At 45.1% G+C, this 141,822-nt stretch overlaps 1 protein-coding gene across 1 annotated transcript; it reads left to right on the top strand.

The window, feature by feature from the left end:
- The first annotated feature begins 30,329 nt into the window (after positions 1-30,329).
- On the top strand, positions 30,330-132,833 carry SLC16A2 (solute carrier family 16 member 2). The gene is made up of 6 exons (XM_083423809.1): positions 30,330-33,304; positions 113,013-113,157; positions 120,448-120,910; positions 122,495-122,638; positions 123,037-123,265; positions 123,574-132,833. The coding sequence occupies exons 1-6, from the start codon at positions 33,007-33,009 to the stop codon at positions 123,792-123,794; spliced, it is 1,500 nt and encodes a 499-aa protein (XP_083279935.1). The 5' UTR covers positions 30,330-33,006; the 3' UTR covers positions 123,795-132,833.
- The last annotated feature ends 8,989 nt before the right edge of the window (positions 132,834-141,822 follow it).

Below are 141,822 nucleotides of genomic sequence, written 5' to 3'. Positions count from 1 at the left end.
GCAACTTGACTGTAACTGCTTCGAATGTCATTGTATTATTAACTTCCTTAGTGGATGGTCCAAACTGCTCTTCTGAATAATGCTTTTTATAGGGTAGGGTAGGGGGCATTGGGGATGAGTTTATGGAACCAAGAGGGTGATGGCCCGAAAACGTTGAAGTACCAATGGGTTAAAGAGGCCCTCTTGCAGAGATGTCATCTTAATAGGAGGTCCTTTCTGCATAATATTGAGACCAGGTTTTTCCGTGTGGTGGCATCTACTCTTTGGAATCTCTCCCCTTAAATTTTAGACAGAAGCCACCTCCACTGTCTTTTCAGCACCAACTGAAGAGCTTCCTCTTTTAACAAGGCCTTTAAAGCAGAGATCTTTCCCAGTTTGCATCTGCATTGGAATTGTTTCTAAGAAGGGCAGGGTGTAAATTTAATGAATAAACAATAACGTAGCTTTATGCCAGACATTTTAGACTACAACTCCCATCCACCCCAGCCTGCTCAACTGATGGAAGTCATAGTCCAAAATATATGAGGAGGCACCAGGTTGGAAAAAGCTGTTCTGGTGTTATGGGTGAGATGGGGGCTTCCTGTCTATCCACTTTCTCCACAATGCACAAAAATTTTACAAACCTCATAGGAAGCTACCTTACACCAAGTCAGATGTTTGGTCCCTCTAGGCCAGGGGTAGGCAACCTAAGGCCCAACCGCCTTCTAAATCCAGCCCACGGATGGTCTGGGAATCAGCGTGTTTTTACATGAGTAGAATGTGTCCTTTTATTTAAAATGCACCTCTGGGTTATTTGTGGGGCCTGCCTGGTGTTTTTACATGAGTAGAACGTGTGCTTTTATTTAAAATGCATTGCTGGGTTATTTGTGGGGCATAGGAATTCGTTCATTTCCCCCCCCAAAATATAGTCCAGCTCACCACATGGTCTGAGGGACGGTGGACCGGCCCATGGCTGAAAAAGGTTGCTGACCCCTGCTCTTAGCAACTATTTGTAAACAATCAATCTTTTAGCGTGGTAGCTCCCACACTTTGGAACTCCCTGCCTATTTATATCAGGCAGGCACCTTCACTGTACTCTTTTTGGGACATACGGTGGTACCTCGGGTTAAGAACTTAATTCGTTCTGGAGGTCCATTCTTAACCTGAAACTCTTCTTAACCTGATGTACCACTTCAGCTAGTGGAGTCTCCTGCTGCTGCCGCCACGCAATTTCTGTTCTCATCCTGAAGCAAAGTTCTTAAGCCGAGGTACTATTTCTGGGTTAGTGGTGTCTGTAACCTGAAGCGTCTGTAACCCGAGGTACAACTATACTAAAGCATTTTTGTTTAGGCAAGCCTACCCAGATATGTAGAATGTTGTAATGTGTTTTAATGTGTGCTTTCAGCTTGTTAGTTTAATTACTTGTGGAATGTTTCAAATAGCTGCTTTTTTTACAGCTGTTTAGGGTTAATTTTATCGCTTTGTTCTTTTTGCAAACTGCTTTGAGGTGTTTCTTCTTCTTACAATCAAGTGGTATATAAAATTTTGCAGAGAAGAAATAATAAAAATATTTGCAATGTTTCTTTCACTCCTGACTGGCAGCTCAGTCCGAGGTTTATCTATTATTTATTTGCTTTTTTATTTAAAGGAGGGGTGAAAAAAACCCCTGTGCACTTTTTTTAAAAAAATAATCTACAGAGATTTGCATCCATTGCTGTCTGAGTGGACTTTGGCTGCATGCACTTTGGCTGCATGCATATCTCAAAGAATCCTGCAAACTGTTGCTTACACCCCAAACACCTACAATTCCCAGCACCCTCCAGGTCCCAAGACTTTTTTTTGCAGGGGGGAATAACGTGCTTTAAATGTGTTTTAAACGTAGCCTTCCATTTATTCCTCTCCATCCCCCTGCAGTTTCCATGTTCCCCTAAACTCTGTTCTGAAGGGTCCCACAACCCTCTGGAGCAGATTTTGAGGGTTCATGGGGTGGGAACTGCATAGAGGAGAGGAAGGTCAAGTCCAGTTGTGCAAGTGGAAGTCTTTTCTGTATGTGCAACAGCAGCGTTAGATATGGCCCATAGTTGTTGTAAAATACTAGATGGAATGTAGAGATTTCAAGAAGAGATGGAACCAAACATTGCTGGCCTGAGCCATGATGGTTGTGCTCTGCCTCCGTGGCTGGAGGAAGCAATGTTTCTGAATACCTGTTGCTGGAAACCGCAGGGTGCTCTTTCTATTGGCTCCTGCTTGCAGATTTCCCACAGGCTTCTGGTTGGCCACTGAGAGAACAGGATGCTGAATTAGATGGGTCACTGGCCTGATCCAGCAGGCTCTTCTTATGTTCTTATGGCAGAGAGAGTGGGGAGGCCCTGCAGTCTTCTGATGGAAAGGCACCTGTAGTTGGAAGCTGACAGGGCAACCTGATGGAGCTGGTATTTGCTCCAGTCCTACAGCCTGAGAACCTTTTTTTGTAAAAACCAGCCAGCTTCACCATCCCACACACTCCCCAGAAACCTCACTTTCATCTTCCCGTTTCCTTTATTTTTAACATTGAGAACATTTGTATGTTTGAAGAGAAAAAAATATTCATCATTATCAGCAGGGCAGGGGAAGAAGCGACAAATGTGTTGGCTTACACCTGCTATAAATTCCTAGGAAGGGGGGGGCGTATTTTTACTCATCAATCCACTTTTTCCTTATCTGGAGCAAGCGAGGCTCCCTCCTGCCAAACAGACAGTTAAGAGGGCTAATGCTCCAAAGGAGTCAAACAGGTGGGTGCATATTCCCAAACTGTGTGGCTGTCAGGACCCAGTGAGCATCAAGTCAAGCAGCACGGCCAATCCAAGACAGCAGCCAGTCAGTTTCAGTGGTGGTTGGAGTCCACTGGAACAGGTAGGGCGAAAGGCAACAGTAGGTGGAGCCAAAGCCAATAACAGGTGGGGCCAACAAAGTCTAGTTTTGCCCACATCCTAATTCTACGGGAAATCATTGCCGCACACTTGAAACGGTCCAGTCTAAATTCTTAAGACCGATTCTAGCCATTCCACCATGCATACCAAATGCGGCCCTACGGCTGGAGACTGGCCTCCTCTCCGTCGAAACCTGGACCTGGTTAAGAACATTCAACTATTGGCTTCGCTTAAATTTAAACCCATCCAGACTACTACCTCTAGTAGCACGAGATGCTCATAGAAGTCGGTGGTCCAAAGTAGTGCATCAAAAACTACTTACATGTGGCCTACAAGCACAGCATCTCCTGAAAATGGGTCTCCCCAAGGCAAAAAACATTATTGATCAGCGCATGAAGGATGTTGAGCAGCAGAATAATCTGGCCTATATTAAGAAATTTAGTGCTTGGTACGCTTATCTGCCCCCCTCCCACTTTGATTTTCGGGCACCTTATTTGTCTACCTTAACCATTCCAAAACTCAGGCGGGCCTTTACACTGGCCAGACTAAATATGTTACCCTCAGCTGTTTTCGAAGGTAGATATCAAAAAATTCCATTCGAGAACCGGCTCTGCCCCTGTGGAGCTGGCTATGTAGAGACGGTGTCACACGTTCTCTTGTCTTGCTCCCTATATAAAGATCTCAGGGACGAGACCATTACGCCGCTCCTATCTGCCATCCCGGGCCGCTCTTGTGAAGCCAAATTATTCTCACTCCTAGCCAACCAGAACAGCTCGACAACAGAGAAGGTTGCCAAATTTATCGAGAGAGCAATGAGACTGAGAGCTGTTATCTGAATGACACCAGTGTCATCACCCGGATTCCTCGCCTAGGATCTTATGATTATTATCATTATGTTTTATTATTATTATTTTATTACCTCTGCCAAGTTTTAAGTACTGAGATTATTAATTTACCTAGGGTTTTAATAGGTCACAAGATTTTATGGTAACCATATTTGTAATGTATTTTTGTTGGTGTTTGTCCTTTGATGCTATGGCCTGTCGGCTATGCAAATAAAGTCTACTACTACTACTACTGCCCCCAGCCTCCTCCCTGATGAGTTTTACACACCCACACTCCAGACTGCCTGTAAGAAGTGCAGATGGGGGCTACCTGAAAGCAGACTGAGGTTGGAGGAGCAATAGCCCTTAAGTCCTAATGGACCAGCCTCCCCTGGGCAGGTTACAGAGCAGGCAGAAAAAAGATCTAGTTCAATGTTTCCCAAAGTGGACACTTCCCCCAGCATTCTGTGGGAGTGGCATTACTTAGCTAGTTGCAAAGAGGCAAAGGGGAGCAGGGCATGCTGGAAGTATAAATAACTATCAGACTTTGAAAAGTCTATCAGTTTTGTTGAATTAATTAAATACTTTTGATTGGATTTTGAATAACTGTGCAATTAATTGTTACTATTTTGAATTTTTGTGTGTCATTCTCTTCCTTAGTGGGTCATGGAAACTGCTGTATTTTGAATAATGCTTTATATAGGGCAGGGCAGGGGGCTCTGGGGATGAATTTATGGAACCAAGGGAGGCAGTGCCCCCCAGATGGTGGTGGTGCCGTGTAATGTATTTTATTCCCTTGTTAATATAAATAAGGGATGGGGAACTTTTTCCCAGCCTGAGAGCCGTGTTCCCTTCTGGGCAGCCACATCCCAACAGTGTGCAGGACCAGAAGCAAAAATGGGCAGAGAAATTAATGAACATTTTGCCTTTGTATAGTAAGCTAGTTTCTACATGAACGCGCATATATCTCTGTAAGCAAGAGGCCATATCAGAGGCATTCCACCCAAGCAAAACCAGCCTGAAGTTCCTCATCCCTGATTTAAATACTTGCAGGCTGCATTTCTGGACAAATTGTGCCCAGGCAGCAAACAAAACACAAATATAAAAACACAATGCACTCTTACGATCAAGCATTAAAATACAAAACGAAAATCTATTAATATATAATTCAGCCAGTAAAAAAAAAAAAGACCCAAATTCCAGAGCCATATCAATAGCAACAGGATCAATAAAACACATCAAGTAAAAGCTATTCGGCACAGCTGGGCTTCCAAAGCCTTTTCAAGTCATGCAGCTGCAGGGGCCAAGAGCACATCCCTTGGAAGAGAGTCATGTAATGTGGAGCCCTATCATCAAGTGATTTTAATTGTTGGGTGGTGATCTCAATATGTGCCCCGTCAGTTTCTCTTGTTAAGGACTGGGGAACCCGCAGCTCTCCAGAAGTTACCAGATTATTTTATTTTCTTCAGAATACTTATATACTACTTTAAAAACAAAATGCTTCCCAATGTAGATTACAAAATTGTACACAAATGAACCAATGCACAGTTTTAACAGCACGTCAGAAACAGACATTTCATTGCATTTGAACCATTTCAAAATATTATTAAAGCCAGAATAAACTAACATGGCTGTACCAAAAAATAATAATTCCCAACCATTTCACCTGCTGACTGGGGCTAATGGGAGATAGGGATTGACAACATACGGAAGACTACAGGTTCCCCATGCCTGAAAAGGATATTTTTTCCCGTGGGACAGTTCACACAGTTGACTGAGAATCACAGTTGACTGAGAGTCAAGTAATCAGAGCAGTACAGGGAAGCAGTGTGGTGTAGTGATTAGAGTGTTGGACTAGGACAGGCATAGGCAACCTAAGGCCCGGGGGCCAGATGCAGCCCAATCACCTTCTAAATCCTGTCCGCGGATGGTCCAGAAATCAGCATGTTTTTACATGAGTAGAATGTGTGCTTTTATTTAAAATGCATCTCTGGATTATTTGTGGGGCATAGGAATTCATTCATTTTTTCCCCTTCAAAATATAGTCTGGCCCACCACATGGTCTGAGGGATAGTGGACTGGCCCACAGCTGAAAAGGGTTGCTGACCCCAGCACTAGGACTCGGCAGACCAGGGTTTAAATCCCTACTCGGCCCTGAAGCTCACTTGAGTTGGTGACTTTGGGCTGCTGGCAGACAGTCTTTCTGCTTAACCTACCTCACAGGGTTGTTGTGAGGGTAAAATGAGATGGAGGAGGAAACTGCACACACTGCCTTGAGTGCCTTGGAGGAAAGGTGGGATGTAAACATACCGACAAATAAATACATATGAATGTGTGACACATGCAGATACCTCAGAAGTCTTAAGAATGAAAGTTCAGCAGCAGGGGAGGAAATTTATCCATCCATCCATTTATTTATCTGTTTACAAGGCTTGTTTCTCACCAGCTTTTATCTCCCCATCTGCAAAAATATCAGAAGCCTCATGTAAAAGCCCAAAGCCCTTTCTGTGCTCTTGAAAAATTAATCCAGGACAACCTTGCACTGCAGGCCTTTCCATTCCCAAAACTAGAACCAACCTTTACATTATTTATTGGCCTGAGGAAGTGCTATTGCAAAACATGCTGTCACCAAGCACTCAGTGCTGCTTTCTGCCTTACTTGACTCTTCAGTCGCCACTCAGATCATCGCAGTAAAGTGGGTCACCCTCAGAGAAGCAGCTGAGATGAGAAAATACCCATGCACCCCCCCCCCCATTAAGAAAAGGAACCTTAGCAACGGGGACAGTTTTGTGATATTTGAGAGCTTGCCTTTGAGAGAGACCTGAACCCTCCAGAATAAAGAGATACCGTACTTAGAAAAACACTGTGATGACTTCCTGCCCAGGACAGCTTCACGACACTCACTGTTTTGCCTGCAATATCAGGTGGGGCAGAGACAGATTTTGGGGATATGAGCGAGGACAAAATATAGGTTAATAATAACCAATAAATATAGGTGGTTATTGTTATTATTAGCCCCCTCCCCATTAGGTGGGGCAGAGACAGATTTTGGGGATATGAGCGAGGACAAAATATAGGTTAATAATAACCAATAAATATAGGTGGTTATTGTTATTATTAGCCCCCTTGGCTCGGCATCCTGTGCAAGGGAACTGCCTGTACTGCCCTAAATCCTGTGTTGGGTGGGGGGATTCAGCCACCACCATTGGAGGGGTGATCCAATAGCATGTTGCAGCATGATTGTTGACCAGAGTGAGACCCTACCAGCATACAACACCTCTGCTCAGATATCTGCACTGTGCTGTTGTGGCTAGACTGTGGGACTAGGATCTGGGAGACCAGGGTGTAAATCCTCACTTGGTCATGAATCTCCCTGGGTATCCTTTAGCCAATCATTGCTTCTTAGCCTCACCTTGTAGGGCTCTTGTAGAGATGGGGGATGTTATGTATTGAAGTTCTCACCCTGGCCACCAGGTGGGTATTGTGTATATAGTTTTCACTCAGGTCCACGTCAGTTAAATTAGGCTGGAAACCCTGGGCTGTTGTTGTTATAATGTTGACAGCCGGCTGCCTATAAAAGCAGGCCGGCTGAGCTGTGTTCAGTTCAGTTCCAGCTTACTTATAAAGAACTACTTGAAAAAATCTCTGTGTCGTCTGTTTTGTCCACCCACTGCTTAATACTGGCGATGAAGGTGGGATTGTATGGACATCAGAGCACAGGCAGATTCGGACACTCACTGAGTGGAATCACTGAGCTGAAACCAATTCAGAGCTGACTGTACTGGCTAGAGCATGGTGTTCCATCCATCGCCCACCCCAGCCTCTGAATCATGGGACTCATACCTCGCTTGGTTCGCCTGCTACCTCCAAGCAAACGAGCTGACGGAAGGGTCAGAGGAGCGTAAGCGGGGCCTATTCCTCAGCCTCCGTGGGCCTGAGGTGTTAGAGACAGCCCAAGTTTTGGTCATGCCACTAGCAGTCCAAGCAGTGCCATGGGACGAGCTACAGGAGAAGCTTAAAAACCACTATGCTCCAAAGCCATCCAAAATTGCTGTCCGTCATGCGTTCTACCACTGGGACCAGGCAGAGGGGGAGTCGATCAACAGCTACGTCACCGCCCTCCAAAAGGCCGCACTGCACTGTGAGTTCCGAGACTTAGATGATACCCTGATGGATCAACTGGTCTGCGGGGTTCGGAACAACCGTCTGAAACGGCGTCTCCTCGCCAAACCAAACCTCACACTGCAGAAAACCATTGAAGAGGCTGTGGCCTCAGAAGCTGCTGAACTCTCCGCCCAGAAGATTCGCAAGGACAGCAGCCCGCATCCTGCTAAGAAGCCAAGCCCAGTGCACCACGAGGAGGCCAGCAGTAACGAGGCGTCCCCCAGTGAAGACGATGACGTGCACCAGATGAAGCGGGAGCACGGGAAGTTCAAACAGAGGTCCAAGGACTGATCAGAATGTGCTGGGTGTGGAGGCAATCATTCCCGTATCATGTGTCGATTCAGAGACACCATCTGTCGGCGATGCACCAAAAAGGGCCACATCGCTAAGGTCTGCCGATCTGCTCCATCCGACATGCCCCCTTCACTGTCTTGCAAGTCCAAGTCTTCACCCCGGTCTGCCAACGGAAGCTGTTTTGCCCTCACCAGCTGCCACTGCTCATCTGGATTCATGATTGGCCAAACCAACTCGCCTATGCGTCGCAAGCTACACATCACCGTGCTCATCGAAGGAGCTCCGTGTGACATGGAGATTGACACTGGGTCTGTCCATCATATCCTATCCTGGAGCACCATCAAAAGACTTGTGCTCAAGGTGTCCACGAGGCAACTTGACCCATACCGCATACATTTGAGAGACTACAGGGAAACGACATCACCATGGTAGGGTCGGCTGGTTCCGGGTCACTTTTAAGAATTTTTCGGGCCTGCTTCAACTGGTGGTGGATGAAGGCCTGCAGCCTAGCCTCCTAGGGCTAGACTGATTCGATGCCCTCGGCCTGGAAGTCACCAGCATCAACTGCATCTCCAACAGGGGGGTTGATGGCCTAATCAAAGACTTTGCTGAGGTCTTCGATGGCACTTTGGGCCAATATACAGGCACGTCCATCTCCTTTAGCCTTCATCAAGCTAAAGCCACACTGGGTTCCATTCGCTCTCAAAGCTAAGGTGGACAAACAACTTGACAAGCTGATTACACAAGGCATTTTGGAGCCAATTGACCACGCCAAGTGGGAAACCCCCATCGTCATGCCTGTTAAGCCGGACCAGTCAGTGAGAATATGCACAGACTGTAAGTGCACAATCAACAAGGCACTTCAGCAGCACCTTCAGCAGCATGATCAACAAGGCGCTTCAGCAGCACGGTTCCCGTCCACCACCTGTTGCATTCCCTGGGTAAGGTCTTCGCTAAACTGGACCTTGCCCAAGCCTATCAACAACTGCCTGTCAACGACGCCACTACTGAAGCTCAGATGATTGTCACCCGCCGAGGGGCATTCTGGTGCTGCCGGCTGCAGTTTGGGGTGAGTGTGGCTCCTGGAATCTTTCAAAGCCTCATGGAGCATCTCCTGCAAGGGCTTCCGGGCGTGGTGCCGCATTTCGATGACATGTTGGTATCTGCAGACTCAAATCAGCAGCTGATCGAGTGCATCCGTGCCGTGCTGACCAGGTTCCAGGAGGCTGGGCTCAAAGTGGGAAAAAAAGAGTGCCAGATTGCCGTTCCGCAGGTGGAGTTTCTGGGCTACCGGCACGGATGCACTCGATCAGCTGCCTCCAGTCTTCACCCGATGTCATCCAAGATCCGGGCCATTCAGCAGGCCCCGATTCCAAAAAGCAAGGCAGAGTTGCAGGTGTTCCTGGGGCTGCTGAACTTCTACAACATGTTCCTGCCCCACAAAGCAATGCTAGCCGAGCCTCTACACCACCTCCTCAGCACGAAGGTACCGTGGTCCTGGGGTCATCGGGAAACTATGGCCTTCAACGCAGTCAAAGCCCTCCTCTCATCGGACAATGTGCTGGTACAGTACAGTGAAGCCAGGCTGCTGGTCCTCACCTGCGATGCCTCGCCCTTTGGCATCAGCGCTGTTCTCAGTCACCGGTTTCCAGATGGTAGGAAAGCACTGCTCACCTACTTCTCCCAGACACTGTCTCCAGCCAAACGGAATTACTGCCAGCTGAACAAGGAGGCACTGGCACTTGTGGCTGGAGTACAGAGGTTCCTCTATGGGAGAACCTTCGACCTCATCACTGACCACAAGCCACTCCTGGACCTCCTCGCCAGTGATAGACCAACTCCACTGGTCCTCTCGCCACACATGCTGCGATGGACTGTCTTTCTGGCAGCTTACAGCTACCAGCTTGTCCATTGCCCTGGAAAATCGATGGGCCATGCTGATGCTCTCAGTCGTTGCCCTCTTCCAGCGCTTGTGGATAACCCGGCTCCTGCTTCATCGCTCCTCCTAATTGAGGATCTCCCAGCAGCACCAGTATCAGCTGCCGATGTAGCCTCCGCATCTGCCCAGGACCACACCACCAAACATGTACTCAACTGGGTATGGAGGGGGTAGCTGGAAGGGTCTTTCACACCAGAGTTCCAGCTGTTTGCAACCAGACAGCACGAGCTCTCGGCTCACCGCAGCTGCCTAGTGTGGGGAGACTGAGTCGTGATTCCTCAGAGACTCCACCAATGCGTCCTCGAGGCTCTGCACATCAGCCACCCGGGAATCGTCAAAATGAAGGCGTTGGCTCAGTGCTATGTCTGGTGGCCTAATATGGACGATGCCATCACTTCTTGGGTTGACTCCTGTCAAGCATGCCAAGAGTCGAGACCTGCACCACTGGCAGCTAAGGGCAACACCTGGGAGATGCCGAAGGCATCCTGGTTGAGGGTGCACATCAATCTTGCCAGCCCCTTTCACGGCCAGACCTTTATGGTAGTGGTGAACACTTATTCCAAATGGCTGGAGGTGGCCCACCACGACCAAAGCTGTAATCTGGGTGCTGCGGGGCATGTTTGCAACTCATGGGTGTCCTGATGTCCTCATCTTGGACAACGGACCTCAGTTCATGTCAGGCACTTTTGAAAGGTACCTCTTCGGGCTGGGCATCCGCCATGCCCTAACTGCACCATTTCACCTGGCCAGCAGGCAGAGAGAATGGTGCATTCAGCAAAAGAGGCACTGGTGTGCCTGGAACAGAAGGACTGGCATGAGCGGGTCACTGAATACTTGCTCGTGCAGCACATCACCCCTCATGTAGCCACAGGGCAGAGCCCGGCCAAACTGCTTATGGGCCGCCACCTTAGGTCTCTGCTTGACCGGCTGCACCTTTGGTATGGCTGAGCCCCCAGGCTGTACTAATGCACCACGGTCCTTTATTCTGGGGAATCAGGTTTTTGCCTGGAACTTTGTGGACGACATTCCTTGGGTGCCCGTCACAGTAGTGGGAGTCACGGGGCCCCGTTCATACCAGGTGGCACTCGAAGACGGATGCTTGTGGTGTCGGCACATAGACCAGCTAAGGTGCAGGGTTGGGGATTTGGACACCACCGCTATGTCCTCAACTGTGGCCCCAGCTCCAGAGCGGACAGTAATGGAAGGTGAGGCTCCACTTACATCTTCCATACAACCTGCGGGTGTGGAGCCGAGCCGAGCCGTTTCGGTGGGTCTGCCTGGCTCTCCAGAGACTCAGACCACTGCTGTGCTTGACCGTCTGCTGAGTCTGCTCATGGCGGTTCCTTCAACAGCAGCGGAGACGGGGAACTCAGGCTCAACGCCACATTTGGTCACACCACAGTTGCAGCCAGAATTGGGCAGCCACCCGGACTCTGGTACTGGCCCTCTGTGGTCCGGCAGGGTTTCCAAGTGCCCAGCTTATTTAAAAGACTTTGTTCACCGGAGAAACTGCGCATGTAATGCTGAATGGTGAATAGGGTCAATTAATATATGATGGTGAGTCTTACGGACAATATAGTTGATAGTGAAACAGTTATGCCTGCAAATTTGTAAAATTGGAATCAATATACTTGTGTGCCTTACTGAATCAATAAGGTTATTGCTGTATGTAATGGAACCACTATGATTGTAACTAATGCCTTATCTCGGTGGGGAGGGGTGTTATGTATTGAAGTTCTCACCCTGGCCACCAGGGGTGTATTGTGTATATAGTTTTCACTCAGGTCCACGTCAGTTAAATTAGGTGGGAAACCCTGGGCTGTTGTTGTTACAATGTTGACAGCCGGCTGCCTATAAAAGCAGGCCGGCTGGGCTGTGTTCTGTTCAGTCCACCATGCTGGCCAATTGGAGACACTGGCCACAGGTCTGAGTGAGCCACGGAATACGAATGGGACATTACTGGATTCCAAGGCTCAACATCTTGGAGGGCCACAGGTTCCTTGCCTGCACATGAAGACAAAAGGAATCACTGCAGACCTCAAATACACCAAGAAACTTCTTTTCCTATGGGTGGAATATCCCCCCCCCCCTCATTTTTATTTTATACAGCTAAAGGCCTTTACAATGGACGACAGAGAATGAAAGGAAAACTTTCATCTAAAATCATACAATGTAACCTGTAGCAGTTTACAACATAAAAAGAAATTTACAACATTAAAATTTCAGATTGGAGTGCATTCTTAACTACTCAGGCAATTCAAATCTGTCTGTCACCTGGGGCTTGAATCAAGATCACAGTTTATAGGTTTTTTTTATCACACGGCATGTGTTAATGAGCTTACCAGTGCCACAGTGTTGGTGTTCTCACCTATGCTGCCTCATTAATTGGTCAATGTAACTGTTTTACTTTCAGATAATTGTCACCTTCTGTTCTTTATGCATTTCATTTCCCTCTGGTGATTTCATTGCCCCACACCTCACCATGTGTGTACATGCTTTCCAAATCGGTATCGTGCTTCATGTATCTGAGGAGAGTAGGTTGTGGTTCCCAATTAGCTTACAGCATACTGTATTAAATTTGTTAGTCTTCACCTTGCAACAGGAATCTTCCTTGTGTTTGCTACAGAAAACTGACACAGCTGCAAATCTCTTCTTCCAACCCCAGCTCTATGTGGGGTTACCTTTGAAGGTGACACGGAAGCTACAGCCAGTACGTTTCCGAGCCACAATTCAAAGTGCTGGTACTAACTTTTAAAGCTCTAAAAGGCCTCAGCTCAATATACCTGAAGGAGCATCTCCACCTCCGTTGTTGAGCCTGAACCCTAATCAAATCCCAGCCTTGCAAAGTGACTTGGAACTGGTGTTGCTCCAGCAGTGGGGGGTGATAAGGGCTCGGCTGGTGTGCTGCAGGCTCCTTTCGCCCTCCGAGCCCCATGCCCTGCCCCCTATGGAATATGGCATGCACATGTGTGCCCTGGGTGCCATTAAAGTATCTTCTGTTGCTGAGTAGTATCTACACTCACTGGCAGTGGCTCTCCAGGGATTCTTGCCAGCCCTACCCCAAGATGCCAGGGATTGAACCGGGGACCTGCCGCATACCATGCATGTGGTCTACTTACTCCCAGGCTGCAAATCTATGCACGCTTACCTGGCAGTAAGTCCCATTGCACTGAGCCTGTTTACAAGTATTGGACCTCTTTATTCAGCTTCCAATAATACAGGTTGAAGTTCCTTTGGGTGAACAAGCTTTCTATGTACATTGCAGTGCTAGGAATTTTTAAATGTTTAGGTTTTTTAAAATTTAAAATATAAACATAAAAAATTTAACTTTTAATATTTAAATCTATATAAGAAGATTAGTTGCTTCAAAGAAAAAGATTCACCTCAGAAGTGTTACAACCAGTGGCAGAGCTTCATGCTTCAGCACCGGGGGCGGGGCTGGCACATGTCCAGGGGGCGTGGTGCACGGCCCGCAGGGGTGGGGTGTGCGTTCTGGGGGTGGGGCACGCCACCTGCAGGGGCATGGCGCCCAGCGCGGGTGGGGGAAGCTGCAATGGCACCCCACCGGGATCATGCTGCCGGGGACGGTGTGCTCCCCCCGCACTCCTCTTCCTCCACCAGTGGTTATAACAACAGTTCCTTATGTGTCACAATGAGTTAAAGAGAGAATTTGATTCTGGCCAGATGATGTTCTTATTGGGTGAATGAGTTCTCCCCCCCCCCCAAAAAAAAACCCCACACCATTTCTAGGTGATGTGTTTTCTTAAGTCAGCAATTTCTAAACTCTAGGCCAGAGCACACTTGCATGTAGCAGGAGAACTGTCAGCAATAAATTCTCCCATGAACCCAAAGTCTTTGTTATAGTCCACCTTTTCTCCATGGTCCTTACAGTAGCGCACATGGCTCAGCCTTCCCTAAGCTGGTGACCCCACAAACAGTTTGGACTATGGGTCCCATCAGCAATGGCCAGTGCAGCCATTTTAGTTCAAAACATCTGGGGGGCACCAGGTTTCAGAAGTATGCCCTAGTTTATCTTTACAACAACCTTGTGGTGTAGGGTGGAGTATGAGAGGCAGGCAGAAGGAGATTGGCTGGCCCAAAGCCATCCGGTGCCCTTCATGGCTAAGAGGAGATTTCATCCAGGGTCTGCATGACTTTAGTCTATTTCACCACATTGGCCCACCTATGCAGTCAGTGCAGAGATTGATTCCCAGGGCTTTGGATTGTGGGTTGGGATCTGTGGAATGCTCCGTGCAATGATCAGAAGTTTCTGTGTACAAACTGTACCTTTAAAGCACACTCAAAACCCATTCTTTCAAGGGATTCTCGACACTGTTGAGAGTTCCTGGGAATTGTAACTCCAAGAGGAGCAAACTACAGTGCTCAGATTTTTTTTTGAGGAAAATAATGTGCTTCATGTGTTGATGCAGGAAGGTGGTAGCAATCCTTCCATGTGCCACTAGGTGTCAGGGCTACAGCATAATAAGAAACCGGAGATGGAAATGGAATTTTTCCCTACTGAAAGCTGACAGTGGTTTGATCGTGATTCCCCATTGGGCTGCATAGATGCATTAAAATAACTCCTGTGTCCCATTTGAAAAACCCATCTGCTGCAGTGTGTGTGGCAAAATGTCAGAGCTGGTGGTATCAACTTTACCCTACACTAGTGCTGCAAGAAGAGTGGGGTTCCTCCCACGGATGGAGGAAGGGGGGTGCGGTGGGGACAGACTGACCCGGGTGTCTTCGCTGAGGGGGTGACATTTGGCAGTTGCAGGCGGGTGGCACACTGAATGTCCGCCATCGGCAGCTCGGACTGCCCCCACCTGCAGGGCAGGCGCGCCGCTCCGTGCACCCAAGCAGCTATCCCGTGCCTGGGAGGGCATCCTCCATGGGAGCAGGCCCGCCCTGGGCAGCGTGGGCATATGCTCCGCCACTGGTTCCTCCTAGTCTCCCCTCCACCTTTCCTCCTGTTTCCCACTTATCTAGCAATTCGTGAAAACTCCTATCAACTTTCTGAGCATGATTAATTTTTGTCCCCCAAGTCTTCTTCTACATGTCGCTGTTACCATTATTGGATTCTCAGGGTAGCAGTTATACAGTGGTACCTCAGATTACATATGCTTCAGGTTACATACGTTTCAGGTTACAGACTCCGCTAACCCAGAAATATTACCTTGGATTAAGAATTTTGCTTCAGGATGAGAACAGAAGTTGGGCGGTGGTGGTGTGGCGGCAGTGGGAGGCCCCATTAGCTAAAGTGGTGCTTCAAGTTAAGAACAGTTTCAGGTTAAGAACAGACCTCCAGAATGAATTAAGTTCTTAACCTGAGGTACCACTGTATTACAATTCCCACAGTAGCTTAACACTCTATCCCTCTTTACAGGGAACTCTGAGAACTGTAGCGCTGTGAGTAAAATAAGGGTCTCCTAACAACTCTTGGCACCTTTAAGAAACTTTTTATCTTAGCCTTCAAGATCTAGCATGTCTGTGTCCTCTAATGTAATCCATTCTTTAAGCCAGACCAGCCCTACATCCGTATGATAAAGTTCTAAGTCAGGGAGTGAGAAGCCTCCTCTCTCCTTCTTATCTATTAACAATTGATGTTTAATTCGCGGTTTTTCCCCACCACGATAATCGATACGGGTGGCATGCCTATTTGATATATGATAAAGTGAGGGTCCATAAGGGTTTCTTGAATCATGTGATAAGAAAATCCTTGTATAAGATTTGGGAGAAATATAAAAGGTTGTTAGAGCCAAAGATACACTTGTGGACCTCTCCTGCAGAAGCCATAGCAGTCAAAGAAAGGAAAATGAAAAAGGAATGGCCCACCTATCGAGTACTGCTAGAATTTGTGGAAGATAAGCCAATGCTGAAAAAATATGATGAAGTTAAAAGCCACTTGACAGATTGGCTCCAATATTTTTAAATAAACCAAAGATTGAGTTTAGACAAGAGAGATGGTCTGGCAAAAGGAACATCTAAGTTTGAAAAAGAGCTAACTCACAATAAAGGAAAACATATCTCAGGAATATACAACTATTTATTAGAATGGGAAGTGAAAGAAGAGCAAGTTAAAGTTGAAATGGTGAGATGGGCACAAGAGCTTGGATATAATATCTATCTGGAACAATGGGAAAGATTATGGAGGAAGGACATAAAATTCACGGTGTGCTATAATCTTAGGGAGAACGTAATGAAAATGCTTTATAGATGGCACCACACTCCAGCAAAACTTGCTAAAATGTATAAAGGCAGATCACCAACTTATTGGAGATGCAAAAAAGAGACAGGGACATACTTACACATGTGGTGTAATTGCATAGTCATCTGTGTATTTTGGGATAAATTATATAATGAATTCAAAAAGCTATTTAGATTTACATTCAGAAAAAGACCAGAAGCCTTCCTCCTAGGAATAATGTCAGTGCAAATTAGAAAAGATATAAGACCATTGTTTATGTATGGAACAACAGCAGCCAGAATATTAGTGGAAAGAAAGTGGAAAAATGAAACAACACCCACGATAATAGAATGGCAGACTCTTATGACTGAACACCTTGAACTGGCAAAGATGACGGGGAAAGTAAGAGGGCTCTCAAACCAGAAAGTAGTATACAAAGAATGGAAAATATTCAAAGATTACCTAAAAACATATTGTTCAAATAACAATCTATTTGCGGAACTAAACTGATCCTTGTAAAATAAAAGGTTGTTGTTGTTGTTGTTTAGTCATTTAGTCGTGTCCAACTCTTCGTGACCCCATGGAGCAGAGCACGCCAGGCACTCCTGTCTTCCACTGCCTCCCGCAGTTTGGTCAAACTCATGCTGGTAGCTTCGAGAACACTGTCCAACCATTTCATCCTCTGTCGTCCCCATCTCCTTGTGCCCTCCATCTTTCCCAACATCAGGGTCTTTTCCAGGGAGTCTTCTCTTCTCATGAGGTGGCCAAAGTATTGGAGCCTCAGCTTCACGATCTGTCCTTCCAGTGAGCACTCAGGGCTGATTTCCTTAAGAATGGATGCGTTTGATCTTCTTGCAGTCCATGGAACTCTCAAAAGTCTCCTTCAGCACCATAATTCAAAAGCATCAATTCTTCGGCGATCAGCCTTCTTTATGATCCAGCTCTCACTTTCATACATCACTACTGGGAAAACCATAGCTTTAACTATACGGACCTTTGTCGGCAAGGTGATGTCTCTGCTTTTTAAGATGCTGTCTAGGTTTGTCATCACTTTTCTCCCAAGAAGCAGGCGTCTTTTAATTTCGTGGCTACTGTCACCAACTGCAGTGATCATGGAGCCCAAGAAAGTAAAATCTCTTACTGCCTCCATTTCTTCCCCTTCCTTTTGCCAGGAGGTGATGGGCCCCGTGGCCATGATCTTTTTTTTGATGTTGAGCTTCAGACCATATTTTGCACTCTCCTCTTTCACCCTCATTAAAAGGTTCTTTAATTCCTCTTCACTTTCTGCCATCAAGGTTGTGTCATCTGCATATTTGCATATCGGCATATCGAAAAATATACATATTATGGTGAAAATGCATGCAATTTTACATGTGAAACTTGGGACTGTCTATATGCAAAGCATGGCCTCTCTCTGAGCTTTTGTGTCATCTGCATATCTGAGGTTGTTGATATTTCTTCCGGCAATCTTAATTCCGGCTAGGGATTCATCCAGCCCAGCCTTTCGCATGATGAATTCTGCATATAAGTTAAATAAGCAGGGAGACAATATACAGCCTTGTCGTACTCCTTTCCCAATTTTGAACCAATCAGTTGTTCCATATCCAGTTCTAACTGTAGCTTCTTGTCCCACATAGAGATTTCTCAGGAGACAGATGAGGTGATCAGGCACTCCCATTTCTTTAAGAACTTGCCATAGTTTTCTGTGGTCGACAAAGTCAATGTCAATGAAGCAGAAGTAGATGTCTTTCTGGAACTCTCTAGCTTTCTCCATAATCCAGCGCATGTTTGCAATTTGGTCTCTGGTTCCTCTGCCTCTTCTAAATCCATCTTGCACTTCTGGGAGTTCTCAGTCCACATACTGCTTGAGCCTACCTTGTAGAATTTTAAGCATAACCTTGCTAGCATGTGAAATGAGTGCAATTGTGCGGTAGTTGGAGCATTCTTTAGCACTGCCCTTCTTTGGGATTGGGATGTAGACTGATCTTCTCCAATCCTCTGGCCACTGCTGAGTTTTCCAAACTTGCTGGCATACTGTAAATGTTAGTTTACTAGAGTAAAAGGTAAAGGTACCCCTGACCGTTAGGTCCAGTCGTGGACCACTCTGGGGTTGCACGCTCATCTCGCTCTGTAGGCCAAGGGAGCCAGCATTTGTCTGCAGACAGCTTCTGGCGAACCAGAGCAGTGCACAGAAACTCCATTTACCTTCCCGCCGGAGCAGTACCTATTTCTCTATTTGCACTTGACATGCTTTTGAACTGCTAGGTGGGCAGGAACTGGGACTGAACAACAGGCACTCACCCTGTCGCGGGGATTCAAACTGCTGACCTTCTGGTTGGCAAGCCCTAGGCTCTGTGGTTTAGACCACAGCACCACCGAAAACAAATCAGGGTAATAGAAGGCTGTGTGTTAAATGTAAATAACAATACAAGTACAATGTGAAGAATTGGAAGTCCTTTCTTTAGAAATTCACTGAATGATTGTATAATAATACACTTTTTTTTGTATGTTTTCTTTCTTCCTTCTTTTTTCTTTTTTTGTCTTAATCTTTTCTTTTTTATCTCAATGTATGTATATATATATAGGGACACGGGTGGCACTGTGGGTTAAACCACAGAGCCTAGGACTTGCTGATCAGAAGGTTGGCAGTTCGAATCCCCACAACGGGGTGAGCTCCCATTGTTCGGTCCCTGCTCCTGCGAGCCTAGCTGTTCGAAAGCACGTCAAAGTGCAAGTAGATAAATAGGTACCACTCCGGCGGGAAGGTAAATAGCGTTTCCGTGTGCTGCTCTGGTTTGCCGGAAGCGGCTTAGTCGTGCTGGTCACATGACCCGGAAGCTGTACGCCAGCTCCCTCGGCCAATAAAGCGAGATGAGCACCGCAATCCCAGAGTCGGCCATGACTTGACTTAATGGTCAGGGTTCCCTTTATCTTATGTATATATAGATTGGTCACCCAGTCAGTTTCATGGCTAAGTGGGGATTTGAACCCTGATCTCCCAGGTCCTAGTCCATGGGTAGACAAACTAAGGCCCGGGGGCCGGATCCGGCCCAATCACCTTCTAAAGCCGGCCCGCGGACAGTGTGTTTTTACATGAGTAGAATGTGTCTTTTTATTTAAAATGCATCTCTGGGTTATTTGTGGGGTATAGGAATTCATTCATTTTTCTTCTTCAAAATATAGTCCGGCCCCCCACAAGGTCTGAGGAACAATGGACTGGCTCCCTGCTGAAAAAGTGTGCTGACCCCTGTCCTAGTCCTACACGCTGACCACTTCACCACACTGACTTACATTGTTATGAAGGTTGCACACCACCCCCAATCTCTGCCAAGCAGTAGCAAGATTCCAGGGGGTTCCAGGTGCTCACAAAATTGTTTTTCCATTGGGAAAATCAAGCCACCAATAACCTGGTTTATTGACACATATTTACACCTGGATTCGGCAATGGAGAGGTTGCAGAACATTGCACCCCAAGAATGTCTCTCATTGCCCCCCTCATATATTCAGCAAGCTTAGGTCCAGAGCATCAGTCAGTCCTGGGTCCCATTCTCTTGGTGCAGCCTTTTCCAGCCAGTGCCAAGGGGGTCCCGTCTGCTTCGTCCTTCTTGTTCCCAGAACACCTTTAGATTTCAAAAAGGACCATTTTTCCTGTGACATTCCCCTCCCCCCACTTTGGCAACGTGCTAATTCTCTCAACTCTGTCCACTCCTCAAAGGAATGCTGGGGAGGATAGTAATTTTGCATTCCCAATGGCCCTTACTGGATCACTCCGTGATTCCCCATTGCTCCCTAATAGATATGCAATTACCTATTCCTGAGAAATTCCCAGGAATTTCTTGTCTAACACAGTTTTGCAGTTTGCATTTCTCCTTCATATCCCAAGTATTATCTGCATGCTACTGTTTATTTATGTCCACCATTCACTAACAGACTCTGGTACCCTAGGGATGACATTTTCTTCCATCCCTACCCAAAACTCAGGCTGTCGTTTCAATACCAGCCCAGGGCTCATCCTGGCTGCCTTCCTACAAGACTGTTGGTGGTGTGTGTTCCTTTGTGGCTTGTTTTTAAATCAACAAATGGAATTGCCAGAGTATCAGAAGAGGCATTTCATAACTTAATAAAAACCCAGTAGCACCACACTAGCACCACACTAGAATGGGCTGCCTTTGAGGGCTGATAAAATTTTACACAATAACCTACTGTCTTTGTGGGGATGCTTTTGGTGGATGCAAACCTGGTAAACCTTGGTTTTTTATTTATTTTTAAATCTGGCATTTGGCTTGGGCCTGGGGGAGGGACATTTATGGTCTGGGGCTAGAGGGCCATAGAACCATGGAACTGTAGAGTTGGAAGAGACCCAAAGGGTTACCGAGTCCAATCCCTTGCAATGGATCAGGTCCAGTGGTGAGAGCCAAAGGATGGAAACAAGGGGATTGGTTATTGTTCTGGTCAGCAACTCTACGTAGCTAGGCGTTGCAGTCTCAACTCAATGGAAAACAGCCCAAAATATTACACTGGATGCTTAGTACAGCTCACTCTGGAATATAGCTAGAGTGGATAAAATCACATATCATATGAAATTTTGACAAGGACTAGGACCTCCAGACATTTCTTTTTTATTATTATGTGTCATTCCTTTATGACATAAAGAGTGGAACCATCATTTTCAAGGCAACCCTCTTCATAATCTTGGCAAATCTGGAACTATGCTTGATGATCTAATAACGTTGATTGTCTTTAATTTGGCTTTGTTGTTTTAACTCATGTGTAACTACTCATCCTGCCTATTTTATAGATTTATTTTTCATCTTTTTATTTTTGTCTGTTGTTATAATTGTTCTCTGTTTTATATACATTGTAAAATGAAATAATTTTTTTAAAAAACCACAAAAGAGGGATCTCTTTTTTTTATGACTACCAATTACTGCAGTGCAGAAATGTCACATCTCCTTTTCATTCCCCTTTGCCTTTTCGTAATCAACAGAGTCTTCTTTGCTTGTCTTTGTCCAGCCAGCCAGAACAGCTGAATCCTCAAAGGGGGAAAGCATTTTTCAATGACACAAAGGAAAATATGCAACCACATTCAAGCATATAAATTTCTCTGCTGGAAGCCATTTGCAAACACAATCTATTTCCAAATGCTGACAACTCATACCAATATGACCAACATCTCAATTTGTATTATTTCAAGAAAGCAGATGTGTGTGGCTGGGAAAAAGCTCCAGGAACAATCAGCAGAAATCAGTGCTATGTTAAAGATGAATTAACTTTTTTCTTAAAAAAAAATTCTTTTAGAATTTGTATTCCTTTAACTACGGTATGCCATGATATTCCGCTTCCTGTGATGTTTGATGATGATCATGACATTTTGATTTGTTTTGCCCACTTGGCTCTGCAAAATTAGATGTATTTCCAAACCAAACAAACTTTGCAGCTGACGTTACCTTTGACGAAAGCAGATGCAATGAATATAAGAGAAAGAACACCTTTCTCCAGAGGTGAAACACAAAATATTTGCATTGTGACACAATAGCCTTTGGGAGAGATCAATGCATTGTTCCGAAGTCAGAGTTACACAAGGCAAGTTACAGGAATGAAGCAGGTATTAGCAACCTGTTTATTTGGACCAAAGATCCAAATATATTTCATTTGTTGCCTCACCCCACAAATCCCTATAATTTAAAAGTCAACAAGGTTATGAGTTTGGGGCTAACCTTGCTGACACTGACTTGTTCTATCACAATAGCTTTGCTTTGAAGCAGCGGCATAGAATGTGGGGGGAGGCACAGGGGCAGTTGCCCTGGCCACAAAATTGTTAGGGGGTGCACAATTTCAACACCTGGTGCTGCCTCAATACTGCTGTGTGCTTCTGGCACTGGGCTCTGTTGAAAATGGCTTCTCAATGTGAACCAGGAAGTGACCTCTCCAGACAAAGGAGAGTCTCTTCTTTTCTTATCTCTGCGGCTGCAATCTCCAGGGTGACGTGGATGCCATTGGGCGGTTCAATGTGCATGTGTACTCCATCCATTTCTGTCCCACCCACCCACCTCTCTGTGTGACCCCCAGGCACTGGCAACCCACGCTACACCACTGCTTTAAAGTGCTACCTGAAGGGAATCCAGGACTTGACAGAAGAACTTAATTTCAGTGACTATGAGGTTTGTTTATTTGTTTGTTTTACTAAATAGGCAATCAAATTGCAGGACTGAAAGTCTGAGTGCTGAGCTCCACAGGTGATGTATGTTTTGCACGGGATGAGATGGTGGCAGAACTGCAATCAAACCTCCCAATTTAAAATGGATTAATTAAAAGCAACCTTGGCAGGGGTGAATGAGCCTGCTGCTCCCTACTCTACCACTGCCAATGGTTGTTATGAGGATAAAATGAGGAAGGGTAGAACCCTAGAACATAATGTTATAATAAATTGATTAAGCAAACAAACAAGCATGGAACAGCTCCCAAAGGTAGTGTCAGTTCTCACAAACAGCACTTCTATGTGAGAGTATTGCCAATAAATGCTGTGAGGGTGGGAACCAGCCCAGACTCTTGGAAAGACAAGCAAGACAGAGCGAGTGTGAGGTGGTGGTTCTGCCTATTGTACCTCTCATGTCCTCCTCTTTCAATCTGGGCAGTTCTAGCCAGTAGACGGCAAGTAGATGACAGCAACAGCCCACATGCTAGGAAGCACACTGAGGTAGGTGAGCTTCAGTTTTGGAACTGGCTATGGGTTAGTACAGTGACTCCCAACCTTTTTCAGGCCAATGCCCCACTGGTTCCATAAGCTCATCCCCAGTGCCCCCTACCCTGCCCTATAAAAAGCATTAATCAGAGTAGTGCAGCAGTTCCTTCTAGAGCGGGCTTCCTCAAGTTGGAAGATAGCTGGAAAATTCAGGACAGGTAAAAGGAAGTTACATAGTTAAATTATGTAGTAACTACTTTCCACAGCGGCAGTGATGGCCACCAACTTAGCATAAGAACATAAGAATAACGCATCTAGTCCAGCATCCTGTTCTCACACCGGCCAGCCAAGATGCCTGTGACCTGAGCAGGACCTGAGCACAAGAGACTGTGTGTTCCCGTTGTTTCCAACAGCTGGCATCTGGAAGCATTTCTGCCTCCAACTGTGGAACTAGAGCATAGCCTTCATGGCTGGTAGGCATTGGTAGTCCTCTCCTCCATGAATTTGTTTTTTCAAGCTATTTAGGTTGGTGGTCATCATTGTCTCCTGTGGCAACGAGTACCGAAGTCTAACAGTGTGCTGCATGAAGTGCTCTCTTTTCTCTGTCCATGCTTCCAACCTTCAGTTTCATTGGATGTCCACGAGATCTAGTGATATGAGACAGGGTGGTGGCCCTTTTCTGCACCTTTTCCAAGTCTACAAAGGTAAAGGACCCCTGACAGTTAAGTCCAGTTGTGAACGACTCTGGGATTGCGGCGCTCATCTTGCCAAGTGAGCCGACATTTGTCTGCAGACAGTTTTTTTCAGGATCATGTGGCCAGCATGACTAAGCCGCTTCTGATGGAACCAGAGCAGTGCACGGAAACATCATTTACCTTCCTACTGGAGCGGTACCTATTTATTCACTTGCACTATGACGTACTTTTGAACTGCTAGGTTGGCAAGAGCTGGGACCGAACAGCGGGAGCTCACCCTGTTGCAGGGATTTGAACCGCCAACCTTCTGATCGGCAAGCCGTAGGCTCAATGGTTTAGAACACAGCGGCACCCGCTGTCTACAATATTCATTTTGAGGTGCGTCAATCAGAACCTTAGACAATACTCAAAATATGATTGCACTATAGATTAGTACAGCAACATTATGATACCAGCTGTTTTATTTTCAATTCATTTCCTAATGATCCCTAAGCATGGAGTTTGCCTTTTCACAGTCACTGCACACTGGGTTGACATCTTCATCAAGCTATCTACTATGACCCCATGAGGGTGTACACCCCATGAGGGTGTACATAAAATGATTATTATTGTATCAACGTGTATCACTTGTTTACAGTGAATGGCATTTGCCTCTTTACTGCCAATTCACCCAGTTTGGAGAGGTCATTCTGGAGTTCATTGCAATCTCTTTTCATTTAACAACCCTGAACAATTCAGTGTCATCAGCAAACCTGGCCACTTCATTGCTCACTTCTGACTCAAGATCATATATGAATAAGCTTAAAAGGACTGGTCCAATATGAATCCACTGTATTCATCAGGGTCGCCCTTGATTGATCCTGGACAATTGCATGATCCTGATAGATCGCCTCCCCAACCCCCCAAAGGTCAACAACAGTGGGTCTTCCTCCCACCAAAAAGCTCAACTATCTTGGTCAATACAATGGGTTGATCACTGCCAGTTTTTATTTAATGGGAGTAGATCGCAGTCTCTTGGAAGTTGGACATGCCTGACATTTACCTATTTGCTTGTTGAGACGCTGAAAGAATTCCAATAGGTTTGTGAAACAGGCCTTTCCCTTGAAGAAGCCAAACTGACTACTTCAGTAGTCTTGTTCTTCTGTGTGCTTGGTTATTTTATCTTTAACAATACTTTCCAGAAGGTTTCCGGGGACAGACATTAAGCTAACCAGCCTGTCATTTCCAGGATCTCTCCTAGATCCCTGTTTTAAAAATTGGCGTTACATTGGTTACTTTCTAGTCCTCAGGTATGGAGGCTGATCTGACGGACATGGTACATACTTTTGTTAGAAGAGTGGCAAATTCACATTTGAGTTCATTGAGAGCTTTCGGGTAGATGGCATCTGGACCCGACGGTTTGTCAGTTTTTATTTTGTCTGTTAGGCTTAGAATGTCATCTCTTGTCACTGCTACCTGTCTTAGTTCTTCAGACTCAACTCCTGCAAATGTTAGTTCAGATAGATTTTTTAAGAGGATTGGACAAATTCATGAAGGGTTTAAGATTATAAATGGCTACTCGCCATGATAGCGATGCTCAGCCTCCGTGGCTGGAGGCAGCAATGCTTCTGAATACCAGTTGCTGGAAACTACAAGAGGGCAGCGTGCTCTTGTGCCCAGGACATGCTTGCCAGTTTCCGACAGGCATCTGGTTGACCACTGTGAGAACAGGAAGCTGGCCTAGATGGTCCACTGGCCTGATCCAGCAGGCTCTTCTTATGTTCTTGTATGTTTTTAGCTTTTTGTATTTTTTTTCTGTGTTGTTTTAATCTGTGTAAGCCATCTTGAGTCCTGGTCTGGGGATAAGATGGGATATAAATAAATATTACTACTATTACTATTACTGCTACTACTAATTGCATTCCTGTTGAGATACAACAGGCCCTCACTGTCTGCACTTCTTGGAAACATTTGAAGACATTTTTGTTCCTACAGTGAGATCTAGCCCACCCATGAGAGCAGGTAAGGTGACCGCTTCAGTCAAAAGGATGCATAGGGGCAGCAGATCTGGCCTCCAAGGACAGTGTTACCTGCTGCTGCTGCTGCTGCTGCTGCTGCTGCTGCACTCCCCCTCCCCCGCCGCCCTTGTTCCTGAGGTAGGTCTTCATTCAACCTTTCGTCCCTGGTGGGTGGGGAGGCCCTGTTCTGTGGTTTGCCTCAGGTGCCAAAATGTCTTTGACCAGCCCTGCCAACAGGCTTCCCCAGCTAGATAAATGGGTCTTTACCACAAGTGTCCATACGTTAGGTTCCTAGTTTTGATTTGTGTGTGTTTAAACAGTTTTTAATTTGGGGGTGTGTAAATCAGATGGTAGTTAGAAGGCAATTAATAGAATTATTGTAGAACAATATAGCCTCCAGCATTCCTCAGATGAAAATTGGGATATTTCTCACTCCCCTTGCAACTGACCCTCCACAACCCGCCCATTTTTTTGTCCCTCCACCCCGCAGAGCATTTCCTATCAGAAAAGGGGGGTTGGGAGCCGCCACCACTACAGCAAAGGGACACAGCACACTTAATCCCGATTTTATTTTATTCTCTGAGAGATTTCAAAAAAGAAAAACACACACCAATAAATAAATTTTAGAAAGGGGAAAGATTAGACACAAATGTACAAAGCATTTAAAAAACAAACAAAAAACCACAAAACCAAGACACTTTGCTCTCCACTCCTCCCTTTCTTCCTGCTTGGGGGGGGGGGCTCTGCCTGTGCCTCAGGGGCTGCACGCCATGCAGGGCTGGGCCTAGGCAGTGGCAGCCTCTCTTCCGCCTTGCCCACTCTCCAGCAGCTGCTATGAGCTGCCCAAGGGAGGTCAGCACTGGTGGCCACGGAGAGGCAACAGAATGCTTTCTTGCAAGGATGGAAGACTGAAGAAACCCGAACTAAAGAATCATGGCAAGAAAAATTGATGGACTATGCAGAACTGGCAAAACTGACATATAAGCTATGGGACAAGGATAACTGTGAAGATGAATGGGAACCCTTTACAAAGTATTTGAAGACGCAACAAAGAGAACTGGACTCCTTGGCTGGTTTTGAATAAACATTCACAAACTTTTTATTGATAATATAATAATCAGCTAAATAGTTTGAGGATCTATACAAGTGTGTAACATGAAGAAAACAGCATTTTTAGAGAAATCAAAGACTGGAACTGAGGGAAGTCGGGAGGTGGGGGTGGGTGGGTTCTGTGGAGGGAGGGAGGGGGAGGGAGAAAAAATGGGGGGAGGAAATAAGGATGATATGTTTCTGGGTAATATGTTTTGTTTTAATTTTGAATAAAAAAGCTATTTTAAAAAAAGAATGCTTTCTTGCAGCTGCAGCAGCTGCTGCCACCATCCCTCAGAAAAAGCGGCGGGTCATTCTCCTCTCTGAGCTCAGTAGCAGCAGCACCGGCAGAGGAAATAGGGACATTTCAGCATCAAATCAAAAGCCAGTACGGCTTTTGTAATTCTGGGATTGTTCCTGGAAAATCAGGACACATAGAGGGTATGCAATAATCCATTCCCACTATATAAAGCTCCCAGATTTTAATGTAGGACTGCCTTTGAATAATGCTGAAAAGTACCATGTAGTGGCCACCAAAATATAGCTATGAGACTTTTAACCAGAGCAGGTCAGGTGGTGCATATACTGCAACGTCAGTGCATTATTATTCACTGGCTTTCTGTTGGCTTTCAGGCCCAATTCAGTGTTGTTTGGTGTTTGATACCTTAAATCCGGATGAGGAATCCTTTTCAGCCTGGGGTCCAGACCTCTGAGGGAGCACGTACCAGTGATGGGTGTGGCCAGAGGCAAAAGTGGCTACAGCAACAGATATGACACCTAGCCTGGGGCCACAGGTTGTATTCTAGCCATGCAAAAGTCAGAGGATTCTACACATACACGCAAACACTCTATAGATATCTCTCGCCATCCAGACAAGCAGGAGGCGTTATCATAGTGCAGTGATGCCAGGCAAAAGCACTCAGAGGTGTGTGTATTGGGAAAGAACTAATAAGGGACACAGCTTGGGGAAAGTCCTGAGGGCCAGGTAGATGTTTGTCATCCTGTCTACCAGCTCAGGGTTTGAATGGAGGGCCTTGCTCCATGTCCCGTTGATGGCAGAGGCCCCAAGGCTGTGAACCCTCTGCTTTAGGAGGGATGTCCATCTTCCTGGTGGCATTTAAATGCTGGGTTAAAATGGGTATTTTTCCATTGCATTTTTGAGGTAGATGTTTGTATTTCAGTTTGTAAACATAACCTGTGAATCCTGTGTTGGGGAAAGCGGTGGGCAAAGGGGGAAAGAGTTAAGTACTTCCACTACCCCTCCACTTCAAATACCTTCCTCTCCACAATGCTTTGCATTTAATATTAGACCCCACCCATTGCTTTTTATTACACATGCCTGTGCTTGCATGCAATGCTTTCTTCAACCCTGGGACAATGGTTCTTTGGCCAGACTGTGCAACCTTTGTATTTGCTAAATAAATGATAGGTTCATCTAGCAAGCAATAGCTAAGTCCAGCCCTACAAATGTGTGTAATCACAAAGCTCTGGAGGTGGAGCAATAGAAGAGCTTGCAACTTTGGGCGTGGGGTGGGTTCCCTTTCTTGGTAGTGTTTGTGTTGGTTTAATTCCAGGCAGAGTGTTTTAGGAAAACAGCATGGATGTCAGATTTCCAAGTCGGAAAGAAAGAAAGAGTTCTTCTGGATCAGACACAAGTCAAGGCCTTTCATGTCCAGCATAGTGGCCAACCAGATGCCTGTGGGGGGAACACATGTCTGACTTAAGGGTAACAGATTTCCCAGCAACTGGAATTCAGAGATCTACCTGGAGGTAGCACACAGCCACCAACACTGGTAAAGGTAAAGATACCCCTGACCATTAGGTCCAGTCGCAGACGACTCTGGGGTTGCATTGCTCATCTCACTCTATAGGCCGAGGCAGCCAGCGTTTGTCCGCAGACAGCTTCCAGGTCATGTGGCCAGCATAACTAAGCCGCTTCTGGCGAACCAGAGCAGTGCATGGAACTGCCAACCTTCTGATCGGTAAGCCCAAGGCTCTGTGGTTTAGACCACAGCACCACCCGTGTCCCTACCAACACTGGTAGTCATTGATAAACTTATCCTGCATGAATAATCCCATTTTATCTCATGATGTCATGTGGGAAGGCATTCCATAGTTCAACTATGTGAAGCGTGAAGACAGCCTTCCTTTTCTTTGTACTGAATCTTCCTCCATTCAGAGGGAGAAAAATGTCTATCCATTTCCCACATACAATGCAAAACTTGCAGGGGGAGGCAGAGAACCCAGCAGAGCCAATGATGGGTGGAGCCAACTAATTCCAACCCACCTCCCCACCCACCTCTGCTTACTTCTAGAAGAGACAATATTAAACGGGGGATGCTGACAGTGTCTCCCCTACCTCAACTGGACTGGTTTTAAGAAGGCAGGCAGGTGGCAAGTGACTGAGTGCAGACTCAGGTTTATTTGTAATTTATTCCATAAAATTTGTACACTGCTTATTTGTAAAAAAGAGAGAGAAAAGCAACATCCCTTAAAGAGGTTTACAAAAAAGATAGTAGAATAAAATTATCAGTAATAAAAAATAACAATAATTAAAGACTTTTGAAAAGTTAAAACAATAGACTAAAAGCAGATTCAACCCATCTCTAACACCTGGGCAGGCTTGCCTAAGCAATGTTTTTAGCAGGTGCAGAAAAGAGCACAGTGAAGACACCTGCCTGATGTCAATAGGCAGGGAGTTCCAGAATGTAGGTGCTGCTACACTAAAAAAATTGAGTTCTTACCAATGCAGAATGGGTATTATGTGGCATCTGTAATAGTTCCAAGTCCACCGATCAAAGCAGTCAAGTGGGCATATATGGGGTTGGCAGAGCAGCCCTTCATTTGCCTGGATGGATTCAGTCTCTACCGAATCCTCTGCCATGTCTCTTATTCATTTCCCTCCTAATCTATAAAAAAAAAGACCAGGAGTTGTAACCTTTCCTTGGGGAGTTTGCTCCAGTCCATTGATAATTCTGGTTGCCTTTTGCTGATGTTCATCAGCTCTACCATATTCTTTTTAAGATATGCATACCAGAGCCATGGATGGTGTTTCAAGTTTGAGTGCTTTGCTGAATCAAAGAAAGGGTCATTTTAATAGTGGCATGAAGTTTAATCCTAGTTTAAATTAAGCACAGATTATTCTGACCTAAGGGTAGCTGAATCCAGCCTGTAAAAATATGTGGTGTATTTCTTCTTCTTGATTTTCATATATTATCATATATTGTGTTTCTAACACTGTTTTGCTTGTAAGTCTCCCAGGGAATATTTATTGAAGGGAAGATATGTACAGTACAGTGGTACCTCGGTTTATGAACTTAATCCGTTCCGGAAGTCCATTCTTAAACCAAAACTGTTCTTAAACCGAGCTGCACTTTCCCGAATGAGGCCTCCCGCCGCTGGTGCCCTTCTACCATTTAGATTCCGTTCTTAGACCAAGGAAGAGTTCTTAAACTGGGACACTATTTCCGGTTTTGCGGAGTTCGTAAACCAAATCGTTCTTAAACAGGACTGTTCTTAAATCGAGGTACCACTGTACATGCAATTCTTAATCAATAAATAGATGTCATAGTGCTGGTTAGGCCTTCTTGTAAACCATAGCAGAAAGGTCAGTTTGAGTACCTCTCTCTGTGTGTGAGAGAAGAGGTGGATAATGTTTCAGGCACACAGATGCACTCACACTCAAATCTATCTCTTCTAGGTGAGGTCAGCAGTGAAATGGTTGTTGTGCTTCCATTTTATTTTACCTTTTGCTAAGCTTTCTAGGAGTGCTTTTTGCTTTTTCCTTGTGTGTGTGTGGGGGGGGAGTACTGCTCCCTGATCCCAAGGGGAGGGGCTGCATGGCCCCTTGGCTTCCTGGAGGGAAGTGAAAGCTGCTTCCACTGGGCTGTCAGGACTTTGGGGTTTCGCAGGGGAAGCAACAAAAAACAACGAAGGTTCACAGCAGAAATCAAGGGGAGGGGAGCTATTTTCTTCCTGGCACGGTAAGAGGTCTTGCATTTATAGCTCCCCAACCCCTTCCTTAAACCACCAGAGTTCACTGCTGAGACACTTGGCACAGCCATCCCGATTTCCCCTGACCCACTGGGTGGGTGCCCATCCTCTCCCAGTCACAGCACCACCAGCCAGCCTTCTTGGCTCCCATTCCTCAGGGTCTGAGTCTGGCAGACACCTGAGAGTCAAGGAGGCAGCATTCAGATCGCTCTGCCTCCTTATCCAAATGTCATCTGCTGCTGGTGGGAGAGGGGAAAAGGACTCAGGTTGCTGCTGCCCTCACATACAGGGCAGGGAGGTCTGGAGCAGCAGCTGCTGCCCCACAGGATTTCAATCCTTGTGGATCTTCTGAAGGCAGGCGTGTGTTGCCTGGGGGTAAATGCTGCAGCCATCTCACAAGAGGAACCAGTAACAAAATAAAAGCAGTAACAATATAACAACAATTTATTATGATGGATCAAAATGCGAGAGCTTCACATGGTCTTCTGTGGAAGTAAATGCGCGTGGGCACACTGCTTGCAAAACACACCCCCCCCCCCATCTCAAACACATCAACCTGTTTACTGATGGAGGGGGGGAGTAGGAAGGAAAGAAGGTAGTCGGAAGGAGCCATTTTGCTGAATCTTTCTCCCCTTCCTCTTTCACTGAGCCCACCCAATAGCAGACTTTTTTTTTTTTTTTAGAAAAGATAAAATAAGCTATCCAGCTTATGAAAATGTCCCACCTTCTTTGCAATTTGTTTTGTTGTATGAGGAGGACCCACTATGTGCCAAGCAGATGCCTGGGCGGAGGTAGTGGGGAATCCTCGCTTGCTTCAAGCCTGCTGGCTTAATGTAGACTGGGTACGTTTATTTGGAAGGCCCGTTGTATTCAATGGGTTTTACTCCCAGGTAAGTATGTTTAGAGTGCTAGTGAAGCGAAGCCGAACAGCGCAAACCTCTCCATACCTGCTCAGAAGTAAGCCCTGCTGTGCTCAGTGGGGCTTACTCCCCGGGGTGTCATTGCTGAAGAGTGGCGGCGGCGTGGGGGGCGGGGAATCATGCATCCAAGCAGGCAGGATAGGAATTCACCTTCACTTTTGGGGACTTACACTCTCTCCATTCCTCCAAACGTGTCTGATCACGCGCTCAAGACCAGTTTTCTACTACTACGACACTGAGTAGTGGTGGCGAAACATTTTTTTACACGCGCAAGCATTTTTCACCGTACAATAAGGTGACCTATATTTTAGACGCCATTTCACCCATTTAGCAACCTAACCCACTGCTGCCATGGAGGGGTGGGGCGTGGATTATCCCTGATTCCCCCAATCTCGGGGTTAATCTGTCGCCTCCCGTCGTCTGCCAAGCCTCGGTGAACACACCACGCCGCAACCTTGCGGGCAGGGGGAAACGGGACACCTAGACAAGTGAGGGGGGCGATTCCAAAGCCCCCGGATCTCCTGCCTTCCCCCAGCCGAGACGCGGCCGCTCGATTTTTTCCTCCTAAATCCAACCATGATTTCAGAGGAGCTGCAAGTGCGCGCAGTTGTTGTTTCTCCTGGTGGGCGAGGGCTGCCATTACTCTCCCCCTCGGTTTCCTTGGGAGGAAAACAAAGGCCCCCAACACCCCCCCACCCCTTGGCTGCAGGTGCTGCACTCCTATGCCCTATGCAAGGCCCACCAATACATTCTGGGGGATTGACAGCTGGGCTGAGCACGGATTTCAACCGCTGGAGCGGTACCCTTGCAGAGCGGGTGGGGGGCGACCCCATTGCTCGCATCCTCCCCAGCCTCCTTCCTTTTCCACAAACAGCCTACCACCCTCCGGTAGGACGGAGACGTGACACCCCCGAGGCAGCTTCCGGTGGAGAATCGGGGCCGTGCAAGGCGGCAGCGGCGGCGGCAGCGGCGGGGACAGCAGTTCCGGACGCGCTGCCTCCCCGCCCGCCCTCCGTGAGCGTCTCCAAGCAGAGCCGCGCGTGTTTTGATCCAGGCGGGAGGCAGCTCGGCAAGGCGGAGGGGCGTGGCGAGGCTTGTCTGGGCTGGACGCGGAGGGGGAGGGTCCCTCTCGCTGCGGCAGCAGGAGGAGGAGGCGGCGGCGGCGGCGGGATGACCACGGGGGAAGCTAGAGGAGGAGACCGAGGAGGAGAGGCAGGCAGCGGAGCAGGAGGAGGCGTGAGGGACCGGCTTGCAAGCGAGCTACAGCGTTAGCAGCCAAAGCACCAGACCAGCTCCTCCTCCTCTTACCGATCCGAGGAGCTCGACCGGCGGGCGCGATGGCACTGCGGAGTCAGGAGCAAGCGCTGTCAGAGAAGGGGGCCCTGGAAGACGAAGGGGAGGAGGGCGAAGGAGGGGAAGCCGCGGCTGGCGGCGCTGTGGTGGCCAGAGGGGGCCCTCCGGGGGCCGCGGCGCAGGGCTTCACGCCCCCCGAAGGAGGCTTCGGCTGGGTGGTGGTCCTGGCTGCCACCTGGTGCAACGGCTCCATCTTCGGTATCCACAACTCCTTCGGGATGCTCTACGTCTTGCTGCAGGACGACGGGGCCGCCGAAGACCCCTCGCTGAAGTTTAAGACAGGTGAGCGTCGGCAAGGGGCGGCTGCAGGGGTTAGGGGAGAGCACTGCGCGACTGGAGGGAGCGAACAGCGCTGACACTCCGGCCTGCTGGATTTAGGGGAGCCTGGGTAGGCGGGCCAGAAGTAGATGGTAGTAAAAAGGTGTGGGGGTTTTGGAGGGGGTGGGAGGTAGGATGCTTCCTTCAAAAGTTCCGCTGGGGAGCTTGATCGGCGGGCCACCCTCTCAACACCCCTGTTTAGGGTTGCGGTGTGGAGTCGATCGCCTCAGTGCCGGTCATAGCTGTCAACTTTTCCCTTTTTTAAAGGGAAATTCCCTTATTCCGAATAGAATTCCTCGCAAGAAAAGGGAAAAGTTGACAGCTATGGTGCCGGTTTCCTGCCACCGCTCCCAGCTGCTTGAAAACTTCCCACAGTTGCAAAAGCTACTCTGAATCCCCCGAGCAATGACAACAAAAACAACAGCGAAACGTGTACAGCGCCGAGCGTGCTGCCGGCGCCTGATAGTAAATAATAGCGGCAGTGTATACATTCACCCACGAGGAGGAGATGTGCGATTTTGGTCTATCTGAGCATCAGAGCGGCTTGGAAGTCTTAGAGCCTCCCGGTTCCTTAGCAGCAGCCTATTAAGAACAGGAACACACACACGCACACACATTTTGATCCTATTTTGAACGTTAAAAAACCTCCCTCTCCCCTCCTCTTTAGTGTGCAGGCCAGTTAACCCTGTTGCTTGCAAGTAGTGTGTTTTTCGGAATCATAGTAATAATTTTGTAGTCTTGCTACCTAGCTGCAAATCATATTTGTATTCTGTATCTGGAGATGGTACTTTACACACCTCCCTAGGTAAGCTTGGAAGCCCAACTATAGGGAGAAAATGTGGCGACTGTGTAATGCTAGAATGACTCTAGGAGTCCTGGAAGCGCAGCCTGGCACTCACCCATCTCAGTCTCATTGTACATCTTGTATTGAGAACATTTTAGGTACATTACGTAGACCAGCGTGTGCCAACGGGGTGGCAGGCAATAGCCTGCACAGCTGCAAGGTTCCAAAACATGATGGGAGCTTAGCTATACTGGTCAGGACTGATGGGAATTGTAGTCCAACATTTCGGGGGTGAACCAGGTTGACAAAGGCTGGAATATACTGTTCCTTCCTGGAGAACCTATAATCTTTCTTGGTTGACATGTCAAATGAGAAGTGGGGTGGTGGAAGAATCTGCTGGTAACGGAAGTCCATGTAAGATGAAGGCCTAGAGTTTGGGATAGTGTTGGAGTCAGTGAACCTGTGGCCTTCCAGTGTTTTGGGGTATAATTCTCATCACTGCTTACTATTGGCCATGCTGTTGAGGGATAGAGTCCAGCAACATCTGGAATCCTACAGGTTTCCCACAGGTTTATACCTGTGATGAATTGTAGGTTCCAGTTACCGTGAATAAGGAAGACAAGAAATTATGCACAATGGCTTTGGATCATTGTTGTGTTTTAGTTTTGTTATGGTGGTGGCGGTGCTGTCAACAGTTTTATTGTTTAGCTCCATCAAAACAGTTCTAAACTTACAATGCTGAAGTTGTTCACCATTTAACGTATCTGGTTACATTTGTGCCCTTCAGATGTTGGGGCTTGAACTTCCGTTCGCTCCAGACAGCATTTCCTGAAGAGCACCAAGTTGCCAAAGGCTACAACAGATGTATCTGAGTGTAGGAAACTTTGAAACCGTAATGTTGAAACTACCCCATAAATCCGGATGGTGAAAGACTTTGGAATGGAAGCAAACTGAGTTTGTTTAGGGTGTTCCTATACTGGCTCTTGATTCTTGGACAGGAGTTCCGATTTCTTGTAATGTTTCACTTGTAGTTTTGGTGGGTTTTGTGTGTGTAATGGAATTAGCAGCAGGGTGGTTGATAGCTCCACCGCCCCCGCCGCATAATAGGGAAACATTTAGTTTAACACTGATGTATGTAAACAAACAACTCTTGTGAACAAGACCGGGTCAAGCAATATTGCCGCTCCAGGGGAAACTTAATTTCGCTGCCCTAGGCCTGCACTGTGTCGTTTTGAAGCTGGGAGATTTTACCATACTTCTGGAAAGGCTTTTGAAAATGCAGCCCTTTCCCCTGTGAATGGGGAAGGGACAGGGATGACAACTTGGAAAATTTATCCTTGGGACGCACCTATTCCCTGTCCCTTATCTTAGTTTTCTCAAATTTCTCAGACATGTGAGTGTAGCCACCCATGTCCCCTCTAAACCATTTTGAATGTGGCTCCTCCTGAATGCCAGCTCTCCATAGAAGGCTGTCTCTGCATATGAATTTTTAAATGTATACACACAGAGCTCTTGCATCAAAATGGCTATTTTCAGAATTCTGTTTCTACTTGGAAGGGGAAAGTCTGCAAGGGCTGAGGGACTGTGCGGTGCCAGTTGCTCCCAGGATGAGTTCTCCCTAGTGAAATCCTGTTGGGTATCACGTGCAACTGAACCATTTCATGCAAGGTGCCTCATGCATATGTTATTAATTATGTAACTGGCAGCAATTGCTTATGCAAAAATGCAGCAGTTCCAGGGTTTTCCCATCCCTGACAGGGAATTCTCAGACATTTTTGGCTTGCTCCTTTCAGAGGTTTGGATCTTGTGAAATTCCCTCTTGCTTGATTTTCCACTAACGTACCTTGTAGTGCAGACGCGTCTCAACTTACGCTGGGGTTATGTTCGAGGGATAGCGCGTAAAGCCAACATTGTGCATAATCAAAACACATTGGGTTCAATGGCAGATGAGATTCCCAAAGTCTTTTTCTCCTGAATGTGCCCCCCTTTAATTAAAAAAAAATATTTTTCCAAGCATGTAAAGCTGAATGTGCACAAGTTAAATGTGTGTAATTTTCAAGTTAAATCTGCTATTTTTGTGCAGAAGGAATTGCTACTAATTCATTTGCTGACATACACACTTAATATTAGTTACCTTGTAATGGCCTTGGAAAAGAGGGAGAAAGCCAGTACTTCCAATTTAAACAAGCTCCTTTACCTGGTCATGTGGAGATGATTTTAACTCTCCACAGGTGACATAGTCCCCCTCCCCCCGCATTACTTTAATGCATTCTGTTCAGAAACTTCCTGCTAAGTATATGGTTCTGTAGAAGACCAGACCCCTGCTACCCAATAGACACCAATGAGTCTCATTTGATCTTTCACTGGGTTTTGTGAACAGATACACTGGGGAATCCCAGTCCAGATGAATTTGAGTATCTTCTAGGACTCACCATTTCTCCAGTGTAAATTTGATTATTTTTAGCTTTTTCTTTTTTCAACAACCCAAAAGTGTGGTAGCAAGGTATTACCATTTACCAGGGTATATAGGAAACAAAAACAATAAATAATAATAATAATAATAATGTTTTTAAAAAGTAAAGGACCCCTGGATGGTTAAGCCCAATCAAAGGTAACTATGGGGTTGTGGCACTCATCTCGCTTTTCAGGCCGAGTGAGCTAGCGTTTGTCCACAGACAGCTTTCTGGGTCATGTGGCCAGCATGACTAAACCACTTCTGGCGCAACTGAACACTGTGACAGAAACCAGAGCGCACGGAAACACTGTTTACCTTCTTGCCACAATTGTACCTATTTATCTACTTGTGCTGGTATGCTTTTGAACTGCTAGGTTGGCAGAAGCTGGGACAGAGCAATGGGAGCTCACCCCATTGTGTATATACAAACTGCCAACCTTCTGATCAGCAAGCCCAAGAGGTTCGGTGACACACTAATACATATCAAGGTATCCATATTTCCCAAGCTGCTCTGAATGGTGAATGCTAAACATCTAAGTCCAAAGCATAGGAAATATAATCCCACCAAATGACCTAGGGGCGTTCTGGATCCTGCACCCTCCTGAAATCATGCACTTTGTGTGCAATTTTTCGGCAATGGCCCAATTCCAGAAGTTCTTACACTGCAAAAACAAATACAGATTAAAAAAAAAAGTTTTTCTGTTGCTGTGCTGTTGAAATCGTAGCTACAGCTAACATCTATGTCAAAAGCTCTTTTTATTTTATGCATTTAAAGGAGCTGTCCACTTGTAAAAGATTGTAGGGTTGCTGGAAGTGGTGACTGTGTGAAGATGGTTCACATTTGGATTCTGGGCTGCTTCACATGTTGAAAGGCAGCAAATGCATGTTTCTCCTGGAAGTCTTGCTCCACCCAGCCGAAACCCAAATCTTGTTTCCAGATTGTTGCATTTTTGTTTGTCTAATGCTTGTAGGCATTGATTACTGTGGGGCATGAGAGAACTGGTTGCAATAGGAGTATACTAGAATTTTTGCAAGAGTCAATAGTTCCTTTGGAAGACAGTTCCCCCACCCCCCAAGCAACAGTCTTCTGTCTTTTGAGACATCATTTTAGTCCAAACTTGCATTTGATTATCCACTTATGATTGTTTATTGTATGCTGGTTGTGCTGTATTGTGACTTGATTAGCTTGGGCTGCAACCACGGATGTTGCAAGTTACTTAATGATTCAGGGACACAGGCCCTTAGGTACAAATTTGCATATGCTGACCTGCATGTATGAAGAAGAATTTAGAATACAAGCCAACTAATTTCCAGTCCGAAACACCCCTAATAATTTTTTCAGCTAATTTGTACCTTGAGCCAGAGCATCAGCTCCTGTTCAATTGGTTTACTCTAGTTAATTTCCCAACAGATCCTGCTCCTTATAAATTCCCTTCTCCTCAGTTATAAGCATGTAAGTAAAAGTTAACAGTTCAGTTACTAAACATCATGTAAAATTCATAAATATTTAAATCAAGTTCCTGCTGTAAACATTTCAATATGTAATAGCAATAAGAAGTTCAAAGAATTACAGCTCTCTCAGGTCGGCACGCACAGCCATTAATATGGTGATAGTGCAGGGTACCAAGACTTAACCATAGCCCACAAAACCCTTTATGTCAACTCTGCCCTCTCATCATCACAGGCTAAAACAGAGGTAGATGAAAGAGGCAGCCTTTTTCACTACCCTGACTAATATAGCCCAGCCTATAAAGTGCCTTCACAGGGTACCAATGGTGCATTTTGAGATAGTGGATGAGCTGCTCCTGGCTCCTGGGGAAACGTAGGTCTATGATTCATGTGTTTGCAAATGCATTTGACACATTTCTGCTTTACATTCTTTGATGTACAGTCCCATTGTAGTTGTACAACTAAAATGTAATGAGTAAAGTGGACCAGTGCACCAGGGTTCACCTACCCAAACTGCTTTTACTCCACGTTCAGCAGGGTAAAGGTTATATGGAATAACGGGAAATTCAGGTCAGACACTGTTGTTCCAAATAAACTTGAACAGAAGTTAATGAGCTTTGTCATTAACTGTCTTTTGGTTCGTTGACTTTTTTTTACAAGAAGGCTGAACTCAATGCCGAAAGATGCAACGCAGGTTCTGGCAAAAAGATGTAGTCATGTCAGCTTGCCTCTTAATTCTCCTAAAGTGAAAATGGAATTGTTTTTGTTTCAGCCCATCAGGCACCACCAGCAGAGTAACAGTATTGTGTTGTGCTCTCCCTGACAATAAACCTTCAAAGTCAGCTGTGGTTATTCCCATTTTGCACATTGGGTATGGGAGAGACTGAGACTAGGAACAATTAACTTGCTCAAAACTGTGCAGTGCATTTGTAGCAGGGCAAATGCAGGCATATTGGATCCCAGCCACTGCTGCGTTTTAATAAAATGAAAATCTGAGTCCACAAACCATTGAGATACTTCTTCAGTATTCATTATCTGTGGTGCAGTAATCTTATGTGTGTGATGCTGAATCCTAAGGATTGCTTTGGCTTGACCATGTGACTGAAAATACTGAATTTAACACAATGGGAGGCAGTGGAAGGGAGAGGGAAGGGAGATGGAGAGAAACAGGAGGAATATGTGATCATTTTAGTTATGCATACTTTGGCTTCATTGCTGCGCAGGATGGCTGTGCTGGCTGGGGCTGATGGGAGTTGTAGTCCAAAATAGCTGGAAGGCACCACACTGGGGAAGGCTGCACTAAGGTTCTCAGGGCAAGACCTAAACTTTCTCCCAGCAGTGGTCCTGAGTGCACCTCTGTTCAACATGGTTAGCAGGCAGCAATACAAGTCATTCCTGCACTTACCTTGATCCCCAGTGCACACACTTACATACATATTATATAGCTGCCTGCCAACTGCTGCAAGTACCTGGCAGGCAGCAAAATAGAGTAGTAAATGGGAGGATCTGGGGACTGGATTATAAGTCAGAAGCAAGAAAAGTTCACAAAATAGGAGGAGTAAATAGCTCTTAAGGACCCCAGGGATTGAAATTCATTTACCAATCACAGCTCTGACCTCACCTATTGCCTTAAAACACTGGCAGGTGAGTTCAGTTCCCATAAAATGACCCCCCTTGCTAGATATTCCATAGGCTCAAGGAGATGGACAGGCCTCTGCTTAAGAGTTTAGTAATGAAGTGGACAAGGTAAAGGGCAGGGGGCAGAGGCCGGCTGTCCTGTCCATGTTTACTTTGCTGGAACGTGGCAGAGCTAGGAATGCAAGTTGGACCCAGGGACTACTTGAATCAGCAGCTAGTATGCCTTCAGTGAAGAAATAGCTTCCTAGGGAGGTCATGTGGTTAGAAAGTTCCAAAATGACTACAGTTTTTTTGTAATTGTGTCATTGAATGAAAACATATTTCAAATGGCTTGTTTGCTTGCTTGTTAGTTTAAAGCGGACCTTTTTATTCTAGCTTTTGAGGGATTTTGTATGCATTCGTTCTTTTTTTTGGTTTTGGGGGGGATAGAAACTATTTTTACCTATTTGAATTTTCACTTTAGAGGTTCACTTCGATAAGAATCCTGCAATTCCTGTCTTGCAAGGCTTCTCTTGCTTAGCCAGTCTCCCACCATTCCTTCCAGCCCCAAAGCTTCATAGACTTCCGTCACTCAGGAAGGTCCTCCCCCCTCAAACCTTCTGTTCTAATGTGAAACATAATTCACATGCCTGAGCCACCTGGGTAGATTCTTCTTCTTATTATTTTACACATTGGTTTCAAACAAAGTTGTATTTAGTTGTGTGCATTAGTTTTCTGCTTCTGCCAGCTTGTTACTTAGCTGACCTGGTCTGAAATGGGAGTCCTGTTTGGAGGATCCTGCCTTGAGGCTAAGGACTGTTCTCCCCTTTGTCCTAAGCCTTTGTTTGAGCTGTACGTCTTTCAACCGCAGGTGGAGGCTTGCACGTTCAAATGCCTCTCTGTACAAAATAATCCTCTGCTCACCCCCCCCCCCAAGTTTTGGGGACAGGACTACAGTGGTACCTCGGGTTAAGAACTTAATTTGTTCCGGAGGTCTGTTCTTAACCTGAAACTGTTCTTAACCTGACGTACCACTTTAGCTAATGGGGCCTCCCGCTGCCGTCGCACCGCCGGAGCACAATTTCTGTTCTCATCCTGAAGCAAAGTACTTAACTCGAGGTACTATTTCTGCTTTAGCGGAGTCTGTAACCTGAAGTGTCTGTAACCCAAGGTACCACTGTACTCTAGATACTTACATGTAGTTTACATTTGCAGAGTGATTTAAAAAAAAATATGACCCAGCAATCTATTGCATGGGCCTCCCCCAGCAGCCTAAAGTGGTATAGCAAAATGTATGTTGACTACCTTAGGGAAAACAAAGCCTAAAGTATGGTCTGTTCCATCCTGTGGCCACAGCATTCTGCAAACTTAAAATAATTGCTGGAAAAATTCCATTTTTGTATGCATTTTTGTACATTTTCTGAGCTGAGAACTGTGTTGCAAAATTCAGAGAAGTATAAGAAACAAAGAGATAACAGTGCCCTATTCTGTGCATGGGAAGTACAGATTGGGCCAGTTTGCTTTAAAATGTGGACCTTGAGTATCCTTAACTAGTACTGGGAGGCTTGGCTCAAATCCTCATTCAGCCATGATGCTTGTTGAGTGTGTCTGTCTTTCAGGAAAGCCTGCCTTGCAGGGTTCTAGATTCGTGCTGGTCTGACGCAGTAGAAATATATTTTAATTTTTTTTTAAATTATCCAGTAGCACCTTAGAGACCAACTAAGTTTGTTCTTGGTATGAGCTTTCGTGTGCATGCACACTTCTACCTTGCAGGGTGGTTCTGCTGATAAAAGGGATGGGAGAGAACTTTGCATGCCTCCTTAAGTGCTTTGGTTTGACATGAATGAAGCAAACCCTGTGTGGCAATATACTTCTCATTTTCCAACTGCCCATTCTTATTTGGTCAAAACAGAACCATATACCCACAAGAAGTAGGTACTGGGAGGCTTGGAGATTCCCCACAGTTTGCAAAAGTACAACAAAATGAAATCCCAGTCAGAACTGAGCATGCCCAGTAGCTACATAATTCTTGCTGAGGATTGGAAGGGGGTAGAAACGGGATTGAGGGAATGGAATATCCTGGAATAAGGCATGGCTGACTGAGCACTGTACACTGCAGCATTTTATTGCAGCTTCCATGTCTTAATAACGTATGTTCTTGAAAGCTGCTTTCCCCCCCAGTCTTTACAGGAAAGACATATCCTAACATTTTATTTTTATGGGACCACCTCATTGTGATATAGAGGAGTTGAAAAGGCATATCACTGGGCATGTTAGTGCCTAAACTTCCAGTAAATGTTGTATTTTACTTTGACAATCTGCCACAGGCTAAGCATGGGTCAGAAATTTACTGCAAGTTCCTTCTCTGGCACTGACTCACTTTATGGCCTTAATCAAGACACTCTGTGTGAGCTACCCTTGAGTTTTCCTTGTTCTTTTGGTGTGTTGAGTGTTGCACCTTCATGCTGAAGTCTGCCTATCTCAGTGGATTGAGTGGCTGGACACTTGGGCCATTCTCTCATGGTCTACGTGCGGCACAGTTTTATGGACACAGTGTATGCCTGTAAAAATAGGACTTATGCTAAAGAACATCAACAGATGCAAGGTGTGGACCCAACCCAAACAATAACAGCGCACAGGGCTTTGATTATCCGTGTTTCAGCCACCTCTTGCAATGTCACGTTCTCCAGGTTTTGATCTTAAACAAGACAAGGTCCCTTTAGATCAAATTTAGGACTAGGCTATCAAAACAACACCGGCAGTTCGTTTGTTTACATATACTGAACAATATACTCCTTTTAAGTGAAGTAGTGAAGAAGACAAGCAAGTACTGCTGTGACTCCAAACACACCCTTTAGTTGGATTGCTGTCTCTTCCCATCTCTTCAGCTTAGAGAGCTGCCTTGTGTTTGAGTCAGATCATTGGTCCATCAAGCCCAGTATTATCTACACTGACTGGCAGTGCCTCTCCAGAGTTTTAGACAGCCCTACCTGAAGATGCCATGTGGAATTGAGCTTCACACAGAGCAGATGCTCGGTCACTGAACTGCAGCCTTTTCCTGCAAAACCAGCTGTGTTGTTTTGGAATACCGTTTTTGCTCCAGAGAAGTGTTCAGAAAATAAATAAATAACTAGCAGCAAAAACTATTGGTGACATCTAGCAAATTTTGATGAGAACACACACAAAACAACCATACATTGCCAGGGAGATGTTGGCCTGAATTCTTGGGTTCTGACTCATGTTGGAACTATAGCTCTACCTCCAAAAGTCCTTAACCTCCAAGGACTCTGTTCTGCTCATGCAAGGAGGTTTTTTACTGTTTCTTCAATGCATTCCCACCAAAATGCTGACCCGTATTATTTTCCCCTTTCACAATTTTTGTGGGCAATCCATTAAGTAAAAACACACACACACACAAAAACACACACACTGGAAATGGCAAACCTGGATTAAAGTGGATGAAACCCTGAGAAGAACAATGTTCCGTGCATGCTGCAGAAACAAACAAACAAACAAACAAGCACTTGCATGCATGAGTAGCATGGAGTCCACAACAAACTCTCTTTGTGAAGTTATCCTAAGACTCCAGGCCAGCCCATCAGTGCTAGCAAAGTCCACCCCCACCAGCTGGGACTTGTAAAAGTGCCATAAGGTTCTCTTCTCTTCACTCTACCTCTCCTGTAGTTTCATGCCACTTTTTCGTGTCTTGGTAGCTAGATAACATTGCACTTTGGGGGGGGGGGGTGTCCAGGTGGCATTCTCTAGCTTTCTGCTAGAGCTCCTCCCCCTTTTTTCAAAAAAGACAGCACCATGAAGATGGAGTGGGGTGCGTGCTCACCACTTGTGAAATCGGATAAACTGAAGCAACTGCTCAACATTGCCACTTGTTAATCTTGATCCTGTACGGGATTATAACTTTTTCAAGGAGCTGCGGATGTCTTATTAGACTCATGCTGCCTCTATTCTTCTCACATGCCAGGGCTGAAGTTCACAGTGGGTCTTGGAAATGATGGGCAGTTAACCTGTGCATTAATGCCCCCCAGCTCCGGGGCCAGAAGAGGGATTTGCAAGGCGACCTGGTGGAACAGAAAGGGGATCTTCTCAGCAGTAGCAAGTTGGAGCTGGTAATGGGATAGTCCTTGGCTGCTTTAAAGGCTTTCCTGTCAATAAATGCACCTTAAGAGGCTGTCTTCTCTTCCTGCTCCTTGGCCAGCTTCGCCTTTCTCCCAGGTCTAAGCCAGGTCAGCAAGATGCTTTTCAGATTCTGCCTTCACTAGCTTTGTGAAAACAGGTAACCATGTTACTGTGCTTGAGAGTAAGTTGTCATATCATATTGGCTTTGTGAAAACAGGTTGCTGCATTATTCCCATTTTGCAGACCTGCACCTGGGAGGGAACACCTTATTCAAGGCTGCAGAATGAGGAAAGGTAGGGCTCAACACTTAAGTGCTCAGAGTGCTTATCCAGGGATGGTAAACTTCCCCATGTTTTTGGAGGCCAATCTGTTATCCCAACAGTGGGCTGCAAAACTGCTGTGCCATGCAGCAAATCTCATGCAATTCTGATGCAGCCAGTGATGGGGTGCCTAAGCAGATCTGGCAGTGCGCTTTAGAACAAAGTTGTCATTAGGCAATTAAGCACCGTGGACTCTTTGTTAGAAGCATACTGTCTGCCTCTCATAGCAGTGTGGAAAACAACTTCCCTCTAGGATATGTTGGCAGAGATTTTTATTACAGTGTCAAGTATAGGGATGCCTCTTTGGAATCAAAGGTGCACATCCAACATTATATTTAATTTCCTATAAGCTTGGAGAAAGTATTAGGCACAGAGCAAAAGTGCACAGGATATTGGAGTTGCTAAATGTGTAGGACACTTGCCAGTGCACTTCGTTAAGTTCAACCCTGTCTTGGCTGACATAGCGTAGAAGATGACCTCAGAGGCCTTTTCTGGACTACATTATCCCTTTTTTAAAAGAAAGAGAGAAAGAGAAAGAAAAGAAAGCTGGATGAAGAAAGGTGAATGCATGTATGGGCACCTACATTTAGATGAAAGAAATTGAACCTACAAACCTTCCTGTGCATTCCTTCTAATTTTCCTCCTGCCTAACATTAATTTGCTCGGAAAGAACCCTGGGAGAAGGGAGCACATCCCTTTGTGGAGTGGGTGCATCAGTTTTTCAAATAAGTATACGCTCCCTTTTTAAAACAACATTTCCCCCCTCTCTGTGTGCAGTTTATTTGCACACACAGACACTAATAATAATAAAAGAAATTTCACACACACAAAAATGGGTTGCGTGTTTCATCCACCTTCTCCTTCTTCAGTTTCCCCCAGTTCCTGAGGGAGGGAGGCAGCAGCCATATACCACTTCAGGCCATTGGCCCAGCTAGCTCACTATTGTCTACATTAGCATTCATCTGCCTTGGGTCCCCATATGTTCTTGGACTACGACCCCCATCATCCTTTACAATTGGCAATGCTGGCAGGGGTGGTGGTCTTTGTAATCCTAGCAACAACTGGAGGACCCAAAACTGGGGAAGGCTGCCTTTTGCAGGCAGCAGCTCTCCAGTTATTTCAGACAATGAATCTTTCCCAGCCCTACTCTGTCACCAAGCTACAGACATCCCTGAGCACACTATTCGGAGCACCAAGGCAGCAGCAACAGAACTACCTTCGCCACCAGACAATTGCGCTATAGAAGAGGCCCAGACTTCAGCTAGGCATCCTTCTCAGTACAGTCCTTAACCTTGAATGACTTGTAAGCGTACCGCTAGCCTGAAAGCTGCTGGTGGCAGATGGAGAATGGAAATTCTTGTAGAAACAGAGACACTATGAGACATTCTGCTGGGAGGGAATGGCTTTCCAGAGGCAGGCCGAAACCCAGCCTGGGGACTTTTCTGTGTGAGGTCCTGCTGGCTTAGAGAGGAAACCCTAATGACACAGTGTGCTTGGGACAGCAGCCATTTTGAAGCCCAGCTGAGTAAAGCCGGCTGTATCCCGCCACAGAGATTGACCACAGTTCCTCCTTCGGATGGCTTGCTGCGAAGTGCTGTGGAAATGGGTGTGCCCTACGCTCCCTTTCACCAACTTGGTAGCTCCCAGATGCTGTTGGACTACAACTTGCATTAGCTGCTAGTCTTTTCAGGTGGGTAAAGACTGTTCCAAGCAAATGGGAGATAACTTACTAATATCTTATATGACTTGTACTGCATTCATGCACCACCACTTCGGCCTGAATCATAATTTTCCTCTAACCCAGCCTTTTTGTCAACCCATTGGAAGTATTGCACTCATTTTTCTCTGGGAGGGTGGTGGAACAAGGTATGGCAATTGGTAGCAGTTGAGAATCTTGCAGAGCATAACACGCGGCTATGGGTATGTCAACACATCCACTTGTCCTGCCACTCCCACCCCGGATAAAGCGCTGCTTGCCACTGAAAAAAAACCAGTCCTCAGAAACTGATTGATGTTTGTTCTGATTGAGCAGTAAATGGGTTTTTCATGGAAGCTGGCAGGACAAGTGGAAAACCTCTTGGACCTATGTTTTCTAGGCACAGGGCAAGCAGAAGCACGGATGATCCCTTTAGGGGAATCAAATTTTAAGTCATTTGTTTCATTTACTTGATTTCCGTTTACTGAATTTGTCATGTGTCAGCCCCTCTCCCTTCCTGATTCTCGCCGTCCCCAGTGGTCTGGTGTTATTCCCCAAAGACATCTGGCCCTTGGCTTGAGTTTATTTTATTTGACATCCAAGTCACTACCTGATCACTGGAGGGATATTATTTCTTTTGCTGTATAATTTTTTTATTAGCATTTTCAAACATTTTCACAGTAATCTTAATATCAAATAATTGCATTGTTTCATAGTTGACTTCCTACCCCATCTCCACAGTGCTTTTACTCAAATCTTTTTGACTGCATTATATCTTTATTTATTACAAGTTTCTCTGTTACAGTTATTTTATCATTTTTATTCCACTGCTTTTATCTCGAATCCTGCTCACTATTTCTTTTGACTATAGCAATTTTTTTAAAATAGTCCGTGAAAAGCTCCATTCTTCTATCAGGGATATTGTTTTTTACCTTTCCACTGTGTGGTACCTTTTGCTCCTTTCCCTCCCCTGATTCTCTTTCTTTTGCCAAAATGTACCAGGGTTGGGTTTGTTGATGATTTGTGGTTTATGTCCCGTGTTGCGTTAAAAATTGTCAATAAAAACTAAATTACCGACAACAACAACTGGAGATATCAGGGTTTGAACCTGGGGTGTCTTGTTTCTGCTGGATCACTATGTTGCCATTCCTTCTGAAGCAGGTCTAGAAGGGCTTGAATTGTATGTGGGGGGTGTGTGTGTGTGCAGAAATAGGGTTCAGGGTGCTTCTACCTCTTCAGTGCTGGGCTGATAGAAAACAGCAAAAAATGGTAGAAAGCAGCAAAAAATGAAACAAAAATAAAAACTAATCCTATAAATTGCAAGCTTTCTAATGATGCAAACATACTTGAGGACTCATTTTATGCACACTTAAGAACTGTGACCCTGGGAAGACCTGAAAGTTATGTAATCAAGGCAGCGGGGTGGGTGGGTGAAATTTGAGAAAAGCAATGCAGGAGTTGGGAGTGCTGTGCCAACTCTTCCTTTCTTTGTTCCTCTAGCTGTCTCCATTAATGTGCATTTGCCATAAATCACCCAGAGGGTGTGTTCATTGCCCGGAGAATCTTCTACTTAAGACAGGCTTTCTAACCACATTCTGAACTTTAAATGCCAAGGGGTGTTTGAATTCTTCAAACACCATCTACTTGGCGGCGTTTCCTGCCTTTGCTCTCCTCACCCCCCCCCACTTCCCAAACCCACCCAGCCCTGCCTTCCTTTGAAACTGAAAAGAAAATAAGAGAAGTGAGAGAGAAAATGAGAGAAAATCGTATTGTAGCTCTGGGCAAAAAAGGAAGGGAGCAAATGGGGATAAACGAGCAGTTAGCAGCTATTAAACAGCTGTGTTAAAGTGGCATGGGAAAAGAGCATTTTCCATTGCAGGCTGGTCCATTAGGATGAATGGCTGTAGGAAGAGTTAATGGTTAAGGAAAGGCTGTAGCTCAGTAGGTAGAGCATCTGCCTTGCGTGTAGAAGACCCCAAGTTCAATTCCCAGTGGCATCTCCACGTAGAGCAGGGAGCAGCTCCCTGTCTAAAATCCTGGAGAGCTGCTGCCAGTCAGTGTAGACAGTACTGAGATAGATGAACCAATGGTCTGACTCAGTAGGAGGCAACTTATTATGTTTCTAACGGGGTACAGCTCAGCCAATCTTGGTCTGCCCCATAGCAAGCCTCCACCTGTCCTGTCCTCTTTCTTATATCCTGTCCAGGAGGTGGCATAGGCTGCCACCTTCCTCTTTAGCCTCAGCAAGGAGAAAGAAGATGGGAACCAAACAAGAACCTGTTGGATCTGGCTTTGACTGTTCCTGGACTCCTTCCCACTAGTTCTAATGGGCACCAGACACCACTGGTCAGTAACCTCCCTCCCTTTCTGCAAGTCTAGACAGTTGGTCATTAGGGTTAGATCACACACTGATCCACATTCCTTTTTCTTGGAGGAGGGCTGCAGCTCTGATCCACATGGAATAGGGTCCCAGATTCAATCCTGTCTGGCATCTCCAGGTAGGACTGGGCAAGGTCCCCCCCCCCCCGGTCAATCTGTTGCCAATCAGAGTGGGCAGTTCTGAGCTAGATGGAGCAATGGGCTGACTCAAGATTAGGCCTGTCATCGTGGTGTTGAGTTCTAGTTTAGCTGCAAATCCATTTATTCTCCGAGCCTTCAAATCCTGCCCACTTAAAAATCAATGTGGGATTTGGCACAGGTTTCTTTGATTGTAGGATTACACACCTGAGCTGCAAAAACTGTGCCTAGGTGCAAGCATTGATGGGGAACTTAAGAACCAGTGAGATCCTCTCAGAGCCAGAAACCTGCTTCTTGACCTCCCAAGCAACCCAGTTCTTTTCTCCATAGGAGTAACTGGAATCCATTGCCCTATATGGGAGACGAGGAGGTACTGAAGCAGGACGGTCCAACTTTTCATACCAAGTAGGCTGCAAGAGTATTTCAATATGGAACCCATGGGCCACGCACTGCTTTGTTGCGTGGGGATGGAGGTAGGGAAGGGGAAGTGGGCCCAAAATTTGATACCTCTCCCATAGCCCTTGTACTGTGAGGCACTGGCAGGGCCCTTAAAGCCTTCCTACCTCCTTCCTAAAGCTGGGGTAGCGCTAACTAGACTTTGGGGAGGATGTGGGAGGACTCTAGCATCCTGTCAGAGCCTTAGGTCTTCTTCTCAAAGCCCAGAGCCTCATCTACCCTCAGCTTTCGGAAGGCGGCACGAGGGCTGTGGTGGTGGGGGCATCAAATGTTGCCAAGGTCCTCCAAAAAAAGGCCTTGAGGGCCACATGTGGCCCTCGGGCCATGTGTTGGACCACCCTGTGCTGAAGATTTACTTAAGGTGGAGACCAAACCTACGTCTTGCCCTAATTGATCATGGACATTAAGAAAATAACTTTAGATTTGGATAGCCGCTTCCTGGGTTCTGTTGCTTGGTCACGCTACAGTGGCAGACTGTAAACAGCTTTAATAAAGTGAATCTTTATATTCATTAAAGATAAGTACAAGAGCCACTTTAAAACTCAACTTTAAAAGCAGTTTAAACTCCTTCAGAATTGTTCTTACTTTCTGTGTTTATACAGCAAAACTCCCTAGCGAGCAAAAGCCTGGCAAAGGATTATCTCGATCTGCCTTATTAGTTTTGGCATGAGTTTTTTTTAAAGGGGGGGGTTGTCCAGTACTTTAAAGTTCTTATAAAATGCTTTAACCATTTCACTCAAATACTGAAAATTGCAAAGAAAATATCTATATATTAGGGGTGGTCTAAAGGAAGATCAGGATATATAAGTAGGTTTCTGGGTCATTTGTGGTGGATTGGCAAAGATTTCCATTCCCTGATTATTAAGCAAGAGATTAAAAATAGCAAAAAAAGGTGTGTTTCTGAAGTTAATGGACCTTGAGGAGAAACCAGAAGTGTTGCAAGATTCACGACAGAGAAAAGAAAGTCCTTCATGCAGTGAATAGCTAAACTATGTGATGGCCACCAACTTGGATGGCTTTATAAGAAGATAAGATAAATATATGAAGGACAGGGCTATCGATGGCTGCTAGCCACAATGACTATGCTCTGCCTCCACAGTTGGAGGCAGCAATGCGTCTGAAGACCAGTTGCTGGAAACTACTGGAGAGACGAGTTCTCTTGTGGTCAAATCTTGCTTGTGGGCTTTCCATTGGGGCATTTGGCTGGCCACTGTGAGAACAGGATGCTGGACTAGATGGGCCGTTGGTCTGATCCAGCAGGCTCCTTTATGTTCTTTTGTACAAAGGGATCATGAGTTCAGTTCCACTGTTGAGAACAGAGTCCTGGGTCCCACCACAAAGCTACTATTTCACATCAGCCTGCCTTTCTGAGCCACCGTTTTGCAGCTGGCTCTGGACCAAGGTAGATCCCCCAAATCTGAAGTCTGTTCACCTCCACTATACCTCTTCCATAGGCTTTGGGTGCCATGTTTTAAGCATGCATTTCCATGTCACTTTCCAAACTGCAAAGAGCCAATTTTTGCTTAGTTTTCTTAGTGGATTTGTTGCACTGTAGATCTGAAGTTCTGAGATGTGCTTGAATCTCTCCTGCAAAATACCGAAGTTGGGAGGCCCCCTGAGTCTAAAGGCTGACCTCATAGCTTTACCACCAGCCATTTTTTAAATAGTTCTTTTGAGTTTTTGTTTCCCCTCTCCCTCCTTTGCATAACTTGTCTGCTGAAGGATGCTAAAACATTCCCCAGGTTTGTGGATTTTGGAGGTATTTTTCATTTACCTGGTTGCCATTGCTTTTTATGTGCCTTGAAATATAATCCTTGAATAGCAAGAAAACCTTTTGGTAGAAAGCTTCAGTATTACTGAGGCATGTTCTCAGCAGGATTTAAAGACTAATGCAGGGCAGTGAGGGCACGTGGATTTGTATTAAGTACAGTGGGGGGGACATGTTTGTGTGTGTGTGTGTAAGATTTGTAGGTGTTTGGATGAGTATGTTAATGTTTTATATGAATTTTTAATAACATAATGTATTCATGTTTTTAAATGAAAGTTGGAGAACTTTGTAATAAGCAACAAAAAAACCACAAAACATTAAAAACAGTACAGTGCAGCACACAAGGAACAGCATGGTCCCAAATGGAGGCCACAACTTTGGGGTTGTTATGATTATTTACTGAATTTACATACTGCCCTATACCCAGAGGCCTCTAGGTGGTTCACAGAATTTATAGAGTATGCAAAGGTAATCAGGTGCAGAGAGAGAGAGAGAGAGAGAGAGAGAGAGAGAGAGAGAGAAGGGTAGATAAGAGGGATCATGGGTATAGAGATGCTTGAAGGTGTTGCAAAGTGATGAAGACTTTAGCTTTGAATCAAGATGTTCCTAGTTTGAATCTTTCATTTGCCATTCAGCCTTAGGCAAATGACTCTCACCGCTTCTATGGTGTTGTTGTTATTATAAGGAAGGAGGTAATATATGTGAAGTACTTAGAAAGTTTGAAACAGAAATACAAATTTTTCAGTGTTACTATCAATGTTTACATGGAATAAAAGTGAAATTGCTTAGAAGTTGGGAACGTTTGTATAAAGTCATTCTTTTCTATCACCTCCCAACCATGCAATTCCCCCCCTCTTTATGTTGTAAATTGTTCCTTATCAATTGGCTCTTATTACACAAGCAATTAGCTTAATAGCACTCTCAGAATTCTCATTTGAGACCTGCAGCTCCTTGAACATCTTAATTTAATCAGCAAGCAGCCAAGCCTTGTTAAGATGACACATGGCCAGGAATTGTAGCAAAAGGACAAGAATGGGCTATCTGACAGAACAGGCCTTGTGGTCCTGAATAAATAATTAGGAAATAATGATCCCTGAACATGGAGAGGCCCTGGATGAAGAGGGCTGCTGGTCTGGACTTAAGGGAGGAAACCCTGCCCTAGGCTGTGCCTCATAGAGGCATAAATAAAGTAAGGAAGGCCCATTAGTTGTGTAAGAACATAAAAACAATTCTGATGGGCCAGGCCCATCAAGTTCAGCTTCGTGTTGTCAGAATGGCCAATAACTATGGGAGAGTGTGCCTTAGCTACCAGAAGTTCGAAAGAAGCTAGTTCTCTTCAGGGGCTCAGAGCTGACATGATGAGGGAGCAAATAGTTCTGTGCTCTCTGGATGCAACCCATCCAGCCTCACAAGAGGTGGGCAGGTCCAAAGTTGGGCTCCTGCTTTGTGCAGAAAAGCTTCTCATGTGATGAATACAGTGGTACCTTCTGGAGGTCCATTCTTAACCTGAAACTGTTCTTAACCTGAAGCACCACTTTAGCAAATGGGGCCTACCGCTGCGCCGCCGTTGCACGATTTTTGTTCTCATCCTGAAGTAAAGTTCTTAACCTGAGGTAATATTTCTGGGTTAGTGGAGTCTGTAATCTGAGGCGTCTGTAACCTGAGGTACCACTGTAATCCCATGTGCTCAGGGATCTGAATCACTGAAAGGTGGAGAGCCCTCACACACACACAGGCTGTGAATGCCTGAAGAGGGCTACTGTTGCCTTCACCAAACACAAATTGCTGCTTGTGTGGATCTCCTGATTTGCACCGTTTTCCGCTACACAGCTGTTGTGGGGGGGGGGGGTAACCTGTGGCCTCCCGGAGGTTGCTGGCTGTGGTGTTTGGGGTTGACTGGAGTTGGATCCCAGCCACATCTAGAGGGCCATAGCACCCCCACCCCATGCTATAGCGATGCTAGCTTTCAAAGTAATCAGACAAATTGGGGTATGTTGCATGAGTCACACCATTATTTGCAGGGGTGTGTGTGTGTCTGCACACATCCAGTCTCCACTGGTCTCTGGGCAGAAGAAGCAGATATCTTGTGGATTGGGCCTCAGATTAAGCACAGAAGGCCTCCATTCATCTTTCTGTGCTGCTTAGGGTGTGTTGCAAGCAGGCTATTTGAGGGCTGGAGTCTCGCTAGGCCTGTAGTGAGAGGCCTCATCTGAGCTTTCTGTTGCAACTTGCAGTCTGCAGAGCGTTGAAAATGGGGCTTTATGGCCCAACTGTCAGTTAGAACCCGAGCAATATTCCGGAGCTAAGAAGGAGCTAATCCTAACAGGAAATACCTGTCGGTAGCCTGTATATCTTGCAGAAATTTGGGCACCGGGTGCAGACGCCACCGCCACTTCCCTCCCCGCCCCCGGCCCCCCAGCTGCCTCTAAAATTAGCGACCTGGGAAGCTTTCCCACCCTCCCCTTCACTTGTACAGCGAGTCTGTTATTCGGTATTGCTTGGCAGAGAGCCAGAGGTCAATGACTAGAATAACAGGGGATTTGTTTGTATCTGGCCTCCTGGTGTCAAAGTTGCAGAACGTATAATGTTATGCTATAAATAATATTGAAACCCATGGCTAGCAAACAGTTCAATCTTGTTGTTCTGAAGAGCCTCCCAGACTTGAGAAGTCTGCTTTTAAGTTGTAAGAGGCTTTTCTCTCTTGTCTCCCTGCCACCCCCACCCCCTTTTTGGAGCAGCGGCCTTAAGAGCAAGGCAGACTCCCCCGAGGCCATTTCTTCCCCTTGCACCCTTATTCATTCTTTCATTTATTTATTGTATTTATATCCCACCTGTTCCTCCAAAGGAACTCAAGATGATGTACGTGGCTCTACTGCACCTATTTTGAGCACCACAACAGCCCTGCGAGGTAGGTTAGGCTGGGAAAGGCAGTGGCTGGCTCAAGGCCACACTTGGTGAGCTTCATGGCTGAGTGGGGATTTGAACCCTGGTCTTATAGAATTAGAATTGTAGAGTTGGAAGGGACCCTGGGGGTCATCTAGTCCAATACCTTGATATGTAGGCCCTAATTTGACACTCCACTACACCATGCTAGCTCCTTTGTCATAGCATTACACATATCAGTAACTGCTTGCTTTTTCCTTAAATACTTTTTGCATGAAAAGGAAAATGAACTTATGATATCTGGGTTTGAGGGCTGAAGATAATATTGGTTTAACAGGAAGCAGATTTGTTGGGTGTTATCTTGGAGTGGGCTACTAACATGAGTTTGACCAAACTGCGGGAGGCAGTGGAAGACTGGAGTGCCTGGCGTGCTCTGGCCCATGGGGTCATGAAGAGTCGGACACGACTAAACAACAACAACATCTTGGAGTGAATGTGTTGAATAGATTTGGTTTAGGTTTTTTTTTTGCATTTGGCTAACAGATGAAGAATGAGAAGTTCTCTTTTCCCCTTCTTTTTATTTTCTCTTAATCTTTTTTCTGTGTTTTTATTTATATTGTAGATTCGTGTTTAAGTCTTGATAAAGATAGGTAAAGGTAAAGGTACCCCTGCCCATACGGGCCAGTCTTGACAGACTCTAGGGTTGTGCGCCCATCTCACTCAAGAGGCTGGGGGCCAGCGCTGTCCGGAGACACTTCCGGGTCACGTGGCCAGCGTGACATCGCTGCTCTGGTGAGCCAGAGCAGCACACGGAAACGCCGTTTACCTTCCCGCTAGTAAGTGGTCCCTATTTATCTACTTGCATCCGGGAGTGCTTTCGAACTGCTAGGTTGGCAGGCGCTGGGACCGAACAACGGGAGCGCACCCCGCTGCGGGGATTCGAACCGCCGACCTTTCGATTGGCAAGCCCTAGGCACTGAGGCTTTAACCCACAGCGCCACCCGCGTCCCTTGATAAAGATACCTGATAGTAATATTTGTATTCTTGTCCAAATTTCATCTCTCTCTCTCACTCACTCACACACACACACACACACACACACACACAAACTTGCATTTTACCCTGGTATTTGCTCCCTATCCACAAAAAGCCCACACTAGGATATGGCTTCTGGGTTTAGGCCCACCCACTACCAGAATGTTCTGTTCATCCATTGGTTGATATCACCCTCTTGACTGCATCCTCACTGGCTCATATATCTACACATGATAGGGCTAGGTCTCCAGCAGGGACTTTCAACCCCTTTCAGCCCAAGGGTTGCATTCCCTTCTGACCTATCATCTGGATGCCACATTCCTGTGGTGGCCAAGACCAGAGGCAAAAACTGGCAGGAGCACTGAATGTAAATACTACCGTCTCGTACAGTACACTCACACACCCCATCTCTCTCCTTCACCCAGGCAAGCAAGAGGCATTGTTGAATGACAAATTTAAAGCCAGGCAGAGACATACATGGAGGTTGAGAAGCAGGGGCAGTGAGGGGTGTGGTCGGGGAGAGTCTCAGGGGCCAGATAGAGTGGCCTGGAGGTTCCCCACCCCAGGTCTAAAGTGAAAAGTCTACGTGCATATAGCATGCTTCTTACTTTTTAACTTCCCGTGCAATGGGTAGGTGAGGATGGCCCAGCCGGGGTGACCTTGATCTTCCCCTCACATGATTGTTTGGATCCAACCCAGTGTATTCATTTATTATTTCTGGCCCCAAAAAGCCAGTTTTCATTTAAAACAAAAAGAGAAAAAACAAAAGACTTTCTGTGCTTCCCAAGGATTCCTCTCTGTGCGCTTTTTGGGGAGCCCTGACTTGTTACCTGGATACGTGCATGCTTGTACTATGTTCAGCATCCGGCTGCTGTAGGCGTTTGAGAAATCTTAAATCTGATGGTTGTGTGTGGATTTTTGTAACAGATTTTAGTCTACTGCGCTGCTACTAAGGAGCTGCGTGCCCATATTCCTGGCATTAGTCAGAGCTGTGAGCAATGGGAGTAATAATGCCTTGCTTGTGCAATTTCCAGAGAGTAGCTGTGTTAGTCTGCTACGGCAAAATCAACTAAGAGTCTTGTGGCACCTTAAAGAGTAACACATTTTATAGTGGTGTGACCTCTCATAGTCTAGAGTCTGCTTCATCATGCATCAGATGCTGTCATTTGATTGCCATAAAACTCTTCCACTAATTTAGTTTGTGCAGTGTAATCACATGTGATGTAATCAGGATGGAAACACAAAAACTACTGACAGATTTAACAAGACCCATAAACAGGACATAAGCAATATAATTGATAGAAACAACCATACAATATATTAAAAGGACCAAAGGTAAGGTTCGTAGCTCTATGGGTAGACCATCTGCTTTACCTGCAGAAGATCCCAGGCTTAACCCCTGGCATCTCAAGGTAGGGCCAGGAATGTCTCTTGGCTGAAATCCAGGAAAGTCACTGCCAGCTTCCTGTAGGGGTATGTGATGGACAGCAGAGCCAGATCAGAGTCTGGTGATGCAACACCTCAGAATTCCACCCGAATTCTGGAGCCTCTCACGGATTGGCTACCAAGACAGACAGATGGGGTGTGGGGTGTCAGGGTGGGAGCCAGCACTTTGGGAGGGAGAATAAAAAGAGCAGTTTCTGAGAAAGTTTTCAGATATAGGGTTTGATCTGAAATGGGAGATAGGGATTAGGATAGGGTTTGTCTGAGACCATTGGTTCAGATCTGAGCTTGACATCCGCCCTGAGGAGAATTATCTATAGCAAGAGCAGGGGTAGACAACCTACGGCCCAGGGGCCGGATGTGGCCCAATTGCCTTCTCAATCCGGCCCGCGAACGGTCTGGAAATCAGCGTGTTTTTCATAAGTAGAATGTGTCCATTTATTTAAAATGCATCTCTGGGTTATTTGTGGGGCCTGCCTGGTGTTTTTGCATGAGTAGAATGTGTGCTTTTATTTAAAATGCATTTCTGGGTTATTTGTGGGGCGTAGGAATTCGTTCATTTCCCCCCAAAATATAGTCCGGCCCACCACATGGTCTGAGGGGGACAGTGGACCAGCCCACGGTCGAAAAAGGTTGCTGACTCCTGAGCTAGAGGAAGGAGCTTGTAGCTTAGAGAGTCAGGGCCACTTAGATAGTAAGACCATGCTGATTGTCTCGGGAGAGTATGCAATCAGGAGTTAAGTGGAGGGCTGAGTCTGAAGCTGTTTGTAATATAGACTATCTGGGTCTCATTCCAATCAGGGGAGAAGTCTTCTTCTAATCTAGGTAAAGAAGACTGCCAAACCAGTAACAAGGGGTGTTGTAATCCTCAGGGTCTGTTATACTATTTGGAAATACCCCTGGAGTAGGATTGTTAAGAGGCTGGGTAACTGACAAAAAGGGCCCCTCACACATGAACCAAAGTATTAAGCTGTGAAGGAAGTTGTGCTGTGTCAAAAGTATTTAACTGAAACACCTGTCATAACTAAGTAAAGGAATGAGAGGGAAGTAACAGAAACTGAGTTAAACATTTTACCACCTAGAAACCTGAACACCTACCTGGAAGTGTAACAACTTATTTTTAGCAACTGAAGTTTAAGAGAAGCTGTGCATTTACTACTTTGTTTTAACTCCTGCAACATCTTTAAATTTAGTGTAATTAATAAGTTAATTGTTTCCTGAAAGAACACAACTCCTGACCCACCTTTGTTTTATCAACTTTGTTTTGTAAATAAAACCTTTCTTATTCGTTCAACTTCTGACTAAGACTCCAAATCACTTAAGTCTTCCCTCCCACAAGAACCCAAAAAGATTACCTGTGGTAATTTAAAATTTTGATTAATTGGTGTACTGTGTGGTAGGTTCGCAACAGGTTTAAGTTAGAGGTGGGATCTGCTACATTTAATTGGAGTTAGTGATGGGTTCGTTACAGGGTGTCACTTCCCTTCCTCCTGGCTGTTTTCATTTCCTGAGTTTCAGTTAGATGGTTCAAAAGAGAGAGGAGGCAGTGGTGGTAGCTGATTCTGCATATTTGGTATTTCTGCTACATGCTTTCATATTTCAAATATTTTGCAGCTGCCTGGTATAACAGGGTCTTTCTCTGTACTATCAGCAAGCAGATGCATCAGTCCTAGAAGCTCAGATTGGACTAGCACATGTGCAGGGAGGAAAGAACCCCCTGGTGGGGGTATCCATATCAGCAACTGTGTGCAGTGCACACATGTGTGTGAAATGCCCCCTGGGTCTCTGTCAATGAAAGCTGGCCCATTCATGGCCAGGGGTGTGTACAGAACCTCCCACCCCTTGTCCTAGATACTTTAGTTTCACATTCACTTCCACAGGTTATAAATAAACATGCACTTATTTTGGGAGAAGAGCTTTAGTGCAGTGGCAGAGCTTGTGTTTTGCATACAGAAGCTTCCAGGTTCAATCCCCAGCATCTCCAGATAGGGCTCTTTGTCTGAAAAGCTGGTGAGTTGTTGCCTCATATGCACATTCATTTGCATTTGCATGGCTGTGCTGGGTGAGGGGAGAAGTTTAAATCTCTCAGCCCAGGTGTGCAGTGGGGACAATTCTTGCATCATGACACTGAGCGGAGGAGAGGGAGAGATTTGGAGTTGACAGTAAAGCGAGGGACCTCTGGGCGTAAGTGAGAGGGGGCCCAGTCTCTGTCAAGGCCATGTCCCAATTTCCTTCATTTCAGTGTTGGAGAGTATGGTCACCCAAAACATATTGACAGGCACCAGGTTGAGGAAAACTGATCTAAATAATACAGATGTACCACTGGCAAGGCAGATGGCATTGTTTTGTTTTCATGTGAAGTGTGTATTTGGCCTCTGCCTGCTTTGGTACTGGAGCAAATATTCTTTAGTGAAGAAGGTAGACATATGGGAAGCTGTCTTATATAAGTCAGCTGCTTGGTTCATTTAGTTTGTTATTGTCCACACTGCTCCCCAGCAGCTCCCCAGTATTTCAGGAAGGAGTCTTTCACAGCCCTACTCAGAGGTGCCTGGATTTGAACTTGGGACCTTCAGCATACAAACAGGTGCTCTGCCACTGAGCCACAGCCAACCTTTCTCCCACCATCTCTCGGGCTGGAATGTGTGAATAGTCCCCTTGCTTCTCCTGAAGAATCCATGTCAAAAGGTGGGTTTTGCTCCAAACGAAGATGCTGGTTTTGCTTGCAGAATTCCCATGTCCTCCACTGTGGAGTAACATGCTCCATCTACATTTTTGGCTCTGTCACGACATGCTTTCTTGGTGGCAGGGGGGTTATTTGCTGTAATAGCTCAATTTTTACTTTTTTTTCATCATAGGAGCCAAAGTCAGTTAATCAGCCTTGCACTCCATCCTGCTCTGCATCTCACAAAACTGCTTGTACCTCTGGGCCATTGTTAAACCTTGCTTGCTCAATGAGAGCCGGTGTCTTGGACTCCTGCCACTCTCCCCACCCCACCTCACCCAAGTAGGGAAAGCGGAAGAGAATCCTGTTCGTTACCTGCTTAACACAGACAGCTTTGCAAAAAACCATTGCAAAAGTCTGCCTGTGCTACAGGCAGTGTGTGAAAGGAGACAAATAGCGTATCTGGGTCGTTTAATGGCCTGTGTAGGTGTTGTTCTTTAGAACTCTTTCACCAGCTTTGAACAATAGTTCCTGTTTGCAGCGAATGAACTCTGGTTGACTTGCCTTTCTTAGGATAAACTTGCAAAGGAAAGTCACCTATATAATACAAACAAGGGGCCTGGTGGCCTCATAGAGTTGCTATCCTGTTCTGCACCCCTTTTTTAGCAGAAGGTAGACCAGGATAGCATAGCAGAGCTCAGGGTCATTTGCAGGAGATCAGCAAGTGCCTTTGACTCAGCTGCTCTCTTTCCTAAATTAGGCTACACTACCTACCAGAAAGCTGGAGTGGGGAGGGGAGAACGACACCACACATGAGCTCATGATATGAGCCAGCTGGATCAGGCTAGTGGCCCATCTAATTTAGCATTCTAGTGGCCCAACAAATGTCTGTGAGAACCAGCAAGCAGGATTCAAGCACAAGAGCAGTCTCTCCCTCCCACCCTGCCCTGCCCATGGATTCCAACTACGGGTATTCAGAGGCATTTCTGCCAATCTCGCAGGCAGAGCATAGACTTCATTATGGCTAGCAGCTATTGATAGCCTTATACCCCATGAATTCCATCCATGGGCTGACCATGTGCTTGGGGGAACACTGGTCCTGAAGTGCCCCCTGCACCACCAATGCCACTGTTTTGTATTTATTTATTTATAACCCACATTTCCCTCCAAGGAACTCAAGGTGGTGTACATGATTCTTCCCCTCCTCATTTAATCCTCACAACAGGCCTGTGAGGTAGGTTAGGCTGAGAGGCAGTGGCTGGCCTTGGGGCACCCCATGAGCCTCATTGTTGATATTTACTGAGGGATCTGCCCGCTGCTGTTTTAGAGTACAGTGCAAAGATCCCACAAAAGGCGTTGCAAATGGTGTTCCACGAGAGATAAATTAACTGAGTCACTGAATCCTCCTGTGAACCCAAAGTACCTGGCATTGATAGGGCAGCAGTATGCTCTCTCACCCCCCCCCCCGTCCCCCTCCACACCCTTCCAGAACTGTTTTTGGGATGCTTTCCAGAATGGCCCTGGGACTTGAGTGCTGATTCTGTGGGAAAACCCCACACAATTGGCCCCACCTATGGGCTTACATCATTTGCATGTAGCACATCCCATAAAAGTGATTCCAGCATACCTGAGTAATGCATGTAGTTAGGAAAATTAAGCTGTCCCTTTGATATAATGTGTGAGATTTGTGATAGGGTTTTTTATTTTAAAAAGCTTTATAGCAACCCCTGGATTTTGTGGTGAGGGTAATCAGCAGTGGGAGAACGCTTATTTAACTTTGGCTTCCTGTTTTCTGCCCTTATCAACCCCACCCCCCACCCCTCTACAACTGCCTGTTAAGTTTTTTGTTTTGTTTTTACTTTAATTTGGGGACAACTCAGATATACATCCAAATGAGTACACCAAGGAAAGTTTAAGGCAGCTTTATTTGGTGGAACAGAGCAATGGCTGTTGAAGAGCCTTCCAACGTGGATTTCATAGGCCCATAAATTACATAGGCTTTTATAGAGGCATTGTCTCTGCTCAGCTATACACATGCATAGAAATGAAGTCATGTTCACAGATGGAAAGCATGCCTGCATTATCCAAGCTGATGCCTGATTCAGCAAGAAGGACAGGGTGCCTCTTTTTCTATTACACTAGTTCAAGGCTGAGTGTTTCTTACTCAAACATATTTGACACATTATTAATACAGTCTGCGTAAGCATATTCTCCTGAATGTGTTCTAGGTAAGGTGACTCAGTGGATTCCTATTACAGGGACCACTCAGGTGTACATCCAAAAGTTTTGTGAATGTGCTTTGAGTTTTCTCTCTAATGGTATGGTTTGCTTATAATCTAAACTGTGGTCTGGTTTGCTTATAATCTAAACTCTTATCTTATTAAACCATGGTTTGTTTGATCACCCAAACCTTGTCCAGAAACTTAATTATAGTTTGTTTACTGCAACCCACAACCTCAAACTATGGTTTGCTGTTGGCTTACACACTTGGTTTGTTTTAACCATGACATGGTGCTACGTGCAAACACAGCATCCTTCCTTACTTGTCTTTGTCAGTTATCCCAGACACTTGCCAGACTACAAAAGTGTGAGTCAGGAGCAGCTGCAAAACAAGCCAAGATTGGAAGAAAAAAACACCATGGTTCCTTTGGTGATATGTGGTACAGCTTGTGGTTAATTCATGGTTTACTTAACCAGCCATGGTTTAGCATTACATGCAGACCAGGTCAGTTTGCCTGTGCCTATAGCACACCAGCGCTATAGCAACAAGCACTACCCAACTGCTCTGATGCCCCCTCTGCCTTCTCCCGTTGGGGAATAAAATGACTCACTTCCAGTTCCTTAATATGGGAGGAGGTTGCACCACTTGACCGTGGGGCACTTGCTCCAGCAGTGGCATTTGAGGGAGCAGGCAGGCATGTTCCCTGCATGTTACGGGAGGCTGAAGCTTGCAAAGACTGGGTTTGCTCAGCTAAACTAGCACTACTGGTGTGAGGAACAATGCCTTTCAGCTGTTTTCTTCTTTCTCAAAGCAAGCAGTAGAAGGAAGTGGCAGCTAGAGCAGCCAGCCAGTGTCTGTAGCAGGATTTATAGCATTATTGACATGACTTGGCCAACCTGGCACCCTCTGGAAGTTTTGGAATACAACTCCCATCAGCCCCAACCAGTTTTAACAATATTCCCACATCACTTTCAGAATCTTATTGTTGTGCTGACTGGGACTGATTGTCTTGACTCAGGTGGGAGGAATCAACTGCAATGTTTAAGTGTGTTTGTGTGCGGCATTGGGGCCAAACTGGGCTCCCAGCCTTTGGTTGCTTATTCCTGCCATGACACAGTAATTGGCAATGGATAAGGGTTGGATTACTGCAATGTGCTCTGTGCACTGCATCTTATGCAGAACGCGGCGGCTAGGTTCCTTATGGGGGCAAACTGCCACCGGCATATAACCCTTTATTGTGGGATTTGCACTGGCTGACAATTTGCTACTGGGCCAAGTTCGATATGTGTTGGTACCAACATAAAAGTCCTTATACAGCTTGGGACCACGTTACTTGAAAGGCAGCCTTATCCCTTATACACCCAGGAAATCAGTATGGTTTAAGGGAGAGTCACTCTTGCAAGTTCCAAAGCCCACTTGGCAGTAACTCAGAGCAGGGCTTTTAGTGAGGCTTCCCCTGTTCTGTGGAATAGCATCTATGTCAAGATATGACAGGCACCCACTATCTGAACTTTCTGGAAACAATTGAAGACATTTTTGTTCCAACAGGTTTTGTCAGCAGGATAAATGAGTCTATACTTGTTAGGGTTTCAGTCTTGTTTTTAAATACATTTGTTGTTTTTGTGTTTTTAAAACCGTTCTTCATTATTTTACATGTAAATGGCCTTGAGAAAATTAAATTAAATTAAATTGTAATAATAATAACAATAATCTGGAGACTTTTTAATGCATTCCCTACAACGTGCTGGGTGTGCAGAAATGCAAACAAGCTCTCTTTCTCAAGCGTTGTGCAACACAAGCAATCGAACTCCCACCACTTATTTATTTGGCACACGCTGGAGAAGGATCAGCAACAGTCGCAATGTTCCTGACGGCTGTTTTAGCAAAAGTACATCTTAATTTCCAAAGCCTTGTATAAACAATGGGCGCTGTTATCACCCAGTGGGAGCGAAAGGGAGTGGGAAGAGATTGATGTGGGGAGAAAACATGCCATTATAGTGGGTATGCAGGGAGCGTAATAGAGAAGGGAGGAGAGGTGGCTGCTATGTAAACAGAAGCAGGTGCTTTAAGATGGAGTGTTCTTATTCCAGAACCAGAATGTCTCCCTCTTCCTCTTCATGTTGGCCTTAAGAAAACACAAGTCTGGACTCAGAAATAAAAGGAATCAGAGCACAGAAGAAAAGGGAATTTGAGCTAGGCTATCAGTGCTGAATGCTGAAAAACAATAAGAACATAAGAAGAGTGTGCTGGATCAGGCCAATGGCCCTTGTTGTCCATCATCCTGAGTGGGCAACCAGATGAGGCATGTACAATTCAAGTGCAAGAGCACTCTTCCCTTGTGCCAGGGGTGCCCACTTGAATAAAATATTGGCGTGCGGGCAGGTAAGCCCTGCCACACATAATCACATGATGGGGTGAAACCCACACCATTTGAATGGTGATGCCCATCAACTTTGGGGTGCCCAACCCCCTCAAATATTGGCTGCTATGCCTGTTGCAGTTCCCAGATGTATTACTGCCTTTGGACATGGAGGTAGAGCATAACCATTGCGGCTAGTAGCCATCAGTAGCCCTCTCCTCCATGGATTTTTCTAATCCGCTTGTGAAGCTATCTAGGTTAGTGGCCATCACTGCTTCCTGGGGCAGCAAGTTCCTCAGTGCAGTGTTGTGCTTTATAAAGAGGTCATTCCTTTTATCCTCCCCGAATCTTCATTGGATGTCCATGGGTTCCAGTGTTATGAGAGAGGGAGAAAAACTTTTCTCTTTCTGTTTTCTTCATGGCATGCACACTTTTCTAAATTTCTGTTATTACTCACCTTTTCTGTAGACTAAAACGTTGGTAGAAATCTCTCTCTCCCCCCCCCCACCCCCACCCCATGCATTGAGACTGGAAGACCATCAACCTCCCCTCCCCAGAAACTCCACATATTTCCTTGCCTTCTCTTTCACTTTGAACCTGAAATGATATTTCCCAGATGTTGGGGGTGTGCAAATTGCCTTCCTGCTGGGTCCTCCTGGGCCTCTCAGGAAGCACCTGGCTAGTTGTTCTTGAAAAGAAGGCAGAGCGGCTAGTTGACCCTTTGGGCTGATGCAACAGGGGATGGCCTGCATGCCTGACGGTGCTTTCCTGTTGCTGCCTCTGAGGGTCCTCTCATCCTTTCTGTGGATATTTTAAGCAAGAGCATAATCTGGTTAGAAAGTCTTGGGTCATGCTGTGTTAGTAAGGACCCTAAAACGAGTTGCTAATTAGCCTGAACAGTGTCAGTTCCCTTTATAGCAGTAATGCCTGCCAGGAGACATCTTAGAACCTTGTGGGAGGCTGTGATAGCTTCAAGGAAGGTTATCTAATAATTCTGGAGATGTGTGTTTTATTTCGGGGTGGGGTGGGGTGGCGGGGAGATGCTAGGGCTCAAGACTTGGGTTAGCTTTGCTTTGGTTGGCAGAAGCACCTCGGAGGAATAGAAAGGGGAAGCATGGGCAATAGCTTAAAAATATGTGTGCATGTACCCATATCTGTATTTACAATGGGTCCGTGTGGTCTATTGCTGCATGTACCTCAATCTCCAAGTGGCAAGAGATTCAAAGGGTTCTAGCACTTACCCAGGGTTTGGTTTCCTTCAGTGAAGACCAGTGGATATATATGGTTTTACAGGCAAGAAACATTTTGTGCTCTCCCAATAGATGCGCAACTGCCGACACACAGGTCCTTTTAGACCCTGGAAGAAGGTAGAACATGGTGGAATTGAGGTGGGACGGGGGCGTAATGAGGCAGGGAGGGCTTATGCATGCTCTGCTGACTGTATGGGGGAGCCAGGAACAGAACCCCCGCAGAAAATGGTTGCCACCTGTATTTACACATATATACAACCAGAGCATAAGATTGAGGCAGGGGCTTACAGCATTAACACCCCAGTATATTTTGTCTTCCCATTATGGTTCCAGGGAGACTCCAAGTCACAGCTTTGGGGTTCAGCCCAGAGTGTGGCAAGCCTCTGTGCCTGTAGAATAATAATAATCCTTTAATCTTTTAAACTGGGGGTGAGGTACAGTGTATTGATTTTGTTAGTCACTATGGAATGCATTTCCCCATTTTTATATTGTAAACTGACCATGATTTTTGGACGTTGATGGCTGCAACATTTCAGTGTCCTGGGGCACTTCTCCCCAATGAACCCCCATTGTAACCCTGATCGCCTGCGTTTTCCATGCAGCATATATTTTGCTCAATTACGGAATGGTGGCAGCAACCGGCAATCTCTGTAGCATTGCAGAATGTCTATTCTTCCTGATTCTGTGTGCTTTCATTCACACCTAAGCCTAGCATGGAACTGATAGCATCAGGGGCAAAGCAGGGAGCGATGGTCAACAGACCTCTCAGACAGTAAGTCACACTGAACTTTTGAAAGATAAACAGCCCACACCAGCGCTTGGTCCTCCATCGCTTTGTAGCTCAGTGGCAGAGCATCTATCTGCTTTGCATTTCAGAAGGTCTCAGGTTCAATCCCCAGCTCCTCCAATTAGGGATGAGAATAGATACCCCACCTGACACCCTACCAGTCAGTGTAGACAGTATTAAGCTAGGTAGGCTAGTGAAATGACTCAATTTTAGGCAGCTTTCCATGTTTCTAATTAAATCAGAATCAAGAGGACTGGACTCTTACTTCCCTTTTGAAAGAAAGCTGCTTAGTAAGAGCATCTGCTTTGCATGCAGAAGGTCCTAGGTCCAATGTCCAGCAGGGTAGGGACATTGAAGAGACTCCTGCCTGAAACCCTGGAGAGCTGCTCCCAGTCAGTGTAGACAGTACTGAGCTAGATGAACTGATGGTATGACTTAGAATAAGGCAACTGCCCCTTTGTGTTTGCATTCTTTTGTAGTTCTAAGTGCTGTGTTCTTAACTTTGCACGAGCGACCTTGAGAGGCTAGCAAAAATCATTTTGAAATATTTATATAGAAGAGCCCTTTAATATGCTCTCCAGCAGCTTTATTTATTTATTCTTTCATTACTCTTTTACCTCACCCTTCTCAAGGGAGCTCAGGGTGGCCTATGCAGTCTTTTTACCCTCTCGTTTATTTTTATCTTTGCAAGAACCCTGTGAGGATGTATTAGCTGAGAGTTAGTGACTAGCCCAAGGCCACCCATGCGGTTAGCTGTATGGCTGAGTGGAGACTTGAACCTGGCTATCACTAATCATTGCCTGATGCACTATAACCACTGCACAAGCACTGACTTTGCAACTGTAAATCTTTCAGGAGTCACAGAAGCAAAGCAGGAAGCTTCTCCCTTGCAGCTGACCAAAGAAGTCTCATAACCTCACTTTTGGACCTTTTAGTGTAGAGGAAAGGTGAGTAATAGGCAACATGATAGAAGTTTATAAAATCATGCACAACATAGAAAAAGTGGATAGAGAAAAGTTTTCCTCCCTCTCTCATAACATTAGAACTTATGCACCTGCAAAGAAGCTGAACACTGGAAGATTCAGTACAGGTAGAAGAAACTTCTTCCATGCAGCCATGGGTGTAGCCAGGATCTTTGTTAGGGGAGGGGGCCAGGCCTTTCGTTGGCAGAATCTTAGTTTGCTATGTATTTTTATTGATTTGCGGGGGCAGCTGCCCCCCCTTCAATGCTCATGCATGCAGCCCATAGTTAAACTATGGAACTCATTCCCACAGCAGGCAGTAATGACCACCAACTGTAGATGGCTTTAAAAGAGGATTGGGCAAATTCATGGAACAGAGGCCAATGAATGGCATGGTGGCTATACAATTGGAGGCAGAAAGGCTTCTGAATCCCAGTTTCTGGTAAGCACAACAAGGGAGAGTGTTCTTATGATTGAACCCTGCTTGCAGATCTCCTGCAGGCATCTGACTGGCCACTGTGAGAGCAGGATGCTGGACTAGGTGGCTCATTGGCCGGATCCAGCAGGCTCTTCTTATGTTCTTAAAGGAGCAGCATCTGGCTCCTCGTGCCCCCTTCCACACAGCTTATAAATTTGTTCCCTTATTTGCTGATTGAGAAGCCTGCCCTTCCCTTTCTTCCCAGACAACAGTCCTTTTTTTGTACATGAGTGCACATGAATTGAGTGCTGGTGGAGTGTCCCTGGGCCTTCAGAAGGAAGTCCCAGTACCCTGTAGTTGCATCACCTGTGCAAAGGTTTCCAGTGTTTGTTCTGACCCAGGCAAAGTCACTCCTGGCCTGGAGGTAGCAGAGGCCTCATCAGTGCTCACTCGGTCCTTTTCATCCACTGTGTGTACAAGGAAAACGAGACCAGGCTGGCTTTTGAGTGGGGACGAGGGCAGCTAGAGCCAGGGAACATTCAGGTAGCACATGCCACATGCAGGGATATCCCAAGTGGCTTAGGCATGATGTCTCTAGCAATTCTGTTAACAAAATTCCTCGCACAGATATGTGTTTTTCTAGACAGTGCTCCGGGATCCCATGACACTTGTTTTTTTGCTTGGCATTGTGGGGGAGAAGGCGATTCATTGGTCATTGATATCATTCCAGTCCTGAAACACATGAATCATAGAATCATAGAATCATAGAGCTGGAAGAGACCACAAGGGTCATCGAGTCCAACCCCCTGCCAAGCAGGAAACACCATCAGAGCACTCCTGACATATGGTTGTCAAGCCTCTGCTTAAAGACCTCCAAAGAAGGAGACTCCACCACACTCCTTGGCAGCAAATTCCACTGTCGAACAGCTCTTACTGTCAGGAAGTTCTTCCTAATGTTTAGGTGGAATCTTCTTTCTTGTAGTTTGTATCCATTGCTCCGTGTCCGCTTCTCTGGAGCAGCAGAAAACAACCTTTCTCCCTCCTCTATGTGACATCCTTTTATATATTTGAACATGGCTATCATATCACCCCTTAACCTCCTCTTCTCCAGGCTAAACATGCCCAGCTCCCTTAGCCGATCCTCATAAGGCATTGTTTCCAGGCCTTTGACCATTTTGGTTGCCCTCCTCTGTACACGTTCTAGTTTGTCAGTGTCCTTCTTGAACTGTGGTGCCCAGAACTGGACACAGTACTCCAGGTGAGGTCTGACCAGAGCAGAATACAGTGGCACTATAACTTCCCTTGATCTAGATGCTATACTCCTATTGATGCAGCCCAGAATTGCATTGGCTTTTTTAGCTGCCGCGTCACACTGTTGGCTCATGTTAAGTTTGTGGTCAACCAAGACTCCTAGATCCTTTTCACATGTACTGCTCTCAAGCCAGGTGTCACCCATCTTGTATTTGTGCCTCTCATTTTTTTTGCCCAAGTGCAATACTTTACATTTCTCCCTGTTAAAATTCATCTTGTTTGTTTTGGCCCAGTTCTCTAATCTGTCAAGGTCGTTTTGAAGTGTGATCCTGTCTTCTGGGGTGTTAGCCACCCCTCCCAGTTTGGTGTCATCTGCAAATTTGATCAGGATGCCCTTGAGTCCATCATCCAAGTCGTTGATAAAGATGTTGAATAAGACCGGGCCCAAGACAGAACCCTGTGGCACCCCACTAGTCACTCTTCTCCAGGATGAAGAGGAACCATTGATGAGCACCCTTTGGGTCCGGTCAGTCAGCCAGTTACAAATCCACTGAGTGGTAGCATAGTCAAGACCGCATTTTACCAGCTTCTTTACAAGGATATCATGGGGCACCTTGTCAAATGCCTTGCTGAAATCAAGGTAGACTACATCCACTGCGTTCCCTTCATCTACCAGGCTTGTAATTCTGTCAAAAAATGAGATCAGGTTAGTCTGACATGACTTATTTTTCAGAAATCCATGCTGACTATTGGTGATCACAGCATTCCTTTCTAGGTGCTCACAGATTGTTTGCTTAATGATCTGCTCCAGAATCTTCCCCGGTATTGATGTTAGACTGACTGGGCGGTAATTATTTGGGTCCTCTCTTTTCCCCTTTTTGAAAATAGGGACAACATTTGCCCTCCTCCAGTCTGCCGGGACTTCGCCTGTTCTCCAGGAATTCTCAAAGATGACTGCCAGTGGTTCTGAGACCACATCTGCCAGTTCTTTTAATACTCTTGGATGCAGTTCATCTGGCCCTGGAGACTTGAATACATCTAAACTAGCCAAGTATTCTTGTACTATCTCCTTAGTTATTCTGGGCTGTGTTTCCTCTGCTGAATCATTTCCTCCAAATTCTTCAGGTCGGGCATTGTTTTCTTTATCGGAGAAGACTGAGGCAAAGAAGGCATTGAGGAGTTCAGCCCTTTCTGTGTCCCCTGTTTGCATTTCACCATCTTCTCCTCTGAGTGACCCCACTGTTTCTTTGTTCTTCCTTTTGCTACGAACATACCCATAGAAGCCTTTTTTGTTGCTTTTAACCTCTCTAGCAAGCCTGAGTTCATTCTGTGCTTTAGCTTTTCTGACTTTGTGTCTACACGTGCTGGCTATTTGTTTGAATTCCTCTTTGGTGGTTTCCCCCCTTTTCCATTTTTTGTACATATCCTTTTTTAATCTTAACTCAGTTAAAAGTTCTTTAGATAGCCACCCTGGCTTCTTTAGGCACCTTCCATGTTTCCGTCTCATTGGTATTGCCTGAAGTTGTGCTTTTACTATCTCCCTCTTAACAAACTCCCAGCCATCATGAACTCCCTTTCCTTTTAGTATTACTGTCCATGGGATCTCACCCAGCACTTCCCTAAGTTTTATGAAGTCGGCTTTCTTAAAGTCAAGAAATTGAGTCCTAGTATGCTTGGCTGCTCCTTTCCGTTGTATAGTAAACTTCAGAAGAGCATGATCACTTGCGCCTAATGATCCTTCCACTTCTACCCCATTAACCAGGTCATCGACATTGGTTAGGACCAGATCTAAAATGGCTGTTCCTCTTGTTGCTTCTCCCACTTTCTGGACAATGAAGTTGTCTGCAAGGCCAGTGAGGAATCTGTTTGACCTTATGCTCTTGGCTGAGTTTGACATCCAACAAATATCTGGGTAATTGAAGTCCCCCATTACTACTATCTCCCTTCCTTTTGCATGCTTGGCCATCTGTTCCAGGAAGGCATCATCTATGTCCTCCGTTTGGCTTGGGGATCTATAGTAAACTCCCACAATGAGGTCACTATTATTCTTCTCTCCCTTAATTTTGACCCAAATGCTCTCACTTTGGCTTTGAGGTTCTAAATCTTGGATCTCTTCACAGGTATACACATCCCTGACATATAACGCCACCCCTCCTCCTTTCTTGTCTGGTCTGTTTCTCTGAAATAGATTGTATCCCTCCATTTTTACATTCCAATCGTGGGACTTATCCCACCAGGTTTCAGTGATGCCTATTATGTCATATTTAGTTTGCTGTACCAAGAGCTCAAGCTCATCTTGTTTATTTCCCATGCTTTGTGCATTAGTGTACAGACATTGAAGTCCATTAGTCATTCCCCCGTGTCTCTTATTTAAGGATTTTTTCCTCCCACCACTAGGTCTGCTTGCTGTTTGCTCCATTTGGTCTATGACATTTGGATGATCATCTTCATCAATTAATAGACTCCTACCTTCAGGAACACTGTCTCCCTCCCCCGCATTAGTCAGTTTAAAGCCCTCCTGATGAGGTTTCTTAGTTTTTTGGCAAAAACATTCCTCCCAACCGTTGTGAGGTGCAGCCCATCGCTTGCCAGAAGTCCATCCTCAAGAAACTGCAGTCCGTGATCTAAGAATCCAAACCGTTCCTGTTTACACCATTTGCGAAGCCAGCTGTTTACTTCCACTATTTTCCTATAGTGACTGGGTGCCATATTATGACTGGGTGCCATAATAGTTAAACACAACCACCATGTTCAGAAGTTGTATACCCCAGAGTATTGTTATTATTAATTTCCCACCCTCAACATCTGGAGGGTCAGTGTTTTCACACGCCTCATTTAGGCTGCCTTGTGGGGCAGATTTCCATTGGTGTAGTAAAAGATGGCCTGAAGGAATTCATTCAGTGTGAATTCCAACGCGAACTAAGCTGGTCTGCACCACCTGGGCTAATGATATTAACTGGATTTTTATCTTCAGAAATTTTGTGATGCAGTGCTTAGCTGAAAAAAACATTCCGCAGTGCATTAAAAAGAGTGTATTTTAGCATAAATGGTGTTTAGAAATAAGTACCGTAGAACAGACTATGTTAAGTATATACTTTCAGAGGAAATAATTTAATGGAGTGTTTTAAGATGACATTTAAACATGAGTTTTTGTGCAGGATAATGGGGAAGCTGGGAGGAACTAGTTGAATCCAACACTAATCCAACTCAGAGCAGACCCATTGAAATTAATGCATCTAAGTTAGTCATGCTTATTAACTTTAGTGGGTCCACTGCTGGATAATGGACCTATAAATGGACATCTGCAAAAGTGGCTTGGAGAAAAAATGGACAGATCCATCCAGATGCAACATTCCTGGCAGAGAGCTAATGCGGCATAATGTTTAGGGTGTTGAGCTAGGACCTGGGAGACCAGGGCTCAAACTCCTACTTGGCCATGAAACTCACTGGGTGCCCTTGGGGCAGTCTTTGGCTCTCAACCTAACCTACCTCACAGGGTTGTTGTGAGTGTGAAATGGGGAGAAAGAAAGCTGTGCATGCCACTTGGAGCTCCTTGGAGGAAAGGAGTAGAATAAATGTAAATAATTATACCTATATTTAGGTATAATAATACCTATATTTCCCTATATTTTGTTGCTGCTGATGGTCTGTGATTACTCTGATGAAAATGCTCTGAACACTTACAATAGCAGGGAAAATGAGTGATGGTGTGATAAATGGACTTTGCTTTTTAAGGAGAGAAGGATCTGTATAAAATAAAATAAAATAAAATAACCTCAGAACAAATTGGTAGCAATGCTTCTTTAAAATGACAAGCAAGATTTCCTCTTTCTGTAGCCAAAAGAAATGATTGCTTGCTGCATGGGTGGTAGAGACAGAGAAGGCTATAGCAATGCATGGCTCTTTGCAAACACTGCTGTCCTTTTGTCTGAGATCCACAGTATACTTATTGAGTTAAAGAAAAGAAATTTGGCTGGTGATAAGAGACCACAGCGGAAGGAGAGATGCCCCCCTCTTCACTGACTTCCCCCTAATAATTTATCTTGCTCAGTGGTGCTGACTGAGGTTGGTTGCTTTCCTTCTTTACTGTGTTTTTGATTATGTACAGCATAAGCTGGACACATATTTTATATACAAAGCACACTGTACATCCACCTGCCATTGTGTTCTTTTCATAAGCAGCATTTCAGAAAAGCTATTTGCTCATTCACGGCATGGAACCGCTGGGCCTGTGTTGGTCCCTTGAATTTCCTGTCTCTGTCAGCTTCGTGGCTGTGGCCAGTGCCAGCCTGAATGAGCTCTCTCTCCTACGCTCTGCTACACATTCAGTCTTCTTTTTTAAAAGGCTGCAAACATTTTTTTTAAAATAGTCACAATGCTGCTCTAAGGTCTGGGAAGGGGAGGAGACAACACAGGACCTAGCCAAGTGGCGCTGCCCCAGACAAGGTTGCTCCACTTTTTGCTGAACCACACTGCAAACTTGTGGAACCATGATGAGAGCTTGCCCTGAGAAAAGGCTATGCTTAAGAACATAAGAAGAGACCTGCTGGAATAGGCCAGTGACCCCATCTAGCCCAGCATCCTGTTTTCGCAGTGGCCCACCTGTGGGAAGCCTGCAAGTTGCATTCCAGCACAAAAGCACTCTCCCCTCCTGTGGCTTCCAGCAACAGGTATTCAGAAACACAACTGTGGAGGCAGAGCATAGCAACTAGTAGCCCTCAATAGCCCTATCCTCCATTAATTTGTCCAATCCTCTTTTAAAGACATTCCGGTTGGTGGCCATCGCTGCCTCCTATGGGTGTGAGTTCCATAGTTTAACTATGTGCTTTGTGAAGAAGTCCTGTCTTTTACGTGTCTTAAATCTTCTATCAGTTGTCAAACCAGCATTTCAGTACCAGAAGGCGCTTTCTTCTCAGGACAAAGAAATCCTCCGTTTGCATCAATCAAGGCTGAGTCAGCATATTTGCCTGTGCTTTGAGTGTTGTCTTTGGAAAATGATAGCTCAGTGATGATGTTGACCCAATGTGCAGCAGCTGTGAAAAATGCAGGCACTGGGATGGTCCTTTTTGTCCAAGGAACTGATGTTCCCAAGGTCAAAAACAAGCAAGAGTAAAGTGATGCAAATTGGGGCAAAAAGAAAGAAGTGTATTCCTAGCTTTTGTTGTAGAACTGGGAAAGGTTCAGAAGAGGACGACAAAAATGATCAAGGTGTTGGAGCAACTCCCCTTAAGAAGAAAGCATACATTTGGGGCTTTTTAGTTTGGGAGACGTTGATGTGAATAAGAGAGGGCAGGAACAATAGTGGTGTGTAAAGTTTTGCGTGGTGAGGAGAAGTCCCTGCCCTCCAGTAATACTGGGGCCACCAAATGCATCTGAATGTTGGAACGACAGACATAATTAGGCAGTTCACACACTACAAACTCTATGGAATTTCCTACCTCAGGAGGTCATGATGACTACCAGCTTAGATAGCTTTAAAAGAGGGGTTAGACAGATTCAAGGAGGACGAGGCTGTCAGTGACTGCTAGTCTTGATGGCCATGTTCTAACTCCCCAGTCGGAAGCAGGATGCCTCTAAATGCCAGTTGCTGGGATTCACAAGTGGGGAGAGTGCCCTTGTGCTTTTGGGCTTCACAGACCATTGTGGTGGGCCATTGTGAGTTAAGGATGCTGAACTATATCTCCTAGTTGTGCGGTTATAAAACTGCTAGCAAATTTGCAAAGCTAAGGAGGGCCTGGTATGGTTTCAAATTGGATGGGGGACCACGAGTTGAGATTCCTGCACTGTAGGGGGTTAGAGTAGATGACCCTAGGGGTCCCTTCCAACTCTACAGTTCTATGATTCTATGACTAGATGGGTCACAGACCTGATCCAGCACAGTTCTTCTGATGTTATTACATTCTGATCTCTTTGCTCTTTCTGTTTACCTTTTCCTTATCCAGGGAAATGGGGGAAGCAAATTCCTGTTAACATTTGCTGCACCAAGTACAGCTATTTTTGAGAAAAAAATAGCCTTAAAACTGCTTATGCATGGAATCTGATGACTGGGCAAGGTTCCTTACAGTTGCTTGAGTAGTATAAAAAGGCATTTGTCTAATATGTGGAGACCACCTTTATTTCCCGTCTTTTGACTCTAAGACCTGACAGTAACACAAATTTTCATCTGAGTTCATGGGGAAATACAGTATTGCCCTCATCTACAAAGTTTGTTATGTTTTGTTGTATGTAAGTAATAAGGGTAAAGATAAAGGGACCCCTGACCATTAGGTCCAGTCGTGGCCAACTCTGGGGTTGCGGCGCTCATCTCGCTTTACTGGCCAAGGGAGTCAGCGTGCAGCTTCCGGGTCATGTGGCCAGCATGACTAAGCCACTTCTGGCAAACCAGAGCAGCGCACGGAAACGCCATTTACCTTCCCGCCGGAGCGGTACCTATTTATCTACTTGCATTTTGAGGTGGTTTCGAACTGCTAGGTTGGCAGGAGCAGGGACCGAGCAACGGGAGCTCACCCTGTCATGGGGATTCGAACCGCCGACTTTCTGATTGGCAAGTCCTAGGCTCTGTGGTTTAACCCACAGCGCCACCCGCGTCCCTATGTAAGTAATAATATGGGTTAAAAATGTACAAATCTATTTTCTTTTATCACTGAATGTGTGAAAATAAATTAGTGGGGGAAAGAGTGTTTTTTAGATTTATTTGTGAAAAAGAAGCAAGCTGTTGAAACTTTTGGCATGGCCAGAAAAGTTGCTGAATTTGCATGCCACATTGATTTTTATAGGCGAAAATGTCAGATCTTCTGAAGTTGTGAATGCTGATGATCTTGCTTTACTTTTATCAGGAACAAATAACTCTCTGGGTCTTTCCACCCCTTCTTGCCTATATTTGCTACTTTAAAATCTGCAGCTCTCTCTCTCTCTCTTAATCATTAGCATCATACCCAATCAGCTTTAGCACACCAAGCAGATTAGACACAGTACATTCTCTTCTCTACCCTCCCCTCCATTAATATTCAGGAATTTTTGGCTGCAGCCAACGATTATGAGGGGCCTATGGTTGTTTGTGTTGGGTGACTTTCTTTGTTCTACTATTGGGTCCTCCATTGGAGTGCATGGGAGGGAGGAGCGGGCAAGTGTGAGACTGTGAGGAAATCCGCTTACTGTTAAATCATTCTTTCTAAACCTTCTCTAAGCAAATGTTTCCACCAGGGACAAAAGGGGTCATTCTCCCTAAACGAAGGCTGGTGTTTGCTAAAACGGGTGAGTGAGCAGATGCATTCTCTAAACTGGCCATCCATATTCTCACTGTCCACAAACCTGGCAGAGCTCCCGGGTTCTGTTTCATGTCCTTGCACACCCCGTTTCTCTCAGAAGTGAAATTCCTCCTGTCAAGCACCTGGAATGAAATGAGGCTGAAAGGAAAGGTGAAGTCTGCATGGAGCTGAGCCAGAACGAAAGTACAAATCCTTAAAGCAGGGGACACCCCGTTTTTATGTCAAGTAATGATGGAGGGAGGTTGGTAACTTCCCTTTCCCCATTTTGCATCTTTTCCTCTGATCACAATGCTGGGATTGGGCAAAGGGCAGAAAAAGCTAAAAAGGACCAGTAGTTTTTCTTCTTGACCAACAGAGGCCATACCCGAGGCAATTTTCAGTTTTATGAGACCCAAGTCTGCCGAAACATTTTCAGCTTAGGGTCTAAGGCAGCAAGACATACAAAATAAGAGCTAGTGAACCTGTCAGGCCCAGCCCCTTTGCAGGCAAGGGAGGGATGAAGACAGAGGTGGCTCTTCGTGTTTAACAAGAGCAGGTCTCCAGGCTGGCCCACACTACCAAACCACGCTGACCCGGAAGTTTTTATAATACGTGTTAAGGTCCGTTGCTGGACCCACTCTGACCTCAAAGAAAATTCCTTCCACCTCTAAGCAATTCTTATTTGGCCGAGCTGGATTGTGTGGGCTAGATTCATCTAAACCAGTGGTTCCCAAACTTTTCTGGGCCACTGCTGTCTTAGTTCCATAAACTCATCCACAGTGGCCCTACCCTAGAAAAACCGTTATTCAGAACAGTGGTTTGCACAGCCAACTAAGTAAGATAACAACACAAAGAAGTCTTACCAGTAACAGTTACTTGCACATTTATTCAAAACCCAATTAAAACTATTTAGTTTAATTAATTCAATTAAATTGATGAACTTGATCTAGCATTGCCAGCTTTTCAAAGCCTGATGATTATTTTGCAAGAGTCTTAGATATGGCATTTAGTAGTGACTTCACTTTTCTGTAAATTCTTAGTGTTGGTGATACCAGTTTCTCAAAGTTTGGTTTAAAGTCTCTTAGCAGGTGCCTTAAATCACTACATCCGACATCCCCCTGTTGCCCCATGCCTCTTAGCACCTGCACCTAGGGTAATCCTACCATGCCCTTTGGGAACCACTATGCTAGCAGAAGCCTGTGCATGAACTTCCACAGTGCAATGGGGCTTTCCCCCTTCTCCGCCCACTTTGTGCCCCTACCCCTCAAAGTAGTTGGGCGAGGGGGCTGGAGAACCTCCAGAACGGTGCACAGGAGGAGACAAGAGGAAATATTTCCATTAGGCAAACAGAAAGACTTGTGCTGGTGGAGCCATCTCCATAGCACTACACATAATCGCTCTCCGGCACATAGGCTGAATCCCCACTTTGAGATCGCCAGTTCATGCCCAGCTGCTGGCTCATGTCCTTATGGTAATAAGAATCAGATCCAATTCATACACACAGACCAGCAGCATAGGAAGCCGCTTGAAATGCAACAAACCAGAGCACCAGATGTTCCACACATCAGACTGTGAAGCCATTGTGGGAACTCTTCATCATTTCATCAGATTTGCTGTACTATAGTGAAAGTCACTCTAGGACCATAGAAGATAGACTCCATCCAGCTGAGTTTCAAGGAAAAACCTCTGCTAGCAGCTGTGTGTGTTTAGTCTCAACTCCACTAGGAGATTGTTTATTTATGACAATATATATCAGTTTCCCCATGGTGCACCAGAAGCCATTCATGCATGGGAAATCTCAGGGACTGTCCCTTGGGAGTGTGGCTCAGATGAGCTTGCTTTGGGCTGCATTCACATGGCAGTTTATTCAGTTTCACCAGCATTTCCCTGTCAATTTGTGCTTGTTTCCATGTTTTGTGATCCTAGAAAAAAAATCCATTTGCAGCCCCCATAACCTGGAAAACCATTGGGTTAAAGTGACAAAGAGGATTAAAACTCTTTTACAAAGCGCAGGGCAAAGGAAAATGTGGATGAGCCTTGACTGACAGTGGCTCTCCAGGGTTTCATGCAAGGAGTCTCTCCCAGCCTTACTGAAGAGGCCACTGTGGATTGAACTTGAGACCTGCATGCAAAGCAGATGATCCACCAGTGAGTTGCAGCCCTTCTCCTAAATGTGCAGAAAGGGTAGGGGAGTAACAACATTGTCCAGTGGTGTCTATTCTAAATCTTAGTTGAATACCATCGAATATTTTTATAGTACCTTGGTTCTTGACTCAAACGTTTTGGCTCCCGAACGCTGCAAACCCAGAAGTAAGTGTTCTGGTTTGTGAACTTTTTTTGGAAGCTGAACGTCCGACTTGGCTTCCGATTGAATGCAGGAAGCTCCTGCAATCAATCAGAAGCAGTGCCTTGGTTTTTGAACATTTTTGGAAGTTGAATGGACTTCTGGGAACAGATTATGTTCGAGAACCAAGGTATGACTGTACTTTTGAATGGGGAAGAGTTACTAGGAAGCTGCAAATGTATTTGTACACCTCCCTCCCCCCTTTCCTCCCCCCCCCGCAAGCTGGTCCTCTGCTACTGAGTTGTTGGGCCACACCAACTCTCAAAACAATTTCACAATTTGGGCTTCTAGAAGCAAAGGAGTGTCCCTTAGTTCTCAGATACATTTGCACATCTTATAGGGTTGGCAATTTCTGCAATGGAGAAGAATACTCTGTGGTGATTGGGAATAGAGAAATCCTCACCTCTATGATGTTACGCAACAGTCAGTCTGCTGAAATATTGATGTGACTGATTAGCAGCCAAGCTGGCCTCAGATACCAAGCCAGTCACTGGTATGTGTGCCTAGCTTGCTATTAAGGCTCCTGGTGATTGTTTACGTTCATTTCCGTAAGGTAATGGGAGGTAAAGAGAGTTCAGATACAAAATTCCAGGTATGATGCTGCAATATGATCTTGAAAGATTCTGACCCTTAGCCACAGTGTCCCTGAACCACCCTGCAGTGGTCAAATCAACCAACGTGATTTCACTTGCCGGTTGCCTGGTGAGCCATTGTTGTGAATGAGCCTCTTATTTTGTGTGCGTGAATATTTAGCCAGTAGCTATTTTCCCTGAAGGGGAAATACTGTGAAAAGGGAACTATGGATTAGGGATGGAGAATGAATTCTGTTTGGTTTTCATTTAAAGGTGAACCTAATTCACCTTTTCCAAAACAATGCATGAATCAAAAATTAAGTTTCATGAGAACCTTTATTTTAAAAATGCAAACTGATCAGGGAGTTTGGAGAAATAAATTTAAGATGGAAAAACAGAGGAAATGAAATAGCCAGATTTGTCCCTCCCTTCTATGGATGGAGGAGTAACGTAAGCTCCCCTGTCCCCAACATCTCTAGAACACACTTGCCTGGTAGAAAGCCCCATTGAACACTGGAACTTACTTTTGAGTAAACATGCCTAGGATTACACAGTACATTGGCAACATTTTGAGACATGAGGATTTTGCCCAACATCTGATCTCTCTTTGTGTGCTGTCACATTGATAAACCCAATTGCACAAGTGTCTTCACTGATAAGCAATCTCTGGCAATTGAAACCTATTAGGTAAGACATTTCTCATTAACAGGGAGTGTTCTCTATTGTTATAAGGAGATGCAAACTTTCAGTAGACTCCAGGTATATTTCCCAAGTAGGAAGCAAGCCAGCAAAGAGCTAGATGATGTTGGAGGCTTATGGGCTGCTGCTGAAGACAGCATTTGTGGTTTTATTATGGGCAACAGCACAACCAGACCAGAGGGCTCAGTGGATATGCTACCAGTAACTTCCATTGGAAGGGTTGAAACAAGGAATGGAGACTAAACACAACGGCCTCCACATCCTGAAATGCCCATAACATTTGTGTTTTAGCAGCCATAAGTAGGCATACGTCCATGCCAGGGAGAAATCTTCATGCCAGGGAGGTTGCATCCTCAATAACTTGCCACTTCAGGCATTATAATAATAATAATATTATTATTATTATAAAAAATTATAAATAATTTTTTATTTATACCCCGCCCTCCCCAGCCAAGGCCGGGCTCAGAGCGGCTTACAAGCAATAATAAAAACAAGATGAATGATTACAACTTAAAACAAAAGTAAAGTACAACATTAAAATAATGGAACATTAAAATATTAAAATGTAGCCTCATCGGAGGAGGAGAAGGAAAAGAAAAAAGAAAGAGAGGGAGGGAATCAAATTGGCTCCAAGCCAAAGGCCAGGCGGAACAACTCTGTCTTACAGGCCCTGCGGAAAGAAATCAGATCCTGCAGGGCCCTGGTCTCATGAGGCAGAGCGTTCCACCAGGCCGGAGCCAGAGTTGAAAAGGCCCTGGCTCTGGTTGAAGCCAATCTAACTTCCTCAGGGCCTGGGACTACTAGGGTGTTGTTATTTATGGACCTTGAGGCTCTCTGCGGGGCATACTGGGAGAGGCGGTCCCATAGGTACGAGGGTCCTAGGCCGTGAAGGGCTTTAAAGGTCAAAAGCAGCACCTTAAATCTGACCCTGTACTCCACCGGGAGCCAGTGCAGCTTGAAAAGCACTGGGTGAATATGTTCCCATGGCAGAGACCCCGTGAGGAGCCTCGCTGCAGCATTCTGTACCCGCTGGAGTTTCTGGGACAGCTTCAAGGGCAGCCCTGCGTAGAGCGAATTACAGTAGTCAAGCCTGGAGATGACCGTCGCATGGATCACTGTGGCCAGGTCAGCATTAGACTGTGGCATTAGACACAGAGGATCACTAGGGATGAAGAAATTCATGAATTTCAGTTTCTCTGAGCTTTTCCTTTTTCTGGTCTTAGGTTCCGTTCTCCACATTTCCACATTTGTTTGTGGAACATCTTTTTAAGTCCTTTCGAAAAATGGTCAGCATTTTTAGTATATGTTCACCATGTTTCTGTGTGCAATTTTACCCAATGTAGCCATTTTTGCAAGAAAGTTTCCCTACCGAAATGAATTTTTTTGCATCCTGCTTTTTTTGCTGGGGACAGGGCAGAGATTTACACATTTCCGATGGGAGCACTGCACCATGAAATTCTGAGAAGGACAAATTTCAAAGGGTTGCTGCAGGTGATGGTTTATGCATTGTTTCAAGAAATGTGAATTAAGTTTGCATTAAGATGCAAAGCAAACTGAACTTTCCCCTTACCCCTTTGGGCATCATTCAGGCAGCACTGTGATCACTGAAAAAACTGATCCGTGGCAGATATGGGGAATACTTTTCCTCGGTTCCCTTTTCCTCAATTCCAACACCTCTGGACAACCTCCCAGCGGTGGCGTGCCTGTAGAGAGCATGGCATCATGTGCACTGCACTTTCATTTGTCCTACTGCTTTCCCCTGGGAAAACCTGCTGTTTAGCACTGAATGGCAGTCAGGCGTTCCATGGATTTCCGTTTGTTCCAATTTGTCACTAAAGAGTGGCTTTTCCTGGAGAAAGCAGCAGGGCAAAGGCAATTTGTCACTAAAGCGTGGCTTTTCCAGGAGAAAGCGGCAGGGCAAAGACAAAACCACTCGAACCATACGACAAGCAGAAAACTATTTGGCTTATGCTTGCTAGGCACAGGACGAGTGGAACACAGGGGACACATGTCAAGGGGTTTTTCACACACAAACAGCAGTCATCTCTCTATCCTGGCATGCAAGAGGCATTTTCAAAAAGTGAAAGACACATCCTAGCCAGGCAAGAGGCCCTGATCTGCACCTGAGCAGTTCCTAAGCATTTCAATCAGTGTTATGAAGGAGAAATTCACAGTGGATTGTGCTCCATGTTAACCAACAGGTAGGGATTTTGTTTGATTCTACTTCCGGGACACCAAAATATACGAGGCCGGGACTGTAATTGCCAGAACGCTACAACTGCAATGTCCTTTTAATATTGTAGATTATATTGGGTTCTCCTGTATTTTCCAAGTGAGTTGTTGCACTCCCCCCGCCCCCTTATCAGAACATCTTCACATTTTCACTGATGCATTTAAATTTTACGAGGCTGCCTTCTGAAGCTGTGTGCAATGCAGGAGAAGTCTAAAAACTATTTATTAATTAAAACCCTGGGTTAAAATATGGAGCTGCTCCTTTCAAATAAACAAGTGCCCAAGCTGATGTTAGAGCAGTGGCTCCCACGGTGGGCAGTGCCGCCCCCTGGGGGGCAGTGGCGTTACTGAGGGGCATGCAAAGAGGCAAGGGGGCAGGAAGAGGAAGAATGCTAGAGGTATAAATGACTATCAGACCTTGAAAAGTTGGTATCTCTGGATCAGGTTCACCAGTTGTTGTTCTTTAATTAGTTAATTAAACTATGAAGTTTTAATTGGATTTTGAGTAGATGTGTCGTTAACTATTACTGCTTTGAATTTTATTGTGTTATTATCTTCCTTAGTGTGTAGTGCAAACCGCTATTCTGAATAATGCTTTTTATAGGCTAGGCTGGAGAGACACTGGAGGTGTCTTCATGGAACCAAGTAGGCAACAGCTGAAAAAAGTTTAGGAACCACTGGCGTAGAGTAATATTGCATAAATATAAACATGTTTGTTGTTTTGTTTTAAATTTGCTCTGCATATTTTTCAAATCCATAGCTTGGAGTTTTAAAGAGGTTGATTCTTATCTATCCCGGCATGCTGCTTAATTTATTTTTTCAGGCACTGATTCTGCCCCCTGTGTGTATGGGGGGGCGGGAATTGTCTCTCTGATGCGTCTCCTCTCTTCCTCAGGGCTTGACATGCAGAATCTCCCTAATTTATCAGGCAACCCAGGAAGACTTATTGTAGCATTATTCTCTCTTTTGCAGACTGAGACTCAGGTTAATTCTTTTGGATCCAATTTTTTCACAGATCCCTTGGAAGTGTGTGTGTGTGTGTGTGTGTGAGTGTGAGTGTGTGCGCGCGCGCGCGCGCGCACGCACACTTTCTACCTCTTGGGAGAAGTGGGGTATTTTATCTAGGGGGAAAAGGGGAGAGAAGTGAGCAGAGGGGGTGGTGCCCACAACACACTCCCATAAATGTGGCAAGCTAGCTAGAATCTCAACTACATAACAATGGGAATGTCTAAGAGACTTACAGATTTCTTTGTGGTGCAAAAACATATGGGGCTTGATTTTAGCAGGGAAGATCATGTGCAAGCTGTGAGTCTTGAAGGTTGGAAAACCCAGAATGTTTCCATGTGGTCTGGTGGGACTTCTTTTTAATATACCCTCTGACTCAGATATACGAAACACTTTGTCATTTCTCCCCCCCCCCCCCGGTTGGGAAATTTGGCTGTCTTGAAAAACTTGATATACTGTAATGAATGCTTTGCAATCTGGTGATGCTGTGGACCAGCTCTGCTCTTTTTCTCCTACTTTTGATGTTCTTTTTCACAGATTTCTTGATTTCCCCCTACTTTTTGATAAACTTGACATTGCAGTAAAACAAAACCAGAATGTGGCCACAGTCTGTAAAATGTTGGCAACCCCTAGTCTTGCCCTATGGTCTCCTTTTCTCCTAGCACTGGGCCCTAATGAGCTCAAGTTCATCCAAGAGCTCCGGCAGTGACGATGCGAACCATGCCAAGCAGAGTCAATTGATACCCCTGGCAGTTTAGGTAGGGCTGCCATATGTCAGGGGGGGGGGATTTCCGAAAAGGCGGCACTTCTTTGTCATGGATCTTAGGCAAAAGAAACTCAACAACTTTCGGGTTCTTCTTTAAAAAGCTCAACAACTTTCAGGGTGTTCTGGCAACCATTGTTAAGGGACATTGTGGTGTAGTGGTTAGTATGTCGGACTAGGACCTGGGAGACCAGAGTTCAAATTCCCTCTTGGCCATGGTGAGCTTGGGGGCTAGTCACTCACTCTTAGCCTAACCTACTTCACAGGGTTGTTGTGAGGATAAAATGCAGAAAGGGAGGGCCTTGAGCACCTTGAGGAAAGGTGGGATATGGGGATATGAAACAAACAAACAAACAAAAAACAAAGTTAAGAAGTAGGTCATGCCTAGAAACAGGAAGTCACTTTCTCACATTCTTTTTGGCATTTTAAATGTACTGATTTTGTGTCTGAGGACCGTGATATGTTGCTGCAGCACCTGCTCTATACCAAACACATTTTCACCTGTTGGAAGACAAGCTCCAAAATGCTATTTTCAAGGTTGCTGCTTCTGTCTGTCCTGTGTGTGTGTGTGTTTTGGCCCAAGACATTTTGGCATCTGATATGATGCCCTTCTCCCCACCAGGGAACAATGGATAGATGAAGATCTATATAAGAAACAAAGAGGGAATAAAGATCCACATTGCAATCTGCTGCCCCTGTGGATCCTGCCACCTGAGGCGGTTGCCTCACCATGCCTCATGGGTGGGCCCTCCTGGTTTGGTTTTTTTGTTTTGTTTCTTTTAAAGTGTTTTTGTGACTCTCCCTTTGAATTTCTTTTGTGTGTGTGCACACACACGCTTCATCCCTGCAGCTGCACAAACCGACTCTCTGGCAGACACGGCACAGCTGGGAGGCATTTGGTGACATTGGTGGTGATGACTCAGGATTCAGCTCCGGCCCACTCCCCACTGTGGCACCTCACACATGTCTCTGTCTCTCGCCCCCACTCTCCTCATCATTGCCTTTGTGTTTTCTTTGCTCTCCATCCCACATTGCTCAGCTCCCAAGAATGCAGTCATTAAACACTCTTAACCTGTGGGTTCATTCCCCCTGTCACCCCTGCTCCAACCCCCTAATGTGTCAGACTAGGACCCAGTGACCTTGAGCCAGTCACTGCCTAACACACTTCACAGGGTGGTTGTAGGGATTAATTGAGGAGGGGGAGAAGCATGTATATACTACCTTGAGCTGCTTGGAGGAAAACATGGGTTATAAATGCAAGGAATAAATAATATGGGGAGGGTAATTCTTCTTTGTATACAAGACTCCTATATTTGATAAGGCTACCTGTTAGGTCACTGCAGGAACCGTTGTTCTGAACTTGCCACCTTCTTACCAGGTACTCTTTCAGAGCCATGGATCTCATAGCAGAGGGTATAGGCTCCTCTGATCATTCCATCTACTTTTCTAGTTTATTGTCAGTCTTAACAGAATAAATATTTGTGTTTCACATTGTTAAAAGCACAACTCAAAGAGCCATTTGGCTGAACTCAAGAGCCTCCAATGAGAGTCACTCTTTTGTGGTCAATTTTTTTCATGTGACTTCCATGTTGCCTGGCTCCTTGTATTGCACATCTGTTTATGCTATAAGGTCAACTGTGTTAGTAGCAGCCTTGCTTTCCTGGGAAGTCAGCATCTTAGTAAGTCACTGGATGTCCTTGGATGTGAATAGCCAACTTGCTGTTTCTAAGGGAGAAGGTCATGACTTAAGTCATTGTTCCCCAGGAAAGCCCACTTTACAAGCTTTCTCTACTCCTCACATGTACAGGTGTTTGTTTGAAAGAGTGTACGCTTGTTGATTCGTATAGTTCAACTATTGTGTACACAAACTACCCATTTTTCACATTATTTGTAATAATATTTTATTAAAGCTTTTTACAATAAGATAGAAGAAACTAATATAAATAAAAACTAAAATACACATGTTGAACATTACATGTGAGTAACTACAAATTGTTGCATACACAAATTGTACAGTGGTTGAATGTAATGTGTGAACATGCCTATTCAGACTAAAGGATTGCTTTTAGATTCTCAAAAGAACATTCTGCTCTCAAGAATAGCCATAGAGCTCCCCAGGTGTTGTCAGACTACAATTCCCATTGTCTCTGACCATAAGCCACAACTCTGGAGTTGTCCAAAATACCTGAAGGGCACTGTGGTGGCTACCTTTGGTCATTGTCTGGGGTCTGGAAATGGACCTTAGTGGTCAAAGTTATCTGGAGACTGGGCTACTCACTCCAGTCAGCCTCTTCTGGCAAAAGTGATGTCCCCAGTTCTGGAGCAAATGGTCTTGGCTATAGCCTTACTTAACGAATATATAATATGTTACATCTATGAGATGTCACATTCAAATGTAGAGTATCTCTGTTTCTTAAAACTTGTATGCATAATTTTCATAATTAACTATATTAATCAATTAAATCTGCATCTTTTTGAATACAACCAAGCAACATATCTTGCATATGATACAGTGGGCCCCATCTAAGGAACACAGGAATCTCTCTGTCTACACTGCTGGCAGAAACTCAGCAGGGTTTCAAACATGAGCCTTTCCCAGTGAGAGAGCCAGTGTGGTGTAGTGGTTAAGAGTGGTAGTCTCGTTATCTGGGGAACCGGGTTCGCGTCTCCGCTCCTCCACATGCAGCTGCTGGGTGACCTTGGGCCAGTCACACTTCTATGAAGTCTCTCAGCCCCACTCACCTCACAGAGTGTTTGTTGTGGGGGAGGAAGGGAAAGGAGAATGTTAGCCGCTTTGAGACTCCTGAAGGGGAGTGAAAGGCGGGATATCAAATCCAAACTCTTCTTCTTCTTCTTCTTCCCTCTTCCACCTGGATATGCCATTGGGGATTGAACCCGGGACCATCTGCATGCAAAGCAGATGCACTACCAATGCCCTTCTGCATTTCAGAATAGATGCCCTAGATTGAATTGGTCCTTTTTTGGTTTTGAAAAGTTAATTAATCTAACTGATTAAACTTTGTTGTTGTTGTTGCTGCTGCTGTAATAGTAGTATCTGTAGTAGTATTACCAACCTAACTGGTAAATACTGAAGCATAAACCATGAAAGTCTTTGTATTGAACTGTTTGCCCAGGTCACTCACTCAGCGTCTGGTGGAGCACGTCAGAAATGCGCGCCATGTCTACCGTCCCTCTGGAATTGAGTGCTTTGAAAAATCAATCGGCTGGCACTCTGGGAGTGGTGTGTGTATACGCACATGCTTGTATGAGAAGGAAATGCACACCAACAGCTTCAGTGACTTAGCAGTGCAGAATGTGCATGCAAAGCATTAGTGGAGCGCCCAGCCTGTCGCTCAGCTTGCTCTACTGCTCCACAAGCAGTGCTAGGCAACCAAAGCCAGTGACCCACTTTTGTCTGAGGCCTGCTTCTGATGCTGCAGTACACTGTTGTTTTTCTGCTCCTCAGCTGAGAGAGAACAGCAGCATTTGATCTGCTATGTAAACATGGCATAGATGGCAGTTGCTACCAACGCAAGGTGTGTGTGTGTGTGTGTGTGTGTGTGTGTGTGTGGTGTTGTTGTTGTTTGCTGAGCTAGATAACAGCTGTCTGATCTGCAACATCTAGGATTTTCCCTCTCAATCCTAACCTCACAAGCAATCGTACAACTGTACAAAGTTCCAGTCTCCCCCCCCCATCTCTAGCTTTTTTAAAAAATTAATTACGATTTTTGTAGAAAACAAAAAGTGGCACAGGAGGAGGTCCATCACTTCCAGACCATGACAATAAAGTAGGGGGAGCACAGTTCTGTACCCATGCATAGCAGAGAGCATAGCGTTCTGGATTCAGGACTGCAGACTCTCCGCACCACCATATGCAAACAGGAGGAAGTGTACCTGAGCCTGCTGGCCATATTTTCTTAGAATCATAGAGTTTGAAGGAATCCCTGAGTATCATCAACCCCCTGCAATGCAGGAATATGCAGCTGTCCCATATGGGGATCGAACCTGCAAGTTTAGCATTCTCAGCGCCACACTCTAAGCAACTGAGCTATCCATCCTGGAGGACCACAAGTCCTTGTCAATCTGTTTTTCTTTTAATTTACACAGTGTGTGTGTTGCTGCCTACCTACCATTCCCCTTATGTCATGTGACATCAGGTGATTTAACTTTGAATGAAGAGCGGTTGGAAGCGATGGAGTTCAAGCCACAGCTGTAAAGAACCCTTGCCAGAAGCAGGGATTGCAGTGACCCTGTTTTAGGAAGGGACAGTTTTTCAGAAACGTTTGAGAGACATTGCTTTTTAAGATTATAATAGACTTCTCCTAGCCTGCTTGAGCTGATTTTATTTCATTTTTCTATCATAGAGTTTGGAGGGACTTCAGAGGTCATCTTCGCTGTTGCACTACCTCCACTCTCAGAGACAGTAAATTCCTGTCAGTATCATTTTCTGAGAATCGCAAGTGGGGAGAGTGCTTTTGTGCCCAAACCCTGTGTGCAGGCTTCCTTTAGGCACCTGGTACATGAGAACAGCATGCTGGACTACATGGGCTTCAGGCCTGATTCAGCAAGGCTCTTCTTGTGTTCACAACAGCCACAAGGTCGATTAGTACCTCCAAACTGCAAACCTAGTCCTTCGGGGTGAGGGCTGTTCCACCCAGAACAGGTTGCATGATTAAAATATTAATAATGCTGTTAACTCATATAAATATACTGGCACAACAGATTAATAATACTCCAGTCAAATGCCTGCTCCAATAAAGAAAAAAAAGGTCTAAGGGCAGATCCACTCCACACATTTAAAGCACATCCAAAAAACATTTGAAATATATGACCACCTCCAAAGAATCCTGGGAACCTTAGTTTCTTAAGTGTGTTGGGAATTGTAGTTCTGTGAGGGGAAACTACAGTTCCCAGGATTCTTTGGAGGAAGCTGTGTGCTTTAATTGTGTGTTGAATGTGCTTTAAATGTACACCTGCATTTAACCAGGCAACAAACAGTCAAAAGAGCAAGAATCAATCTCTGGGATACCACAGTTTGGGAAACACCAAACTTCTCTGCAGCCACAGAAAAGGCTCTGTCTCACATCCTAAACAGTCATGCCTGGTACATATATAAAGCCCTCCCCTGCCTTGTTTTATATACCAACAATGACTACTGTGCAGAAGGTAATAGAAAAGTCGTGATCTCTTCCAAAGCCATGTCAATGCAGTCCAAGATGAAAATGCAACCCCTCTGCCCCTTTGTCCCTGGGCAGATATTGCAGCCAACACAGTTAATGCTGAGGTCTTTCTTTCTCAGTTGCTCCCTCCCTGCCCTGCAAACTCAGATCCTTATGAGGTAAGTTAAGGACAGAGTCAGTCATCAGTTTTGCAAATGACTCTTGCCTTGTCTTACTCTGGTGTAATGTCACCACGTTTCCCCCGAAGAAAACAAATATTTAACTCTAATCCATGAACAGCAATGGGATAAAACGGAGCTTAGTCATTAAGGGTCAAGCTGCCCTGCATGCATATAAAATTTCAGCACAGCTGTGTTGACTCAGAGATTTTCATTAACGCTTTTGTCATTAACATACCTCTTCACTTATTGATGATCCTGGTGGAGTTGGAAGGCCCTTGCTAATGCCAACAGGGGAAGTGCCCTCAGTTCATAGCCGGTAGTTCTCCAGGATCTTGGGCAAAAGATTTTCCGAAACCTGTTACATGGGATCCTCTCAACTGGAGATACCTGGGATTGAACCTGTCACCTGCATTTTTTTAAAAAAATATTGTAGCATTTATATCCCACTTTTCCTCCAAGGACCTTGAGGTGGTATGCATTGTCCTTTTTTCCTCCCTCTATATAATCCTCACAACAACCCTGTGAGGTAGGTAAGATTGAGAGTTGGCGACTTGCCCAAGTTTACTCAGTGAGACTCATGGCCAAATGGGGATTCAAACCCTGGTCTCCTAGGATCTAGCATGACACACTGACAACTACACAACACTGGCTGTCTCAAGAACTTGATGTCCATGGCACAGAGCTATGGTCCCTCTCCAGTGTCTCCCAAACGCAGAGGGAAAGGGTGGTGCATGCAGAAGCTCCCAGGTTCAATCCCAGCATCTCCAGGTAGGGCTTGGAGAGAAGCCAGCTGGAAACCCTGGAGAGCAGCTTCTAGTCCATGTAGACAACATTGAGCTGGCTGGATGAATGGTGTGACTCTACATAGTGCTGCATCCTAAGGAGCTGCCAAGCATCCCCCTTGCCTCTTCAAAAAGCTGCTCCTGAAGGTCAAGAGACCCTCTGCTATGGCTTTCAAAATATGAAGGGTGGGGAAAACTGTTGTCACCATGGCATGGCACAGCACTGCACTTACCTCATCTTTAACTAGGGATGGGGAAGAAAATCAAATCAGACTTCACCATGTAAAGGCGAACCTACCTAATTCGCACCTTCTGAAACTCCTGCTGTACAGGACCTTCCTAATTGCTTGAATTGAGAGCTGAAAAGGTACAAGTACCAGAGCGAAAACCAAACTGCTTCAACCTTAACTCTGTTTATGCCTTCAAAGTCCACAAGCAGGGACTTTGCTGACCCAAATCAGCCAACCTCTCCAATTGCAAATTGGGCTGAAATTTTCCTTAGTGTTTACAAAGAGGTCCTTGTAGGAGGACCAACCGTGTCTGCTCAGCCTGTGTTCATCGGAGTCTAATGTTTATCCAGGCTGGCATGTTTTATTTAAAACAAAATGTTTTTGAGCAAAGCTCAGAACGGAAACAACTTTTAAGAGGGTGGTATATATATATATAAATAAAGTGCACACACAAGGGTCTCCTGGACACCACATTTTGTTGTTATGGGAATGCTCTCTCCCTCACCGTCACTGGGCGGACTGTGCAGACTCTTTGAATGTGGGGGCTATGAATGTGGTGCTCATTTAGTATCCCTCCCCCCCTCGTAAATAGTTTCCACAACAGTTATTTCCATGCACACTGTATCTTAGTGTTCCTTGTTAAACCTTCTGAACTTCTAATCCTAGCTCTAGCAACTGAGCTTTCTTCCTTGGCCTTCCCTACGCTTAACCTATTTCTCTTTGAAATTCCTTTCTGCGGTGATGTTCAGCCATCTGCTCTGCATTAGCACCTTGTGTCTTTGCCCTCTGAGTAGGAAATATTTGCTAGGCGCTCATTAGGCTCTGCGGGGAGCGGAAGCAACAGAATGGGTAAACAGCTCAAGACTTAACCAGATGGCCCTCTCTGTGGGCTGCAACAGGGCTCCTCGACCCTTTTGTCCAAGTGATTCAACAATGTGGCAATATGTCACCCAGGAAACATTGACATCCAATGACTAGCGCAGCTAGTTTTCCATGCCTTACAATGGGGCTGTCTCTCCATAGAGGTGGGACCAGCCAAATGTTCACAATATCCCACTTGTGCCAGGGAGTGCACCCTAACTTTCTTGACTGAGAGTTTCCCAGCCTTAAGCGTTTTGCTTTTACGTTGCGAGCTACTTTACATTTGTGAAGAAAGCAGCAAATATAATCAATAATAACTGGATATAACATGGATTGAACCCAGAACCTTCTGTTTGTGCTCTACTGCCAACCTTTTCTCCTCTCTCCATTCTTTAGCCAAGTTAGGTAAAGGTAAAGGGACCCCTAACAATTAAGTCCAGTCGCGAATGACTCTGGGGTTGTCTTACTGGCGCTCATCTCGCTTTAAAGGCTGAGCGTTGGTCCGCTTCCACAGACATTTTTTCCAGGTCATGTTGCCAGCATGACTAAGCTGCTTCTGGCGAACCAGAGCAGTGCACGGAAATGCCATTTACCTTTCTGTCAGAGCGGTACCTATTTATCTACTTCACTGCGTGCTTTCAAACTGCTAGGTGGGCAGGAGCTGGGACCGAACAACAGGAGCTCACCCCATTGCGGGGATTCGAACCGCCGACCATTCAATCGGCAAGCCCAAGCGGCACAGTGGTTTAACCCACAGTGCCAAGTTAGCTGCCTCTAAATACATAAAGGGTCTTGTAATCGTCATTCTCTCTATTTAAAATAAAGACCTCAGGCTGTGTCAGGATTGGGAGAGGTGGCTTTATTTTTGATATATAGCTTTTCCTCCAAAAATGGAAACCGGTAATAATTTTTTCTTAAATAATTATTGTTATTATGCTTTCTAAGAACATAAGCTTCACATCTTGCATATTTCAGAGCCAGTTATTTCTGGGATACTTAATCACAGCCAATATTACAAATATAGATGTTTGTTTTGTTATCTCCAATATGTTTGCCCTTTCGTCTCCTTTAGCAGTTTACTTTTTTAAAGAAGGTATGTTATAACAAGAATAAGTTTTCCATGATACTTTGAGAATCTTGGTTATGTTAGTTGAAAAAAACATTAGGATCAAATTTTGGTAAATTTGAGTTTACGTTAAAATAGATAGTAGTGTAAGTAACCTTATTGGACTCTATGGTTCACAGACTTCCTTAAATCTGAATTGTTATAACAAGTTGACTCATGAACTGGCAGAGCCCAACACAATGTGTGAATTACAAAAATCAGAAGCCAATATATTTAGTTGTCCTGGAAGAGACGGCACATTTCAATTCCTCCAAAGTGCTGAAGGCATTAGACATGGTTCTCCATTCCCTTGAATTTTAATCCATAACAACCCTTTGAAATAGCTTAGGCTGAGCGATGGTAAGTGACCCAAGATCACCCTTGCCACCTGAGCCGCAATATTGAACACCTGCATATCTGAGCTCCCTCAGAAAAGAAGACACCTGCTTGCAAAGCTGCCTTCATCCTCTTGTGTAGGTTGTAGAGCTGAAGGCTCTTCTTTGCTTTTGCACATTTTATCCTGAACATATAGGGTAACTCTTCCTGTGGACTCTGGGTAGAAACCTTTGCAGACAGGAAGCTGTCTTATAACCAGAGCTGGCCCAGTACATTTTTGCTTTTGAGGTGAAGGACAATATGGTGCCTCCCGCCCATGCTGTGTGCAGAAACCAACTGGACTTATAGTTGCATCTTACTTATTCCAACACTGGTGATGGGATGGCATGCTCCATCGCATCAGGCTCATTAAGGTTGGCCAGGAGAGACCGTGAAGGATACACAGCTCTGTCCTCCAGCAGAAGGGACTGGCCAGGGCAGCAGCAAGGAGGTTGCCACCACTGCCTTCAGTATCCACTGGAAGTGGTTGCCTCACTGTGTCTAATGATGGGGCCAGCCCTACATATAAGACCATTGGCACATCCATCTCATTGTTGTCTACACAGTGACTCACCCAAGACATCAAAGATGGGGTCTTTCAAAGCCATATCTGGTGGTGCAGTAGGTTGAACCCAGTACCTTTTGCATTAAAAATCCAGGCTTGACCATTAAATGGTGGTCCTTCAATTACCCAAGTCAGCAAGACCTTATACTCATTCCCTCCCTGATCCTATTACTCACCGTCCTCCATTCTCCCCCACACGTGTGTGCGTGCGCGCACACACAGAGTTATGAGATTTGCACGCCATAGCAGTGAAATAACAGGACTGGGCAACAGGTCAAGGGAAGGAAGAGTTGGGAGAAACTGGCTTGTCTCACAGTACCTTAGGAGATTTACAGTTCCAGTTGTGGGGGAGGGCTTTGGTTCTGTGGCAGAGCACCCCAGTTCAATCCCCAGCATCTCCAGGCAGGTCTGGGAGAACTCCTTCACTCTGAAGTGCTGGAGAGTCACTGCCAACAAGTGTACACAATTGTGAACTGGTTGGACCAATGGTCTGACTTTGTTTAAGGCAGCTTCCTAGGTTCCTAAGTGGTGTGCACCCTAGAAGCAAGAATTACTACACATTCCTAAGTATTCTCTGATCCTCTATGCAGTGCAAAACTGGGGCAGTGATATCCCAGGTGAGGACCATGCATTCTGGTGCGGTGCCTGAGAAAGAGGAAGCACTAGAGCACATTAGAGGCAGAGCTGTGTAAGTCGAGCTTCAGATCTAACAATTAGGGTGTAGTGGCCAGATACTTTGCTGCAAGTTTCTGTGCTTTGCAAGTTGATATTTTCAGATAGTGCAGAGCCACTTTTGTTAGGGGGGCAAGGCTTTTGTTGGGCAGGGGGCAGAGGGCAAGACCATTGTGATTGGTAAGTTAGTTATTTCTATTGTTTTACTTGATCTGGGGAAGGGGCAGCTGCCCCTCCCTGCCCCACCCTGGCTATGCCCAAGGCCTGGCAGATGCTCAGCAGCAGAGCTTTGCAGGCATTCCATCATTGACACCTTCAGTTAAAAATATTTCAGGGAGCTTGGCTAGGAAAGGCCCATCTCCTGAGGAGCGATTACCAATTACTGGTAGATAGAATGGGCCCAGCAGAAGCAATGGCCTAACAGCATAAGCCATGTGCTTATGTTAAAAGTGTGAGCAGTTGGTCCATGGAGTGCACATTGCACAGCCCCTTGTTGATAAGAAACTGCCTCAGGTTTGCTGTTAGGTCCCTCCCCATTCAAGAGCAGAGAGAAGATCTTAGCCAGTCAGTTAGCCCTGACTGCCAGTGGCTCACAAAGGCAGCCTTCCCCAAGTTGGTGTTCTGAACTCTCAACTCCCTTCAGCTGGTGCTGGTGGGAGCTGGGAGTCCATAGCACCTGGAGGGCACCCGGTTGTGGAAAGCTGCCCCGGGGTCTTAAGTGGGGGGTCTTTTCCAGCCAGCTGAATCCTGGAGGTGAGCCAAAGTTTCTTTCTCTCCCACAGCCTCTTCAAGCCTGCCCTCCCCATCAGCCTTTTGTGGCTGGCGCTCCCAGACTCTTCTCAATGCTCTCCTTAATGGACATTTTCCTGTTGGTGTTCTTATCTGGTGTCGGCAGCCCATCCCCTCTTGCCTCCCAGCCCTGGCCCTGCATGGTTCTCAGGGCCTTCCCAGCCTTGCACCCCCGAATGGCTCCAGCTTTTGGCCAGCTTTTCATCCAAGCTCTTGATATTTAACGTCCTGCCTTAATGAGGGGAAGGTGTCCTGTGGGCTTCTATCCTGCTGAAGACAATATGTAAGTGGAATCCCCCTGAGAGGTGCAAGCCCGGAGGGAGTTTTGGAAGTCCAAAACAGGAAGAGTTCTGTTTGGGATTCAAAGTTGACGCTTTGCAGTAGCGGATGTTTGGAGAGAGGCGGATGTCAGCCCCTTGGGGCGGCCCCTGCTGGCCTCAGCAAAGAGTTCCAGAGCAATTCCAAAAGGAATAATAAACCCTTGAGGTTGTTGCCTGTGGGCCCCAGTGTCTTCAGAGAGCCAGCCAGCTGTCAGGGCTGCAGAAGGAACCAAGAAAAAGCAAACAGGTTTTGGAAAAGCAAGTCCCGCTTTGAAAACTTGGTTGCCAAAGAAATGTGGTGTCATCCGGTGCAAGAGGTGGAGTGATCTGCAAGCGGAACACCATGCAAAAATAATGTGTGGGCCTGGTCGGGTGCAAGGCAACGGAAATTGCATTCAGGAAGGTCCTTCCCAAACTGTTGTGCACCTCTCTCCCCACCGCTTTTGCAGGCTTGACCAGGCAGCAGAACTAGGTGCACCAAGAGTCTGACTTGGGGCACTTAGGACGCACCCTTATACCGAGTCACATTTAACTCAGTACTGTTTGCACCCACTTATAGCAGCTCTCCAGGGTTTAGGCACTAGACCAGGTGTCCCTAAACTACAGCCCCTGGGCCGGATCTGGCCCACCAGGCTCGTAAATCTGGCCCGCCAGCCGAAACGCCTTGCTGGGTTTATCTCCGCATGCAGGGACTGACTGAGCCAATCCCCACGTGCAGTGGCGTAAGCAGGGGCAGGGGGCAGCGCACCCCGGTTGCCATCCCTGAAGAGGGCACTGCAGGAGGCACGCTCCACCACTGTGCACAGTGGATTGTGCTGCCACTGCAGTGCATGGTGTGCCCTGCCCCCTGGATATAAGCATGGTCATTGCTCTGGCCATGCAGCTAACTCCGCGACTGGTGGGAGGAGCCATGAGAAGGCAGCCAGATGCGCCCCCTCAGCTTTGGAGCACACACGCCAGGTGGAGCGAGGCATGTGGGAATTCTCCTCCTTGGTTTAGCCACAGTCAAGGAAGGCAGGAAGGCGAGTGGCTGAGGAGAGATGGTGCCACTGGGACGAAAGGCTGAGGCGGGAGGAGGTGACGGGAGCGGTGGGAAAGCAAATGCCAAGTGCGCTCCAGCAACGGAGAAGGCGTTTCTGCCCTTCCCAGTTCTTCAACATTCTAGGCTCACTACTCAGTCTTCATTATATGTCCTCCCCTTGGGACTTCACGCACCTGCTAGAGTATTTTGCAAACTTTGGGGGCAAATAACCTTCCCCTTAGTCATGAATGGTGTCACTCTGGATACATGAGGTCTCTCTCTTCCGTGATCACCCTGCAGCCCCTTGAATGCACTGCTTATAAAGGCAGAAAGTTCCGGGGAAGCGTTTGCATTATCCCAGTCTTCTCCAACTGGATGTCTTTCATAGGGTTAGGGACTACGATGGGCACCAGGTGGGTGAAAACCGCTGATCATTCTGCCAGACAAGGGCTTCTTAATATTCTCTCCCATTGCCCCACCACCACGCACCTGCTGCCACTCGAGGCAGGAGTCTTGCTGATTCTGCTTCTCAATTGCCCAGTAAAATGTACATCACCCTCTATACCTGCCTGCCTGCCTTCCCTCCTCTTGAACCCTCAAAAGGTTGTTTTAACTATCCTATGCTGGTTACACAACTAGTAGTTTTATGTGGCTTGGGATTTTCTGAGGGGCATTTGGGGTGCTGCTGGTTTTTTTTTTTTTTTTTTGACTTTGTTATTTCTGGATATAGGAGTTGTCCTAACAATTGGCAAAGGGTCACACCTCTTACTTGGCAAACAGAGAGTTCCAGGTTCGATTTGGGGTTGGAGGACAGGTGTGCAAGCTGGGGTGGTGGTGGATAAGGGTTAGGGAGACACACGGGCAAGTTGGGTCATAAGGATGGGACTTAAGGAGACACGGGTGTGGGCTAGGTCATGGGGATCTGGGTTAGGGAAGCATTCATAGGCTGGGTCGTGGGGAAGGGTGTTAGGGAGATGTGTATAAGCTAAGGTTACCAGATTTTTTTCAAAGAATCTGGGGACATATTTTTTTTTTAAAAAAGAGGGGAAAAACTATTTTAAAAAATTATTTTAAAAAATAAAGAAGTAATAACTTCTCTTCTGTGGTCTCCTCTGTTGCTCGGCCTTCCTCTGGGCCTCAGCCTACTCTTGGAACGCTAGCTGCCATGGAGTAGGCTTGGGTTGGGCCTGGGCTCGGCCACATGTCCATGCCCTCCTGGTGCTCTCATACCTCTCCTCCTCAGCGGCAGCAGCGGCAGGGGCACAGCAAGGTCAGGGCTCTCCTTTTTTCTACTTCCTCTTTCTCTGTCTCCCTTCTCCTTCTCCTCTCCTCCTTCTCACTGCATCAGCTCCAGGGTTTTTACTGGCCCCGGAGCGCCACTGGGCAGTTGCCCAGGTGGCCAGACACTCTCGTTCCCAGCTAGATTTTGGTCACATGGGAGGGGGGTGTCAGCGGTTCCCCCAGTTGATGCGCCGGGCATCCCTGGTTCCCCCTCGGCAGCGGCAGTCTCAGCAGCCCAGAGCCAGCCTGGTAGTGCAGTTGGCTCTGGCTGGCTTCAGGAGCTGCCCGCTGCCGTGATGCCCCTTTTGCCTCTCCAGAATTCCCCATATGATGTGTCTTGTGCCACTGAACCAATCACGCAACATTCATTCCCTACTAATAAATCTACAACACTTAAAATATAAATCCAGGGACATTACATGAAATCCAGGGACATTCTGGGGACGGATTTTGTCCGGGGACAGATTTGTAAATCTGGGGACTGTACCCGGGAAACGGGGACATCTGGTAACCATAGTATAAGCTGGGTTGTGGGGATGGGTGTGTGCAGGCAGACACGTTTATAGGCTGGGTTGTAGGGACAAGCATTAGCCAGACTGACCATCTCATTAGCCAAAAGCAGGTCCATACTTCCCATTGAAATACCTATAAGTTTATGTTTATTAAAATCGTTCTTCATTTTAAATATTGTATTGTTTTTCCTGTTTTTTGTGCACTACAAATAAAATATGTGCAGTGTGCATAGGAATTCATTCATATTTTTAAAAAATTATAGTTCAGCCCCCAACAGTGTCTGAGGGACAGTGAACCAGCCCCCTGTTTAAAAAGTTTGGGGACCCCCACACTAGACAGTCCTACTTAGTGATTCCAGTGACTGAGCCGTGTCCCCAACAGACAAGGCTCAACAGCAGTTTCTTGTAGACTCAGTGCTGCTGAAGCCCTGCAATTCTTTGTGCACTGTCCACATGACGAAATTCCTCATCAAAATGTACCCCACATTAATTTCTCCTTTAATACAGATTTACCATTTCTGTGGGGAATCTAGATAACTGAAAACTAAAAAGCACCATGGAAATCTGAATTAATTTTGGAGCAATAAGGATGGTGTTTTGATGAGGATGACATCATGTGTGGACACTGCAAAAAACTTAAACATGTGCATGCATGACTGTAATGATTCTGGGTCCACAGGCTGACTATAGTTATGAGGAATGGCTCCTCATTACCTTCAAATGCCTGATGACTGCTCCCAGTGGCTTCATGTAGATATTAAATGACACTGGGGACGAAATAGTGTCAGGAAGCCAAATAGTACTCTGCCAGTCCTTCTCTCTGGACTCCATCCTATGGAGTCTCTGGACTCCACTGTAATACCTGTAGTTCCCATTCCACTGAGTTGATCCAGGAAGATACTATGGTCAATGTTATCAGAAAGCTCAGAGCGATCAAGAAGCAGGAGCAAGGTCACACTCCCCATGTCCTGCTCCCCAAAAAGCTCATCCATGAGGCAGACCAAGGCAGACTCAGTCCTGTGGCCAGGTATGACCCCAGATTGGAATGGATGTAAATATACTCATGTCTCCCAAGAATCATTGCAGCTGCCTCACCACAACTCTCTCCACCATCTTCCCCAAAGAGGCAGGTATTTGTGACTGGTCAATAGTTGTCCCAGTAGGTGTTCCATTTAGGAGTGGTGACGCCACCTCCTCTTTCAAGGCAGCCTGGACCAGACCCTCTTCTGCTAGATTGAATATGCCAGGAGGGCACATCGGCTGACTGTGTAAGCTGAGACTGATCCTACAACATACTGCCAACTCTGGCATTGTAATGAAAAGCTTGTAATGCAGCTAAGCATGTTTACCAAGAAGAAGCAGTGTGATGTAGTGGAGTCAGCGCTAGGGAGATCTGTGTTCAAATCCCATATCAGTTGTGAAGGTCGCTGGGATCCTTGGATTAGTTACTTTCTCTAATCCTCTTTTAATAAATAATACCTTGTGTTGAAATCAATGGGAGGTGTTGTTAGATAAATATTCCAAGAAATTTCACCATCTTTCTATCACTGCATGGGCTCAGATGGTTCTGAAAGTCTGTCATCTGTTTATTTTGAAAAGTTACAGACAGTTTTCCCTTGAACAAGAGGAGCTGGTTAATTAACACTTCAGAATCCTATTTTTTAAGTTTAAAAGGCTGAAAAACCTGGTTTGACCACTGATGGGTAAGTGTGAGGCTGCAAAGTGCCAGTCCAGAGCCACCTTTTAGAGGCCTGTTTTGGAGTAGGTTCAGAACATCAGACCAGCTGTTGGTGGCAGTCTGCTCCATGTTGAACTCCTACTTCAGTAGTGAACCCCTCTGTTAAGGTCCTAGGATCAGAGAGCAGAAACCTTGAACTTTAGTGAATGGTAACTGTTGACTGTACCCATGTCCAATAGACCCACGTCCAGCTCAGCAAAGTTTGTACAGTGATAGCCAGTTAATCATATCCTAAAGACAAGGAAGTCCATTCAGATCACTGCTTTTTCAAGTCTAGAACTTGGAAGAAGCTGGAGTCCTCAGAGCATTTTGCTGACTCAAGCTGTTTTGCAATAGCAGGGCAATCTGTAAAGTTAATTATTAGGTGCCCATTTGACTTGGAGCCCTGTCCAATTTTGGCAAGGACTGCTGTTCTAAGAAGAGTATGTGCTGTTGATCCTTGATGGACCTTGAATGTAGAAATATTCTTTTAAAGACATTAAGCTATCAACTGTGTGATGGGCACGAACAGATCTGCCTATGTTTCTGCTCTGTTATCAGTTTTGCAGGCATTAATTTATAACCTTGTTCTGTACTTTTCCCAAATTAATCGGGGGATGGGGATTTATTCAGCTGAAAATTGTATTTAAATACATATTTTATCACAAAATATGTGTTTTATCTCTAGGTATGCATCTCTAGATGGATGTTATACTGTAATACACATTTTAAAACATATTGTGGTTTTTATTTTGAGCAAAGAATCGTATCACAACACCCAGAGGTGTGAAAGCCAGAGGCTAATTATGTTCTAAACCACACCTTAGTTCACGAGGTGAGTTTGCATAGGAATTCACAGAAATTGAGTTCCTCAAACATCCTTAGATCTGTCAAATTTTTCCTTAAAGAATTAATTCCATTGATTTAACAGGACTGGTCTCATTGGTGGCTCAGGAGGCAGGGGTTTAGCACACGAGGGGCACCATTTCAGGAAGAAGTGTTATCTTTCTCATATGCATATGCACACTTATGTAGCATTGTATGAACCACACATAGAACATGTCAAACTATCACAGGATTATTTTCCAGTTGGTTTCTGCTGATTCTAGGATATATTCGTCTGAGGTATATTTGGTGTTGATTTATTATCCCCTTTTATTTGTTGCATTTATTATTGCATTTCTATCCCACCTTTCCTCCAAGGACCTCTCAGTGACATCATGGTTCTTCCCCTTGCCATTTTATCTTCTCATTCACCTTGTGGTGTAGATTAGGTTGAGAGACAGTGGGTGTCCCAAGGTCATCTACCCAGTGAGTTTCATGGCTAAGTGGGAGGATTTTATCTCTGATCTTCCGAGCCCTAATCTGGCACTCTAAGCACTACACAACACTGGCTTGTTTAATGATACATCATTTTATGGATTTGTAGTGATTATTAACTGAACTGTCAGTTAATATTTCATGTTGTTGCTGTTGTTTTTGATTTTGGATGGTGCACTTCCTTTCGGAGGGAAAAGTGGGGTAGAAATAAAATGAATGGATGATCCTTGAGGAGCACGTATAGTTCTGTCCAGGTCACTTGTTCTCAGGTTCCTGTTGCAAACAATCAAATATGAGAGGTATGCGGGTGGTGCTGTGGTTTAAACCACTGAGCCTCTTGGGCTTGCTGATCGGAAGGTTGGTGGTTCAAATTTGCATGATGGTGGTGAACTCCCATTGCTCTGTCCCAACTCCTGCCAACCTAGCAATTCGATTGCACACCAGTGAAAGTAGATAAATAGGTACCGCTGCAGCAGGAAGGTAACAGCATTTTCATGTGCTCTAGCTTCTGTCACGGTTTTCCATTGCACCAGAAGCAGTTTAGTCAGTGGCGTAGCGTGGGGGGTGCAGGGGGGGCCGGCCGCACCGGGCGCAACATCTGGGGGGGGCGCTCGCACTCGTAGCTCTCTGCCCCTACCTGGCTCACTCACTCTCTCTCACTGCAGTGCTGGCTGTGCAAATCCGATCTGAGCCGCCGTGTCGCCGCCCACTGTGGAGGGGAGGGTGCCAGGCGTGCGGTGTGGTGCGGAGAGAGAGCGAGGGACTATCTGGGGGAGGGACAGTGTAGCGGGGAGGGGGCGCAAATTACTTGCCTTGCCCCGGGTTAGGGGGCGCAAATTACTTGCCTTGCCCCGGGTGCTGACAACCCACGCAACGCCACTGGTTTAGTCATGCTGGCCACATGACCCGGAAAGTCGTCTGTGGGAAAACAACGGCTCCCTCAGCCTGAAGTGAGATGAGTGCCACAACCCCATAGTCGCCTTTGATTGGATTTAACCATCCAGGGGTCCTTTACCTTTACCTTTACTTTATGCCATAGGTGCAAATAAGAACATAAGAAGTGCCTCTTGGATGAAGCCAATCTGGTTCAGCATCCTGTTCTGACAATGGCCAGTCAGACGCCTGTGGGAAATCTGCAAACAGAACTCAGGCATAACAGCCCTCTCCTCTCTTGTGGTTACTTCACTACCAATCACATGTGTTTTGTTCCGCTACCCTGGAGGAGGGAGCAAATTCCATAGTCCAGGGGTTAGCAAACTTTTTCAGCAGGAAGCCGGTCCACTGTCCCTCACACCTTGTGGGAGGCCAGACTATATTTTGGGGGGGAAAGAAAGAAGAAAGAATGAATTCCTATGCCCCACAGATGCATTTTAAAATGCAGTGATGCATTTTAAATAAAAGGACACATTCTACTCTGTAAAAGCATGCTGATTCCCGGACCATCCGCAGGCCGGATTTAGAAGGCGATTGAGCCGGATCTGGCCCCTGGGCCTTAGTTTGCTTACCCATGCCATAGTCTAACCACATCTTCTGTGAAATACATACTTTCTTTTCTCTGTCCTGAATCTTCAAGATGGTGTGAACATTCCCCCCCCCCCCCAGCTTCAGGGAAACGCTGGTGCCTTTGTGACATCAGCCAAGTTTACTTTACTCAACTAACTTTTTATCATTGGCTGGATCTGTTTGAAGCCATTAAGCAAACTCATCTAACAGAATTTCTAACATGCTGTTCAAAGCTTGTTGCTAATACGGTCTTCCTGTTACTTCCTTGTCCTGGGAGATGTTGGAAGCATCCCTTAAGATCTTGCCAAAGAACCAAAACAACTACGTAGTCCTCCCAGTTTCCTACCATGTAGTATTTCATTGATTTCCCTCTCTTTTGGTATTTTCTAAAAGAGTTACAGAGCAATTAGAATCAACAGGCAGCAAGATAATTACCGTAAATGCAGGATTTGATTATTTAGTGGGGTGTGTACATAATTAGTAAAGCGAGACCACTCTGGAAATTCACTTGCCCCAGGTTGTGCAGATGTACCATGTTCTTCCCTGGATTGAACTCAGGGGCCACCAGTTCTGTGCTGGGCAAAGCACTGGTTGGCTGGAACTCAGCGATGTCAAAACTCACCTCCCCAAAACAGTTATTCCACATAACTGTTGGGGATAGGGGCAAGACAGAGTAATCAATCAGTCTCAGTGGGCCCAGTGGTTCAGTGGGTAGGGGTTCTTTCCTATTAACACCAAGGCTGTGGCTTCAGTGCCCATGGGAGTACCTTCCTTAAGGATGGCCCATTGGCCAAAAGCAAAGTCATCTGAAATTAAAAATCCAGTTAATTTCAATGGTTTCAAATCAATTGGAATTCAAGTGGGCCAAGCCCTAGGCTTCAAACAATCCATAGACCAGTGTTCCCCAACCTAATGCCCTCCAAGTATTTTTGACTACAGCTCCTATTAACCCTGACCGTTGACCATGCTTGCTGATCAACTGTGTCCCAAAACTTCTCAAGGGACCAGACTGGGGAAGGCTGCCATAGACTGTACCTACCCCATGTTCAAAAGCAAAGTTCTGTTCCTCAGATGAGTTACGGCCATGGGAATGGTGAGTCGGCCAACTAATAATTGGCTATCCATGGAAGGAACATAGCAATCCTTCCTCAATTAAAGGAAGGATGTTGCAGTTCTGTGCTAGGTAGAACCAACCACCAGCAAAGTGTTTGAAAATTCCTTTCCCCCCTTTTTTAAGAGCAGGGACGGGAGATGATCCATTGAAATCTTACTTACGCAACTGCTGAGTCTCCAGGGATATTGGCAGAGACATCTGTCAGGAAGACATAGTTCAAAGGGATGAGCATAAAACAGGCAGCTCTTTCTATATACATAGTAAGAACAAAGGCTACCTAGGTGTGCAAAGCAAAATATTTGATCAACTGAAGGTCTGACTACAAGGGAGATGCAAAACTGATATCCAGAAGGACAGTTGCATTAGTCCACTGCAGCAAAAGTCAACATAGAGTCTTACAACACCTCAAAGACTAACAAATTTATTACATCATAAGCTTTTTGTGAAGTGGGATCCTCTTCATCAGATTCTGGGTTCTAATTCATTAAAGTTTGGAAAGTTTGTGCCACAATAAATGTAGTAGGCTGCAACCTGGACCATGTTGACTCAGAAGTAAGTCCTACTGAAAGCACTGGGTTTATTCCCAGGTAAATGGAATTGGATTACAGCCTTAGAATATATATTTGATTTGAATTAATTTTATAATGAAATGATTTTAGAATGTTGTATTATTTTATTGATGTTAGCTGCCCTGAGCCCGACTTCGGTTAGGGAAGGTGGGATATAAATAAAATTTATGATTATTATTAATTTATTATAGTTTATAAAGTGCAACTGAACTCCTCGGTTGTTGCTTTTTGCTGCATTTAAATACAAAAAACCTCTGAAAAACAAAGTCTGAGAAATGCAACTGTATTGTTCACCCTAAGCTATTGTATCCAGGTGATGTTGTTCCATACACAATAAGCTGCATTGACATATTCCCTGTGCTGAGAATGAAAGTCATGTTAGCCAAACCCTCGATGTGTGTGGCAGCTTTGATCTGTCACTCTGCAATTCCAGTGGCTCAAAAGCTCGTACCCTGTGTGGGCCTGCCATGTCTTTCCAAGCCTCAAACTTATCTCCACAACGACCAGATTTTAACTTGGTCAGCCAGCAGTTTTTACCAGAAACCATAATTCAGGTCAGCTTCATACCTAATTTGAGCTCTCTTAGGAAAACATGGTTTCAGACAGATTTGTCTCTTGGGATGGTGGAAATGAAATTCAGGGATTGTTGACCTCACACATTTGCAACTCGCCAGAAAGCTCTCGCCAAGAAAACTGCCTGACTTGGCAGGCTGCAGTGAGGGAGGAAAGGGCAATTCTTTCTTCCAGAAGCAACCTATCAAAATGCTTGGCATTTGCAGGAGCAACCCCTGGGGCATAGGAAAAGGTGCTTTTTGCACACCCCTGGTGACGGGATGTTGAATTTATGTGTGGGTGACTGAACTGAGCGTCCTCAAGATATGCTTTGGAAATGTGAATTCCCAATGTACCAAGGGACATAGCCACAGGATGGAGGACAGCTTGGAGTCCACCATCACTAAGGCTAAAGAGCCCGAGTGATGCGGTGCTTAGAGTTCTAGAATGGTGGACGTTGTCTTCCATGGAGGGCCATAGCTTCCCTACACCTGGATTACTAGTGTTGAACTAGGACCAGGGAGACCTTGAGGAGGGGTTCAGACTTGGGACTTTCTGCATGCAAAGCATCTGATCTGCCATGGAGCTGTGGCCTTTCCCTATTCAAAGGAAGCAGCATTATACTAAATCAGGCCACTGGTCCATCTAGCTCAGTATTTACACTGATGGGCAGTGGCTCTCCAGGGTCCTAGGCAGAGGAGTGCCCACGCCCTATCTGGAGATCCCAGTAACTGAGCCTGGGACCCTCTGCATTCAAAGCATATGTTCAATCAATGAGCTCTGGACTTCCCCTGGATCCCTAAGGTATAGGGCCAGTCCTCCCTGACCACACGCATCACCCTTGCCAGTCTAGTCTGACATCCTTCAAACCACAGTGCCTTACCCAACACAGTGCAGCCCTTATATAGGCACAGTGCCTTATATAGGCACACACAACAGTGCAGTGAAAACCTTAGTTTATGCCTGCCAGTCTCTGCAGCTGGTAGGAGCATCTCTGTGCTCCTGTTGCTCGCACATAGGGCAAAAAAGGTGGGAGCAATATTTTAAAGCAGCAGCGCCGGTTTGGGCAAACTCACAATTTTGGGTGCAAGCACGCAATCCTCCTTTACATGGAGAATAGGGCTACCAATGGCCACTAGCCAGGATGGCTATGCTCTGCCTCCACATTTGGGCACAGTCATGCTTCTGAGTACTAGTTGCTGGAAACCACAGAAGGGGAGGATGCTCTTGTACTGAGTCCTGCTTGCAGGTTTCTCACATGCATCTGGTTGGTCACTGTGAGAACAGGATGCTGGATTAGATGGACCACTGGCCTGATCTAGCTGGGCTTTTCTTAAGTTAGCCTTTTCTCAGGGCAAGCTCTCAAACACAGTTCCACAAGTTTGCAGTGTGGTTCAGCTCAAATTGTGGGGCAACCTTGTCTGGGGCAAAGCCACTTGGCTAGGTCCTGTGCTGTCTCTCCCCCCCCCCCATTCCCTGGAGTAGCATTGTGACTATTTTTAAAAAAATATGTTTTCAGCCTTTTTAAAAATAAGACTGAGTGTATAGGCAGACATGTGCCCCAAGTCAGACTTGCACCACAGGTGAAGAATCTGCTGAACTTCCAGAAAACACCCAGTCACTGTTCTCTAAGCAGATCCCTGCCTAGATAAGATAAGATGACTGGGATGAAAGCTTAGCATAAGGTTATTTTGCCTGGCAAATCCCCAAGTGAGAGATAGAAAGGGGGGTGGGGTGTTGCATCCTCTGAGGATCAAAATTCAGCACATCATGTTTCCCTCTCTTTGCATTTGAAGTCCATGGGCCAGAGAGGCAGTCAGGATGCTTGATAAGCAAAAGTGCTGTTGAGATGCTGTGAAATAGTTTGGCTATTCTTGGTTCCTTCCCCCTCCCAGTGGACAGCTTGATGATGGTAATAAAAGTCTTTAGTGAATAACAACAACCCTCTTTTATTGGTCTTTACATTCCTTCTTAATCTGCTGTAATACGCCTAAGAATGGAACATTGAGTGTGGTTTGCTAGACCTGCTTGGACGCTGGTTGGCTTGTGACAGGGGTGCCCCCTCCCTCCCGTCTACAAAGTTATATATGAAAATTGAAATCAAAAGTCCAGTGAATGCTCTGTAGCCAACCTGTTTTCTAAACAAATTAGAATTAGTTTCTAGAAACCAGTAATTCCCCCTATAGAATGTGGGGCCCACAACAACAAAATTGCTGTGTCCTCACCTTCCTAAGATGAGTGTTTCTGTTCAGAGTTGTATGTATACAGTACAGGGTTTTATGGGGTGTTAGGAGAGGGTTAATACCTCTGTCGGAGGACACATCATGTTCCTTCAGGGGTAGTTTGTCCATCCTGGGTCCCCACCCTGCACTCAGCTCTCACCTGTGGCTGCTAGAAGCTGTCAGCAGGCGACAGCGGCCACACCGGAAACAGCTTCAACTGGCCAGCTAAACTGGCCAGCTAAACCAGGTGAGGGTAGCCGATGGATCTCAAACCCTCAGTGATTTAAGGACTTCCCCTGCATGTGAAGACAGGTTCCTGCAGATTGAGCAAACAAGACCCAATAGTGGGTCCACTGTTGAAGAAGTTGGTTTCTGCACATACTGTAGAGGGAAATGATGGGCAAATGAAACTCATCAACCTGGGGAGGTAGCTCATCTAGGAAAATGGAAACTGGTCCTAAACCTCTTCTGCCTTGCAGGATATTTTTGGGATAAGAGGCTAAGGAGTAAACCCTACGCAAATCCAGAGTGGAGGCCTTGTATGCCTCCTTCTGGCAACTCCTGCAGGCACATTGGTGCCTAACGTATTGCTCTGCTTTTCTTTGGACCACATCAGTGAGGCTGAGAAGGGGTTCTTGTTGGCTTGGCAGCCCAGGACCTCCACACACTGCCCAGGCTTGCGCCCCAGGGAGGTCACTGGTGCTGCTAATGCAGTGGTTTGACTTCACTCCCAGAGGTGCACTCTGATGTCTCTCAAGATAGATGGATGCAAAGACATGTTCAGGATTCCAGCTAGCTAGTTCCCCCTGCATTCCATCTCCAGTCTCCCAATTTTCTTTCCCAAACAAACACAAAACATTCCACGGCTCTGGGAAAAGCTGTTTTCACTGGGCTACTCCTGAAACATCTGGAGAACACCATGTTGGCTACCCTGTCTCTCTCAAAGCCTTAATTGGTAATGCTGATGATTGAACACATGTGCAAAGCATGTGCTCTACTCATATTCTCAAATTACTTGCAGAATTACACATACTCAGAGGAGGCTTCCCCTTGCAACCCAGCTTGAATCACTGTTCTGGTTTTGTCTCCTTCTAATCAGGAGACATCCTTAGAACAGTTACACGGGTCCTGAAATGTAAGAATGAAGTAAGGCTTTCAATGTAAACCTTTTGCAGGTGTTAAAGAGAAGGTTGCCTCTGGTTCAGAAGAAAAGCATTCCAGAAGATTAGTGATGGCACAGGGGAACTGTTCTAGTCAGTGGTTTCCAAACTTTCTTGGGAATGTTTTCCCCCTTAGTTCCATAAACTCATCCCCATTGGCCCCTACCTTGTATTATTCAGAACAGTGATTTGCTTGACCCCCTAAAGAAAATAATAGCCCAATGAAATTCCAAACAGTAACAATTAATTGCACATTTATTTAAAATTTGATTAAAACTATTTAGTATAATTAATTTATCCACCTCTCCCTTGCCTCTTAGTGCCCCTCTAGGTAATCCTGCTGAAGGTGGGACCTCACCCATTGGGAACCACTTCTCTAGTTCTTCCCCCCTGACATCAGTTGTAATACCCTAAGCAGCTCACAGTTGTTTCATTCTATTTCTGCATCCGTCTGATGGAATTGCAAGATGGGAAGTGGTTGGGGAAATTCATACAATGGATGAGGCCTGCGACAGGATGTCGTGCACTTGCCTGCTGATCCTCCAGTGAGCATGCTCCCTTCCCTGTCCTTAGGGGGAAACCACTAATCCAAGAAACAGATGCCTTCCCACTATTTCTCTAGAGGTCAATTTATGATGAATGAAAAGACTTGTTGCAATAAACACAGAGGGCAATTTTTAATGGTGGTGTTTTTGTAGCAGTGTTGAGCAAAAATGCCCAAGGAGATTTGAGGTTTTGCCTTAAAACAATTCCTTCCTTTTCCTTTTTTGTTCCTGTTCCTGGAAAAACAAGTCAGTAAAAAATTAATTATCCATTGTACAGATGGTTTGTCTCACTTAACAGGGCTGCATTTGCAAATATCCAGCCCTAATATCTATAGCTGCTGGATACAGTTATCTCAGCAAGCAATTAGACTGGCTTGTGCCTTCATCTAGGGCAGCAGGTTTGGGAAAACTTTGGGCCCTTGCATGCTGCTGAATGATATCTCCCATCTTCCTTGGCCATTGACCTTGTTTGGTGGGGTTGATGGGAATTGTAGTTCCGTAACCTCTGGACAGTCAAAGGTTCCCCCCACCTTATCCAGGGGCGTGGCCTGAAGACATCTGCTGAGGAATCTTGCAGAATATAAGGAGGTTTGGGTCTGGTCAGTGCCCAGATAAAAGACCTCCTAGAAACTGTGCATACCACCTTGAATACTTTTCTGAAAGAAAAGTATGATGATTCTACTACTAATGATAATCAATTAACAATGATATATATAATTATGAAAGAGTGGGAATAATTTGTTAATGAAAAGGTAGATGTTGCATGTATAAACATGAGATGGTGAAATTCTATAAGTAAGGACTTCAACTCAGTAATAAAGGACATAAGAGGAGCCACCTGGATCAGGCTATTGGCCCATCCATCTAGTCCAGCATCCTGTTCTCACAGTGACCAACCAGATGCCCATGAGAAGCCTGCAAACTGGACGCGGGCACAAGAGCCCTCTCCCCTCCTGTGGTTTCCAGTAACTAGTATTCAGAAGCATTTCTGCCTCCAAACTGAGGCATTCCCTTCACACCAAGGGAGAAGGGGTGAGGGAAGATCTACATCAGGAACAAGGAGGGAAGAAAGATTGACGGGAACTGCTGCCCATGTGGACACTGCTGCCTGAGGTGGTTGCCTCACCTTGCTTAGTGGATGGGCCAGCTAGCCCTGGCAAGTAGCCATCAATAGCTCTCTCCTCCATGAATGCACCCAGTCCTCTTTTAAAGGTTGGTGGCCATCATTGCCTCCTGTTGGAGCGAGTTCCATAGTTTAGCTATGCACTGCCTGAAGGAGGACTTCCTTTTATGTATCCTGGATCTTCCAACATTCAGCTTCATTGACTGTCCATGAGCTCTGGCATTATGAGAGAGAGAAACTGTTCTATATCTGCTTACTCCATGCCATGCATAATTTTATAATCTTCCATCATGCCACCTCTGACTCGTCTTTTCCCTAAATTAGAAAGTACCTCATTCTTCGGCCAAAAAGTCTCTCAAAGTGACATATGTGCAATCAAGTAAAACAAGACAGTTCTGCCTGCAGGCTTATAGTCTAAAAGCATGACATGCAAGGGGGAAGGAGCAGAGAGTGAAGGGAAGGGAAAGCAAATTCAGGTACCAGTTCTTAGATGGTATTATTATACTGACCAGCTGGCACAGAAGCTCACCAAATGCCAACTGTGCCATGTTAAAAGGACCAGACACTTAATCTTGTCATGCTTTGTTCAAAGCATCACAGTTTGCATAGCAACAAATGACTTCTTCTGTGATGGCTGATCATATGGAAAAACTTCAGTCCCTGTGTGACACGGACTTAACATGGTTATCAGTAAGCATCATTTCTTCTCTGCATTATTCTGGGTATCCTTGCCAAAGTACACATTCCTCACTGAACAACAAATCTGGGCAGAAGACATGGCCTGATAAATACTGCTATCAGTATTGTAAAGTTGAATGGAGTTTCCCTCCCAATTTTCATCAGTTTCAGCCAGCAAATACAACTTCTACAAATTGGAGGCCATAGACCAGTGGTCTTCAGCAGGTGGGTTGGGACCCATTACCCAGTCATAGACTGATTTTAACAGCAACACTACAAATACACAGTAAAAAATGAAGCTATAGATTCTGAAATGCTTGTTTGGGTTAGAAGTTAAAGGTCTGAAGAAGCTGAAGACTACTGTTTCAGAACAGCCACCCCAATCTGGTGCCCTACAGTTGTTTTATACTATAACTCCCATCAGCCCCAGCCTGAAACATCTGGAGATCACCAGATTAGGAACAGTTCTTCTACAGCCTTTCTCTCCCCCCCCCCTTAAGGGAAGGGGGGGAAAGCAAAACTTTCTGAACTCCAGGTCAATGGGTTTTGTGTGCATGCTTTTTTGGATCTTCTCCCATGTGACCAAATTTCAGTCCAACTCTTCATGTGTAAATCCTTCTTAATTGCATTCTGAATCTGGTCCATTAAACTTAATATCTCAAGAAGCTTTTGTGTCAGTGTTTCTTGGACTAAATTCCCCCTTAACAACCACATCACAGGATGAATTTCAAACCATACAGAGACCATATAACATTTTACTGCTGCAGTTTCAATAGGCAGGAACATTTTTTGGAAGTATCCAATTTAATAAGTGGGCTCCAGCTTGCTTTTTCCAGCCTCACCCCCACCTACCCCACAACTGCACCTTTTCATATATATCTATTATTTGTAGTATTTTGGAAGTGAGCCACGTAATCCTATTAGGAGTACTTGATTACACTGTGTGCCCTGTTTGTATCCAAAAGAGCCACTTGCAGTAAAGGTTTGCCTCCCGTCTGCCCTTTCTCCGGTTGTATTTTACCCAGCCCAAACAGGAGCCCAGTTGGAGTGAAGTCGATCCCAGGGACCCCCTGCTGTGTCTCAATTATTGTCCTTTTTTAAAGCTTTCAATCTATTACAGGAAAGCCTTTGGCTAAATTGGTTTGGGGAGGGAAAATATAATTAATTTGAAAGATAATCTGCTCTCACAATGGAAGGTTTCTTTGTGCTGAGTGTCTGGGAAAAGGTTGGGTTGAAGAAAGCACTCTGGACATCTTAGCTTCCTTCTTAATTGGGCACTTGCTGTTCTCTGAATATCTTGAGGCGCGATGAGGACTGGCTGTACTGGGAGACCAAGTCATTTGCTGAATTCATGCAGTACAAACGGAAACTCATAACTACAGAACAACAAGACCATCCAGAGGCTGCATGGACAGACCCCTTCTTCAATTGATTTAATAGTACTTTTTTGTTTCAGATGTTAGGTGTGTTGATCTAGTTCAGCCTCTGCCAACCTGTGACCTTCCAGATGTTTTTGGATTCCGTCTCCTGTTAGTCCCAGCCCCAGCCTGGGAGTTGTAGTGCAGCAGCACCTAGAGGGCACCATGATGGGAAGGCTGAGCTATTAGGCAAGGCAGCATATCCAAAGGTAGCACCCCATCAGCCAAGTGATGAAAGTAGAAACCTGTTTCTTTGGACACCTGGAGAAAATATCTCACACAGGAGGCATAATATAGGTTTTAAGGGGAACAAAAAATGCAACATGCAGGCTTTAAAACTGAATTTTACAGGTAGTTCTGGTAGAAAGAAACAGCAACAGAGAGGTGGAGAAGGGAAATTTCATAGAATCATAGAACTGTAAGATTGGAAGGAGATCCTGAGGGTCATCTGTTGGCATTGTGTAGCAGCTATTGCATGAGCAGCTAAAAGAGATCAGAGCTGAGATGGATAAGATAGTGAATGAAAATAGACCAGAGAAAGATGAGATGGAAAATGAGGTTAAGGAAAACACAGAACTTTTAGAGAATATTATTGATAAAGGACTGCCAGAACAGGGAGAGCAAAATGTTAAAGTTGGTGGCAATTGATGATAAAATTGTGAGGATCTTCACACAGGTGCTCTTGTGTGAATAAAGGTGAAGGGTTTATTGCTTCTCAACATGGAGGAATGGTTGTTGAAGTTATTGGAGGTAAAGTTCTTGTGCTGGACTGGAGGGTGATTCTTGTTGATGTAAATTGATAATAACAATTGAGGAACCCATATTTTGTGTGGAAAGGAAAATGAATGGACTTGAGATGTTTGGGTCTGAAGGTTGGGAAAATATCACCTAAAAGGTGGAGGAACAGCTGGATGTCATCGTGGAGTGAATAATTGGAATACTTTGAATAATCTTTTTATATGTATCTGACAAACAGAGAATCAGAAGCCCTTTTTCTTTTGATTTTTGATTTTTGCTTTTTTCTGTTTTCATTCTTTTATTACTTTTATCTTTCTTCTCTTTCTTTTGTTCCCCTTGCTGTGTGTGGGTGTGGGTGTGTGGGTGTGGGTGTGTGTCCTCTACTCTGGGTCATTGAAAGGATTGTATGCACATGAAGGTGATGGCTGGTTGATGAAGGACCCTGTGCGAGAGGCAGGGAAGGGAACATCTCCCAGAGTGGGAGGCTGGGAGAAGAAAGGGAAGCTCCCAGGTGAGAGCTAGGAGGGTCATAGGATTATAGAATCATAGAGTTGTAGAGCTGGAAGGGACCCTGAGGATCATCGGGTCCAACCCTCTGAAAGGCAAGAATATGTAACTGTCCCATGCGGGGATCGAACCTGCAACCTTGGCATTATCAGCATCACACTCTAACCAGTTGGGTCCACCCCCTTCTGTGTGAGACAAGGATTAAGATCTACCTTTCAGAGAGGGCTTTGAATTTTCTTCACTCTTTTTCTTCTTCTTTTTTTAGATTAATATGTTTTTTATTGCATTGTATGATGGAAAAGTTTCCCCAAAAAATTATTTGGAAAAAAAGAATTTTGTTTCTTGTCATTTGAATCTATTGGCTTTTGGAACTCTCCTGACATCACACCTGTCACTGGTCCTTCTTCACACCTTGATTGTTTTTGCATGGCTGAAATCTTTAACTCTGTTAATATTGATTTATTTCATAAAATTTATTTGCAGCTTGATTGTAAAAAAAATAAACAGCTCAAAAAACTCAAAGCGATTTATGAAAATAACAAAACAATATTTTTTCCCGTAAAAGCAGTCAAAAACAGCTATTTAATACATAAAAAATAATAATTAAAATCAATGATAAGCTAAAACATGAGTGCTGCCACATTAAAATATTGAGTTCTTACAAATACGGATTGGTTAATATGTGGCACTTAGACCAGGGCCAGTTTTATGAGTCGAAGTGGTCAACTGGGCATATATGGGATAAGGCATCTCAGGGAAGCTGGTTCCAAGTTGTGAAGGGATTTGTATACTTTTAGTTAACGTTTTGAACTTGGCCAGGCAGAAAATTGGCAACCAGCACAAGTCTCTGAGCACAGGTGTTATATGCTGGCAAGGTCTCACTCCTGTCAGCAATCGTGCTGCAGCATTCCGCACTAGCCGCAGCTTCTAGGTCCAAGTGCAAGGGAAGCCCCATGAGGAGCACATTGCAATAATCCAGTCTTGAAGTCCTCAGAACATGAACTACCGCCTGATACTAATGCCTCTTGCTTGTCTGGATGAAGGATAGAGAGGAGTTTGTGTGTAGAAAGCCTCCTGCAGAAAGGTAGCATTTACTGCTTTTCCTGCAGTTTTGTGCCTGGCCCCGCCCACTTCTGGGAAGGCTGCCCACAAGGGAAAGTGACCCTTGGGAGGAAAAAAATGTTACCCATCACTGGTCTGGAGTCTAAAAGGACTTAACTGCACCTTGGCTTCTTTACCGCCATTGATGCCCAACTGGATCTTGCTTTTATCAGGTGCCGTTCTCACCTTCCTCTCCTCCCATCTCTCTTTTCCCATCTGCAGCCTGGGTTGGATCCTTGGGCATGGGGATGATATTCTTCTGCTCTCCTATCGTGAGCATCTTCACCGACCGGATCGGCTGCAGGACGACGGCTGCCTCGGGAGCAGCCATCGCTTTCATAGGGCTCTTCTCCAGCTCCTTCACCAAGTAAGTCTTCAGAACTTTGATCCTGCATCACTGTCCAGCATTAATGTCTGGTGTGAATTGTGCTTTAGGGCTCTTCTTATATTCTGTTACCAAACCAAGGCAATTGGTGTTTTAGCGAAGAAGAAGAAGAAGAAGAAGAAGAAGAAGAAGAAGAAGAAGAAGAAGGACCTGTGCACTGTGTTTTTCTCTTCCTGATTGTCACTTTAGATCAGCTGCAGAGGTCCACTTGCAATGCAGAGGTCCACTTTAATGGAGCATAATGGCAACTAGCCACGAGGGTTATAAGAATAAGAATTTATTATTTCTACCCTGCCCATCTGGCTGGGTTTCCCCAGCCACTCTGGACAGCTTTCAACAGAACATTAAAAACAGAATAAAACTTCAAATATTAAAAACTTCCCCAAACAGGGCTATGCTCTGCCTTCCATGGTTGGAGGCAGTATCCTTCTGAATACCGGTTTCTGGGAACCACAGGACAGGAGAGTGCCCGTGTGCTTGGGTCCTGCTTGCGGGTTTCCCACAAGAATCTGGTTAGCCACTGTGAGTACAGTGTTGGGGCTAGATGAGCCATTGGCCCAATCCAGCAGCTGTTTCTTATGGGATAATGCTAGAAAAAGCCAGTTTGTGGCATTCATCTTAGATGGTCCATCCCATGCATACAAGCAACCATCTGAAGTGCCTGATTCTGTTGACACCCTTCAGAGCGGCATGCATTTGCAGAATGTTGCACATTCAGGAAACTCAGCCTAAGTAGGGGTGCAAGTTGAGGGCCCAGGAGAAAATATTGTCCTGTGTACCTGGCTCTAGCCAGCCTGAAACATAGAGCCTTCTAGTTATTTTAGAGACTTGCAAAGGGCACCTTTCCCCTCTTCTCCACCTCATCCAACCTCCTCCTGCGCCCCATCCACCCTTGGTGCTGTGCAGTATAGTGCAAAATGGCTCAGGATCCAAGCTGTCTGCCTGATATTTGGGTTTATTGTTGCTACTAAGATGCAAGAGGAAAGGATATATTTCAACCTCATCACATACACATTCCCTTCACAACCCTACTGCTCAACCCCAGGGTATTATTAGGCTCAGCCAGCCTAGTTCTCTCTTCCCCTTCTCCTCATTTACCCGACCCCAGCTGACTCTCAGTGTCCTTCAGCCATAAACGCAATTCTTAGGCTTGCACAGCCCGCCTAACTGTAAACCCTTTGGTTGTTTCAATGAAGTCCTATTCAGAGCAAACCCACTGAAATGGATAAACCTAGTCAGTCATGTCCATTAACTTTAATTTTATTGGTTTTTCACATAATGCAATAGAAGATTCAAAATGTAGAACAAATAGGAAAAAAGGATAAAATCCTGGAAGTAAATAAAATAGTATACCTAATAGGAGATAAGGTAACAAGAAAGGAGAGGCAATGCACATCAAATAAAGTGGCCCCATTATTTTCAATATAAGTATTATGTGTCCCAACAAGGAAGGTAGCAAAGTTTGTTGCAATAGCTTGCATTGATGTAGGAGATGATTACTTCTACAGGGTCTGGTTCTGCTATTCCATTCTTAGCTCATACGTGAGTCCAGGATTTTAACGAAGCGGTTGGGCAAGTCATATGAATCCCATCTCCCCCAAATCAAAGGCAGCAGCAAGAACAGAACTTCCTGTCATTGACATTCAGTCTGAACCCAGAAGTTCCCTCTTCATGCAGTGAGGAGTTGCCTTTCTTTTATGTTGTGCTGCAGCATTCTGCACTAACTGCAGCTTCTAGATCAAGCACAAGGGAAGCCCCACTTAAAACACATTGCAGTAATCTTGTCTCCAAGTAATATTCTCTTACTATATAAAATTAAATCTGCCTGCCTAGGGAGTACTCTGAGTATGCAGAAACTTTCAGTCAGCCTTGTTTTGCTTTGAAATTTACAAGCATTCAGCCACCTATGTTCAAATGTTTAGTGACATAAAACTTTTCCCATGTCTTTTAGAGCATTTTAACCACTGTGGTGCTGCTCTTAAGATGTTGTGGCCTATAACTCTCATTGTCCTTGGCCATTGACCATCCATGCTGGTTGAAGATGTTGACTGTGGTAGTCCAAAACATTTAGAGAGGACCATCACGGTGGTTACCCTGGTTTAAGCTTTTAGTGCCAGTTCAATTCTAGAGGGACTTGGGCCCAACAACAAGTTCGGCTGAAGCAGGATCAGCATCTTCTGAAAGCCTCTTGGGTCCTTTCAGGGATTGTCCACACTTGACTTATCCTCTGCCCAGAAAGCAGGGGTCCAAGTGGTTTCCTCCTTCCCCGCTCCTTTCCTAGGGAAAACCTGCTCTTCAGTGCTCAATCAGAGCAAATGTCAATCCGGAGAAAACCTGAATTGCCAATAATAGCCATCTGCCTACTTGGAAATAGACCATCTTCTCTGAACTATAGCCCAGATGGCCACATCCTTCAGCTTTCAAAAGAATATTTTTTTTCTGCCACACTAAAGTCATTAATAACTGCTAAACACAGCATTAACATAAAAAAACAGAGGAGGTTCATGTTTTTATGTAAGCCAGAACACAATGACAAATGGCCCTTGCAAGCTTTGCTTGGCTATGCATACTAAAAGGAAACATCAGGATATTAAATGGGTTTTTAGCGAAGAATGCATTCTTGCCATAAAATACTTATTTTCCCCTCAGCAATGTGCTGTTCCGACCAAAACACAGAGTTCTTTTTCTGTTTATTTTTAGGGTTTCAAAATGTCTGAGGCTTTCATGCTTGCTGCAAGTTGCAGGTTAGATTTTCAACAGATTTACAGGCCAGCACAATTGAAACCATTCAGTCTTCCTCTATCTTTGAAGCATCGTTGGGCGGCCAAGAATTCCATTCCATTTGTCCTTTATAACCTGTAACTCCTCCAGCCAAGCTTCAAATTATAGGCTATGACCAGAATCCTCAAGTTTAAAAAACACAACGCCATAAACTGCTGGAAAATAAGGGAAATAAATCATGTTGTTATGACTTGAGGTTGGGGGTGGGAATACCACTTTTATGTAACATTGTAAAGTATCTTAAAATCTCTGGATACAATCCAGCCATAATTAGGCACTGTTAAGAGATTATGTAAATGTTGACTTCATTGTATTGGCTTGTATTAAATTCAGATTTCATTTTCAACTCCACTCACTTCAAGCAAGAGAGCTAAGCACTTATTGTAAACAAGTGGTATTTTTTTTAAAAAAAGGAGAATAAAAAACTAAAGACATGTTTAAAGTGTCCCACTGAAATCATTAAGATTAAAATGCCACATCTTTGGCTAGATCCCACCCAGTATTCAGCTCCAGAAGAGAAACCAGGCAAGATATTGCCCAACTAAAGCCTTAAAAGTACAGTCGTACCTTGGTTTTCGAACAGCCTAGTTCTCAAACGTTTTGGCTCCCGAACGATTGAAACCCGAAGTGACTGTTCTGGTTTTCAAGCTTTCTTTCGGAAGCCAAACATCCGATGGGACTTCCACAGCTTCCGATTGACTGCAGGAGCTTCCTGCAGCCAATCAGAAGCCATGCTTTGGAAGTCGAATGGACTTACGGATCAGATTCCATTCGACTTCCAAGGTACGACTGTATAGTGACATTGGAGAGATAATCTAATCATGAGGGCAAGGCAGAGGACTCCTCCACACTGCTGTCGTTACTGCAGCTGCCTTCTGCAACATGTTCTTGACACAATAGTGCATTAATGGTGGATTTGTTCCGCTTTACTACTTGTTCTGCAATGCTTCCCCAATGCTACCACATTATTGCTATCAAGAGGGATTGCAGCATGACAAAAGTGGGCCAAAAAACCCCCCTCAGAATTTTTTATTTATTTACTGGGAAGTTTTAGAATGTGTACTGTTTGGCTACGAGGCAGTATGACTGGCCCAGAACATTTGCAGGCCAAACATCCTTGAAAGTGGGGGTTAATTTTTAACACAGAAAGTTTCCTTATACCAATTCAGTTCATCTAGTCAAGTATTGTCTGGTCCTGATTGACAGCAGTTCTCCAGTGCCTCTAGAAGGGTCTGTTTCAGCCCTGTCACATGAGTGGTGGTCTTTTTGTAACTAAAGGTGCTAAGAATTGGACCTATTATTTATGTGTGTTGCAACTCAGCTATAATACCTGTTACCTGATACTCTTTGAGATGGCATGGAGTTATAAATGGATGACATGGAGTAAGATGACACCTCAGCGTGCAGTACCACTTTCTGTACAATACTCCCCCAATTCTTGGTAGTTCCTCCACCCTCAGAAGCTTGAATGTGTTTGCATACCCTCCAACATTTCTCCAATGAAAATAGGGACGTGTTGTTGTTGTTACTATTATTATACCCCACCCATCTGACTGGGTTGCCCCAGCCACTCTGGGCGACTTCCAACATATATAAAAGCATGATAAAAAAATAAACATAAACAAACTGCCCTATGCAGGGTTGCCTTCAGGTATCTTCTAAAGGTTGTATAAGTTACTTATTTCCTTGGATCAGGGGTTGCATAACTCCAAACCCTCTCACATTTTTCCAGTGAAAATAGGGACGCCCTAAGGGAAAACGGGACATTCTGGGATCAAATCAGAAGCGGGGCATCTTCTGTAAATCTGGGACTGTCCCTGGAAAATAGGAACACTTGGAGGCTCTGTGTTTTGTGACACAGTAGAGTGCATTTTCCATGGTAGCTCTTCAACTGTGGAACTCCTTTCTCATGAAGGTGCATCTGTCCCCCTCATTATACAGCTTCCGGACGATGCTGAAGACACATCTCTTTACTCAGACTTTTGACACTTGAGATACATCTTTTTAGGGACCAACTTATTTATGTAATTTTAAGTTGTTTTAAGCTGTTTTTAATAATGCATAATTTTGTTGTACCTTAATTACTGTGACTCAGCCTGGGAAGGGCAGGTAATAAGAAAAAGAAAACACATACCCCATGGTCAACAGACTTGTGCTGCTTTGTCAGAGGTTTCAGATCATGTTCTGAGATGGCAAATTAGGCTTAGCTACCATGGGCTGTGGCTTTGTCATCTCAAGAAAACTAAGCAAAATCATTTACTTGAAGACACTTTCCAAAAGGGCCGATAGATCATGGACTGCACCGAATTTTGCCGAGGGTTGCACAGAATATTTGAGAATCTGCCAAGTACCTGCACCCCAGCAGGAGGTCTGCTAAGAACCTGCTGCAATGAGGAGGTAGATTCACTGAAGGAGGAGAGGCATGGAAGGCATCTTTCCCAAGGAGCCTAAAATCTGTGCTTTGCTTGATTCTGATGTGGGGCGTTGACTTCATTTCAGCTATCCTTGAAAACTTTCATTTTTGAAAGCTGAGCTGTGAGGGAAGAAGTGAGTGGAGATCTTAATCTGTTCTGGGATCTGTTCTCCATCTCTGCACATTGGCACAGTACAGTTTGCATTTTTATAGTACAGAGAAGAGTTTCGCCTTTGAAGTAGCTGAGCGCTGAAGCTGTTAGTGGCTGTGATGTTGTGCTTCTCCCAAGGTGTCTCTGATGTGGTTCTGGAAGAACTGAAAATTGGCTTTCAGGACAGCCTTTGAATAGCATCAGGTAGAAATTGTGTGTCTCTTTGTGCTTGAGTAGCCAAGGAGAAAGGCATGTCATGGAATAAATGATACCCTCATAAATGTTTTCTTAATTTCCTCTTGCCTCATTTCTTGTGGGCAGGACCACCTATACCTGCCTTATTAGGAGCAATTTATGAATGTTCTGTTTTTAGAAAAGAATAAGTTGTTGTTTTAAGTCAATTTCCTTCCACAGTACATTACAAGGCTCAACAGACAGAGCTTTGTTGAACTTTCTGCTGAAATGCAGAGTGGATGAAGCTGTATGATTCTCCTTCTGAAATGAATGGCATCGCCTTCTGGCAGCCATCTTGTTATTACTTTTTTAAAAAGAAAGAAAGAAAAAGTCTTAGTAGTTGGAAAGTATTGGAGTGATGCTGGTAGAGATTACTCCCAGAGTGGCTAACCAGAAGCCTCTGAGATGCCTGCAAGCAGGGCTGCCGTTGCCCTGCTCCATTCCTGCACTGCAAGCTGATTGAATAGCCATTCCTTCTCCGCAGGTAATCTTGGTATCTGTACAGTGGTACCTCGGGTTAAGAACTTAATTCGTTCTGGAGGTCCATTCTTAACCTGCAACTGTTCTTAACCTGAAGAATCACTTCAGCTAATGGGGCCTCCCGCTGCTGTTGTGCCGCCGGAGCACAATTTCTGTTCTCATCCTGAAGCACAGTTCTTAACCCGAGGTATTATTTCTGGGTTAGCGGAGTCTGTAACCTGAAGCGTCTGTAACCTGAAGCGTCTGTAACCCGAGGTACCACTGTAGTTCTGCATCAAGGGCTGGGTTGGGGGCAATGATTAGAGATTAGGGATTCTCAACACAGCAGTTTACCAGACTATAACTCCCAGTGCTGTAGTGCAGATATGTCTACATAAAAGAGGAAGGCTCTGTAGACCAGAGCAGGATGTGTCTGATGTCAGAGATAAACTTTGTAGTTGTAGTAGTGGTGGTAGTAGTAACTTCTGTAGTAGCACCACCACAGCTACCCCGGTCTATAGAATCTTCTCCTAAGGGAGCCCTGCCTGGTGCCAACTTCCTCATCTTTACAGCACCAGACAAATAGATTTTTGCTCCCCTGGGCATTTGAGTAACATCATTGGCTGGATGAGTTGATCTTCTTTCCTTTAGGGTGTGTGTTCAGCTTAGGTCGGGATAGTATATTTGAGAAGAGCCCTTTTATGATACTGTATCCCTGAATCTGGTTTTAATGTGCTTATCTAATTTTCACTGTGTTACTTTTACTTTGATTTAGTTTACTAAATCTAAGTTGTTAAACTCCCCACATACCTGAGGTGCATCTGAAACCCTCATTGTAGAGCTTTCAACGAATGCTGAAGACACATATTGTTGTTGTTGTTGTTGTTGCTGCTGCTGCTGCTGCTAATATACCTCCTTTTCCCCAAACTCAAGGCAGCTTACACAAATTCAGACAACACAGATAAATTACAAAAAAGCTGAAAACATATAAAGGATAATCATTAAAAGATAATTGAACCCTAACAGGATTAAAACAATATAAAAATCAAACATATTAGAAAACAGATAATAAAAACAGCACAGCACTATTGAAAGCCCTTTCTTTAAAAAATAACAGTCATTTCCCAAAGGCCTGTTGGAATAAAATAGGCTTCATCAGATGGTGTAAGAACAATGACATGACAATGACAATGGTGATGATGGAAAGTAACTGGTGTTTATTTGTTTCCAACAGGTCTCTTGAAGTCCGTTATTTTACTTATGGAGTCCTCTTCGGCTGTGGCAGCTCCTTTGCCTTCCAGCCCTCTCTGGTCATCCTTGGTCACTACTTCAAGCGGCGCCTAGGCTTGGCTAATGGCCTGGTGACGGCTGGCAGCTGCGTCTTCTCCATGGGCCTGCCTTTCCTCTTGAAGATTGTTGGCAGGGCCATTGGGCTGGCCCACACTTTCCAAGTTCTCAGCGCCTTTATGCTCGTCCAGATCTTCTTGTCCCTAACTTTCCGTCCCATGTTCCCTTCGACCTCTGACCCCCACGATGTGGAGCACGTGAAGCTAGACAGCCGGAGCTGGCGGCAGCAATGTGCATCGCAGATGCGGAAGTATTTCAGCCTGAGGGTCTTCAGGAAAAAGACCTACCGGATCTGGGCTTTCGGGATTGCAACTGCCGTTCTGGGGTACTTTGTACCTTACATGCATCTGGTGAGAGGAGGAGGAGACAGTTGGGGGTTGGGAAAGGTTGATATAAGGGAGTGAGGGACAGTGAAGGTTGTTCAGAAACCAGTGTGATTAGTTTTTGATGAAGAAGCTCCACAGGAACACAGCCAATCTGAGCAGGAGGGAATATTATGAGACTAATTCTGATTGGCTGACTTTCCTCCTACCTGGTGAGACTGTAAAATTGGTACATTGCCACTGAGGTAAATTTCATAATAATGATTGCGGGTTTCACAGATTCCTTATTGCATGCCAGTGCTTGAGAGACTTCGCTGTTATTACAAGCCACCAAAAATAGTTCATTGAAAGTCAGCCAAGTTGGAAACATAAGAGCTATCCTGGAACTCAGCATCTTGAGAGCATTCTGCTGCCTCATCAATGGATCCAGCACTGTAGTTAAAGTGAAGGAAAACAGTTCTCTTTGCCTAGTGCTGAGTGACATGAGATGCTGTAAGTCACAAAGCAGATATCATCTTACCCATTTGTTTGCTTGCTAAACTTATACAACGTATTAGGAAAAGAAGAACAAGCAACAACAGCACCAGCGTCCCCCATAACAGTGACAGAATACTTTGGCAGCATGCGAACAGTAAACAAAACAAACTCCAACCTACTGACTAGCAGATAAAAATAAAAACTCAACACCAAGAGCGTTGGGCTAGGACCTGGGAGACCAGGGTTTGAATCCCCACACAGCCATGAATCTCACTGGGTGACCTTGGACCAGTCATTGTACCTCAGCCTAACCTACCTCACAGGGTTGTTGTTGAAATGAGGGGGAGAACTATGTAAGCTGCTTTGAATTCCTTGGAAGGAAAGGTGGATATAAATGCAATAAATAGTAACAGTAACAATATCCTCCCTAGCCCCCAAATCACTCACATTAACCCAATTTTCCTTCTTTTAAATCTCTCCACCCCACCCAGAAGTCTGGCAATAAGGCCAGCTGCTGTGATAGGAACATCAAATTATGACTGTGAGGTAGGTGAGTCACCATGTGGAGCTGCTTCAAGGGTCTCTGGTTCCAAAAGTCCCCTTAGGCTAGACTTCAGCTTCCAGTTCCTTAAGGCCCAGTATAAGACAAAGGATTGTATGCAAGGCTGTTCCAGTCATGGTGCCAAACTAGATCTCTCTGGAGAGCCAAAATGCGAGTGGCACGTGCTTTTGTTTCATGGAGCCATTCTCATGATTGACAGCTTTCTGGTCCCCAGGGCCCAGACAGTGCTGTGAAGGAGAGGAAGAAAACAAACATCAGGCATTATGAATGAAATAGAAAGATAGGATCCACGTCAAAACTTGATCATTGAAGGTGCTATTGTTACAATGCTTAGCAAGGGTGACTGTGGGGGAAAATGAATTCAGAGCAGCAGACAACCTTGCTAGTGTGGCAGGTCATTGGAGCTCCTCAATCCATAATTCACTGCTAACCCAAACATTGTCTCTGCTGCTGTGGTCCATTCACACTGCAGGTCCCAGGGGTTGCTTTTGCTTCAAGCTCCTGCAGGTGAAGCCCACTGTAACAAATGCACACCTGATGTCCTTGTTCCCTCTATCTCCTCACTTTCCCAGGTGAAGTACGTGGAAGAGGAGTTCAAGGAAACAGAAAGGGCATGGATTCTGCTGCTTTGCATTGGAGCTACATCAGGGGTTGGGCGTTTGGCTTCAGGGCCAATAAGTGACCTCATCCATGGGCCGAAGAAGATTTACCTACAGGTAGGCAGCAAATCTCTGAGTTGTTACAGCATTTGTAGTATTGAAGGATCACTTCCAGTCCGCCTCTTCAAATAATCTTTTGGGAAGGCCGTCCATTTCTTCATGGCCCAGTCAGTGACCTCCTGCCTTCAGAGTACAGGTGCTCTGTGCATTTAAGCCCTTCCTACGGGTGATACTTTTAATATTTAACTGGAGCATCTGTGAGAGGGGTGAGTTGTCTGGCCCCCAGACCACTGATGAGGATAGAGTCACTGGGCCCTGAGAATACACAAATCAGCCATCCTTCCTCTTGGGTGCCGTTCCTAGTTTACAGTCCTTTCAGTCTCTTAACCCCCTTGGGTGTGGTGGAATCGCTCCAAGTTTGTTGCCTGAATGACATCAGTATTTTGTCTCCTCAGGTTGCCTCCTTTATACTCTTGGGTATAATGTGCATGATGATCCCACAGTGCCAAGAGTTTTGGGGGGTCATTATTGTCTGCCTTTTCCTTGGACTTTGTGATGGACTCTTCATAACCATCATGGCTCCCATTGCTTTCGAGCTGGTTGGGCCCATGCAGGCATCTCAAGCCATTGGTTATCTCCTGGGACTTATGGCCATTCCAATGACAGCGGGTCCTCCAATTGCAGGTAAGTGAATTGTCAGGCTGGGTTACCTTGATCAGAGTAAATGGTTTTTGGAACATCCAACAGGACTTCTCCCTGCAGAGGCATAAGCAATTGATAAAGGGTGTGCAGACTCATACTGGGCTCTTGCCTTATAGCCCAGAAATCTCCATGTAGTCGCAATTGGACCTGCACCAGTACCAAAATGTGCCTGGCACCTGGGGAATTTGGAACGCTGTCCAAGTGGCACAGCCACAAGTGCATTCCAAAACAGGCGGAAGGCACCAGGTTGGCAAAAGCTGGTGATAAAACCATTCTTTCCTGTTTTGTAGGATTTCTTGGTGAACATTTTGGGAATTACCACCTCGCCTTCTATTTTGCTGGTGTTCCTCCCATTATTGGGGGTCTGGTTCTGTCTGTTGTTCCTCTGATCCATCAAAGACAGCTCAGGAAGAAGCGGCTGGATTCTGGGAAAGACAAGATGCTGGTTTCAGAGACCATTATGAACGGAGAGCTTCTCCCCGGTTCTCCAGCCATGGAGGCCCACATGTAAAGCCATCCTTCAAATCTCCCAGTGCCCTGGTGCACACACTGTCACCACCAGCATTCTCTGGCACTGTACCTGAGCCCAGCCCTTCCCGAAGAGGAATCGAGCTTCTTCGATTGTAGGCAAGGACTGGTCACGTAAGGACAATCCTGATTGGACAGTTTCACCTTTCAAGTTGATTCTGTTTGGCTCTCTCCTACAGAGAGAATTCTTGTAGCGCTATAACTCGTTTGCCCTGCTATGATTGTTGGCACAGCAATGGATTACACATAGGAAGGTGTTAAAAGTTTTTAAAATAGATTCCTCAGTCCAGCCCCCTCCTCTCCACCACCAAAATTCTAAAGCCATGCTTGGATATCTTGCCTTGAAAGTGGAGTTTAATCTCACTGTGAGATCCTTTGGGAGTTAATTTTGTATCAGCCAAATTCTCAAAAGTCTGAAACACTCAAGGAGGCTAAAAAAGGTAAATTCTGAATCATGTTTTTTCTTTTGAATCTGACTCTGAAATTGTAGGAAAGCGTACTTGGTTTTCCTAGCAGCCTTTTTCAGATAACTTTTTTTGCCACCTACTTTTACTAAATACATCCCACTGTCAAAAGGATCCCTCTCTGCTTCCTCCAATTCAACAGTCCCTGTGGCAGATATTGCTTCTCTCAAGATATGCAGTCCAGTGTTTTCAGAATAGTGTTCTCCAGCCATTGCCTCAGTGGGTTCCATTGCATAGGAAAACAGATTTAACTCTTGAAAGTGTGGGTGGTGATGTCCAACTCACTAATACTTTCAGTTTGGTAAAATGTAGTTTATCTCTCTCCATTAATAACTCATTATCCTCCAAGTCGCCACCCTTCCGACTTGCAGATTTCATATAGGACCAGATTTAGAATAATTCTTTTACTAGAAAGAATTTACAGAGCAGCGTTTCTGTGCGCTGCTCTGGTTCGCCAGAAGCGGCTTAGTCATGCTGGCCACATGACCCAGAAGCTGTACGCCGGCTCCCTCGGCCAATAAAGCGAGATGAGTGCCGCAACCCCAGAGTCGGTCACGGCTGGACCTAATGGTCAGGGGTCCCTTTACCTTTACTTGAAATAGTGCATTTGGGCCTCAAAGAGGACCGCTCCATAGGAATTGATATGTGCATTTCTCTCCAAGATTGTTTCGACTAGAATAGTTGAGGTTGATAAAACCTCCCTCCTCTTTGCACAAGGACCTGAGATATTCATTCCAATGCAGAATCTGCAACCCATGTGTGGAAACAGATTTTCTGCATGCAGAATTGTGTTGAGTGCCCAAGAACCCTCTGCGAGAGGGTCCAGGTGGGGAGGATTAGCAACTTGTTACCACATGTGGGTCTTCATAGGAATCTCCATTTGGAAGCATGAAGATTGGTCTCCTAGGAGCATACTCTTCTTCCTGTGAGCAGCAGCCGACATGTGCACAGGCTTCTGTTATACTTGGGAGTTTCCTGGATCAGGGTAATCTTTACGTAGGAAAAGTGGTTCCTTAATCCCCTTGCAAAGGTAGCTAATCATCATATTTCTTCTGGTTTGGTCTGGGGTCAGTGTTGTAGAAGCTCCTGAAAGCAGCCAGGCATTTGCCAAAATAAAAACTTTGCTTTAACCCCAGCTGAGATTTTGTGTTGGGTCATGTGCTGATGTCTTTCTGCTTACTCACCTTTGACTCCCCCTTCCAGTGTCACCTACCTCTTGGGAAAGGCCTGTTCAGGTGTTCATATGTGGGGGTTCAGTTCCAAGGGTTCTGTGTATATATGAAAATCAGTATACTCAAACTCTTGGAGGTGCAAGTGAGTGGTAGGGAGAGGAAGAACCCCCCCCCCAATACTCCCAGAGCCCACATGCCAAGTGGGCCTTGCCTGGGAAACAAGGTGGAGAGCTTAGAAGCTGCCAGGTAAGGCCCTCTCAGCAGGCAAGCTCTGGAAGGCTAAGGATGCTTGTACAAGATCTTGCAGGAACTCAGATGGCACTGCGAAATCTTATGCAAGGATCCCTGAACAAGCACACTGAGCAGGCCTTAGACCTCAAGCAAAGCAGAGCTTTAAAGTTCTTTATACGCCAGGTAACCCCAAGCAGACCTGGCACAAAGAGTGCCTTTAAACTCTCTGCCTTGCTTGGATTTAACTTGCACGATTTCAGCGCACCTCCCTTCCACTTCATATGGTTGAAATCACGCCTTTTCACGTCTGCATCTTTATTTCGAGAGTATGGAATAAGATAGAGGGATATTAAGTGGATTAGGATCTGGGAAGCCAGTGTTAACATCAGCCATGAAAACTCATTGTATGTGACCTTGAGCCAGCCACTGTCTCCGAGCCTTACCCATCTCACAGGGTTGCTGTGAATGGCTCCTTGAGCTCCTTGGAGAAAAGGTAGAATAGATATAATGCAATACTGATAAATAAGGAGTGGACAAAACAAAAAAGTTTCTCTCCAACCTGCTTTCCCCCAATTTTGAACTGGGGAAGGTGAGCTGGGTGTGGAATAACATGGGGTAAAGCCTATCATAAAAATCAAAGGAAAAAACAGATCTGGGACACAATCAGGATATTTAGAGCTGCAAACATTGGACATAATGGGCAGGTCATTCAGTATGTGGCTGGTCATTCAGTTCAGTCTGCTAGGAAAAGCTTGCTTGGCTGGGCTGTGCAGGCAAGGTGCAATCCATGAACCTATAGTGCATATAGACTCTGTAAGCTGAGCTCCCAACCAAATCATGTTCTGCATCACCTGCTTTTTGGCCCGACATCCTTCTTCGAAGGATTGCCCCCAGTAGTGTTTGTGAACTGGCCTCCACAGTAGACTGCAAACAAGGTAGTCAGCCTGTGTGGGGACTGTACCACACTCCAGACCTCAGCAGGTGATCCCATGATTGAATGGCTTTTGACACCAGGGATGGGAAAAATAGAAAAGACAGATAAGTAGGTGCTAAAGGAAGACAAAGCTGGAACTGTGTTCCTTCACACATCTTCTGCTTTTGTCTCAAAGGAATTCTTTGCTATCCATGGGTGTTCAGCCCAAATGAACCTCCTTCCCACCCCACCCTGCCTTCCGAAATGGTGCAGTCTACAATAAATTCCCCCACCACAATGAGAGCTGGGAACCAACCATTATACCTTTTATGAGACCTTGTGCTCTGCACACCCACTGTGATAACAGTCATATTTCAGAGAGGTGGGTTGTACTGAGGGCAGGAAGAGCCTCGATTCCAGGCACCTGGGAAGCCACATTTGTCCACATCACAGAATGGGAACAAGCCCCCAGAAACTCCCAGTGGGCTGGTTGTTATGCTTGGAATGTATGTTGCAGAGACAGTGCAGTAGAATCAACCCTTTCTGAATCTACCAGAACTTGGCAGTGCCTCAGAAGCCTTATCTCCTGGTCAAGGGACATTTGTTAATGTAGCCACTGAGTGCTGGTGGATTCAGAAAGCTACTGACATATAAAAAGAAAGTCCTTCTTCATGCAGTGCATTGTTAAACTATGGAGTTTTCTCCCACAGGAGGCAGTGATGGCCGCCAACCTAAACGGCTTCAATAGAGGATAGGATAAGGCTATCCATGGCTATTAGCCATGAGGGCTGTGCTCTGCCTTCACGGTTGGAGGCAGCTCTGCTTCTGAATACCAGATGCTGGAAACCCTAGGAGAGGAGGGTGCTCTTGTGCTTGGGTGCTGCTTGAAGATTTCCCATCAGAGCATCTGGTCAGCCACTGTGAGAACAGGATGCTGGACTAGATTGGCCCCTGGCCTCATCCAACAGGGCTCTCATTATGTTCTACCGTATTGCCTCTCTTCTTAAGGTAATTTACTCAGAGTATTAACCATCTGTAAGTTGCTTGAGCCTCATCCACTCAACTAACCCATGGAGGTATCAAAATCAATTGGGTCCTTCCCTATAAAGACCATTTAGAGAGTGAGAGAGGAGGGGGAATCATGTGTACGCTTCTCCCACCCACCTAGCTGCCCTTTTGTGTTCCTTTTTCCCCCAATAAATTTTTATTGTTCTCTTTACATATTCTTTCTTACAATACTTTAATCAACACAAAACCATTTTAGCTCTGCTTGTGACTTCCCTCCCTCCCTTCAGTTGGTATCCCATATCACATCCATTCACGTATTTTATCTTTTCACTTTTTTCATCTACATTGTAGGAGTTACTTCAGTCCTGCTAGTGTCCTTAAATTTGTACAGCTATCTTTTAAATATACAATAAATTTATGCCCCGCTTTTGTGTTCCAAGCTGATTGTTATTGAGGAATAGCCATATTCCTGGATATATTATGTATTCATTAGATATGCAGGGCTTTTAAAAGAGAGAAAATCTAGTTGCCGTGTATTGGTTAGGAGACGGAGTTCAGGACTGAGAAGCCCTCCTTCGGATCTCACCTCAGCCACAAACTCAATAGCTAGATATTAGTCTAAAGCTTACCCCTGCCCCCAGTCAATTTGCAATATCAGGTCTACTGCCCTGCCTTCAGGATTGTTGTATGATTTACAAGAAGATAATGCATGAAAGGCACTATATAAAGACTTACAATTATGCTTTCAATTTGTATCATATATTTCCACGAGCAGTCTTTGTACTTCGCTATGAATCTTAACCTCCACTTGCCGAAATAATGCCCATACATACAATATGCTAGTCTGAGATCCAAAACAGTAGCTTTATCCTTGAAGCCGAGCCTTTAGTTCCCTGTGTCAAGGCCGTTTTGATGTTGCAAATCTTCAGAGAAAATGCCCCCATTTTCCTGCCTAGATCTTGAAGGCCAGAGTCTGGAAGCGGACTGTTTCACTCCTGTTCCTCACCTCTTTTTGCCTGTTTTCTGTGCTTTCTGTTTAATGACTCTCCCTCATTGGATGGAAACAGCTACTGCCTCTGGTCTTCTGCCAAAGGTAGATCATCACTGTCCATGATATATGAGTACCTATTAGTATCTGCCATCATTGCCACATCATAACCACATGACAGAGGCAGCATTGTATAATGTTCTCTGCAATCTGTGACTTATGAAATCTTCACCTGTCTCGGAGATAAACTGCTGAAATCAAAGTGAGAGCACAATGATGTGTCATGGGGCAGCTAAGCTGTGAGTGGGTGGTGGGGGCCTGCTGGTGAATGTGGTGATCACATTCAGATAAGGCATGTTGGAGCCACACTTTCTTGGTAGTTTTCACTCTTGAGTCTATAGCTCTAACATGTTAAACAGTCATGAAAATGAAAGAGGCGTTTGACTGCCACTGCAGCACTCTGAGATATTTAAATGCCATCCCCTGAGGAAGAGAAGGGAGAGAAGGTGAAGAAGATAAATGGTATACACGGTTTTGCTGTATCTCTGAGATATGGGGACGGTTGATGGGGTAGAGGGAATAGAAAATTCTAGTTCCAAATGCTGTGGTGGTTTGCCGAATGCCAAAACTGGTGTTAGTAGGCAGTTTTTCCTTCTTTGTGATGCAATTTGTCCTTGCAAGATAATACTGTTTCTGCAAAACACTAGACTGTTGGAGCTGGAGGTGCAGTTTGTGTAATCCTCTGATCAACATCAGTTTGGAAGTCCAATGATCATTTCCATTAGAGTCCCTGGAAGCCTTTTCAGAAGGACCCATTTTTATTAGGATGAAATTTCCACGTGCCTGAGGGGGCAGAGGCTCAGGCAGGGCACAGAGTCATCCAACATGGGGAGGAAACAGCCCCACGTGGTGCCCTCCCCCCTGGGTTGATCATGCCATCACAAGTTGTCCCCTCCCTTTCCCCTTGCAGAAGAAAAAGCATCAAGGCTGAATGTGAAATCTCGGTTTTTTCACACAGTGTGATGCTTCCATAAGAGAGCCTGTGGTGGAAACAAATGAAATTTGTCACCTCAGAGAAAACTGTTCAAAACAAAACATCTGTGTTTGATGGGGGCAGGGAGTGGCTGTTGCCTTCACCCCACCCCCCCACCCCCCGCTTATGGGTTTCAAGGTGGAATTTGGCAGACCCAATTGTTGGAGGGGAAATGAGCCCTCAGTCTGATCCTGCTCTTGTGGTCATACCTTCTTATCATACAACATAATTTTCCACACTACAGAATTAGCATGAAGAATGAGCTGCACTAGCAAAGAGTCTCTTCCTAGAGCTAAAAGGCACCCATCAGAAAGAAGTAGTGGGGGCCAAGTGGATATGTACGCCAAGGATTATCTACAAAACCAGGCACACTGCCTCCAATTTTTTATTACATCGTGTGTGTGTGTTTTCTGATTACCCCCATCAGCTGGGGTCTTTATATGTACATCATGGTTTGGGGACCAAATTCTACCCTGCCCCTTAATGGCATAGTCCTTACTTAGTGAAGAAAAGTTTTATTAAGTGCCTCAGAGTAGTAATCACAGAGGTAAGGAGAGAGTTGATGGGGAAAGACTCTTAACTTTGATGAGATGGTGTCCACCTGGATCCAAATGGCTCTCACACACCATCTCTACAATGGACCAAATTGCAGTCCTAGCTTTAGCAAATTCAAACTCATTTTTTGCTTTTGCTTCCTGTTTCATCGCTTTCTTAACTGTTTCTGTTGTGGGTGGATTTAATTTTTTTCCAGTCCCGGACTTTAATTCTCCACTGCAGTGCATCTACAGAATTACCGGTGTGCAGATTTGTTGGGAGTTTTGAAAAGCAATGGGAAGGCCTCCCAAGGCTAGTCCTAGACATGTTTCTGCTGGAGGGGGAAAGCAAGATGGCAAGATGGAGCTGAATGTTACTTCAATGCTGGTACTCCACTGCATCTGAAGCAGCATGGTAGTTTGGTGCAGCTAGGACAAACTGTGTAGCTTACACTAACTAATGGGGAATGCCCAGCATGCTTAGGAGGAATAGCCAGGAGCTGTCCCAACATTTGCCACTTGGGGCTTCCATCTCAATTCCTAACAATAGAGCTGGTCATGCTAAGCGATAGGAGGTCGAAGGTCGATCTTCTCACTGATGAATCTGCTTGCCTCCCCAGAAACACTTAATTTCATGTCTCAGTGAAGCCCTAATACAACACATGAGCTTGCCTTCCCCCTAGTCAGTGGGAGTCTCTGAATATACAATGTTATATCAAAACCAGCCTTAAGGACTGTGTAATATCAGAAAGAAAACAGTTGCACAGATTGTTTCTTTATTCCCAACTTGTGTCAATACACAAACTTTTTTTTTAGAGGAGTGGGGAATCTTATATGCAAATGCAAACACCCAGTAGATATACCCTGTTTTAATTGAAATTGTTGGTGTTATTCATTACAAGTGGTTTTATTCTTTGTTGAGGCTCAGCACTTTAGGGCTCCCCATAAAGGTGGGAATGCTGAGTGTGCATGTTTATATAAAATATTCTGATATTATAATAGGATAAAAATGATATCCTCTGAAAATTAAGTATTTGGAAAGCTCTTGAAAAACATTAAAGTTTGCTTCTTTTTAAAAAAAAAAAAAACCATAGAAGAAAATCTTTATATTTTTCTTCTGAAAGACTTGACTCCAACAGGAGAAAAGTCACCACTTACTCCCTTTGCAGTCCCTTCTTTTGGGATGTTCAGCCTTTGCCATCAGTCCACAAAGCTATTGGCCTTTCCCCTTGGCCCCTTCACCTTCCAGAGTTGAAGCTTAAGGCACAAGTAAGCTCCAAAATCTTTCATTTCCCATAAGCTGTTCTCAGAGAGAATCAAGGGAACAGGCAGGATGTGGCACTGATCTTGCAATCACATCAACTGGTGGGGGCAGGGAGGCATTTTTGTTGGTGCTCTAAAACACGGGGGGGGGGGGGTTACCCTCCATAGTTCCAAAACTGTTGGGTCTGGGAGACCAGATTCCATTGCCGCAAGTTGAAGTTTTGCTTTTGATGTTAATGGCATCTTTAGGGTGAGGGTGGGGGTCTCATTGTGACTGCAGCAGGGAAGGAAAGGGCTCTCCAACGAAAATCTCTCCAGTACACACACATGCACACACACCTGCCAGTGATGCCAGTTTAAAATCATGGTCTGTTTTGGCACTGAGACAAACTCGAAATCATCAAATTTCTTTGATGGCTACTTCGCTCCATACTATGTTATGGCCTTGTTTCTCTGGGTACCATATTGCTTTTGCAAGTGTTTTTCTGGGTACCATGTTGAGTTCTTATAGAGTAAGTCAGTGGAGAATTAGCACCCCCTGCCACTCATTCGGAGACTGCAACTGCAGCTCTCTTGCTGTCTTGTGCCTTTTATGTCATTTGTGTCGAAGCAAGAGAACCACACTGTCCTACTGTTTCTATATTGCACCCTGGCTATTTAATTTAGATCCTCATACCCTTGCATGAAATAAAACGTTGGCCAAGGAAAAGGCTGCCACCATCTGTTGCTCCATAGCTTGCCAGCAGTCTGCTTTGCCACGCTTTTGCTTTCCTTATGTTTTTTAAAAAATCCATATCAGCATTTCCACATTATTATTACTATTATTATTAGTCTCCTGCTCAACATTCTAGATGAGAGCCTTGCACAATGGAATGAAATGCCAACTCTCAATAGCCATCTGCAGGAAATGTGGGGACCAGCCACTTGCAGACTTAATTTTAGCTTATTTGTCTGCCTTTGATGGTGGTTAGGACTGGTATGAACTAAGAGTGTCCTGTATTCTCATTCAACCTGTGTGACATGCATATTATTATTATTGTTGTTGTTATTATTAATTATTATTATTATTAAAAATACCAATAAGATTTCCTAGCTGATTGTTTTCTATGTAGATGTCTAAACTGTATGTATAAAGATTTTAAATTTTTTGCTGCTGTTGCGTTTTTTCCAAAGTTTCCCCCCTTTTGTCTCCAAATTCTCTGCCTGCCAAGACAATCGTATAAATCAAATGTTAAGTGTATTGTTATTTGCTCTACTGCATTATGCTAAAGGAATGAAATGTTTTTGTACAGGGTTTTCCCCCCTTTTTATGTACAGTAGTTGTTGTGTTGATGGGGAGGAGAGTTGTACTAGTCTGAGATCTTTGCTTCTGATCATCACAATTCACAACTGGATTGAAATTGTGTTTCTTTGGTAAGAGTTTGCCCTTTTGTCTGAGTCCATACACATTCTTCTGACTTTGAAATAACCAACTTTGCCTCAACCCCGGACTTTTGCCTGATGTGCACAGTAAATCAAGTTACTTAAGAAGAAATGCAATGTTTCACCACTTCGCAACTGATCTTCCCAGTGTATCCAAAGTCAGCAAACTTGTTTTTCCTGTAGCGGAATTTGTTAAAGGAGTAAAGAGAGGGGATTCTTGGGAAACATCTCGCTGTGTGTGTGAGTGTGTATGTGTGTGCATTCCTCTACACAGACGGATGAAGGACATTTGCATCATAACAAATTCCTCCTGAAAGATTAATTTTTGTTTAAATTGATTTGCAGGGTGGCAGAACCTAAGCATGCTCCTTGAAGACTGTCCCAGGTCTCCCCCTGCAGTGACTGTGTTGTTTCTTTTAGCCTCAGATAATGAAAGAGAGCCTGTGGTCACATCCACACCACAAATTTAAAGCACTATATACCACTTTAAGAACCACAGCCTCCCCCAAAGAATTCTGGGAAGTACAGATCATTAAGGGTCTCCCTACAACTCTTAGCGTCCTTTAACAAACTTTGGTTCCCAGAAATCTTTGGGGAAACTTTGTCTCTTAAATTGGTAGGGGGGGGAGCATTTAAGTGGATGGTGTGGATGTTACTTTAGTAAGAATTGTGTTATATGTATTTAAGAGACAGGATGCTGCTTTTGTGATCCATGAAGCACTATTCGCTTCATGAAGATGGAATAACACAGGTTTGCACATTGATTTCTTCTCTCTGAGCAAGTTTCTACTACATCTCATGGCTGTGAAGATACTCTTCAGACACTGAAGCAACGATCAACTGAAATCTCAGAAGCCAGAGGGTTATCTGAAGAAGACCTCCATGGGATGCAGGAGAGCCTCCAGTGCCTTGCAAGTTCCTCACCTTTCCCTGTGACCAGCAAAATTGGGTTGAATACTCACAATAGTAAAATGATGCAGGATGCACAATGCAACATATTTTTATTAGGCAACTCATAAATGGAAATAAATAAATATATCAGTGAGAGAAAATATGCAAATCCATTTGTTTGCATCATTTAAGTGGGGGCCACAGAGTGAAGCTTTCCTCAGTGGAAGAGGCACATGAAGAAGGGCCTTAAATGACTATTGCAGGGTCTAAGTCAGTTAATATGGAGAGAGGCAGTACTTAAGGTATCGCGGTCCTGAGCCATTTAAGACTTCATAGGTCAAAACCAGCACTTTGAATTGGGCCTGGAAACTAATTGGCAGCCAATGCAGTCGAGCCAGAATCAATGTACTATGCTCAAACCATCTTCAGAGGCAGCTCCACATATAATGTGTTGCAGTAATCTAACCTAGAAGTTACCATAGCATGCATGATAGAATATAGGCTATCCCTGTCCAGATAGGGGTGCAGCTGGGCCACCAGCTGAAGCTGATGGAAGTCACTCCATGCCCCCAAGGCCACCTGAGCCTCAAGCAATAACTTATGAATCCACTGGTACCCCTAACCTATGTACCTGCTGCTTCAGCGGAAGTGTAACCCCATCCAAAGCAGGCATTATTACATCCATCCAGTCCTGGGATGGATTGTCCACTAACAATGCCTCCGTCCTATCTGGATTGAGCTTCAGTTTGTTGGCTCTCATCCATTCCACTACCAAGGCAAGACAGCTGTCCAGCATATCCACTGCCATACCTAATTAATTTGCTAGTAAGTTTATAGTGTAAGAAATAAGTAGCTTCACATGCTGGAAAATGTGCATTTCCAGGAAAATGCACACCGTGAAGGGATTTGGCAACTGGTCTGCCCTCCAGGCACATTAAATCAAATGCCAATACCAGGCATCCCATGTCAGACATTCCCAAAAACTGAAATGAGTTGCTTTCATTTCAGATACGCTGGCAAAGGTGGTGATTTTCGCAATTGCTTTGAATAATGTAGGCTTGCACTTCGCACCCAGCAGGAATAAGAGAAAGTTGCACCGTAACCACTACAGTATTACATTGCCTTGCTATAGACTCCTAAAACCCAGTCATGAACAGCTTCCTGCACCAATTTTTATTGCCCTGCTTGATGGTCATATAGGTACTCAGATTACAGTTTATGTTGAGCATCCACAGATGTAAGTAACAATGTGTATTGAATTTTTTTTTGTAGGGTAGATAGATATTTGCAGCAGTGCTATTACTTACTCCAGGGACAGCTAACCAATGTCCCCGTCAATGCTGTTGCTTTGCTTAGTTGATGGATAAGGATGATTGGACTTCTAGTTAGCTGCCTCCACCATACTCAGTCACAGAATGACATGACATGGAACAGCTGCAGTTCTCTTCCTCTCATACCAATAAGCTTGCTTATGGCAGCAAGCAGCTCTTTTCCAGACCGTGGAAAAGCGCCAGCAAATAATAATACAGATAGACCCCAGCATGCAACAGAAGACTGTAGCTGCCATGACACTAAGTGCAATATATTTGTTGACACTCTTAACAGCAGACAAATAACATGTCAAATAAAATACCTTGGGGAAGTGGGTGGAGAATCCAAGTGACTTACTGTGATTGCAGAGGTGGGGAACATGCAACCCTTATTGGACTTCAGCTCTCAGCAGCTAGCTTGGCCAATGTTCAGAGGTGATGGTAGTTGCACCCCAGTAACATCCGAAGGGCCTCCATGGGTTCCCCATCCCTGCGATAGAGCTTGTGGATGCCCAAGACCAATCACATTCAGTTATGCTCTGGTCAATATTGCCAGGCAACTGCTCAGGGTGATAATCCATTAAGGCTCATGGGGGCTACACAATGATAATCAAATATAAGGGAGAGATTCTGCCAGTACTGCTCAAGATCTCCTAATCTGCCCTTTCCCCATGTGGTGACCTCCAGATGTTTTGTCATCAGCCCCAGCAGGTATGGCTAATTGTCAGGGATAAGGCGAATTTATATTCCAAGATATCTGGAAGGAACAAGGTTGTGGAAGGCTGACCTAATATTCGTGGTATTTTGAACAATGCTGCACCCGGATTCAGAATCTAAATACTTGGGTGAAGAAGACAGTATTTAAACATTTATGCCAGCAGTGAGGAACCAACACTCTTCCATGTGTTGGAGTCCCACTCCCATGAGCCTAGCTGGGGTGATGGGACATATAGTCTAGTGATATCTAGAGAGGGACAGTTTCCCTACTCTTGGCTTACAAACACACGTATCCTGAAACTGAGGCTGCGGGCAGTCTTGAAGAGCTGGAAGCAATTTGAGCGAGGCTTTGACTCACACAGATTCCTTTTGTGTATATTCTGCTTTTTTTTTAATAAAAAAATTTGAAAGAACACAAAATGTTACTTTCCAGGGGCAAATGTTAGATGAGTTTACCCAACACATGCAAATCCAGCCAGCTCTTTGAAGGAGGGGAATCTCCCGCTAAAACCACATGAAAAGCATCAACTTACAAATGTAATTACAGAACCAGTCAGGTTAGTAAGTGGTTCCTCACTTGACAGAAGGTTTTGGTTTGCTCAGAATTATTTCCTCCATTTGGGTCTGTGCTTCATCAGAACTTTCTATATTCCCCAGGGGAGGGGTGTTGGCTTAGGCTTTTTCTTTGCTTTTAAACTTGCTTTTGTATTTATAAGAGATTACCTCTGTGTTTTTGAAATTAGGACCATTCTCTTCAAATTCAAATGTTGATTGTTGACATTAAGCCTGTTTTGTGGGATTGTTCTGAAAACTTTTTGGAAATGTTTATTCTATTTTTGTAGAGAATAAAATGATGCCTTTTGGTTTTTTAAAACAAACAAACCCACAAAACCCTGGGATTTGTACAGCTCTCTGCTTGTTTTTCTCTTTCCAAACTTGGCACAGTAGACAGAGCATTTAAAAAAAAAAGTATATGGCTGGGGTTGCCAACTAATCAGAAAAACTGAAATAAAATTGGCCTGGCCTGCTCCTGTGTCATTAAGGACAACTTGATATGCAGGTGAATCCACCCTTATCAATGGCTAATATCTGCACATCAGGCTGCTCTTAAAAGTGGCAGAGAGCAGGTTGTCAAGGAAGAAAGAACATGATGCTTTTGGAAAGCGGACCATGAAGGGAACAGCTGTCCGATGCTGTTTGACTGCTGCTACTGGCATTCAGAAACCATGTAACAACCCAGGCTACAGCCATATTTGATAAGGAGCTCAGTGGAGCCCATATCTTCTAAGATGAAGAGCCCTGTGCATATTTTGCAGGGCTCTTCCTTCAGATGCCCAGATGCAAAAAGCCTTCCTGCACTTGTAACAGTACACAGAGAGTTGTCCCCATCTCCAGTTTATCCTCACAACAAGGAACAGTGCCAGCATGGTGGGGCAATGCCACGCCACTACCTTCCCAACAGCATTGTCACTGCAGTAGGGATGCACCATCAAAGCAGCCATGGAGACCTACAAATCCTGCCTCACAACAACCCTGCGGGATAGGTTAGGCTAAAAGCCAATGTCTGGCATGATGTTAACACAGAGAGCTTCATGGCTGAGTAGGGACGGTTATGTAGCAGAGGAGACTTCAGCAGCTCTATCTTGTCAAGATGCAGCTATTCAAGTTGCAGAAGCCCTTTCTCCTCTTTCGGATGTGGCCACCTTGCCTGTGACCTTCTCTGACAAGGAATGTTCCCACCAAGCCTTTCCCACCCATCTTGCTCACTCCCAGGTCATGCAGACCATAAGAAAAGCCAAATATGTCTCCACCACTCCCCTCTTATCAAAGTAAAGGCACATTTTAAAAGTGCAGATCTTTTCCATTTTGTATTGCAGCACTTCTTTATTGGCATTGATTTATTAAAATGTTTAGGTCCTGTCTTTCCATTTTTAAAAGAAAGCAAACAGCCAAGGCAGCTGACAACAAATTTTAACACTGGTGGATTAAATGAATGAATGTAAAAGATTTAAGAAACAGCAGGTTTTAACAAAATGCAGTGCCACAAAACTCTCTCAAGTCACTCAAAATCATCAGCTCAACCACTGAACTTCCAGACTGAAGATAACGGCATTCAGAAGACAGCCCAAAGACACCAGAGAGACACACACACAGAGAGAGAGAGAGTTTGTGGAGAAGCAAGGCAGAGAGTGGCAGAGCTAAGAGGCAGCCACAGAGAAGATCTTCCTGCAATTCAGCTAAGCACAGCGCAGATGTTGAAGGGATATGGAGAAAAGCCTCTCTGGGAAATCTTCATGAGCTGACAGGATCATATGGGGCTTGGGGGGGGGGGAGAGAGAGGCAGTCTTAAGCTGCTTGGGACTTTAAAGATAATGACCAAGCCTTTGAATTAGAGTGGCCACTTACATATTGCCAAAAGAGAGAGAGAATACATTACACCCACACATACACACAGGTGGAGTGGTCAGAGGGCTAGACTAGGGCCTGGGAGACCAGGCTTCAAATCCCTACTCAGCCATGAAGCTCCCTGGGTGACCTTGGGGGCCACTCACTGCCTCTCAGCAGATTGTGGTGGGGATTGAGGAGAGGGAGAACCTTGTGTGCTTCCTTGAGCTCCCTGGAGAAAAAGGTGGAAGATGAATGCAATAAATAATAAATAAAATAAAAGGATGCTGATTTGCACATGCTGATTTGTATGTGCATGTGTACACAAAGGAAGACTCACTGTAATAGAAATACAATTCCCCTTGAGGGAGGAAGCCGTGGCCAAATGATCTGTGTGCCTGACCTGCTTAGTTTGGCACAAGCAAGAAAATAAGCAACTTCAAGGCCCCTTCTACTATCCCTGCTGAGGTTTCTTCATGTGGAGGGTGCCTTCAGATAAGAGAGCTGTCCTCTTCAAAGTAGGATATATGACACCCTACTATTAATTGGGCCTGGGATTAATTGGGCTTCCTGGGTTCAGTTGCCGTTCTAAACTGGCTCCAGTCAACACATTGTGGTAGCCTGAGCCTGCATTTCCAAAAGCTTTTCAAAGACAGTCATAATGTTTCAATAACAAGCACATATGTCACCCCGAGAAGATCCATCTCTAGGCATGGGTTTGGCATGCTATAATGGGCAAAAGCAGCCCTGACCTTTCCACAAGAATAGCCAAGTAAAAAATAAAATTAAAAAACAGCCAAGTCCAGAAACACCCCAAAGATTGGAAAAAACTGAGCTTTTAAAGGGAGAGTGGCTGTTCCACTGACCAGGAGCTGTGTTACTTGAATGAAGCTTCAACTTGATTTGCCCCAATCCGGACCCTCTCTGGCCTTAGGTACCAATTCAGTATCTCAGTCAAATGGTGTGGGGAAGTCTGATGCTCTTCAATAGGCAGTGATGGAAGACAAGTGCCCTTGAAAGACACATCCACAATATGACCAGTGTGCAGCCACCACAAGGGAGGAATGGTGAAAATGGAAAACAATAGCTGAAAGTTGTGCTACGCAAAACACTGGCTTACTTTACTTGGTGTGCATGCACCCTTTTCCTTTGTCCTATTGTCTCTTGCCAAAGAGGTATTTCAGGTTCTTAAAAATAAAATGCCTGCTTCTCAGGTGAATTTAGGTTGGATGAGTAACAAATTTTCTTTAAAACAGCTTTCTACACTGATCCTGAGCATGATTTCATCAGCTTATGAAGGGAGGGGTGGTGGGGAGGCCTTAACAGGCCAATGACCATCTCATAAGAACTAACAGTTTCCCCAGAATCCTCTGCTCCTTGCAGTGGTTCCTCATCAGTCGATCTCTGCAAAAATAAAAAATAAAATTACTAATCTAAAAACTGATGATAAACCAATATTTAAAAGAAATACTGGAGGACAACACAGGAAACAACTGAAATGAAGTTTTGTGTCATCGGCACTACCTTTAAAGTCAGAGGTCACCAGTGTGGTTTTGGATATTAGTTCGCATCATCCCCAGCCACAGACTGATAGAAATGGTAGTCCTCTGGAAGCTACCACACTAAAACAGTGCTTTGCACTTGTTTGCATGCCTAGCATCACATACAACTAAGCCTTTCATAGAGCGACCATTTAAAAATGGGAACTGACAGAAATAATGCTATTCTATGAAGACACCTAAGGGAGTTCAGCATTCTCTGCAGAAAGTAAGTTGTGTGGGTTTCATGTTTTAAAAGGTACTTTTCTCACTCTCATAGTGGCGTTCGTTCATTGCACACCACATGCAGAATAGGAAGGAAGAAGAGAATTTGAAGTCACACATGTCTGGCAGAGGAACACATTTTGATTGTCTGGCAAAAGAATCGTGCCTTTGTGATTGCATCCTTCCAAGTGGCCAGTGCTTCCTGGGTTGCACTCATTATCATCTCCTCTGTGCATCTGTCAGCTTCTAGAGTACACAAGATCACCTCAGAACCTGCCAAGATTATAAAAAAGCAATCATTCTTATACAGCGAGAGACAAACCCGTTCATTTCTGTTTCTCTCACTTCCTGGTTCTTCCAACCTTCATTTCGGTTTGCCACATTTCCACATCAGTTTGGAATATTTCTTTTCTTTTCAAAACCCACACAAGGATGACACGCAAATTCGTGAAGCGTTCCATTAAATATATTTTAAAAAGCCCACACAAACATTCATTTTCATATGTAAAGCACTTTTGCCTAATCATTTGTAATGCACTTTTAAAGCCATTCCATCTTCAGTAACACAGTAGGTCCAATTTTCACACACTTTTAGACTGGAGAACTGTGCCACAAAATTTGGAGATGTGTGAATTTTAAATGATATACCTTTAAAGGTATGTGTTTTACCTCACTTGCTGACTTGAGAAGTGTGGACTGTGTTTACATTAAAATATGAACAAATTTCTTCCCCATCTCTACTCTTAAAAGAGCGTCGAAGTTGCACCCTTCCTCTGTCACCTCCTATCTGGATGTGAATCATTGCTGCACACGTGTCCAGAACCAAATCCAGATCTATGGCAAACAGCTACAATTGCTGATGGCAATTTCTATAGTGGGGAAACAACTTGGGAGGGTGTACCAGCTCTGCATGCAACCCTTAATTCAGGTGTGGAGAAGCTTTGGCCCTCCAGATGTTGCAGAACTACAACTCCCATCAGCCTCAGCATGCATGGCCAATAGGTGTGGGATGATAAGCATTGTAGTCAGGTCGGAAAAAAGGTTGCTGCACTCTATGTGTCAGATCCATATGCAGTCCTTGAACATTGTTAATTTTCTTCTTAAAATGGGTTAAAGCAGTGGTTTCCAAAGTGGGTGGCAGCACCCCCTGGGGGCTGTCGGATTACCTAGGGGGGCACTGGAGGTGTAAATGACTATCAGACTTTGAATAGCTGGTGTCACTGGATCAAGCTAATCAGTTTTGTTGAACTTATCAAACCAAATAGTTTAAACTGCATTTTGAATGAATGCTAAATTAATTGTTAACATTTTGAATTTTATTGGATTATCTTCCTTAGCGGGTCATGCAAACCGCTGTTCTGAATCATGCATTTTTAAGGGTAGAGTAGGGGCACTGGGGATGAGCTTGTGGAACAAAAGGGAACCACTGGGTTAAATGGTTAATTTGAAAACAAGCAACTATTGGGATATCACACTGCATTTCTAGTTTCTTCCCACAGATAACAGAGAGCTGCCAAAGGGCACATTAGACAGGAGACTGGCTGTAAAAGACAGGGGGAAGATGACTTTATTTGTCAGAAAACAGTTCTAACAAGCAAGTAGCCCTAAGGCAGAGCTGAGCAATTCAGCTCTCGTCGGGGGATGATGAAGTTGAATAAGAAACCCTATCAAGGCAATATACACCACTAACTTAGTCCTTGACATTGCCGTTGTGTGAAGTGCCCTAGATGTACCAACAGTCATCAAAATTTTCACTATTTAAATATCAGGGGGTAGCTGACATTTATTTTGACATTTGAGATAGCTCAGTTGGTTAGAGCGTAGTGCTAATAATGCCAAGGTTGCATGTTCGTTACACATATGGGACAGTGGCATATTCCTGCATTGCAGGGGGTTGGACTAGATGATCCTTAGGATC

This window comes from Podarcis tiliguerta (genome assembly GCF_965153285.1).
Source record: "Podarcis tiliguerta genome assembly, chromosome: Z".
Classification (NCBI taxonomy): Eukaryota; Metazoa; Chordata; class Lepidosauria; order Squamata; family Lacertidae; genus Podarcis; species Podarcis tiliguerta.
Note: the sequence above shows the minus strand (reverse complement) of the source record. Positions and strands in the feature narration are given on the sequence as shown.

What these genes read in the sequence shown, in the direction of transcription:
- SLC16A2 (XM_083423809.1), top strand. Translation starts at nt 33,007, where the DNA reads ATGGCACTGCGGAGTCAGGAGCAAGCGCTGTCAGAGAAGGGGGCCCTG. An exon ending in CGAAGAAGATTTACCTACAG is followed by an intron (nt 122,639 to 123,036) that starts GTAGGCAGCAAA and finishes TTGTCTCCTCAG; the next exon opens with GTTGCCTCCTTTATACTCTT. An exon ending in AGCGGGTCCTCCAATTGCAG is followed by an intron (nt 123,266 to 123,573) that starts GTAAGTGAATTG and finishes CCTGTTTTGTAG; the next exon opens with GATTTCTTGGTGAACATTTT.